The 144,179-nt window shown below is 48.1% G+C and overlaps 1 protein-coding gene and 1 pseudogene across 1 annotated transcript; one reads left to right on the plus strand and one right to left on the minus strand.

Annotated features, from left to right (window-relative positions):
• Positions 1-25,819: 25,819 nt before the first annotated feature.
• Positions 25,820-106,680, minus strand: LOC120940507 (voltage-gated hydrogen channel 1-like). Its single transcript, XM_040353454.1, has 4 exons — positions 106,632-106,680; positions 100,757-100,941; positions 71,181-71,267; positions 25,820-26,056 (listed from the first exon to the last, which is right to left on the minus strand). The coding sequence occupies exons 1-4, from the start codon at positions 106,678-106,680 to the stop codon at positions 25,820-25,822; spliced, it is 558 nt and encodes a 185-aa protein (XP_040209388.1).
• Positions 71,609-71,718, plus strand: LOC120925229 (annotated as a pseudogene).
• Positions 106,681-144,179: the final 37,499 nt, after the last annotated feature.

Genomic DNA, 144,179 nt, shown 5'->3' on the forward strand with positions numbered 1-144,179 from the left:
CAATGTGCTCAAACAAAGGGTGATCCAATACGCTATATGTAATCCCAAAAAAAAAATATAATAAATGCGTGAACAATTAAAATTGTGAACAATTAAAAAGTCCAATTATTCCAAGTTCCAAAGTTCTAAACTTTGGAACTTGGAATAATTGGACTTTTTAATTGTTCACGCATTTATTATATATATATTTTTTGGGATTGCATATAGCGTATTGGTGATATTATATACATATGTATTTTTTTACACTAATTATTTTTGCACAGGATCAGCGCAGTAGTAAATGATTTTGCAAATCTTCTGAAAAGTTCTAGCTTAAAGATCTGCTTACAAGCGGTGTAGTGAAAACTGTGCAGTAGTAACACAATACCCGGAAGTATTGTGTTACTGCACAGTTTTCACTACACCGCTTGTAAGCAGATCTTTTTATGCTTTATTAAACATTTTAAACGTATTTCACCATGAGAAGTTTTCTTTATTTATTTTAATCGCCATCGAGGAACATACTGGGGATTTAGCCTTCACCACTGGACACCAGGAGGAAATCCGATCAGATAAGTGGGAGACATCCATCCCCTGTCAGTGCAAACAGAGAGCTGAGAGCTGTGCATTTAAGGAGTAATTTTTTTGTGCATGAAGGTAAGCGCTCTGTGAGCTCATTTTATGAAGAACTTTTTAGAAGATTTGTGGAAAAACTTTGTGAAGGATATGTCAGTGTAAATCTCCCTGCTTGGTTAAATTGTGGGTTAGATGGATTCATGTGTTACAAGCTATTGACATGTTAATGACCCTTCCTCAGCCAGCTCTCTAGTTCAAATGGTAATTGATTTATTGTGTGTGGGAAGGAGACCGGCCTTACTGTTTACAATGATTAGATAAGTGGCTCATGTTAATTATTCTGATTGCTTCATTGTGGTCAGGCTGTTACAACTAGTATTTAACTCCACTGATGTCTTTATCTAAAGAAACGTGTCTGCAGGGTCGGCTCCGACTTGTCTCCTATAATCTGTATGGGAAACCCCACTGTGTGAGGGGGGCGTTCCTAACAGGCTGTAACCACATATAAGCTGAGTTTTTGTGTCAATAAAGTGTCTTGTTCTAGCAGTAAGCTTGTCTCATGTGTGGCTTTCTGGGCGATTCCAGGGATATCCCTCCTCGTGGAATATTGGGGTGATTTTCGTTATGGGAAGAAGGGAACGTTGACGGGGATATCATACCGATACCGTCACAATTGGTTGGTAGCAGCGGGATCTTCCCTTCTATTCCCCTTTACACCCGGATTCCAAGCAGACACTGGAAGAACTACTGGAAGTTCGTGGAAGGATTGCTAGCAACAAAACCAAGCGGGTCATCATAGCAGAATCAATGGAGCTAGACCAGGAGGACGGGATTGCAGCAACGCCAGCAGTACAAGAGATGGAGACACCAGTGATTCAGGAGGAGGAATCGCCAGCCAACAAGCTAATGAGAGAGAAGCTAGCTTGGTTCGGCCCGAACCCAACGCCGGATGTGGTGCTGAAAGTGATGGACATGTTAGTAAACGCAGAGCTACAGAAGGCTAAAGAAATAAGAGACGCAGAGCTACAGAAGGATAAACAAATAAGGGACGCAGAACTACAGAAGGATAAACAAATAAGGGACGCAGAGCTACAGGAGGATAAACAAATAAGGGACGCAGAGCTACAGTTAAAACTGGCAGCAGTCCAACAAGCAGCCGCACCTTCTACGAACAGTGAGTACAGCACAGCAGACGCAAGGAAGATTCCGTTTAGCGCTTTTAAAGCTTTTGATGAAAAGGACTGTGAGATTGATAACTACCTGACGGATTTTGAGCGACAATGTAACCTGCACCGAATAGCTAGAGGAGAGTGGGTTTCAATATTGTCAGGCAAACTGTCAGGCAAAGCTTCTGATGCTTTCCGGACCGTGCCAGATCAGGATATCCATAGCTACGCCAGGGTTAAAGAAGCGCTCCTGGCTCGTTATGCAGTAACCCCAGAGTCCCACCGACAGAAGTTCAGGGACTCACGCAAAACCACGAAAGACTCTTACGCGGAATGGGCATGCCAGCTGTCCCTGTCCGCCTCTAACTGGGTTAACAGCAGCCAGGCCACCACCGCAGAGGACATTTTGCAACTAATGCTCCTGGAGCAATTTTACAATCACATCCAGACGGACGTCAAGGATTGGGTGAGAGATCGCAGGCCCATGACTCTACCAGAGGCCGCGAAGTTGGCGGATGAATATGCGGATACTCGCAAGACAAACCAGGTCACACCACGGGTACAACCCTCACAACCAACGGCGCCCTCACACCCACCAGCCGCTAGATACCAACCGCCTAACAGACCGATGACATATAGCCCTCGCTACCCACGCCAGGAGGACAACGAACAACGCTGCTTCCGGTGCAAACAGTTGGGTCACTTCAAGCAGAATTGCCCCATGAATGACAACACCAGGTCAAATTGGTCTCAACCTGGGTACCGCCCACCAGCAGCAGCCCATTGTGTAGACTCAGCTTGGGATCCCCAGGAGCTGGGTCAGGAAGAACCATTGGGCACCCCTTACGAAGCCCTCATGGTACAATCTGTTATTACGGACAACAGGGAACACCATTGTCAGCTGGTCATGGGCGACAGCCATGAGCCGGAGGGGCCTTGGAGGGAGCTGGGCAGAAAGAGGCACCGCCAGCTACCCTCCAAGAAGAAGAGGTCCTGGAAGTCATTTAACCAGCGGACCTGGGAGGAGAAGAAGCGACTGGAGGAGATGGAATCGCAGCGGGCGTCCCAGATGCGGGCCGAGATGTTCGCCAAGGGCCCACCGGTGGCCCCTTACACCACCACCCAGTTCCTGATGATGAAGGACCATGTGGAGAGCCTGCAGGACATGAGCAAGCAGGAGCTGATCCGTGAGTACATAGAGCTGGAGGAGTGCATAAGCCGCATGGAGGAGGAGAACAACCACCTGAGGTCACAGCAGGCTGACCCCCCCAGGCTCCATGAACTGGAGATGGAGCTGGAGAAGCTCCAAGAGGAGAACCGGCGGCTGCGGAGGGAGCAGGGGGTGGCTGACCTTATGGGGCTCTGAGTCCCCTTCCCCCCCCCGGACTCTGAGCACCAGTGCTACAGCATTTCAACAAATATAACTTTTTCTTTTTATGAATCTCCTGTGATTGTCACTTCAGAGCCATAACCTGCCCCCTCCCATAGCGGGACACCTAGACGGCGGCACACAGACCCATTCGCTGTCTTCACACTGACTTCTGGTGACTTTGCAGATCGCACAAAGACTTGGGGACTGACCGGTGTGTGATCTGACGACCCGGTGGCATACCTGAGTCGGAAGCAGTTACCAATGGAGGTCAGTCACGCCAAACGGAGTTAACCTCGGACTAAAAGCTCTGAACCCGTCAACCCTACTGGACCAGGGAAGGTCCAACCGGGTTTGCCGGAGCAGGGAGAAAAAGGGGGGCCATTGTGAAGGATATGTCAGTGTAAATCTCCCTGCTTGGTTAAATTGTGGGTTAGATGGATTCATGTGTTACAAGCTATTGACATGTTAATGACCCTTCCTCAGCCAGCTCCCTAGTTCAAATGGTAATTGATTTATTGTGTGTGGGAAGGAGACCGGCCTTACTGTTTACAATGATTAGATAAGTGGCTCATGTTAATTATTCTGATTGCTTCATTGTGGTCAGGCTGTTACAACTAGTATTTAACTCCACTGATGTCTTTATCTAAAGAAACGTGTCTGCAGGGTCGGCTCCGACTTGTCTCCTATAATCTGTATGGGAAACGCCACTGTGTGAGGGGGGCGTTCCTAACAGGCTGTAACCACATATAAGCTGAGTTTTTGTGTCAATAAAGTGTCTTGTTCTAGCAGTAAGCTTGTCTCATGTGTGGCTTTCTGGGCGATTCCAGGGATATCCCTCCTCGTGGAATATTGGGGTGATTTTCGTTATGGGAAGAAGGGAACGTTGACGGGGATATCATACCGATACCGTCACAAACTTCTCTGCATTTATAAAGATCATGTTTATCATCTAATTCATGGGACTTTATTACCACTTGTTGTTTTTTTAGCAATATAGGATTATTATCCGCACATTTTAGCACTTGCAGCAACACATTCAGCACTGGTTGTGTTCATTGTTATTTATTGCACTTATCTCTCTTTTTTTCATTTCACTTGGGTATTTAGATATACTTATATTTATATACATTTAGAATGAGCAGCAATTTTTTATTTATTCATTGTCGCCTCTTTTTCACATTGAGGCGCGAGAGCCCTTTATACATATTTTGAATATTAAAAAAAAAGTCAGTTACTTTGCTGAGTAACTAATTACTTTTTCAATGTAGTAACTGAGTCACTAACACAATTACTTTTTCGGAGAAGTAATATGTAACTGTAACTAATTACTTTTTTAAAGTAAGATAAGCAACACTGGTTGTAACACATGCTGTACCCAATACAGCACAACACCTGCTGTAGCTGATCTGTACACACCTTGCCACTAGTGGATGATCCGCGATCACCTTGGAGGTACTTACATGTCCTTTACCGATGCAAGATCTATGTTAACGATATAAACTGCAAAACTTATTGCTGCTCGTTGTCTTCTTATTGCTACTCATGCGTCCCTGAAGAAGCCCAAATGGGCGAAACATGTAGGACCATTTGCATGGGAAACGTATATATATCTTTTCATGATGTTATTCTTTTGTGATTATGTTTTTATAGTCTTGTGTCAAAATAGACTGTAATATTAAACATTTATATTTTTTCAATATCACAATTTTTTTGTATAATTTCTGTGGTTTCAAAGTTACCAATATGATTTTATCTGAATTGACATCCTTTGTATTACCCAATATGCATTCATAAAGTCCCACGCCCCATCCCGTTACCGGGAACCTATATATATTTTTATGTGCCCCTCAACATAAAATGTGCCCATCAGCATGCCACTTATTTTGTTAAGGGGGCACGCTGATGGAGACAACTGATGTAAGGTGGCACTGTGATGAGGCACCTAATGTAAAGCATCACTCTGACGAGCACACCTAATGTAAAGGGGCACACTCATAGGAGACGCCAGATGTAAGGGGGATTCTAATGAAGAAACCTGATGTAAAGTAGCACTGTGATGGGGACACCTAATATAATGGGGTACTGTGGTGCTGGTGGCAACTGATTTATGGGGGTAGTCTGATGGAGGGCACAAATTTCTTTCCAAGGGGCACCTGATGTAAGGGGGAACACTATTTGGGGACATTTACAGAGTATTAGTAGAGTGTTGTGTGAAGGAAACAGTAAGAAAAGTTCCAGATAGCGTGACTTGCACCGCAAAAAAAGCAAAGTAGACATGTACAATCTTTCATGTGACCTTTTAGTCACCGGACCTCCTTGAATTCTAATTCGCTACCCCTGTACTGGGGGAATCAATGGTGAAGGATTTGGGTGTTCTGGTAGATCATAAGCTTAACAGCATGGAATGCGAAGCTGTGGTTTTCAAAGTGAGCAAAGTCCTTTCTTGTATGAAAGTGTGTTACCCCAACACTACATATTCATGATATGTGCCTGCTGTACCATGTACTTGTGTGAGAAAGTCTCCTGTTCTTTGTATTGCTTCCCTTGTATGAAATCCCTGGCATTCCTGTTAGTCGCTTTGTTTTTCTATTAAAAACTGACCAGTTATTAGCTATGCTGGGTGGGAACTCTGCCTGCTCTCCTCTTACTTTTTTCACTTTTATAAAAACTGTAAAAAAACTGTAAACTGAACATTGCAGATTAGGGTCTCTCAAAATGTGATGGCCATCACATCTTCTGGACTTTTACATGGGCAAACCTCCTTTGGAATTTTGACCGTGTGTATGCGGCATTAGTATGTATGCTGCTTTAAATATTCAAAAAAATTTAACTTTACAAAGCTGAACAGCCCCGCCCAGGGCGCGGTCCCTCTGGTCATAACCCCTTACCCCCTGCACACCGCAGCTCAGTTCGTCAAAAAGCAGTACAAACTTAAAAAAGGAGGGGTGGGTGCTGTGTCCGTCCATGGATTTCAGAGAAATGGATTGTACGGTAAGTACAAGAATTCCATTTTTTCTTTCGTCCATGGACGGACACAGCTCCTTATAATATTGACTTGTGGGACATCCCCAAGCAATGTAAAAAAAATGAGGGGTGGGAACAGCAGTAAACAAACTTCACCCCAAAAACCAGAGCTCCTCAACAGAGGAGTTGCAACCTTAAACAGCCACCTGCAAAACCTTGCGGCCGAAGCAAGCATGCGAAGATGCACTCACATGCCCCTTCTAAAATGTAGTGAAGGTGTGAACTGACCACCAGGTCACCACTTTACACACTTGTGAGACAGACACTTGATGTCGGAAAGCCCAGGAGGCACCAATTGCCCTGGTTGAATGCACCAAGACAGGAAAGGGAGGCGCCCACCCTTAAAGGGCATAGGCCTGAATTACCGTCTGTCTGATCCACCGAGAAATGGTGGCCAACGAGACTGCCAGGCCTTTCTTTGGACCAGTCACCGACACAAACAGTGAGTCTGACCTCTGTTCAGCTTTGTAAAGTTACATGTTTTTTGAATACTTAACATGTCTGCCTAGTCCTCTCCTATAGAACAGGAACATAACCCACAAGTCAAGATTATAAAGAGCCGTGTCCGTCTATGGAAGAAAGAGAAAAAACTGTTAGTGATCGCATACATACTGCACTTAGTAGGCACACTTGTTACCTTTAGGTCTCACGCAGGATACATGGGCCATAGCGATCTCTTCGAGTATACGCGCGAAGTTCTCCTGCAGAGTAAAAAAGGGTTTCAGCTCTGGTAACAGTTGTGAACATTACAAAGAGTAAAAATTGTGCCAAGTTCCATTAAGTGTTTTTAATATGTATAGCCACTCAATCTGATTCAGAATGTTGGATTCTCTCACTTTGGTGCATTTTTATATGATTACGGGTCCACCAGCAGAAGCTGAGGCACAGCACCTTCCTGATATCCCCGTGTCTGCTTGCCCCATTTCATCAAGTTGATTTCCCCCTGCTCTGTAGTTTCTAATAACACAGTCCTACCTACTGGTCTGATAAAGAACCTATTCCGGAGTTCCCCACTCAACTTTTATTCTGTAAATCCTTTGACCTCTGATAAAGAACCTATTCCGGAGTTCCCCACTCAACTTTTATTCTGTAAATCCTTTGACCTGGCCAAGCTTAACCTCCCTGGCGGTATTATGATGATGTCTGGAATTTTGTACCAAAAGTGGTACAATTATTTTGCATGGAAATTTGGCGTTTTATACTGTAGGCCTGCAATTCTTAGGAATAACTCACTTAAATCTGTCCAAACAAGAGTCTAGTAGACATCCCGGGTATGATAAAGTTTGAAACACAAAATCATAAATTATAATATAATAAATAACTGTAAATAATTATAACAAATGATAATGTAATTATAATAAAAATTATTCAATAATGTAATCAAATCAAAAACACTGAAATTTGCTCAGTTGCAGAATTGTCGCTGTCATTACTTTTATTTTGTTATGATGAATTTCCCCACAAATCGCTATCGCTCAATTCTGCAAGTGATTATAATTTATTATCGATGTTTTCTAGCTGCTCTAAAATCACTTTTGACATAAAGGAACACTTTTTGGTTGCTAAGGACTATCTACAGTTTGCAGGCAGAAAGAACAGTTTTTATTTTATAAAAGTACATGCAGAACACTGGGCAGACCACTAGGGACAAAGGGGGTGTGTATTTTCTACATACAGTACTGTTATCTATAAGATTATAGTATACTGTATGTTGTGTTTATTTACTTTTTTGAATTTGGCGCCGTTCTCCGCCTCCATGCGTCGTAATGTCGCAGGGAACGGAGATCGGTGACACACAGGCACTGTGTGAATCGACCGAGGATGCCGGTCGCTCACACAGCGGGGAGGCATCGCAGGATCCAGGGACAAGGTAAGTAACTTGCCAGGAGAAGGTAAGCCGCGCCGCTGCAGGCTCTGCACAGCTACCCCGAGCGTGACTCGGGGTTACCAATAATAGCATAAAAAAACACCCGAGTCACGCTCGGGATCACCGCTAAGGAGGTTAAAGGGGTTGTAAAGGTTCGTGTTTTTTCACCCTAATGCATCCTATGCATTAAGGTGAAAAAAACACCTGGCAATGATGCCCCCCCCCCCCCAGCCCCCATTTTACTTACATGAGTCCGTTGATATTCTCTGTGCGTTGCCTGTTCTCTGGCCAGTTTCCTCTCGTTTTTCTTTTTTATTTCTTCAATAACTTGTTCATGTTTTTTTATTAAAGTTCTAATTACAGCTTTAAAAACCAGGAAAAAAAAGATTTAATATTTTATACATGAATGCATACATGCTATGAGCTGAAGTGGCAGGCTATCAAAAAGATAACAGGGTCACACCTATAATAAAAAATAAAAAAGTTCTAATTAGTGAGTACCATTTTTGTGGATGTCAGTTCTTGGACTAATGTTTCCTAAACCTGTCCAATTCTTGCAACAGGGCTTATTTGTATGTACAGCTAGAATTGTAAAATGTCTCAGCACAATTTAGCTACCTGTGTGGAAAATCACCAAAACATAATACTATTGGTCCAACATTGGGCAAAGAAAATAGGTTTACAACGCTTGGGTCCATGGTCCCTTAGGCCTCGTACACACCATCGGACATGTCCGATGAAAACGGTCCGTGGACCATCAAATCGAAATCCGCGCGGACAGAGAACGCGGTGACGTGGCCGCGACGATGACGTGGCGATGTGCGCGACCCTGGAAGGTCAATGCTTCCACGCATGCGTCAAATCACTTCGACGCATGCGAGGGCTTTCGGCCGAGCGGACATGTCTGGTAAGTCGTACAGACGACCGAACATGTCCGACGGACAGGCTTCCAGCGGACATGTTTCTTAGCATGCTAAGAAACATTTGTCCGCTGGAAACCTGTCCGATCCGGCGGAAAATTGTCCGGTCGGCCGTACACACGACCGAACATGTCCGCGGAAACTGGTCCGCGGACCAGTTTCAGCAGACATGTTCGGTCGTGTGTACGAGGTCTTAAGGGAATGTACTGTACAGTCCTTTCGAGTTTTTTTAAGATGCACATCTAAAAGCTAAGTTTGATTTAAAAATACTCTATATACCGGAATTAACCACTTGCCGACCAGCCGCCGCAGTTTTACTGCGGCAGATGGCACGGCTGGGCGAAACGACATTGTGTTACGTCGCTTCGCCTTTTGGCCACTAGGGGCGCGCGCCCCCGAAGACAATGCAAGTGCCCGGCTGGCGCGATGACCGCCGGGGACCTATGATCACTGGTGACAGAGCAAGAACTGGGATTTGTGTGTATAAACATACAGATCCCGGTTCTCTCGGGGGAGAAGAGACTGATCGCACATTTATACAAAGTATGAACACCGATCTCTCTTCCCCTAGTAAGTCCCATCCCCCTACAGTTAGAACACCGTTTACACATTAATCACCCCCTAATGTTAACCCCTTCCCTGCCAGTGACATTTATACAGTAATCAGTGCATTTTTATAGGACTAATAGCTGTATAAATGTGAATGGTCACAAAAATTTGTCAAGTATCCAATTTGTCCGCTGCAATATCGCAGTCCCAATAAAAATCGCAGATCGCCGCTAATACTAGTTTAAAAAAATGCCATAAATCAATCCACTATTTTGTAGAAGCTATAACTTTTGTGCAAACCAATCAATATACGCTTATTGCAATTTTTTTTTTTTAGCAAAAATATGAAGAAGAATACATATCGGCCTAAACTGAGGAAAACTATTATTATAGCAAAAAGTAAAAGATAGTGTTTTTTTAAAAAATTTTGTTTGGGTACAGCGTCGCACAACCGTGCAATTATCAGTTAAAGTGACAAATTGTAAAAAGTGCACTGGTCAGGAAGGGGGGGGGGGGGGGTTTAAAATCTTCTGGGACTGAAGCGGTTAATGTTTTAAGGATCTGGTTATTATGTATTGTTTGTAATGACAAATCTATACCAGGGCAGCTATATTTGCTCATTATATACTCATGCTCGGCTTTTTGCTTTGCTGTGTATTTTTAAGCCTAGACTTATTTGGAACAATTCTGTTATACACTTGTAATAGTGAGAGTGCCTGTCCCTATGGAAAGGGAGCAAAAACGGACACCTGGGGCCAGATCCACACATCGCCGTGCATTTTTACGTCCGGCGTAGCGTATCTCAGATACACTACGCCGCCGTAACTTACAGCGTATTTTCCGTATCCACAAAGAATTTGCGGCGTAGTGTAAATGTGTTGGCGTAATGGCGCACAATTCAAATCACTAAGTTGTGGGCGTGTTTTATGATAATACATCTTGACCCGACGTAAATGACATTTTTTCTGAACGGCGTTCGTAGGGGTATCCCAGTGCGCATGCTCCAAATTAACCCGCAACAAGCCAATGCTATCGACGTGAACGTAATTCTACGCAAAGCCCTATTCGCGAACGTTTTACGCAAACGACGTACACGACGGAAAATTCGACGCTGTCCCGACGTCCATACTTAACATTGGCTACGCCTCATATAGCAGGGGTAACTTTACGCTGAAAAAAGCCTAACGGAAACTACGTAAAAAAATGCGCCGACCTGACGTACGTTTGTGGATTGGCGTATCTAGCTAATTTGCATACTCGACGCGGAAATCGACGGAAGCACCACCTAGCGGCCAGCGTAAAAATGCACCTTAGATCCGACGGCATACTAAGACGTACGCCAGTCGGATCTAGCCCAGCTTCAGGAGCAACCTAGAAGTTACGCGGCGTATCAATAGATACGCCAGCGTAACTGCTTCGTGGATCTGGCCCAGAGTATGCATGTCAGCAGACTGCAGAACTACACAGCATAGCTTTCAAATGGAGAAAGCTGCCAAAACAGTTTTCTCCGGGTTTTGCCAAGTTCGAATGGGGCTGTGTAGTTTGGAGATCCTGCAGAGGCTTGGGTGGGATGGGATCTCCAACCCTGTGTCCAGATCTTACAGACAGCCAGCAGGTTGTGTTCCCAGGTGCACACAGCCCATATAATGAGGGACTGGTCAGAGCAGAGAGTGGAGGAAGGTGGAGTGTGTGCAGCTGGCTGCTTTTTCAAGACTCTGGCCCGGATTCTCAAAGGAGTTACGCCAGCATATCTCCAGATACGCCGTCGTAACTATGAGTGCCTGAACGTACGTGCGCCCGGCGTATCAAGATACGTCGTTTATGTAAGGCTGCATTCACACCTAAGCGACAGCCGCGTACGCGTGTAGCGGCAGATTTGCCGCGATTACAAATGTTTCTTTTTTTTTTTCTAAAGTATTCCCATTGCTGTCTATGGGAAAACGCGCCTGTCGCGTGAAAAAAAGGGTCCGGGACTTTTTTTCAGGCGACAGGCGTTGCGCGTCTATGAGATGTGAACCATCTCCATAGACGGCAATGGGAATTCTCCCCTCTAGCGACAGAAGCGTCCCGCGTCTGGCGTTTTGTCGCTTAGGTGTGAATGGGGTCTTAGACATACGCCGGCGTAAAGTTACCCCTCATAAAGCAGGGGTAAGTCATGTTAGGTATGGACGTCGGAAACATACGAACAGCGTCGTATTTTACGTAGTTTGCGTAAGTCGTTCGCGAATAGGGCTGTACGTAAGTTACGTTCACGTCGAAAGCATTGACAGTTTGCGGCGTAATTTGGAGCATGCACACTTGGAAACGTTCACGGACGGCGCATGCGCCATTCGTAAAAAAACGTCAATTACGTGGGGTCACAAGTAATTTAAATAAAACACGCCCACATCATCCACATTTGAATTAGGTGGGCTTACGCCGGCCCAGTTACACTACGCCGCCGTATCTTACAGCGCAAGTTCTTTCTGAATACGGGACCTGCCGCTGTAAGTTACGGCGGCGTAGTGTATCTGAGATACGCTACGCCCGCCGAAAGATACGCAAATGTATCTGAATCTGGGCCACGATTACCAAACGTATTGGGACGCCTGCCTTTATACGCAAATCAACTTTAATGGCATCCCAGTCTTAGTCCATAGGGTTCAAAATTGGGTTGGCCCACCCTTTGCAGCTATAAAGGCTTCAACTCTTCTGGGAAGGCTGTCCACAAGCTTTAGGAGTGTGTCTTTGGGAATGTTTGACTATTCTTCCATAAGCACATTTGTGAGGTCAGGCACCGATGTGGACGAAAAGGCCTGGCCCTCAGTCTCTGTTCTAATTCATCCTAAAAGGTGTTGTATCGGGTCGGGTGCAGGCCAGTCAAGTTCCTCCATCCCAAACTCGCTCATCCATGTCTATATGGACCTTGATTTGTGCACTGCAACAAGAGGGGGGAGTTAGGGACTTTAAATGAGGCACATATGTGGTGCACCTCCATCCCTGGTTCAGTATTTGAAAAAAGGGGGACATTTTGGGACTTTGAATGAGGCTGCAGACATGGTGTGGGTATTAGGGAGGTACATATTTAATAAGCATAAAAAATGCATGACATGTCTCAAAGTACAGAAACCACATGAAGGAAAAAATCATTTAGTATAAATGTAATTTCATAATGCAAGTGCAAAACTAAGCAGAGAGGGTACAACAGTGCATAACCTGACGCCCACCAGTGGTCTGAATTGGTCGATGGATACAGTATATACATTAGCATATGTACAGATGTTGTAGTGAACAGCATAAGCGAGAAATATAAAAGTTGTTTAAAACAAATAAAACCATCCAAAATTTATATTGTAGTGTTCATCAATATCAGTGATATTCTAGGGACATATATCCGCATCTCTCGTGCCCGACGCGTTTCGTGTCCATGACACTCATCAGGGGCTGATGCAAAGGATATCTACGGAGTAAATGGTATAAAGTATAATTATTGGATCTGATAGTAAAAATAAAGATATGCAAATGTATCTGAATCCGGGCCACGATTACCAAACGTATTGGGACGCCTGCCTTTATACGCAAATCAACTTTAATGGCATCCCAGTCTTAGTCCATAGGGTTCAAAATTGGGTTGGCCCACCCTTTGCAGCTATAAAGGCTTCAACTCTTCTGGGAAGGCTGTCCACAAGCTTTAGGAGTGTGTCTTTGGGAATGTTTGACTATTCTTCCATAAGCACATTTGTGAGGTCAGGCACCGATGTGGACGAAAAGGCCTGGCCCTCAGTCTCTGTTCTAATTCATCCTAAAAGGTGTTGTATCGGGTCGGGTGCAGGCCAGTCAAGTTCCTCCATCCCAAACTCGCTCATCCATGTCTTTATGGACCTTGATTTGTGCACTGGTCCAAATCATTTGGTGGTGGGGGGTTGGGCTTGGTCCCTTTGTTCCAGTGAAGGGAACTCTTAAGGTGTCAGCATACCAAGGACATTTTGGACCATTTCATGCTCCCAACTTTGTGTGAAGAGTTTGGGGATGGCCCCTTCCTGTTCAAAACATGACTGCGTACCAGCACACAAAGCAGGGTCCAGAAGGACATGGATGAGTGAGTTAGGTTGGAGGAACTTGACTGGCCTGCACCTCAACCCGCACAACCCAAGCGCACAAATGCACTTCTGGAAGAATGGTCAAACATTCCCAGAAGAGTTGAACAGAAGAGAAAGGTATTTTATTGCACGCATGCATTTCCTCTTTCATTTCTATTTTTAACTGAATTGGTTTTTATTTTTAACCACTTAAGCCCCGGACCATTTTGGTGGTCAAAGACCAGACCACTTTTTGCAATTTGGCACTGCGTCCCTTTAACTGACAGTTGCGCGGTCGTGCAACGTGGCTCCCAAAAAAATCCAATATTTTTTACTTTTTGCTATAATAAATATCCCCAAAAAACATTTTTATTCCACAGTTTAGTCCAATACATATTCTTCTACATATTTTTGGTAAAAAAAAAAATCGCAAGAAGCGTTTATTGATTGGTTTGCGCAAAAGTTATAGGCCCGGATACACAAAGCACTTACGCCAACGTATCTCCAGATACACCGCGTAAGTACAAATATGCGCCGCTGTATCTGTGCGCCGTACCCACAAACATAGTGTGACAGGAAGTCAGGTAAATCTGTGGGTGTTGTCACAGATGGGAGATACATTTCTGCCTTGTTTAGACAATACACCAATTATTATCGGGTGTCGGCTGCAGAAGTAGCCAGAAAGGTTTAAGGGCGTTGGAAAACTTCAGCTGTTCAGAATGAGGCAATTAAGGCCTCTATATGTAATCCAGAGGATTACCACTGATTGCTGCATCCCGAGGCTTTCTGAGTGAAGGAGAGCAGTAGCAGAAATACTTCTGAAGAGGTGAGGTGCTGTTGATTTTTCTGTGTGAACAAAATAAAAAAGAGACTATTGTTTTCTGCTGTAGGACCAGCAGTGTCTGCCCAGCACTAGGCTGTGCCAGACTCCATAGATAGGTTCCTGTGTGGTGAAGGTAGACGCCCCAAGTGGCCAGGGTTTATTTTAGGTTTGATTTTGTTTATGCTGTTTGGATGCTTGCACTTGTTTCCAGCAAGATGGAATAATAAACCAAAATCTTTGTTTTCAACCGTCTTTGACTGCCTTTCTGTATAAATTCAGTGTGTAGTAGACATGTGCATTCGTTTTCGTCCGAATGCATTTTCGTCCGAATTTCAGGTATTTTCGTTATCGTTTTAACAAACGATAACGAAAGCACAGAAAACCAAAACCAAAAGATCCGACATAAAAAATGCTTTATTTTCGTTTTGTGGTCGAATGTGCCTAACCTTAACTATTAGTCCAATAGTGTTCTATAGAGAGAAAAGATTCGACATAGAGAGAAAAGATTCGAAATAGAGAGACATGAAGAGTCAAATTTTTTTTTTTTTTTTTTTAAGATTCTATCGACCTGGGTCCTGTCCCAGGGGACATGTATCAATGCAAAAAAAGTTTTAAAAACGGCAGTTTTTTCGGGAGCAGTGAATTTAATAATGCTAAAAGTGAAACAATAAAAGTGTAATATTACTTTAAATTTCGTACCTAGGGGGGGGTGTAAAGTTAGCATGTGAAATAGCGCATGTTTCCCGTACATAGAACTGTCCCTGCACAAAGCGTCATTTCTGAAAGGAAAAAAGTCTTTTAAAACTGGCTTTGCGGCTATAATGAATTGTCGGCTCTGGCAATTCAGAGCGAATCCATTCATAAAAAAAAAAAAATAGCGTGGGGTACCCCCAAATTCCATTACCAGGCCCTTCAGGTCTGGAATGGATATTAAGGGGAACCCCGCCGTCAATTTTAAAAAAAAATGACGTGGGGTTCCCCCCAAATATCCATTCCAGACCCTTCAGGTCTGGTGTGGATTTTAAGGGGAACTCCACCCCAAATCTAAAAAAAAATGGCGTGGAGTTCCCCCAAAAATGACGCGCTGAAGCTGTGACATTACTTATATAGGGGAGGCAGGGCCACCCGTCACGTGACCCCGCACCCTCTGACGTACCCTCTGCTACGTCACTGGGGAAGCCCAGGAAGAGGGAAGACTCGGCTTACCCAGTGATGTAGCAGAGGGTACGTCAGAGGGTGCGGGGCGGGGTCACGTGACGGGTGGCCCTGCCTCCCCTATATAAGTAATGTCACAGCTTCAGCCGCTCATTCGCTGGGCTGCGCTCCGGATGGATGGATCTTCTCATCGCTGGACCAGAGATCACCGACCGTCGCTGGATACAGACAACGTTGGAGCAGGAAGCCGGGAACGAGTGTCACCGCTGGATTTTTTTTCTTTTTTTTTTTATTAATAAAGGACTTTGTTCTAGGTGTGTGTGTGTGTGTTTTTTTTTTAACTATTTACACTTCCTTCGTGAAATGGTAGGGGTACAATGTACCCCATTACCAATTCACATGGGGGGGGCCCAGTATCTGGGGGTCCCCTTTGTTAAAGGGGTCTTCCAGATTCTGATAAGCCCCCCGCCCGCAGACCCCCACAACCACCGGGCAAGGGTTGTGGGGATGAGGCCCTTGTCCCCATCAACATGGGGACATCCTCCCCATGTTGAGGGCATTTGGCCTGGTACGGTTCAGGAGAGGGGCGCACTCTGCCCCCCCTCTTTTCTGCGGCCGGCCAGGTTAATGTGCTTGGATAAGGGGTCTGGTGTGACATTTTGGGGGAACTCCACGCCATTTTTTTTTAAATTTGGGGTGGAGTTCCCCTTAAAATCCACACCAGACCTGAAGGTTTGCAGCGGAGCCTTGCAGCTCAACAGGCTCACGCAGCTCAACAACAGGCTCACCAAGAGAGCATGGCAGCTCAACAACAGGCTCACGCAGCTCAACAACAGGTTTACCAAGAGAGCCTTGCAGCTCACCGAGAGAGCATTGCAGGCTTGGAACAGAGACACCAGCAGCAAATGGAGGCCATCGTGACACAGCTTCAGAGACAGCAGACCGAGGCTGGGAGTCAGGCCAGTAACATACCGACTTTTCGGGTAAGACACTTATTGCCAAAGATGACTGCAGATGAGGACCCTGAGATGTTTCTGAACACATTTGAGAGAGCAGCCGAAAGAGAGAGTTGGCCTAAAGAACAGTGGGCTGGACTAGTGGCCCCCCTATTATCTGGAGAAGCCCAAAAGGCATATTTTGATTTGGAGCTTGCAGATGCAAAAAACTATGATTGGTTAAAATTGGAAATATTGGCACGTTTCGGTGTAACCCTGGATGTCCGTGCTCAGCGGGTCCACAATTGGGAGTTATCAGCAGAGGAAGCCACCTCGGTCGCAGATGTATGACCTCATTCATTCGGCTAAGAAATAGCTGCAGCCAGAAACTCTGTCCGGACCAAAAATTTTGGAGTAGTCATGGACAAATTTCTTAGGTCTCTTCCTAACACCCTGCAGAAATGGGTGAACCATGGTGGTCCGGAAACCGCAGACAAACTTGTAGACCTGGTCGAAAGGTACCTAACAACCAAGAATTTGTCCTCTTCCACCAGAGACGCACAGACTTTTCACCCCAAGACCAGACCCTCCCCACCTATAGGTAAGACTGCATCAAGGGATGGGGGGGAAGAGAGGTACCAAGGAGCAACTAGAGGAATTATCTGGACTACTGCTAATGTTTGGCGAGAGCGGCCTGGAAGACCCATCCCACAGGAGAGGACCAGAAGGTTGATTTGTTACCGTTGCCGGGAAGAGGGACATGTAGCAGCAGTTTGCCCAGCGGGTGATGAACCCATGCAGTGTGACTTTCTGACAGAGAGACGACAGTCCCTTTTTGCAACCACATGCACTGCAGAAAAGGTAAATGAGAAACCTTTATATAGAATGTGCTTAGATGGTAAAGATATTGTGGTATTGTTCGATTCAGGTAGCCTGGTCACCTTAGTGAAAAGTGATCTAGTGGTGGGAAAAACCTTACATCCTAGGAAAATGGCTGTAGTTTGTGTACATGGGGACACTCGAGAATATCCGGTGACTACGGTTTGCTTTGAAACCTCCCTCTGTAACTTGTGTCACCAGGTGGGTTTAGTTCCCAAACTGCCACATGACGCCATTGTGGGAAGGGATTTCCCAAAATTCTGGGAACTCTGGGACTGCCCAGATTCCCCAGTAGGTGGTTCTTCTGAGTCTAAACCATCTACTCCAGAAACCTCTAACTGTGAGGATTTTCCTGAGTTTCCATTATCAGTCTTAGCAGGGGAAACACCAGTCCCTAGGGAGGAGCCTGCTACCTCAGAAGAGGAACAGCGGCTGATAGGGTTTGATGACCTCGAGGTGCACAGAGAAAATTTTGTCACTGAGCAATTGAGGGACCCCACATTGCTAAGAGCCCGGGAGAAGGTAGTAAAGATAGATGGGGAGTTAGTTAACCCTGACGAGAGAGTTGCCCTCCCTTACTTCATTATTGAAAGGGACCTGTTATATCGAGTGTCACAGAGGATAGAGGACACCATTGAGCAACTGGTAGTGCCTAAACCGTACCGCAAGATGGTTTTGGAACTGGCCCATGGGCACATTCTTGGGGGACATTTGGGAGCAGAAAAAAATCTGGGAGAGGATCACCCAGAGGTTTTATTGGCCTGAGATCACTAAGGAAGTGGAATTGTACTGCTCTTCCTGTCCAGTGTGTCAGATTACTGCACCCATGCCACATTTCCGCAGTCCGTTGGTACCCCTGCCCATTATCGAGGTCCCTTTTGAGAGGACCGCCATGGACTTGGTTGGCCCCTTACTGAAGTCCACTAGAGGGCACCAGCACATCTTGGTAATAATGGACTATGTCACCCATAACCCAGAAGCGATTCCTCTCTGAAACACCTCTGCTAAACCATTGCCAAGGAGTTATTTCAGGTTTTCAGCCGTGTGGGTCTTCCTAAGGAAGTCCTAACTGACCAGGGCATCCCGTTTATGTCTAGGGTGACCAAAGAGCTTTGTAAACTCCTGAAAGTGACCCAATTACGTACATCAGTATATCACCCTCAAACAGACGGGTTAGTGGAAAGGTTTAATAAAAACTTAAAACAAAAGTTGAGGAAGGTGGTGGATAAAGACGGAAAGAATTGGGATTATCTGCTCCCTTATCTGATGTTTGCCATAAGAGAGGTTCCCCAATCGTCCACAGGGTTCTCGCCGTTTGAGCTACTGTATGGGAGGCACCCCTGGGGCCTACTGGACATTGCCAGGGAAACATGGGAGAGTGAGAGTTCCCCTCATCGAAGTGTGATTGAACATGTGGCCCAAATGCAAGATAGAATAGCCCAAGTGATGCCGATTGTGAAGGAACATTTAGCCCAAGCCTAATTGGCTCAACAAAAGATTTACAATCGTGGGGGCCAGGTCCGTTTCTTTGCACCTGGTCCCCACGGTCAAAAGTAAATTCCTAGCCAAATGGCAGGGTCCTTATGAAGTGTTGGAGAAAATGGAGGTGGTAAATTATAAAATTAGCCAACCGGGAAGACGAAAACCTGAGCAGCTCTATCACATGAACTTGCTGAAACCATGGAAGGATAGAGAGTCCTTGGTCGCTAAGACTACCCGATTTTCTGCTCCATTTAACCTGGCTGTCCCTGAAGTTGGGATAGCGGAGACTCTATCCAAAACTCAGCAAACAGGAGGTTAAAGAATTTGTGCTCCGTAATAAGGAGAAGTTTTCAGACCTGCCAGGTTGGGTCTCCGGAGTTGAACATGACATTATCACCACACCAGGGGATAAGGTCAAGTTGAAGCCTTATAGAATTCCAGAAGCCCGGCGAGAGGCAATTCGCCAGGAAGTAAAACAAATGCTTGAGCTGGGGGTGATAGAAGAGTCAAATAGTGATTGGTCCACTCCCATTGTCTTATAGGTAGATTCAGGTACCTATGCCTAACTTTGCGGCAGCGTAGCTTAAGGAATTTAAGCTACGCCGCCGTAAGTTAGCGAGGCAAGTACATGATTCACAATGTACTTGCCTGCTAACTTACGGCGGCGTAGCCTAAAGCGGGCGGGCGTAAGGGTGCCAAATTCAAATGTGTGTAAGGGGGGCGTGTTTTATGTTAATAAGGCTTGACCTTACGTTTGACTTTTTTTTTTTACTGCGCATTCGCCGGGCGCCTACATTTCCCAGTGTGCATTGCGGCTACGTCCCCCACACGGGCCTATTGATTTCGACGTGGACGTAAACGACGTAAATCGATATTCGCGGACGACTTAAGCGAACGACGTAAACATTTTGAATCTCGAAGCGGGAACGGCGGCCATACTTTAACATTGTTATTCCATCTAATAGATGGAATAACTTTAGGCCTGATAATGGCTTACGTAAACGGCGTAAAAGTAATGCGGCCGCCGGGCGTACTTTCGTGACTCGGCGTATCAACTCATTTACATATTCTACGCCGACCGCAATGGAAGCGCCACCTAGCGGCCATCCCAAATACTGCAATCTAAGATAGGACGGCGCAAGCCGTCGTATCTTAGATATGTTTAAGCGTATCTCTGTTTGAGCATACACTTAAACATAAGTTGGCGTAGATTCTGAGTTAGGTCGGCTTATCTACTGATAAGCCGGCCTAACTCTTACTGAATCTACCTATTAGTGCCCAAGCCAGATGGAAGTTGGCGGTTTTGTAATGACTTTCGCCGCCTGAATCAAATCACTAAGTTTGACACCTATCCTATGCTCCGCATAGATGAACTGATTGATCGCCTAGGCACCGCCCGGTACATGACAACGTTAGACCTGACCAAGGGCTATTGGCAAATTCCTCTCTCGGAGTCAGCCAGGGAAAAAACAGCATTTGTAACTCCAGACGGATCTTTGCAATATGGGAGGATGCCTTTTGGGTTACAGAATGCTCCCGCCACATTCCAACGCACCATGGATAAGACCCTTCGGCCTCATCAAGCCTATGCTGCTGCATACCTCGATGACGTTGTCATCCACAGTGAGGATTGGGACTCACACTTACCAAAAGTTCAGGCTGTGTTGGATTCCATCTGGAAAGCCGGGTTTACAGCCAATCCAAAAAAAATGTACCCTTGGGCTAGAAGAGGCAAAGTATCTGGGGTATACCATTGGAAGAGGTCTAATCAAGCCCCAAATAAACAAAGTTGAGGCTATTCAGGATTGGCCACGTCCCACCAACAAGAAACAGGTTCGTGCATTTTTGGGGATTGCGTGCTATTATCGCCGCTTTATCCCCCATTTTGCCTCACAGGCTGCTCCCCTGACCAATTTGACCAAAGGGAAGGAGTCTGTCATGACCAAATGGACTCCCGAAGCAGAAACAGCTTTTCAGGCTTTAAAACAGGCCTTATATAGTCAGACAGTTTTAAATTTGCCTGACTTTTCACGGGACTTTGTGGTTCAGACAGGTGCGTCAAATGTGGGATTAGGAGCTGTACTGTCCCAGATTATCAAGGGGGAGGAACACCCTGTTATGTACCTCAGCCGAAAGTTGAAGGCCCATGAGGAGAATTATGCCACCATTGAGAAAGAGAGTGTTTGGCGGTGAAATGGGCTTTGGATTCTCTCCGGTACTACCTCGTGGGTAGACAGTTTGAACTGGTGACGGATCATGCCCCATTGAAGTGAATGGCACAGAACAAAGAGACCAATAGGAGAATAAATAGGTGGTTCCTGGCCCTCCAGGAATTTAGTTTTGTGGTAACGCATCGCCCCGGTGCTAAAATGGGGAATGCAGATGGGTTGTCCGGAAGGGAATGCCTGCCTGGCAACATGTGTCCCAACCCTAGGGTTGAAACAAGAGGGGGGGTATGTGACAGGAAGTCAGGTAAATCTGTGGGTGTTGCCACAGATGGGAGATACATTTCTGCCTTGTTTAGACAATACACCAATTATTATCGGGTGTCGGCTGCAGAAGTAGCCAGAAAGGTTTAAGGGCGTTGGAAAACTTCAGCTGTTCAGAATGAGGCAATTAAGGCCTCTATAAGTAATCCAGAGGATTACCACTGATTGCTGCATCCTGAGGCTTTCTGAGTGAATGAATGAATGAAAACTTATATAGCGCGGCACATGCGAACCAAATCGCCTCTGGGCGCTGGTTGTTCCTGTCTCCTTTGATATCAAAAGAGATGAGTTTTGATCTTTCTCCTGAACGGTAAGTGATTTTCCTCCAACCGAATGCTGGTTGGTAAAGCGTTCCATAGTCTGGGACCCTGGACCGCAAATCTTCTTTCTCCTTTGGACTTGTAATTGGCTTTTGGTATTTGGAGCAAATTTTGGTTGGTGGATCGCAGAACACGATTGGAGTTGTGAGCTTTTATTTTTTCGCATAGATAATGGGGGGCATTCCCATGGATACATCTATGCGTTAGACAGAGTGCTTTAAAAACAATTCTGTCTTTGACTGGCAACCAATGAAGGGTTCTCAGTGAAGGTGAGATTGATTCCCAGGGTTTTTTCCCAGTCACTAGTCTGGCGGCCGTATTTTGAACGACTTGCAGACGAGCGATTTGGTACTTTGGGAGTCCGAGGTAAAGGGCGTTTGCATAATCCAATCTGGAGTTTACAATTGCTCCCACCACGGCCGCTATATCTTCTTTTGGAATAAAAGGAGTTAGTTTGCGTAGTAGGCGCAGCAGATGGTGAGATCCGTTGACTACTGACCCTATTTGTGCGTCCATTGTCATGTAGGAGTCGAAGATGACCCAGAGACTTTTGACTTTGGCGCTAGGGGTGATGATTTTACCCAGAATGGGCGGGGTTATCCAAGTTGTTGCAGGTTGATTCATACGCTTGGCGTGAAACAGGAGAAGTTCTGTTTTCGCTCTGTTGAGTTTAAGATAACTCTTTGTCATCCAATTCTCTATCGAAGAGAGGCATGTCTCTAGATTGAGGTGGTGATCCTTTTTGTTACAAATGCAGGGTCGTCTGCATATGAGTGATAAAGCAGTTTTTGGCTGCTGATGATTTCAAAAAGAGGACGAAGATAGATGTTGAACAGCACTGGCGATACTTGAGGGACTCCGTACGATACCGTGCGTTTCTCAGAGGTGAAAGGTCCCAATTTCACTGTTTGTGATCGGTTTTCCTAAAAAGAGGAGAACCAATGTAAATCACCTTCTGCGACTTTGGCTATGTCAGCTAACCGAGTCAATTACAGTTTGTGGTCTACAGTGTCGAAGGCAGCGCTTAGGTCCAGCAGAACCAGGAGACAAGATTCTCCTTTGTCTGCGGCCTCGAGAGCGTCGTCCCATATTTTGAGCAATGCTGTTTCCGTACCGTGTCCGGGGCGGAAACCCGATTGAAAGGGATCAAGTAGGTTATGGGTATCTAGATGCTGTTGCAGCTGTTGTACCACTACTTTCTCCATTACCTTGAAGAGGACATTTAGGCCTGTTATGGGATGGCGATGAAGTGGGTCCTTGGGGTCTAGGGTGGGTTTCTTCAAGATGGGCTGAATTATGCCCTCCTTCAACTGGGAGGGCACTATACCTTCCTTGAAAGACTGGTTTATAAGCTGCGTGATAGGAGGTGCCAGGATGTCGGCGCATTCCTTCAGCAGTTTGGTGGGAATGATATCATTTGGCGCTGTGCTGTTTCGCAAAGTACCGATGATATTTTTAGTGGCATCGATGGAGATCGGTTCTAGAGTGAACTTTCCTAATTGCGGTGAATTTCTGTGGGTATTGTGTGAATGATTGCGGGGGGGATTGAGGGGGGTATTGTTTTGTTGAATGCTTTCCCGGATTCCCTCAATTTTATTAATGAAGTAATCCGACAATTCATTGCAGAACTCTTAGGTGTCTGAATTGGGGGCTTCAAGACAGATGGGATTCATGGTCTGAGTGACCATCTTGAAGAGTGAGTGAAGGAGAGCAGTAGCAGAAATACATCTGAAGAGGTGAGGTGCTGTTGATTTTTCTGTATGAACAGAATCAAAAAGAGACTATTGTTTTCTGCTGTAGGACCAGCAGTGTCTGCCCAGCACTAGGCTGTGCCAGACTCCATAGATAGGTTCCTGTGTGGTGAAGGTAGACGCCCCAAGTGGCCAGGGTTTATTTTATGTTTGATTTTGTTTATGCTGTTTGGATGCTTGCACTTGTTTTCAGCAAGATGGAAGAATAAACCAAAATCTTTGTTTTCAACCGTCTTCGACTGCCTTTCTGTATACATTCAGTGTGTAGTGAACCCATCCAGGGGGTCACACACCCCGCTACCGAGCTAACCCCTTACAATAGATACGCCTAAAAACTGACTTCATCTGACCGACGTAACTTGCCTACGCCGGCGTAGAGTGGGCGCATATTTACACTGGACGCATGTGGCTTTCCCATTGATTTATATTCAAATATGCAAATGAGGGAGATATGCCGAGTACTTGCGCACGGCGCATGATTTAAGTGGTTTGCGTAAGTTTTACGTCCGGCGTAAAGTTATTCGTGAATATTACTGGGTGTAGGTTACGTTCACACCGTAGGCAGTGATTCGACGTATCTTAGGCAGTTGTTTCGATGTGATTGTGAGCATGCGCACTGGGATGCGGCCACGACACAACGCATGCGCAGTTCATTCTAAGTACTTGCCTGGCACTTGGCACATCATTTGCATGGGGTCACGCTTCATTACCATGGATCACACCCACTTCCAGCCCACTTCCACTGCCTTACGCCTACAAATATACGCTACGCCGGTGCAGAGTTGGGAGCATTTGCTTTGTGAACTCCATGCTTCCCTATCCGCGATGCGCCGGCGTAGCGTAAAAGACATACACTACGGTGGCATAAATATGCGCCGATGTATGTGAATCCGGGCCATAGCTTCTACAAAATAGAGGACTGTTTTAAGGCATTTTCATTAATGTAGCGCTACCCCATTCAGGAGCCGCTGGTTAGATGTGTGATCGGCATAAGTTAAGTTACCTTTGATGTGTCTAGGGAAATTGATGGTAGCAACTGTGAGAGCAGTAACGGAATGTCTAAGCCAATGGTTGACGTTTTCTAAGTGCTTTATTTTCAGTCCAACACGAAATAACAGTCAACTTGAGGTAAACAGGATAGGTTGGCGAAAAGAATAACTTTGCAGATTCAGGCTATGGATAACGAGCAGAAGCAGTCCTGCCTCTAGAGTATATTCTTTTCTCCCGTCGCCACTCCCGCCGGAGTGGGTGCAGTGCACCTGGACAGGCCTCTCCCACAGGCCTGGCAGCCAGAGTGTCACCGAGAATGCTGAGAAGGAACAAGTCTCTGCCACCGACTTGACTCTAGTAAATTAGTAAAGGCCTCTGCCACAGGTCCGATACTTGAGAGCAATAGAGCGTATCCTTTCAGTCAATTCCTCTTGAAGTGTGGGGATCCAGTAAGTCACTGGGGTCCCTCGGCAACTTAGTTGCTCTGAGCCATGAGTGCCCACAGTTAGGAACTCCGCGTAGCACGGGCCCCGGCCAGGTAGGCCATAGTGGTGGGGCCTGTGATGGGCGCACACCCTGAAGGTGGTTGCCGCACCTGGAACCAGGAACCCGCTAAGAACCCCGAAAAATGGCGTCTGTCACAGATATTCCCTCCCCCAGCATGCCCGGCGAGGAAAACACTCCTCCAATTGGCTGCTGGGGAAAAGTGGCTCTGCCTGAATCCCTTTGGCACCACCTGACGCCCAGAGATGGAACTGCATCCCTGGAGCACAGAACGACCCACAGGATAATTCAGGGCTGACAGCAGCCTAATTTAGCATAAATCAACCTGGTTGAGAGCAAATAAGTCTCTCACCCCACTAAATTTGAACAGCGTCTCTTACTGACAGTAAGGGGGCGCTACATTAATATATATTTTTTTTACTAGTTATGGCGGCGCTCATCGATTTTTATCGTGACCGTGACATTATGGTGTAGACATCGGACACTTTTGACACCATTGTCATTTTTACAGCGATCAGTGCTATAAAAATGCACTGATTAACGTAAAAATTACACTGGCAGTGAAGGGGTTAACCAATTGGTGGCGTTACAAGGGTTAAGTGTTTCCTAGGGAGTGACTGTTAGGGGGTGTGGCTACATGTGACACATCACTGATGACCGTTCCCGATCACGGGGAATGGTCATCAGTGACAGTGTCACTAGGCAAAATAGGGGAATGCCTTATTTACAAAAGCATTCCCCTGTTCTGCTTTTGCTGACCGCAATCGCGGGCCGCCCGGGAACATCGAGTTCCCGGGACCGGCGGCCGCACTCGCGAGGAACGCGGTGGGCGTGCACGCGCTGAGCGGAAAATTTAAAGGGACATACTTGCCCGTGCCATTCTGCCGACGTACATTAGCGTTCGGCGGTCGGCAAGTGGTTAAACAAGGTAAGGGTTCACTTTATACACAATACATTACATTTTTTTTTTTAAATGTTATCTATTTACCATTGACAATCCTTGCCACATTCCATAGCCGGAATAATATTAGCAGCTGAGCTTCATGCGTTGGTTCTTTCGTTAAATGTATTATATCCAGCGCAAACGTTAAACCCACCACAACCATATCCAATAGTTCATACCATTTCGAGAAAAGGACCAGCTGGAATGCCAATAGTTTAAACGCCAGTTCAACTATGAACAATGACATAATTGTCATGCTAAAATAGTGAAAGATCTAGAAGAAAAAAATAATAGCAACACAATTGTTAACTGGACACTCAGCAGGTTACATGTTTTACATATCAAAGTGTTATCATAATTGAAGGAATGATTACTAGCTTCAATTAACTAGATGTACTATAACCTATGGTGACCAATAGGTTACGTCATTATTTTGCACATTATCAAAAAATCCCAAACATTAATGTATAATCAAAAATAAAAGGGTATGTGGTAACAGGATGAAATAAATCAGTGCAATGTTCTGAAAGCTGTAGATGGATTTACAGAACAACTGAACCTTCCAGTAATAAACGTTCTAACCAATAAACAGGATGGTGGCACATATTTTGGCACAGGAACACACATTTAGAGTGGCAACACTACTACATTTATAAGTTAAAGAGGAGTTCCACCTAAAAATGGAACTTCCTCTTAACCCACTCCTCGCCCCCTTACATGCCACATTTGGCATGTAATTTTTTTTGGGGGGGGGTGGGGGCTTCAGGAGAAGGGGACTTCCTCCTTCCGCCGAGGGGCTGGAAAGGCGATTAGCTTAATCGCCTTTTCACAGCCCCTCCCTGTAGGCGAGCGCAGGGCCGGATTAACAATGGGGCTGATGGAGCTGCAGCTCCAGGCCCCTTTCTCAAGATAGGCCCATTTGCCCAAAAAAAAAAAAAAAAAATATATATATATTTTTTTTTAAGATTTTTTTTTTTCTAAGATCGAATTTGGGGGGTTGTAGCTCGATGACCAGAGGTCACAGAAACTCCACATTTGGGGGTAGGCATGGGAAGAGCTACCCCACAACTGGTTAAAATATGGGACGGCTATCATTTATGGTTCCGGAGATACGGGCCTGCTTGCACAGCCTGTCAGAAGCTACATTCAGAGCGGCCAATATAAATACAAGCTGACACACTACAGCAGACTGATAGGATCACAGTGCTTATAATAATTATTTGTATATTACTCATGGTAATTAACCCCTCGCCACCCAGGCCAATTCTGACACTTCTCTACTACATGTAAAAATCATCATTTGTTTTTTGCTAGAAAATTACTCTATGGTGGTCTTTGCACTTTTTATGTTGCACGGTATAGAGTTGCACGATTCTGGCTAAAATGAGAATTGCAATTTTTTTGCTTAGAAGATAGATCACGATTCTCTCACGATTGTTGCGGCGTAACATCATCTTTCACATTAAAACAAAAAATAAATAAAAAATGGGCTAACTTCACTGTTTTGTTTTTATGGTTTTTATTATTCATTGAAGTGGGCAAATGCAGTGTGACATAAAATATTGCAGCAATAGCCATTGTATTCCCTAGAGTCTCTGCTAAAATATATATAATGTTTGGCAGTTCCAAGTAATTTTCTAGCAAATAATATTGCTTTCTAACTTAAGAAACAAGTGTTGGACTTTAAGTGGTTAAATTTAGTTACAATGTTAGTTAGTTACAATGTTTCATTTTGTTTACAAACTTGGCAGACTGCCCAGATTTTTTCTTTACACACAGAAGTGTATCCCTTTGATCTAAGAAGGAAGTGTTAGTTACAATGTTTCCTGTTAAAAACTTGGCAGACTGCCCAGATATTTTCTTTTGACAGCTGAAAGTCTCTCCACTTGTTATATGAAAGAATCAGCAAACTCTGCATTGAAGATCGTCAGGGGGGTTGAATCGAGATCACAATTTTTTTAACGATTAATTGTGCAGCTCTAGCACGGTATTTGCGCAGCAATTTTTCAAACATGTTTTTTTGGAAAAAAATGTTTCATTCATAAAAAAAACAGTTAGTTAGTTAAGTTAGCACAATTTTTTTTGGTATCCTAAGCGATGCTTTACATTTTTTTAGGTTACATGTTTAGAGTTACAGAGGAGGTCTAGTTAAGAAAAAAAAAAAAAACAGGCTGGTTGTACTCAAGTTGATTAATAGATTGACTTGTGTAAAACCAGCTAGCCCATACATAGATTGACTATGGCTGGTCTCTGCATAATTGGCGTAATTTCAATCCATGTATGACCCGCTTAACCACTACTCAGTCCCTAAATATCCTTCCACTCCTGTACATAGTGCTCACTGTCATACTCTCCACACTCCTCTCCTGTACATAGTGCCCACTGTCATACTCTCCACACTTCTCTCCTATACATAGTACCCACTGTCATACCCTACACACTCCTCTCCTGTACATAGTGCCCACTGTCATACCCTCCACACTCCTCTCCTATACATAGCGCCCACTGTCATACCCTTCACACTCCTCTCCTGTACATGGTGCCTGCTGTCATACACTTCTCTCCTGTACTTAGTGCTCACTGTCGCACCCTCCACACTCCTCTCCTGTACATACTGCTCACTGTCATACCCTCCACACTCCTCTCCTATACATAGTGCCCACTGTCATACCCTCCACACTCCTCTCCTATACATAGTGTTCACTGTCATACCCTCCACACTCCTCTCCTATACATAGTGCCCACTATCATACCGTCTACATTCCTCTCCTGTACATACTGCCCACTGTCATACCCTCCACACTCCTCTCCTGTACATACTGCCCCATCATACCCTCCACACTTCTCTCTGGTACGTACTACCCTCTGTCATACCCCCTCACTCTTCCTGTACATACTGCCCATTGTCATACCCTTCACACTCCTCTCCTGTACATAGTGCTTTTTTCCGTACCCTTTGTACTCCTCTCCTGTACATAGTGCCCACTGTTAGACCCTCCACATTCCTCTCCCTCACCTGCACATACTTCCCACTTATATACTGTCCATACTCCTCCCCTATGTCGCTTACCCACAAAAACAGTTCTTTAAAATTATACTGAATATCCTCAATGTTACCAGCTCTAGAATGGACACACTTTTGTTAGTTCAACTAAAGGAAATCTCAGTTCTCATATTTGTTCTGCCCCATTATTAGTACCCATTTAATTTTGTGATTACTACTATGATGTATAGAGGAACATCGGGGATCTCAGCTACTCTAAATATAGCACTTATATAAAAAAGCGGCCCTGAAAATATTTTTTAAATGTTGGCAACTGTGCACTTAGGCACTGCCCAAGGGCCACCGTCCACCGGGTCAGTAGGGGGCCCCATGAGAGGCTCCTGGGATCCTGTGATAATAAAGCGGTAGTAAACTTTCCTGACATTACTACTTTTTAGAGGCCCTGGGGTAGGTTATGCCACAACGTACAAGTATGCACAGCATATTAGCACATTAGTGTACACTTCAATTTTCAGACTGAGCCCTCCAGTGCTGCGATGAATCAGGCGGGGCCTGGACACTTCCATCTTCACCCGGTCTTCCTTCTGGGTTCTGTGCCTTTGGTCACTTGCCTTGGCTGGGCTGCGTTCATGTCATTCCCACGCATTTATTTATTATTTATTACACCCCATTCACACCTCTGCGACAAAACCCCCCTGACGCCGGCCGCTCGTGCTGCTGGAGGGGAGAATTCCCATTGCTGTCTATGAGATGGTTCACATCTCAGACACCGTACACCTGCGGCATGAAAAAAAGTCCCGGACCCTTTTTTTCAGGCGGCATTGGCGTTCGGCCATACAAAGCAATAGGAAGGATTTGTAAAAAAAAAGTTACACTATTCGCGGCAAAATACTCCGCGTACGCGGCGTTACTTGTCGCGGAGGTGTGAATGCAGCCTAAAAGGCCCCACCAAAATCCTCAGCACCAGGCCCATGATGTTCTTAATCTGGCCCTGGGCGAGCGCCTGTCCAATCGGACGGCGACGCGCCGCTCGCGCATGCGCACTGCCGCTCGCGCATGCGCAGTGGGTGCCCGGCCGTGAAGCCGAAAGCTGTCACTGCCGGGTGCCCACACTAGGCATGAAGACGCCGGCCGGCGAGGGGGGGCGAGGAGCGAAGCCCCGGCCGGCGCGTCGCTGGAGCCGTGGAGCAGGTAAGTGTCAGTTTATTAAAAGCCAGCAGCTACACTTTTTGTAGCTGCTGACTTTTAATAAACTTAAAAAAAGGGTGGAAAACCCCTTTAAGGAGGTGAACTTCAGACCTAGAGGGAAAAAAAACATGAACCCTCTCACATAATATAAAGTACATTATTTTTTTTAATGAGGTTTTAGGTATAATAAATTGTCAATTCAGCCAAAATGCTGGGGTATGTTCCACTCAGGAAGTCAGTTGGATGAGTGATAGAAAGGGCCAGATTCTCCAAGAATCTGCGGCGGCATCACGTAAGCTATTTACACTACGCCGCCGCAACTTACTGGAGCAAGTGCCGTATTCCTCAAGCACTTGCTCCGTAGTTTGCGGCGGCGTAGTGTAAAAGGCCCGGCGTATCCCCGCGTAATTCAAAGGGGGCGGCTTATATTTAAATTAAGCACGCCCCCGTACCGATCGAACTGCGCATGCGCCGGGCTAAAAATAGCCCAGTGCGCATGCTCCAGTTCTCGACGGAAAACGTCAATGACGCCGATGTGTGCATCATTGACGTAAAGTCGTATTCAAGAACGACTTACGAAAACGACGTACCCGACGGCAAAAGACGACGCGGACCCTGACGCCATACTTAACATGGCATACGTCGGACTGCCGTAAGGTTACCCCTCATATAGCAGGGGTAACCTTACGCAAACGACGTAAGCGACAGTTACGCAACACGATTTCGTTCGGGAATCGGCGTATCAGGCTCATTTGCATAAACAAATGAGACCTGAACGTAAACGCCACCTAGCGGCGAATTACATTTAAGATCCGACAGTGTAAGTGACTTACACCTGTCGGATCTTCAGCGTATCAATGCGAAAATGATTCTAGGAATCACTCGCATAGATACGCGGGTCAAAAAACAGAGATACGACGGAGTTTCCTGAGATACTCCGTCGTAACTCTTCTGAGAATATGGCCCAAAGTCTTTAACATAACAAGTCAAGCTAAATAAGCATATGTCATAACCTGGATAAATGATGTTGTAGTGAAATAGTGTCCACCATGTGTAAAAACTCCAATGAATGCTTGAGTTCTGTTCCACTATGCACTCACCAGAGATAAAAACAACACACACAAACACACCGGAGTTCCAGCCTGTATTAAAAAAAAAAAGTCAGCAGCTATAAATACTGTTGCTGCTGACTTAATATAAAGGGACACTTACATGTCCAGGTATCCCACGATGTTGGCACCCCTAGCCGATCTGTCCATCAGCTTCAGGTGCAGGCATCCTTACAAAGGAAAACAGTAAGTGAAGCCTTTCGGAATGGTTCTGCTGTCTTCTGGGATCTGTGTGTCTTCCAGAAGGCAGCGGGGGGAGGCGGAGAGGGACTGTAAATAACATAGGTCACCATTGCTACCTTACACGGAAGTGGAAGCAGGTACCTGGTAGGCCCAACCCAACACGATTCGTGCGCACGCACCTCAGGGGATACACCGGTGCGCACAAAACGTATCTCCTGATAAGACCGAGCCTCTGGAGTCACTCTACTAATGCTCAGTTTGGTGTGTATTGCTAGAGAGATTTTTGGGGAGGGTACATGTGATCAGCACTGGCAAGACAGAGGGTCAGGGGTCCTGAAGCTTCATGCGACAGAGTATAATGAAAATTCATCCTACAAGCTTTAACCAGACACTGTTATAAGTCACAAGACTGCTATATAATGCTGATGAGAAAAGGTTTATATTTATTTACATAATTGCATTTCCATGTTCTGTGTACTGTGGGAGACCGTATACAGCGAATGAAGAGTCCTGGGTTTAGTAACACTTTAGGCCCCATGCACACGAGACGCAAATGCAAACTCATCTAAACACAAGTCTTCAAACGCAAAAAACGGCGTTTAAAACGCCCGTTTTTGCCGCGAATTTCGCTGCGTTTTACCGCGTTTGCGTTTATAAGCGTTTGGTTAAGAAACATCATAAGATCCTCCCTAAGCTCAAAAAACAGTATTATTTAACCATTTCAGCCATTTTGTGAGACCAGAGCAGCAGTCTACGTGTATTTAGCGTGTCACTTGCCACGTCACCTGCCTCAAGTTGTGAATTGTCCACTTGCCACGTCACCTGCCACAATTTGTGTATTGTCCACTGGCCAAGTCACCTGGCCACGTCACCTGCCACAAGTTGTGGATTGTCCACTTGCCATGTCACCTGGCCACGTCACCTGCCACATCACCTGGCCACGTCACCTGCCACAAGTTGTGGATTGTCCACTGGACACGTCACCTGCCTCAAGTTGTGGATTGTCCACTGGCCATGTCACCTGCCATGTCAACTGGCCACGTCACCTGCCACAAGTTGTGGATTGTCCACTTGCCACGTCACCTGACCACGACACCTGCCACAAGTTGTGGATTGTCCACTTGCCACGTCACCTGCCAGAAGTGGATTATGCACTTGCCAAATCACCTGGCCACGTCACCTGCCACAAGTTGTGGATTGTCCACTGGCCACGTCACCTGGCCACATCACCTGCCACGTCACCTGCCACAAGTTGTGGATTGTCCACTGGCCACGTGACCTGCCACATCACCTGGCCACGTCACCTACCACAAGTTGTGGATTGTCCACTTGCCACATCACCTGCCTCAAGTTGTGTATTGTCCACTTGCCACGTCATCTGCCATGTCACCTGGCCACGCCACCTGCCACAAGTTGTGGATTGTCCAATGGCCACGTCACCTGCCACAAGTTGTGGATTGTCCACTTGCCATGTCACCTGGCCACGTCACCTGCCACGTCACCTGGCCACGTCACCTGGCCACGTCACCTGCCACATCACCTGGTTTGGTTAAGAAACATCATAAGATCCTCCCTAAGCTCAAAAAACAGTATTATTTAACCATTTCAGCCATTTTGTGAGACCAGAGCAGCTGAGAGAGCAGCAGTGTACGTGTATTTAGCGTGTCACTTGCCACGTCACCTGCCTCAAGTTGTGAATTGTCCACTTGCCACATCATCTGCCATATCACCTGGCCACGCCACCTGCCACAAGTTGTGGATTGTCCACTTGCCATGTCACCTGGCCATGTCACCTGGCACAAGTTGTGGATTGTCCACTGGCCACGTCACCTGCCACGTCAACTGGCCACAAGTTGTGGATTGTCCACTTGCCACGTCAACCTGACCACGACACCTGCCACAAGTTGTGGATTGTCCACTTGCCACGTCACCTGCCACAAGTGGATTATGCACTTGCCAAATCACCTGGCCACGTCACCTGCCACAAGTTGTGGATTGTCCACTTGCCATGTCACCTACCACGTCACCTGGCCACGTCACCTGCCACAAGTTGTGGATTGTCCACTGGCCACGTCACCTGCCACAAGTTGTGGATTGTCCACTGGCCACATGACCTGGCCACGTCACCTGCCACATCACCTGGCCACAAGTTGTGGATTGTCCACTTGCCACGTCACCTGCCTCAAGTTGTGTATTGTCCACTTGCCATGTCATCTGCCATGTCACCTGGCCACGCCACCTGCCACAAGTTGTGGATTGTCCACTGGCCATGTCACCTGCCACAAGTTGTGGATTGTCCACTTGCCACGTCACCTGCCACAAGTGGATTATGCACTTGCCAAATCACCTGGCCACGTCACCTGCCACAAGTTGTGTATTGTCCACTGGCCACGTCACCTGCCATGTCACCTGGCCACGTCACCTGCCACAAGCTGTGGATTGTCCACTTGCCACATCACCTGGCCACATCACCTGCCACATCACCGGCCACAAGTTGTGGATTGTCCACGGCCACGTCACCTGCCACGTCACCTGCCACAAGTTGTGAATTGTCCACTTGCCATGTCACCTGACCACGACACCTGCCACAAGTTGTGGATTGTCCACTTGCCACGTCACCTGCCACAAGTTGTGGATTATCCACTTGCCAAATCACCTGGCCATGTCACCTGCCACAAGTTGTGGATTGTCCACTTGCCACGTCACCTGCCACAAGATGCGGATTGTCCAATTGCCACGTCACCTGCCACATCACCTGTTCACATCACCTGGCACGTCACCTGCCACAAGTTGTGGATTGTTTACTTGCCACATCACCTGGCACGTCACTTGCCACGTCACCTGCCACAAGTTATGGATTGTCCACTTGCCACGTCACCAGGCCATGTCACCTGGCCACATCACCTGCCACAAGTTGTGGATTGTCCACTTGCCACGTCACCTGGACATGTTACCTGCCACAAGTTGTGGATTGTCCACTGGCCATGTGACCTGGCCACGTCACCTGCCACATCACCTGGCCACGTCACCTACCACAAGTTGTGGATTGTCCACTTACCACGTCACCTGGCCATGTCACATGCCACAAGTTGTGGATTGTCCACGTCACCTGGCCACGTCACCTGCCACAAGTTGTGGATTATTCACAATGCAATGCAAGCAATTACATTCTTATGTTTTTTTATGGTTTTTCATCATTTGCCATCATTTTTGAGATTTCTAATGTAAAAAAATAGGTCACCTTTAAAAACGCCTATAAACAAAATCGTGGCAAAACGCTAGTACCGCGTTTTGCCACGTTTAGCGGCGTTTTGCATCTGAAACGCGAAAACTTTTGCGTCTAAACCCAAAATGTTGCTTCTGAAAAAACGAGCCTAAACCCAACTGCTTTAAAATGCCCAAAAAAAACGTGAATGTGTGCATGGACACATAGGATAACATTAAATGTGTTCAGGGGCAGTTGAAAAAAATGCCCAAATGCCTCTGAACTTGAGTTTACCAGCGTCTCGTGTGCATGGGGCCTTAAAGTTTTGGATATTCTGCCAGAAAGCAGTATTTCAGCAGGGAGCATGCCATTTCATACATGAGGGACTTCACAAGTGAGGGGATCATCCACAATTTCACACCATCACACTTGAGGGTATCCTCCCCAATTCGGTACCATAACAAATGAGGGCAGCATCCATATGCCTACCCCCATACATGAGGGAATTATTCACACTTTTGCAACACCAAACATGAGAGTATCATCCATACTCCTGTGCCATCACACATGTGGGTATTGTGGCAAACCTAGCCACTTCTGGAACACTGGACGTTACATGTCAAAGGGTTGTCTGTATTATATGCTATGTATTCTGCTGGGTCTTATGTGGGCATAGTAATTCGTATGCTAGCAGCCGTAAGCCACTAGCATTCAAGTACTTTGTTTTATGTTGCCCAATCGGTGTTCGGCAGTTTTAAACCGAACTCTCACAACACATAACCCCAGACCCCAGCTATCAACCGACTGTTCCCTCGTGCAGCAATGCCTGATGGGAGAATTATCCAAACTGTTAAGTTCCCCATGTGGTCCTCACTGTATTACCCCTGCTAAATCTGTTTGGCTGTTTTGAAACCCCTTGCATGGGGAATTATATAAATATGGAAGCCTGTGAATAAAAAGTCAGTTGACTCCCAGAGCTGTGTTTCATCCGGGTTACTGGGGGAGATTTGGGACATTGCCTTACTTTTCAGCGCTGACTGTGGATTCACCCTGGTTACCAGCGGACATAGTGGATTTTAATATTGTACTCCGCTACAATTGGTGGCAAGCGACGGGATCCGACCTTACAGCCGATAAGCGCAATTCGTGCAATGTGAACTACCGAAGTGAATGGAGACAGATTATTCTACGCTAAAGTGGCAGACATTAAAGGAACTGCTAGAAGCCAGGGGTAAGGTAGCCAGCAACAAATCCAAAGCTGTACTAACTGCCGAGCTGATGGAGGGAGACAGAGCTTGCAGCGCTACACCACCAGCAGCCATGGAAGAAACCCTCTACCAGAGAGAAATGAGGACCAGGCTGGAATTTTTGCCACAGCCTATATCAGAAGCCATGCTGCACATGGTAATGGCGAATGTGCAGGAATACGTGATGGCACACAGTCCGCAGCATACACAGTCTCGAGCAGAATCCACTACTGGGTCACTCTACAACCAGGTAAAACCCAAAATTCCCTATCATGCCTTCCAAATGTTTTGCGAGGAGAAGGATGAGATTGATGGGTATTTACAGGATTTTGAGAGACTGTGTGATTTACATGACTTGGAACGGACGGTATGGGTCCCATTGCTAGCAGGTAAGCTGGCAGGTCGGGCAGCAGAAGCATATCGCGCTGTACCCAGTGAGGACAGCAAGGATTATGATAAAGTGAAGCGAGCGATATTAGAGAGATACGCCATTACTCCAGAGGCATACCGGCACAAGTTTAGAAAACTGCGCAAACCAGAGAAGGATTCACATGCTGAATGGGCACACAAGCTGGACCAAGCTTCCCAAGGGTGGATACAAGCCAGCCAAGCCACTACTATGGAAGAATTGCGACAGTTAATGCTCTTGGAGCAATTCTTCAACGGTTTGTCCCCAGAGGCACAATAATGGGTGCGAGACAGGAAACCTCTCACCCTAACCGAAGCGGCTCGATTAGCGGATCAGCATTTTGATGCGAGGAGACATCATGGGCCCCTAACCAAGAGTTATCCTCGACCCGCGGGACCACCCAGTACTCTACCACCCCCCGCTCTCACAGCCTCCCCTTTTCGTCAATCCCAAGGGACTTTACCACCACCCTCCAGATATAACGGACGTGCCAACATCCAATGCCACACCTGCAAACAGTGGGGACATATGGCACGCGAGTGCACCCAAAACCGGGGCAGACCCGCCTGGAACCAAGGCCGACCGAACCCGGCACCAAGGGCTGCTGCCCATCATTATCAACGGGAGCCGGCCGCTCAAGAGATGTTGAGCATTCCAGCGGAAGAACCCCTGGGAATCTTGCATGAGGTGATGACAGTCCGAGCCACGGATAACCGGCAGCATCATCGACAGCTAGTGACCTTGGAGGGGAAAGAAGTCCAGGGGCTTCGGGATTCAGGAGCTACTTTAACCTTGATAGCACCCCATTTGGTCCCTGACTCGGCACACACTGGCGGATCCGTGGCAGTACGAGTGGCAGGGGGAGCAGTGTACCGACTACCCACTGCCAAAGTACATTTGGATTGGGGTGTGGGAGGGGGGGTGGTAGAAGTGGGCCTCATGCAAAATTTACCAGCAGATGTTGTGCTAGGAAATGACTTGGGCCAGATGACCTCTGCTTTTGTACCCCATGCTCTATACCAGGAAGCCCATCCAGTGACCACACGGCAACAGGCTCGCACCACAGTCTCACCGACACACTCTGAGGCTCCGGTAAGAGACCATGACCCCCACACGACACGTATGTCCTGGGATACCCCAACTAAGTTTGAGGCCGAGGTGAGGTCAGACCCCACGCTACAGGTATACAGGGACAGGGTACACGATGATCAGGCTGGGCTAGAGGGGGAGCGGTACACCTGGGAGAAAGGGCTACTTTACCGCATTGCTGAAAGAGGAGTGGGAGGGTCGGCCACAGTAACGACTAAACAGTTAGTGGTTCCCCAGAAGTATAGGCAAGAACTGCTTCGGATTGCCCATGACATTCCCCTGTCTAGGCATCTGGGGATGACACGTACCCGATACAGGTTGACCCACGCTTTCTTCTGGCCAGGGATCTCCAAGGATGTGAGGCAATACTGCACCTCCTGTGACATTTGCCAGCGAGTAGGCAAGCGAGGTGACCGCCACAAAGCCAAGTTATGTCCTCTTCCCATTATTGAAGAACCCTTCAGTAGGGTGGCCGTAGATATAGTGGGGCCCTTACCAAAACCCAGTCCCTCCGGGAAAAGATATATTTTAACTGTAGTGGACTATGCCACCCGGTACCCCGAGGCTATAGCCCTCACCAACATTCATGCCGAAACTGTGGCAGAAGCCTTAATGAAAATATTTTCCAGGGTGGGGTTTCCCCAAGAAATCATATCCGATAGGGGCACCCAGTTCACCGCCGAGGTAACCCAACAACTATGAAAGATGTGGCATTAAGCCAATAGTAAATTTGGCGTACCACCCCCAGTCCAATGGTCTATGCGAAAGGTTTAATGGCACGCTGAAGCAGATGCTCCGTACATTTGGAGAGGCTCATAAAGACTGGGAGCGCTTTCTACCCCATCTGCTCTTCGCTTATAGAGAGTTAACCCAAGAGTCAACAGGGTTTTCCCCTTTTGAATTACTGTTTGGGAGAAGGGTGCGAGGGCCACTAGACCTAATTAGAGAGCATTGGGAGGGGGAGAGTAGCCCAGACGGAACCCCTATTGTATCCTACGTACTGGAGTTCAGGGACCGTCTGGAGGCGCTAACCCAGGCTGTGCGCACCAACCTCCGGGCGGCCCAACAACGTCAGCGCCGCTGGTACGATAGGGGAGCCAGAGACCGCAGCTTTCAGGTGGGACAAAAGGTTTTGATTTTAAAACCGGTCCGCACAGACAAGCTGCAGGCCATCTGGCTAAGCCCATACCAGGTGGTGGAACAGAGATGTGACACCACCTATGTGATTGGCCCCTGCTCAGGGGTAGGGGAGAGACGCATGCTCCATGTGAATATGCTCAAACCTTACCATGAGAGGATAGAGGACGTGGCCGCCATATGCGCTTCCGCCTCGGAGGATCAGGAGAATCTGCCACTACCTGACCTCTTAGAACAGGAGGGACAGACGGAGCCCTCCAAGGGGGTTCAGCTGGGGGAGTGGCTAAGCCCTCAGGAGCGTGCCCAGGTACAAGAGCTGATTGTAGCTAAAAGGGCTACCTTTTCCAATTTACATGGGTACACTCCGCTGGCCACTCACCGAGTCGAGACCCCGGGACAGCTACCTATGCGGCAAACCCCATATTGTGTCCCTGAAGCAGTCAGGACGCATATGAAGACTGAGATTGATGAGATGTTGCAGCTAGGGGTTTTCGAACCTTCCGATAGCCCCTGGGCATCGCCGGTAGTGCTGGTACCAAAGAAGGACGGCACGACACGGTTCTGTGTCGACTACCAAAGGCTAAATGCAAAACGGTGTCTGATGCCTATCCAATGCCCCGGATAGACGAGCTGCTGGATAAGATGGCACGGGGCCAGTATCTCACTACCATAGACTTATGTAAGGGATACTGGCAGATTCCACTGGCCGAGGAGGCCATCCCCAAGTCGGCATTTGTCACCCCGTTTGGCCTGTATCAATTTCGGGTCATGCCATTCGGGATGAAGAACGCTCCGGCAACTTTTCAGCGGATGGTCGATCGGTTATTGGACGGATTCCAGGAATACGCATGTGCCTATTTAGACGACATCGCCATATTTAGCCAGACCTGGGCAGAGCACCTACAACACATAGGGGCCATTCTAGATCGTATTGGAGAGGCAGGGTTAACACTGAAACCCAGCAAGTGTCATATAGGGATGGCCGAAGTGCAGTACTTGGGCCACCGGGTGGGGAGCGGGCGACAGAAACCCGAACCAGCTAAAGTTGAAGCTGTAGCTAAATGGCCCACCCCCAGGATGAAAACCCAAGTGCTAGCGTTTCTAGGTACTGCGGGGTACTATAGAAAATTCTTACCCAATTATAGTGCCCTGGCCAAACCCTTAACTGACTCGACACGCAAGAACCTGCCCCGACAGGTTGTCTGGGCCCCAGAGTGTGATCAGGCATTCCAACAACTAAAGACTGCTCTAACTAATGCCCCTGTACTTGCTGCTCCTGATCCAACTAAAAGATTTCTTGTCCACACAGACGCTTCAATGTTTGGATTGGGAGCAGTGCTGAGCCAAGTAGGAGCCGATGGCGGAGAACACCCCGAACATTGAGAAGGAATGCCTGGCCGTGGTGTGGGCCCTCAAAAAGTTGCAGCCGTATTTGTATGGAAAACCTTTTTCGCTACTCACAGATCACAACCCGTTGGTGTGGCTAAACCGTGTGGCGGGAGACAATGCCCGGCTGCTGCGCTGGAGTTTGGCGCTGCAGCCGTTTGACTTTACAATCCACTACCGACCAGGGAAGCAAAACGGTAACGCCGACGGGTTATCTAGACAAACTGAACTTGAAAAGTGATCTGTGAGTACTTCCCCGGACATCCCCAAGCCGATCCGTTGGGATCAGACTGTGTATGCCGGCTTGGTTCTGGGGGAGCATTGTGGCAAACCTAGCCACTTCTGGAACACTGGACGTTACATGTCAAAGGGTTGTCTGTATTATATGCTATGTATTCTGCTGGGTCTTATGTGGGCATAGTAATTCGTATGCTAGCAGCCGTAAGCCACTAGCATTCAAGTACTTTGTTTTATGTTGCCCAATCGGTGTTCGGCAGTTTTAAACTGAACTCTCACAACACATAACCCCAGACCCCATCTATCAACCGACTGTTCCCTCGTGCAGCAATGCCTGATGGGAGAATTATCCAAACTGTTAAGTTCCCCATGTGGTCCTCACTGTATTACCCCTACTAAATCTGTTTGGCTGTTTTGAAACCCCTTGCATGGGGAATTATATAAATATGGAAGCCTGTGAATAAAAAGTCAGTTGACTCCCAGAGCTGTGTTTTCATCCGGTTACTGGGGGAGATTTGGGACATTGCCTTACTTTTCAGCGCTGACTGTGGATTCACCCTGGTTACCAGTGGAGATAGTGGATTTTAATATTGTACTCCGCTACAGGTATCATTCAGTATTCTGTGCCATCACACATGAGATTATCAGCCACAATTTCATACCATCACACATGAAGAATCCTCCACAGCTCCGCATCACCACACATGAGGGTATCCTCTTTCTGTAAAATCATACATGAGGGTATTTATATATCCATAACATGCTAGTGTTAATAGTGATAATAAATAAAATATTTTAGATACACAAAAAATCCAAAAATTGATTAATCAAAAACAATCAGAATGAAGTTTCACATATGTGCAATGTGAAATACCCATAGAATAAAAATGCTTAGTAGAAAAAAGTGCAATAGTCCCATACGTATACTGAGTACATGAAGGAAAACTGTGAAAAATAAAGGAAGCAAAGTGTCCATAAAACTGAATGAAGAGTGTTCGTATATTCCTTGCAATCTGCATTGTGCATGCAATAAAGACAAGCAGGTTTCCACCTTCACCGATGCAAGACACCCAATAGTGCATATAAGGATGGCCCCTTACCGCAAAATGTTGACCTTTCTCGTTTAGAAAAGAGGTCAAAAAGAGCTTGTTGTCACCATAGACAAAATTGTAACACCTGGAGTTTCCTTTGGATCAGCTGGTTAAAGCGTCATAGGGCATAATGAAAAAGAGAGAGATACCGCCATGGCATAATAACGTTTTATTTAAAAGAAAATATAAAACACAGTGCCGAGTGGCCCCTTACTTGGATGGTGCCCTCGTCCCGGCACTGAGGCTATAGGCTTAAAGGTCAAATAGATTGAGTAGAGATGCGTCCGTGCTGGGGAGACTTACAGCGTGCGCTCCACCTCTCACTGATGAGAAACCAGCTGGACCGGAAGGTGCTGTGCTTGTTCACGTACCGCCTCGACGTACGTTTCAATATGTCGTCATCAGGAAGCGTACCTGGCACACGCACAAGACCCATTATAAATAGGTCTCATAGACAGCAATGCCAAGGATATTTAGCCAATGAAAGCCTCAGTCCCGGTTACTGCGGCAACTAGTAAACAGACTGTGTAGATATGCGTACAAAGCAAAACAGCATGTTAAATACAAGGCTCATATTGGCACAATGAAAGACTAGAATGCAATCATTTAAAAAATGACATAAAAATGACAAAAAAATATTATATTAAAAGAAGGAACATTGTAAAAATGCAGATTAAAATAGTATTTGAATATTTAAACCATACCGTCATAATGATCATTCATTAGTCAAAAAGCAGTTGAGATCAAGCTCTATATTAAGGCCCAACGGTCGCATAGTCCTCAAACAATGTAACCATTGGGTCTCATTTTGGGATACTGCTCTGGTAAGGTGAGTGCCCCTCCAGTGGCTAGTAATCCTATCAATGCCATAAAAAAATGAGCTTACGAGGATCTCTATTGTGAAATAAATCAAAATGTTTAGATACGCTATGGTTAGGGTAGCCTTTTAAAATGTTTGCTAATGTTCATTGATCCTTACTTTGAGCTCCCTGGTGGTCCTACCCACATATTGAAAATTACACAGGCATTCCAAGACGTATGTTACATACTTGGAATGACATGTAATGAGTGGCTTGATGGAAAATTCTTGCCCAGTCACACTAGAACTGAATTTGCTAACTTTCTTACTTTTTCTGTTAGTGTTTTTGCAGGATCTGCAACGAGTGCAGTAATAGAAACCAGACCCATCCAAGAAAGTAAGAGGTCTCTCGGGGGGATCTGGCACATTCCCTGCTATCATATTTCTGAGGCCGGGGGCCTTGCGGTAAATGAAGTTAGGTTTAGGAGGTAATATTTTGGCCAAATCATTGTCCTTCAACAAGATAGGCCAAAACTGTTTAAAAATCTTTTCCACATTTCTGTATTGTCTGTGGTAACCAGACAAAAAAGAAAGTTCACCCTGATGAGGAGGTCTAGGTTTGGATTCAAGCAACATCTCTCTATCCATAGCCCTGACCTCTTCTTTGATACCTAACAGCTTGGTTTGGGAATATCCTTTTGCAACGAACCTGTCAGTCAACATATCTGCTTGTTGTTCAAAGTCAATGATGTCATTACAATTGCGACGGATACGCATGAACTGTCCTTTGAGGACAGCTCCCAACCATTTTGGATGGTGACAGCTAGTGGTCGGAACGTAACCGTTCCCAACGGTGGATTTGAAAAAGGTTCTAGTGCAGATTATGTTATCTTTTTTCATAATAGTCAAGTCCAGGTAGTTAATGGTAGTTAAACTAGATTCCGCTGTAAAACTAAGACCATATTTATTAATATTCATTTGAGATAGGAAAAAAATCAAATGAAGGTTGAGATCCCTCCCACAATATAAAGATGTCATCTATATAGCGTTTGTAATAAGCCAATGACTTGTCTTGTTCTTTGAAAATAGTCTCCTCCTCCCATTTATTGAGGACCAAATTGGCGACGCTGGGGGCATAGCGAGCCCCCATGGCAACCCCTTTGTTTGTAGAACTTACCCTGTGCCCAAAAATAGTTGTTACCCATGGCTAACAACAGGCCTTGGACCAAGAAAATAATTTGGGTCTCTGGTAAAGTGGATTTGTCACGGAAAGCCTCTGTGACGGCCACAATTGCATCAGATTGTGCAATATTGGTATACAGGGATTCGACATCTATTGTAACCAATCAGGTGTTTTCTGTGACTGTCACAGAAGCCAGAGATTTGATAAGTTCTTTACTATCTTTTAAGTATGCTTTACCCATTAAAACCATGGGTTGGTAAAATATATCTAAATACTCCCCTACCCTGGAATACAGAGAGTCGATCCCACTTACTATGGGTCGACCGGGTGGTTTGGTCCTATTTTTATGAATTTTGGGGATAAGGTATAGCACCGGTGTGCGTGGAACTTTAGGGACTAAATACAATGCTTCTTTTTGGGTTAATATGGTTTCGGCCACTCCATCATTGACCCAACATGAAAGTTCTTCTTTCAGTTTGATCATAGGATCCCCTGGAAGGGGCAAGTAGGTGGTGGTGTCACTCAAAAGGCATTGGATTTCTCCATAATAATCCTCTTTTTTGAGTAGCACCACCCCTCCCCCCTTATCTGCAGGACGTACTACTATGTTTTTATTTTGTTCTAGTTTTTTGATTCCCTCTGTCACCATATTATTGTTCCTGATAGATTTATTAACCTCTATATCTCTAACCTTTTCTTGCACCATGTTTTTAAACACCTCCACATGGTGGTGTGTCCCCTTTTTGGGGTTGAAGACAGAATTATTCTTTAGACCGCTATGTTGGTATACAGTAGAAGATAAATGAGGTGGATTGATAGACTGCTGACAAAAATGTTTTTTGATATTAAGTTTTCTCACAAACTTTTCAATATCCAAAAATAAATCAAATTTGTCGATATTTTTGTTAGGGGCGAATTTCAGACCTTTTGAAAGGACTGTAAGTTCTGCCTCTGACAGTTCAACCTCTGCTAAGTTGAATATCCCTTCATCTAGTTGTCCTGTGGCCTTTTTCTTTCTGGCTCCCCCTCTGTTAGGCTGTTAGGTATCAAAGAAGAGGTCAGGGCTATGGATAGAGAGATGTTGCTTGAATCCAAACCTAGACCTCCTCATCAGGGTGAACTTTCTTTTTTGTCTGGTTACCACAGACAATACAGAAATGTGGAAAAGATTTTTAAAACAGTTTTGGCCTATATTGTTGAAGGACAATGATTTATCCAAAATATTACCTCCTAAACCTAACTTCATTTACCGCAAGGCCCCCGGCCTCAGAAATATGATAGCAGGGAATGTGCCAGATCCCCCCGAGAGACCTCTTACTTTCTTGGATGGGTCTGGTTTCTATTACTGCACTCGTTGCAGATCCTGCAAAAACACTAAAAGAAAAAGTAAGAAAGTTAGCAAATTCAGTTCTAGTGTGACTGGGCAAGAATTTTCCATCAAGCCACTCATTACATGTCATTCCAAGTATGTAACATACGTCTTGGAATGCCCGTGTAATTTTCAATATGTGGGTAGGACCACCAGGGAGTAGAGTTGAGCGGACACCTGGATGTTCAGGTTCGGACCCGAACTTTGAAAAAAATGTTCGGGTTCGGGACCGAACCCGAACCCGGACTTTGACCCGGACCCGAACCCTATTGAAGTCAATGGGGACCTGGACTTTTGACTACAAAAATGTCTCTAAAAAACTAAGGGAAAGGGCTGGAGGGCTGCAAATGGCAGCAAAATGTCGGGAAGAGCATGGCAAGTACTCTGGAAATAAATGTGGATAGGGAAATAACTTAAAATAACATAAAAAAATAAAAATAAAAAATAGAATGATTTTGACCTTGGAGGACGAGGTCCATACAGTTTTGTTCAAAATTATTCAACCCCCCAATGCTGTAAAGGGTTTTAGGGAATTTAGTGTACATTTGTAATTGTATTCAGAATGAAATCCTACAAGGACTTCTTAAAGAACCATATGCAACTAATATGACATCAATTGGTTTTGTAATACAGTAGTAAATGCAAAATTCAAGGCAAAGGGCACTGTTGAAACGCTACCTGGTCATGGCAGAAAGAAGATGCTGACTTCGACTGCTGTGCGCTACCTGAAGCGTAGAGTGGAGAAAAGTCCCTGTGTGACTGCTGAGCAACTGAGAAAAGATTTGACAGATGTGGGTACTGAAGTTTCTGCTCAGACAATACGGCGCACACTGCGTAATGAAGGCCTCCATGCCAGAACTCCCAGGCGCACCCCCTTGCTGTCTCCAAAGAATAAGAAGAGTCGACTGCAGTATGCCAAAAGTCATGTGGGCAAACCACACAAGTTTTGGGATTGTGTTCTGTGGACTGATGAAACAAAATTAGAACTGTTTGGGCCCATGGATCAACGCTATGTTTGGAGGAGGAAGAACAAGGCCTATGATGAAAAGAACACCTAGCCTACTGTGAAGCATGGCGGGGGGTGAATCATGCTTTGGGCCTTTTTTGCTTCTGCAGGTACAGGGAAGCTTCAGCGTGTGCAAGGTACCATGAATTCTCTTCAGTACCAGGAGATATTGGATGACAATGTGATGCAGTGCGTCACAAACCTGAGGCTTGGGAGACGTTGGACCTTTCAACAGGACAATGATCCTAAGCATACCTCCAAGTCCACCAGAGCATGGTTGCAGATTAAAGGCTGGAACATTTTGGAGTGGCCATCGCAGTCACCAGACTTAAATCCGATTGAGAACCTCTGGTGGGACTTCAAGAAAGCAGTTGCAGTGCGCAAGCCTAAGAATGTGACTGAAGGTGGAAGCGGCGGTGGAGGAGGAGGAGGAGGTAGCCAACACAGCAGGTTTTGGTTTTTAATTGATTTATTTTTTAAATTAGGGTAAACCCCAAAATAGTGAGACAGATCTAGGGTTGCTACCTCATCCCTTTAAACCTGAACACAGAGTAATTACACAGGTTCTGTGGCTAATTTAATGTTGATAAGGCACCAAGTGAGTTTAATTAGCAGCACCATAATCAGCCAGAGAACCTGTGTAATTAATATGTTTTTGCTTTGAAAGGGATGAGATGGCAACCCTAGAAAGATCAGAAAAAAAACAATGGCTGGGTAAGGCCGGCCCGGTGTCTATTTTGCACAAGGTACGGACAAGTCCTGTGGGATCCATGCCTGGTTCATTTTAATGAACGTGAGCTTGTCCACATTGCGCTGGACAGGCGGCTGCGCTTGTCTGTGATAACGCCCCCTGCCGTGCTAAATACACGCTCAGACAATACACTGGCCGCAGGGCAGGCCAGCACCTCCAAGGCGTAAAGGGCAAGCTCAGGCCATGTGCCCAATTTGGAGACCCAGAAGTTTAAGGGGGCATAGCCGTCATTCAGTACGTGTAGGCGTGTGCACACATACTGCTCCACCATGTTGCTGAAATGCTGCCTCCTGCTAAAACGTTCCATATCAGCTGGTGGTGCTTTTTGTTGTGGCGTGCTGACAAAGCTTTTCCACATTTCGGCCATGCTAACCCTGCCTTCTGAGGTGCTGGCGACCTGCTGCATTGGCGACCTCTTCCTCCTCCTCTGCCTTCGCCTTCTGCTTCCACTGTGCCCCCGCTGCCAGGTGGGAATTGCACCAGCAGCGCGTCTATCAGCGTGCGCTTGTACTCGCGCATCTTGCGTTCACGCTCCAGTGAGGGGATTAAGGACGGTACATTGTCCTTGTAACGGGGATCCAGCAGCGTGGCCACCCAGTAATCAGCACCTGTCATAATGTGTGCTGCAGCTGGAACTCCACTATCGCCTGCTGCTGCTCGCACAGTCTGGCCAGCATGTGCAAGGTGGAGTTCCACCTTGTGGGCACATCACATATGAGGCGGTGAGCGGGAAGGCCGAAGTTACGCTGCAGCGCTGCGAGGCGAGCAGCAGCAGGGTGAGAACGCCGAAAGTGCGCACAGACGGCCCGCAATTTCTGCAGCAGCTGTGGCATATCGGGGCAAGTTTTCAGGAAACTCTGCACCACCAAATTCAGCACATCCGCCAGGCAAGGGATGTGCGTCAAACCGGCTAGGCCCAGAGCTGCTACGAGATTTCGCCCGTTATCGCACACCACCAGGCCCGGCTTGAGGCTCACTGACGCCAACCACTCATCGGTCTGTTGTTCCATGTTCCTCCACAACTCCTGCGCGGTGTGTGGTTTTTCCCCCAAACAGGAAAGTTTTAAAACTGCCTGCTGGCGTTTACCCATGGCTGTGCTGAAGTTGGTGGTGAATTTGTTACGCTGACTGGATGAGGAGGCGGTAGAGGATGAGGAAGCGGAGTAGAAGGAGTTAGGAACAGGAGGCAAACTGAAGCGCCCTGCAATCCTCGGTGGTGGAAGGACATGCGCCAAACTGCTATCCGCCTCAGGCCCAGCCGCCACTACATTTACCCAGTGCGTTGTTAGGGAGATATAACGTCCCTGACCGTACTTACTGGTCCACGTATCCGTAGTTAGGTGGACCTTGGCACAGATGGCGTTGCGCAGTGCACACCTGATTTTGTCCTCCACTTGGTTGTGCAGGGAAGGGATGGCTCGCCTGGAAAAGTAGTGGCGGCTGGGCACGACATACTGTGGGACAGCCAATGCCATCAGGCTTTTAAAACTCTGCGTCTCCACCAGACGGAATGACAGCATTTCAAAGGCCAGTCATTTTGAAATGCTGGCATTCAGGGCCAGGGATAGCGGGTGGGTAGAGGGGTACTTCCTCTTACGCTCCAGTGTTTGGGAGATGGAGAGCTGAATGCTTCCATGGGACATTGTGGAGATGTTTGGTGACCCAGGTGGTAGTGTTGCTTGCCGGTCCTCTAATTGAGGGGTGGCAGGTGGCACTGTCACTACGGAGGTGGATGAAGAGGCAGAGAGGCCTGAGACTGATGCAGAAGAGGAAGCAGGAGGAGCCAGAGACCTTTCTTGGTTTTTGAGGTGTCTACTCCACTGCAGCTCGTGCTTTGCACTTAGATGCCTGGTCATGCAGGTTGTGCTCAGGTTGAGAACGTTTATGCCTCGCTTCAGGCTCTGATTGCACAACGTGCAAACCACGCGTGTCTTGTCATCAGCACATTGTGTGAAGAACTGCCACGCTAGGGAACTCCTTGGACCTGGCTTTGGTGTGCTCGGTCCCTTGCTGCGTTGGGCAGTAGCAGGCGTAATGTCTAGGGGATGGACGCTCTGCTTTGGCCCCCTGCTCCCTCTTCTGCTGTGCTGGTGGCTCTGTGCAACCACCGCCTCTTCCTCCAAACTACACGGGTCACCTGCATGAGGTTGATTCCATGTCGGGTCGAGGACCTCATCGTCCTGCACATCATCTTCCACCCAGTCTTCACCACTGCCCTCCTTGTCGGTCTGCACAATTGCAAAAGCACCAGCAGTTGGCAACTGTGTTTCATCATCATCCAAGACGTGCTGTGATGGTCCCCCCATGTACTCATCTTGAAATATAAGTGGTTGGGCATCGGTGCACTCAATCTCTTCCCCTTCTGGGGCTGGGCTAGGTGGATGGCCCTGGGAACACATGCTAACAGACTCATCAAAAAGAAGAAGAGACTGCTGCATGCTTTGGGGCTCAGACTGCTTGGCTGATTTGCAAGGGGGTGAGGTGAAAGACTGATGGTGGACATTGGCTGCAGGCGCCAACTCTGAACTTTCAGCACAAGACTGGTTGGAAAACAATGTGAAGGAACTGGAGGCACTGTCAGCAACCCAATCTACTACCGCCTGTTCTGCTCCTGGCCTCAACATTCGTAGAGCTGGATTAGGCCCAACCAAATACCGCTGCAGGCTCTGTCGGCTACTCGCACCTGAGAAAGGTGTTTCACTTGGCACAGATCGACCACGTCCTCTCCCTGTAACAGGAGCTCCACCAGCAGCACCACGACTGCGGCCACATCCCATATTTGAAGTTTTCCTAATTTTTCTCAAATTTAGGGTCTTGCCCTAATTTCGAGAATTTTAAATACAAAAATAGTGTAATATGGTAAAATAGGCAGAGATTCACCTATATATTTCTCTACCTATAGCAAGAAGCAGGTAACCCAGCCCTAAACAATTGTACTGCACAGACAGTATATGACAGGGGACAGGTAGAGTGCTGGTGAAATGGGCATAGATTCACCTATATATTTCTCTACGTATAGCAAGAAGCAGGTAACCCAGCCCTTAACAATTATACTGCACAGACAGTATATGACAGGGGACAGGTAGAGTGCTGGTGAAATGGGCAGAGATTCACCTATATATTTCTCTACGTATAGCAAGAAGCAGGTAACCCAGCCCTAAACAATTGTACTGCACAGACAGTATATGACAGGGGACAGGTAGAGTGCTGGTGAAATGGGCAGAGATTCACCTATATATTTCTCTACGTATAGCAAGAGGCAGGTAACCCAGCCCTAAACAATTGTACTGCATAGACAGTATATGACAGGGGACAGGTAGAGTGCTGGTGAAATGGGCAGAGATTCACCTATATATTTCTCTAACTATAACAAGAAGCAGGTAACCCAGCCCTAAACAATTGTACTGCACAGACAGTATATGACAGGGGACAGGTAGAGTGCTGGTGAAATGGGCAGAGATTCACCTATATATTTCTCTACGTATAGCAAGAAGCGGGTAACCCAGCCCTAAACAATTGTACTGCACAGGCAGTATATGACATGGGACAGGTAGAGTGTGCTGGTGAAATGGGCATAGATTCACCTATATATTTCTCTAACTATAGCAATAAGCAGGTAACCCAGCCCTAAACAATTGTACTGCACAGACAGTATATGACAGGGGACAGGTAGAGTGTGCTGGTGAAATGGGCAGAGATTCACCTATATATTTCTCTATGTATAGCAAGAAGCAGGTAACCCAGCCCTAAACAATTGTACTGCACAGACAGTATATGACAGGGGACAGGTAGAGTGTGCTGGTGAAATGGGCAGAGATTCACCTATATATTTCTCTAACTATAGCAAGAAGCAGGTAAAAAAAGAAAAAATACTGCGCTATCTTAAATACAAAAAGCCGCTAACACAGCAAGAGAGATCAAAAAATTGCTAATAGAAAATGTGTGGAAAAGTGTAGCGCTAATAATGACACAAATAATGATAAAACAATAAAGATTAAATCATGCAACACCACATGTGAATGAATGGTATTAAAAAGTCCATAAATGTTCGGATAAATCGGTGAGTCGGTTTCTGTGAGTAAAACAGATACACAAAATCCAGTGCATAAAGAAGTGAAAAGTCCACCACCACTTATGATAAGGGGCTTACCGGATCGATTGGACCTAGACAGGCATATACCCACTAGGCCAATCAAGCTTTGTTAAAGTTCATATACTGAAGCGGGTACACCATACAAGTCATGCGATTCGGTATCAATGAAGGCAAACCTCAGACAGATGATTCAAAAATGCTAACCAGCCCTAAAAAATGTACTATATGAAGCAGATGTCACAGAAATCAAGAGTGCTGGTTTAGATTTCTGAAGTAGCATACACCTCACTGACACTGTCCCTCAAAATCCGGAGCCTGTCCCTACCATAGCTACACCAGACTGACGAGCGGCCCATAAACCATAAGATGATAATGATGTCAAAGAAATAAATAGTGCTTGGTTAGATTTCTGAAGCAGGATCAAACCTCACTGACACTGTCCCTAAGAATCAGTCAGCAGCCTTTCCCTATCATAACTAGAGCAGAGTTCAATGAATAAAGAATGCTTGTTTAGATGTATGAAGCCGGATAAACCTTACTGACACTGTCCCTAAGCAGCAGCAGCAGCCTTTCCCTATCATAACTGAAGCAGAGTGACGATCTGTGCTGTGTGCCTCTATCTAATATAGAGGCTGGTCACATGCTGGGTCACATGCTGCACTGGCCAATCACAGCCATGCCATAATTAGGCATGACTGTGATCAGTTCCCAGTCACAGTAGTAAAAGAATGGCGATTGGCTGCCGTGCAGCGCGCCAAAACATACCCGAACCCAGACTTTTTCCAATTATTCAGGTTCGGGAGCAAAAAAAACTCAAAGTCCATACTGAACCCAAACTTTACAGTTCGGGTTCGCTCAACCCTACCAGGGAGCTCAAAGTAAGGATCAATGAACATGTAGCAAAGATATTAAAAGGCTACCCTAACCATAGCGTATCTAAACATTTTGATTTATTTCACAATAGAGATCCTCGTAAGCTCATTTTTTATGGCAATGATAGGATTACTAGCCACTGGAGGGGCACTCACCTTACCAGAGCAGTATCCCAATATGAGACCCAATGGTTACATCGTTTGAGGACTATGCGACCGTTGGGCCTTAATATAGAGCTTGATCTCAACTGCTTTTTGACTAATGAATGATCATTATGACGGTATGGTTTAAATATTTAAATACTAATTTAATCGGCATTTTTACAATGTTCCTTCTTTTAATATAATATGTTTTTGTCATTTTTATGTCATTTTTTAAATGATTGCATTCTAGTCTTTCATTGTGCCAATATGAGCGATATTGGAGTAAGATCCGTCTGCTTCCTGCCATACATTGGTTAACATGACCTTGTATTTAACATGCGTTTTTTCTTTGTACGCATATCTACACAGTCTGTTTACTAGTTGCCGCGGTAACCGGGACTGAGGCTTTCATTGGCTAAATATCCTTGGCATTGCTGTCTATGAGACCTATTTATAATGGGTCTTGTGCGTGTGTCAGGTACGCTTCCTGATGACGACATATTGAAACATACGTAGAGGCGGTACGTGAACACGCACAGCACCTTCCGGTCCAGCTGGTTTCTCATCAGTGAGAGGTGGAGCGCACGCTGTAAGTCTCCCCAGCACGGACGCATCTCTACTCGATCCATCCGACCGATCTATTCGACCTTTAAGCCTATAGCCTCAGTGCCGGGACGAGGGCACCATCCAAGTAAGGGGCCACTCGGCACTGTGTTTTATATTTTCTTTTAAATAAAACGTTATTATGCCATGGCGGTATCTCTCTCTTTTTCATTATGCCCTATGACGCTTTAACCAGCTGATCCAAAGGAAACTCCAGGTGTTACAATTTTGTCTATGGTGACAACAAGCTCTTTTTGACCTCTTTTCTAAACGAGAAAGGTCAACATTTTGCGGTAAGGGGCCATCCTTATATGCACTATTGGGTGTCTTGCATCGGTGAAGGTGGAAACCTGCTTGTCTTTATTGCATGCACAATGCAGATTGCAAGGAATATATGAACACTCTTCATTCAGTTTTATAGACACTTTGCTTCCTTTATTTTTCACAGTTTTCCTTCATGTACTCAGTATACGTATGGGACTATTGCACTATTGCACTTTTTTCTACTAAGCATTTTTATTCTATGGGTATTTCACATTGCACATATGTGATACTTCATTGTGATTGTTTTTGATTAATCAATTTTTGGATTTTTTGTGTATCTAAAATATTTTATTCATTATCACTACTATTGTCTCACGAGCACCCCCTGTTTTTGTTTTCCACTTCTGCATTCATACTTTGAATTTTTGGGGAGCAGCTCATATATATATATATATATATATATATTCATTTATTTATTTTATCATTGGCACAAGATCCTTATCCACATGCCAGTGTTAATGTCAACAACTCCGTCATGGAATGTCTAATGGTTTTATTTTTGCCATTAGGTCACAGAGCGTTTGCACAGAAAATGTGCACAAAATATATATACAGAAATAGATAACACAACAGATAACTGAACAAAAAAAAGGCCATACCAGCCTTTAATACAGCTGTCCATATGTGATACCATGTCAAAGTGGTTTGTGCAGGTTCTGCTGTAGCAAGAAGTACCATTGTGTAACATCCCCATATGGAAATAATCATAGTGTGTGGAAAGTAATGAACTCACAAAACAGACACTGCACAATACAGCACTGTTTGACCAGTTCATAGAATGGACTGAAAATGCTATTTTTTTGGCTGTCATACCGTAGCATGAAACGTACATTGTAAAACCTAAAACTACTGATCTGTGCACTTGTTCCAGGTAAGTCACACAAAAAGTACTGCAGACACTGAATTATGACAGCCACGCAATAAGCATGCACAGAAGGAGAGGAGAGCAATGTAAGTCTACAATTTTTCACTGCAAGTTTCCTTTACGCTTCCTCACAGATTCTCTACAAGTAGGATTAAACACACTTATTTCTATTACTGGAATTAGTTGCTTGTTATCAGGCCCGGATTGACCATAGGGCAAACCGGGCATATGCCCGGTGGGCCGCGGCCCGCCGGGCCGCTGTTCTTGCTTGCGGTGCCAAGGCAGGCTGCTCTTTAAGCCCGCACCGGTCCTCTGACCTTTGTGCGGCCGCCCAGCTGCCAGTTTAGCCTCAGGCTCAGCCTTCGGCATCGGCAGCAGGACGACGTAAACAAGGAGGGGGAGGGATTAGAGGAGACACCACTCCACGGCCGCCAAATAAAGTGCAGCCGTTGGTGTCGGGGGGCGTGCTGCGTGACCAGGAAGGTAGAGGAGCCTGTTATAGCATGTTCTGCCGATGGGATCTCTCAGAGAAAACGTAAGTGCGGCCCCCTGTAACTTGAATAGGAGGAGCGGTGGGGTGGCTGCATATAGAAGAATCATTCTCTCCATCTTCTTCCCGCGGTCTCTGACTGCCTGCTTCTGCTCCTCTCCCAGGCATTCAGGTACTGCGGGAAGAAGATGGAGAGAATGATTCTTCTATATGCAGACACCCCACTGCTCTACCTATCCTGCTTATCTCTGCTGCCCCCACAGTGCTCTTTAGCCCCCCAACAGTGCTCTCTTACTCCCCCATGCTCTCTGCTGCCCCCCGCCTCTCTTCCTGTGCTCTGCACCTCCCCCCTGTGATATCCACCTCCCCATGCTCTCCGCTGCCCCCTGTGCCCTTCACTTCTCCCCCAGTGCTATCCAGCCCACCCCCCCTGTGCTCTCCCCCCCCCTATCTGTGCTCTCCACCTCCCCCCATGCTCTAGGCTGCCCCCCTGTGCCCTCCACCTCTCCCCTTGTGCTTTTTACCTCCCCCTGTGCTCTCCACCTCCCTACATGCTCTACGGTCTCCCTCTGTGCTCTTCACCCCCCCAATGCTCTCCAGCCCCTTGAGTGCTCTCTAGCCCCCCCCCCCAGTGCTCTCCACCTCCCCCCATGCTCTCCACCTCCCTCCTGTGCTCTCCACCTCCCCCATGCTCTACGCTGCCCCCCTGTGCCCTCTGCCTCTCCTCCTCCCCCTGTGCTCTTCACCTCCCCCCCAATGCTCTCTAGCCCCCCCAGTGCTCTCCAGCCCCCCTTCTCTCCACCTCTCTCCTGTGTTCTCCACCTCCCCCCATGCTCTACGCTGCCCCTGTGCCCTCCATCTCTCCCCTTGTGCTCTCCACCTCCCCCATGCTCTACGCTGCACCCCTGTGCCCTCCGTCTCTCTGCCTGTGCTCTCCACTTCCCCCATGCTCTACGCTTTCCCCTGTGCCCTCTGCCTCTCCCCCTGTGCTCTCCACCTCCCCCTGTGCTCTTTTCAATTCCCTCTAATTCTCCCCAGCCCCCCCCCCCCCCAGCGCTCTCTATCACCCCCAGTGCTCTCTATCACCCCCAGTGCTCTCTATCACCTCCAGTGCTCTCCAGCCCCCCTCCCTCCTGTGCTCTCCACCTCCCCCATGCTCTACGCTGCCCCCTGCCTCTCCCACAGTGCTCTCTAGCCCCCCAGTGCTCTCTAGCCTCCCCAGTGCTCTCCACCTCCCCGTGCGCTCCGCCTCTCCCCTGTGCTCTCCACCTCCCCCTGTGCTCTCCAGCCCCCCAGTGCTCTTTTACACTCCAGCCCAGTGTTCTCCACCTCCCCCAATGCTCTACGCTGCCCCCTGTGCCCTCCGTCTCTCCCCCTGTGCTCTCCACCTTCCCAATGCTCTACGCTGCCCCCCCTGTGCTCTCCAACTCTCCCCCTGTGCTTTTCACCTCCCCCTGTGCTCTCCACCACCCCCATGCTCTACGCTGCCCCCTGTGCCCTCTGCCTCTCCCCCTGTGCTCTCCACCTCCCCCTGTGCTCTTTTCAATTCCCCCTAATTCTCTCCAGCTCCCCCAGTGCTCTCTATACCCCCCAGTGCTCTCCAGCCCCCCTCTTCTCTCCACCTCCCTCCTGTGCTCTCCACCTCCCCCCATGCTCTACGCTGCCCCCTATGCCCTCCGTCTCTCCCCCTGTGCTCTCCACCTCCCCTATGCTCTATGCTGCCCCCTGTGCCCTCTGCCTCTCCCCCCAGTGCTTTCTAGCCCCCCCCAGTGTTCTCTAGCCCCCGCAGTGTTCTCTAGCCCCCCTGTGCTCTCCACCTCAGACCATGCTCTACGCTGCCCTCTGTACCTTCTGCCTCTCTCCCAGTGCTCTACAGCCCCCCCTGTGCTCTCTACCTCCTCCCATGCTCTACGTTGCCCTCCTGTGCCCTACACCTCTCCCCAAGTACTCTCCAGCCCCCCCATTGATCTTCACCTACCCCCTGTGCTCTCCACCTCCTCCTATGCTCTCTGCTGCCCCCCCTGTGCCCTTCACCTCCCCCCAGTGATCTCCACCTCCCCCATGTGCTCTTCGCCCCCCGTGCTCTCCTGCCCTCCCTATGCTCTCTGCCCCACACTGTGTTTTTTCTTCCCCCTGTGCTCTATAAACCCCCCCACTCCCTGTGCTCTCCAGACTCCCATGCTCTCCGGCCCCCTTGTGCTCTCCTTTTCCTCCCTGTGTTCTCTGCCTCTCCCGTGTGCTCTCTGCCCCTCCCCCCATGCTCTCCGCCTCCCCCGTGCTCTCACCCGACCCCATGTTCTCAAGGTTCTTCCCTGTGCTCTCTGCCCCCCCCTGCTCTTTCCCTGTTCCCTCGCCCCCTGCACCGGGGGATCGTCAGGATGGAGAGTGGGGATGGGCCGGTTAACGTGTCATGGGCTGCTCATTCCAAAATGCCTGGGTCTATTTTTTGTCCCAGTCCAGGCCTGCTTGTTATGTAATATGCAATAACCATATTTTAGATCAGTGGGATAGCATCTTTGGTTGAGTTGCTACATGTGACTTGCATGATGCAGATTATTCTTGGCACTGTGACATATGCTCACTTATAATTACATATCAAGATGCCTACTCTGGATGTATTTACATTCATTGTAACCTACAAAAGATAAATTTATTATCTCCAGTAGGGTTGTCCCGATACCGATACTAGTATCGGTATCGGGACCGATACTGAGCATTTGCGCGAGTACTTGTACTCGCGCAAATGCTCCTGATGCTTCCCTGATACTTTATTTTTTTTTCCTCCTGAGTGGGGGCGGGGAGTGGTCGGAGAGGAGACTGAGGAGGCGGGATCGGAAGGTGGAGAGGAGGAGGGATCTGAAGGCTGAGAGGAGGCGGGATCGGAAAGCGGAGAGGAAGGCGGAGAGCACAGCAGTCCTCGGGTATGTATAACATACCACTGGAGGAGAACTGCTGCCGCTATCTAGTTGTTCAGCGCTCAGGGAACATAACAGCTTTCATTTGAATAGCTGTATGTTCCCCGCCGCGCGTCGTCATAGCCCCTCCCCCTTGTCCGGGTACTTTGATAGGCAGACCACCCGTCCCAGGATTGGACGGGTTATCTATCAAAGTGCCTGGACAAGGGGGGAGGGGCTATGACGACGCGCGGCGGGGAACATACAGCTATTCAAATGAAAGCTGTTATGTTCCCTGAGCGCCGAACAACTAGACGGCGGGGGGGGGGGGGGGGGTGACCTTTCTACTTTCTGCATATTTTCACATGATACCCTGGCCGTTCAAAGGAGGCAAGTATTGGGAGCCACAACCCGCAGTGTGGTGGACACAGCAGTTGTGGGAGCAGCGAGCCAGTGTGCAGGTTTTCGGGTGATGTTTAGGTATGTCATCTGACTTGTAGCTGTAACCTGCCTGCATTAAAGCTACTGTGAGCAGGTGGAAAGTGGTTAATAATGTTTCCAATGAAGCTCTCTCACTTTTTTTTACTACAAGCAGTGCAAGTGAACCTAAACTTGGCTTGGTATCAGAATCTTTCAGTCCACTGTATAGCAGAGCTGAGAATGTAGGAGGAGAAGCAGCATGAGATGCCAGTCTGCCAGCCTAAGGCAGTGCAAGGAGCAACTTTGAAGTGACTCTGTTGTTGTACTAAATGTATTCAACCAGGAAATACCTGATAATAAGTCACTGATGGGCACTGATTGATGTCACTCATTTGCACTGATTGGTGGCACTGCTGCAGCTTTACTGTAATCAGGGCACTGATGATTAGTGCCCTGATTACCTTCCCTGTTCTCCCCAGCGAGTTGATGCTGCTGATTGGCTCTCCTCGCCACACATTCTGTTAGTTTGAGGCGAGGAGGTCTGATTTACGGCACCTCCGCATTTACATGTGACCGGCTGTGATTGGACACGGCCGATCACATGGTTAAAGAACCGCGTCAGCGGCTATTTACAGACATCGGGGTCGCGCTGTGTCGGCGCGGGGGGGGGGGGGGGGGGGTGAGACCTACACAAGGCTGCATTTTGGGGGGAGACACAGACATCTGCATTTGGGAGACACAGACAGCTGCATTTGGGAGACACAGACAGCTGCATTTGGGGGGAGACATGGCCGCATTTAAAAAAGTATCGGTAATCGGTATCAGCGAGTACATGAAAAAAAGTATCGGTACTTGTACTCGGTCCTAAAAAAGTGGTATCGGGACAACCCTAATCTCCAGCATACAACAGTATAATCAAACATTAGGCTGTGCAGGTCTTTCCATGCAGAAAATTATTAAGGGAAAAAAAAGGGCGTGCTTACGCAGCAAGAACAAAAAGGCCAACCTGTATAAAAAGTATGTGTCAGACACAATTCCACAGTTATATTATCCCAAATATTCCATGTGCAACCAACAGACTTAAAGTGATTGTAACGTTTGAAGGTTTTTCACCCTAAGGCCCATTTTTCACACTGGGGTGGGAGGTGCGCTGACAGCATAGCGGCGATATACTTAGCGGCACTATACCGTCAGAATTGCGATGGGATTGCGGCGGTTTTCACCCCCCGCTACCGGCCGAAAAAGGGTTAATACCGCCCGCAATGCGCTTCTGCTGAGGCGTATTGCCGCCGGTATTAGCGTGGTGTCCCATTGATTTCAATGGGAAAGAGTGGTGGAGGAGCAGTAAACTCACCGCTCCAAAGATGCTGCTGGCAGGACTTTTGGAGCGGTCCCGCCAGCGCACCGTCTCAGTGGGCTTTCACATTGAGACTACAGGGCAGGAGTTTTTCAGGCAGTATTTAGGTGCTATTTATAGCGCTAAACTGCCTGAAAAACTCCTCAGTGTGAAAGGGGTCTTATGCATTCTATGCATTAAGGTGAAAACCCTTCTGTGCTGCAGCTGCCCCCAGAACCCCCTTTTTCTTACCTGAGCCCGATCGAGCGATGTGCATGTAGCGCCCCCCCCCCCTTTTAGTTAGTGGCTCACCTGACCGAAGCTACGCACCAAGCAGAGTCCCACCTTGATGCTGAGAGGGACCCCAGCGGCTTGCTGGGTTCTAGATCCTAAGCTGGGAGCTGTACGATGAGGAGTCTGCTCGGGAGAACCTAGATACAGAGGTTGTCTGCGAGGTCGGGACGTACCATTGGGGATCCGGTCACCACGCCACATGACAGGTACATTGCAGCTGTCCATTGGTGACCCTAAATTGTACTTACTGGGAGGATTCGTCAGTTCTAATCTTTAACCATATTCAAATACCTATCAGGCCTATGCAGAGGCCCTGTTTCCTCCCAGTGACTTTATTTGCAAGTGACCCACCGGCTGCCAGGCTAAAGCTAACTACCTGTCCGGGGACACTTTACCCACTCCGGCGGGAGTGGTGATGTTTGAACTATTTGTGCTGAGAGCAGTCTTGCTCTCCAAGCTTTTGATATCCAAGGCCTGATACCGCAGTTTTTCTCTTGCTCGTCAACCTTTCTCTATTGTGTGCTATGTTGATGTTGGCTATGTTGGCCTTGGAATAAAGCATTGGAAACTCACGCTGTTGTCTGAACATTTGCTCCCTATCCACACTCACAAGTTATACCCTTAGACAAGAGAACTTGGTAACTTAATACGCCAATCCCAAACTATCCAGCGGCTCCTTCGGGGGTGAGTGCTACACGTGGGGGCTCGTCCGGGATTCGACTGTTGCCATTGACAACGAGAAGAGACAGTGGATGTAATTTGCTGAGGAGCGACAAGTGTTCAGTGTTGTGCATGAACTGTCCAGCAGCGAGGGAGTTAACCCTGCACCGTTGAACTTGGGCGCACATGCAGCACAGCGCGCGCCTACAACGTGCCTGGAAAAGTTCTTCCAAGTGGGAGGAGCCACCCTCCCCAGCTCGCCACGTACAGGGTGACTTCGCGCCAAACTACAGAGTGCCGCCCATCCGCCAAAAGGGAAGGAGAACCCACGTGACAATGTCTACTTTTCTGCGACCTGGCGGTGCTGCCCCGCAACCTCGATCACCAACCCCCTTGACAAGGGCTTTCAGTATTTTTGCACCCTCTGGAGTGCCGGTGACCAATACGGGTGTTCGTTTGTCTGCACAGGGACAGTTTGCTCTTTTGTCCAGTCGAGGAACGGAGATGCTGGGCCTGATCTGCCCCCGCTGCGGGGACCTGTCTGTAAAAGTTCAACCCTTTGCCCGATGCCAGCGATGCCGAGCTTATTTATTTGTGGCCACATCGCCTACGCAGGCCCCAAAGGAGTACAGAGGGGATTTCATCACCGCCACTCTCACCGCGGAGGAAGACCCAGTCTGGCCAGCATCCTCACCATCAGTGATAATCGTGGAGCCAAAAGCCCAGGATCTCAACGTAATTTCGGTGTCATCTGCTTTGACATTACCCTCGGCCGCCTCACCACCTACTTCACTGGCGGTGAGCAGTGGGGAAAGCCCGGACTTGGAAAGCGTCTTGTCCAGTGTGACAAGTTCTTCAGATGTAACGAGCAACCAGGGCGACACCCCCTCGGAGACGACCGAAGCTTCCTCAGCGGTCTCCGTGCAGGACAGTCCGCTCGAAAAAGGACTTACTCCAGCCTCCCACAGCTGTGGTCGAGGTCTACCTGCCAAGTGTCTTCCATCAGCTCGGCCGGGGGGCTCCCTGCCGACTAAGCCCTGTGATCCTTCATTGATAGAAGAGGGGCGTTTAACAGACTTTGACCTATTACCAGATGAAAACATGGTTGTTGACTGTGACCTCTCTGATCGCCTATTGGAACCCTGCTCCCGGGAGCCACAGAACTCCGAGGAATCCAACAGCCCCGAGAATATTCAGCTGGGGATGACACATCTACCGGGATCGGGTTGTGTTGAAGAGCCCCGGAAAGGAAGACCAGACCTTTACGGTAAAGTCTACCACTCCCAAAGGGGATACCATTTGGTTGCCTGATCCCCGATTCTATAAGTAGAGTACATGCGGGTTTTGCATGACTTGTTGATTTGCAGAGGCATTGGACGTGGACTTTGCCCCACTCGTTTGTACTGTGTTTTTCCCAGTTTCCCCTACTCCCCCTGCTCCTCCTGAGTCACATAAACTAATGTGCAGAACTCTTTTGGGGGTGGGTTCAGCCAGTTAGAGTGGGACCCTGCCGGTTTTTTAGTTGCGGCATAGAAAAAATTACTTGGAAAATAACTATTTTCCCCTTTCTCTTTGCTGCCACTTCCGCACCTTTGACTTTTTTTTTGGTGTGCACCTTGCTGCAGTACCAGCGCACTGACCGCTAGGGGCAGTGCTCTGCATATATATTTTCCTCCCTTTCCTACTTTTCTGTCTGGTTTGGTATCAGGTCTGCATTCGGATCTGAATGCTTTGGGACACTGGGGACAGTGTCCTCTCAAGTGGGAGGAGTATGTAGCGCCCCCCCCTTTTAGTTAGTGGGGCGTTACGCTAAAGTTAGTGGGGAGTGGGAGATTTAAGTTGCTCCCACTCACAAATTGTTTAGTTTGTGCTGTTGCCAGTTTGGGACTGCCTCATGGGTCAGTCTGGGTTGTGCCAGGGTTGTGTTATCACCCCTGGGCGACAGTTGGCGCTAGAGGGGTTCTGACGGACGTATCTTTCTCCAGCAGTCAATCAGAGGGGTTTTTCCCTCTTTGGGCATGCTGGCGCGGGGTATATCTGTGGCAACCGCCATGAGCAGTGCTGTTCTATGCGGGGCCTGAGTCCAGGTGCGGCATCCACCTTCGGGGTGCGCGCATCCCTGGGCCCCGCCATCGAGGCTCGCCTGACCGAAGCTACGCACCAAGCAGAGTCTCACCTTGATGCTGAGAGGGACCCCAGCGGCTTGCTGGGTTCCAGATCCTAAGCTGGGAGCTGTACGATGAGGAGTCTGCTCGGGAGAACCTAGATACAGAGGTTGTCTGCGAGGTCGGGACGTACCATCAGGGATCCGGTCACCACGCCACATGACAGGTACATTGCAGCTGTCCATTGGTGACCCTAAATTGTACTTACTGGGAGGATTCGTCAGTTCTAATCTTTAACCATATTCAAATACCTATCAGGCCTGTGCCGAGGCCCTGTTTCCTCCCAGTGATTTTATTTGCAAGTGACCCACCGGCTGCCAGGTTAAAGCTAACTACCTGTCCGGGGACACTTTACCCACTCCGGCAGGAGTGGCGACGTTTGAACTATTTGTGCTGAGAGCAGGCTTGCTCTCCAAGCTTTTGATATCCAAAGCCTGATACCGCAGTTTTTCTCTTGCTCATCAACCTTTCTCTATTGTGTGCTATGTTGATGTTGGCTATGTTGGCCTTGGAATAAAGCATTGGAAACTCACGCTGTTGTCTGAACATTTGCTCCCTATCCACACTCACAAGTTATACCCTTAGACAAGAGAACTTAGGCCCGGATTCACGTAGGAGATACGACGGCGTATCTCCAGATACGCCGTCGTATCTCTGAGTCTGAGGTGTCGTATCTTGGCGCCTGATTCAAAGAATCAGATACGCCAACATTTCTCTAAGATACGACCAGCGTAAGTCTCCTACGCCGTCGTATCTTAACTGCATATTTACGCTGGCTGCTAGAGGCGTGTACGCTGATTTACGCCTAGAAATATGTAAATCAGCTAGATACGCCTATTCACGAACGTACGCCCAGCCGACGCAGTACAGATACGCCATTTACGTTAGGCTTTTTCCGGCGTAAAGTTACCCCTGCTCTATGAGGCGTAGATGAGGTGTACCAATGTTAGGTATGGACTTCGGAACAGCGTTGATTTTTTCACGTTTTACGTCGTTTGCGTAAGTCGTTCGCGAATAGGGCTGGGGGGCGTCATTTACGTTCACGTCGAAAGCATTGGCTTTTTGCGGGTTAATTTGGAGCATGCGCATTGGGATACTTTCACGGACGGCGCATGCGCCATTCGGAAAAAGCGTCATTTACGTGGAGTCACAATAAATTTACATAACACACGCCCACATCTTCCACATTTGAATTAGGCGGGCTTACGCCGGCCTATTTACGCTACGCCGCCGCAACTTTGCTTTATGAATACTGCACTTGCCTGTCAAAGTTTGGGAGGCGTAACGTAAATAGGATACGTTACGCCCGCACAAAGATGCGCTCTCCTACGTGAATCCGGGCCTTAATACGCCGATCCCAAACTATCCAGTGGCTCCTTTGGGGGTGAGCGCTACATGCACAAACCCAGATGCTCCAGACACTGTGGCCCATATTCTCGTAGATCGGCGCATATTTAGTGAGGCGGAGCGGATCTCCGATGCGCACCGCCGGCTTAACTTGGCGAGAGCCAAACCATATTCCCGAACCACCTGCGTCCTACGCTGCGCTCGCGCAACTTAAATGTGTTGGCGTAAGTAGGCGCAAGTGACGGTAGGAGGGATGTGGGCGTGAAGCATTATAATGATCCGTGACCCCATGCAAATGATGTCCAGACCGAACAGCGCATGCGCCGGACGTGCCCGCCCTCTGCGCATGCGCACAATGACAATAGGCGTAAATCCATGCTGAGTTAGGCCGGCCCAGTGTATAAAAGCTTCAAGCATCCGCCCAGCTAGTGCAAAGTGACTCCCTTGGATTTCCTTATTGGAGTTTACACTTTGCTACTGCTATGCCAGGGCCAAGGAAAGACCGCCGCAAAAAAAACTACAGCCCTGCTGAGAGGGAAGTTATTGTTGCAGCAATGGAGCGCTTTAATGCCAGGCTCCATGGTGCTGAGAGTGGCAACACTAGCAAAGTAAAAAAGGACGAAATATTACGAAAAGTGACGGCACAGGTCAATGCCCTTGGCCATGAGGTGAGGACCCCCCAGGACATCATTAAAAAAATGAATGACCTGCGGGGGGTGGTCCGAAATAAAATGGCCACCATTGCCAAACATGCCAGGGGCACTGGAGGTGGGCCACCCTGTCCGATCCGGCTGTCAGAGGAGGAGGAAGTTATAGCCAGATGCCTGCGGAGGGAGCAGGTGGAGGGCCTGGAGGGCCATGACTCCAGTGACCCGCCTACAGGTAAGTGTGTTTTATCTTCTATCTGGTGTGTAGCATGTTTGGGGGGGGGACATGTGACAAGTGTGTGGGTCCACCAACATGTTAATTTTTTGTGTCATCCACAGATGTGCAGGAGGGAGCTGGGCCGTCTTCTGCTGGCAGTGTCCGTCCAACACCGTCCCCCCAGCAGCCTGCTTCTGTGGCTGACCCCATGGGAAGCCTACAGGCTTTGTTGGAGGGGAGTGGGCAGTCCTCCGCACAGGAGGTGGTTGAGGAGGATATTGCCCATGAGGAGGTGGTGGGCAATGAAGAGGAGGTGGTCCAGAGTGAGCAGGATGTCATTTTATTTCTTGAGGACTCACATGAGGTGCCCAGACCATCACACCACCACCGTATCTCCAGCCCCTCAGGGTCTTCCATCACCCTCTCCAGCCCCTCCCGTCCCATGCCCCTCACTACCAGCCCCTCCCGTCCCATGCCCCTCACCACCAGCCCCTCACGGCCCTCCCCCTATTCAAGGGCCCCAGGCACTCCTGTCCCCAGGAAGGCCACCCATAAGACCAGGGGTGTGGCAGGAGTCCTGCAGGAAAAGCTGGCCAGGCAGCAGGACCAGCAGAGCCGCCATATGGGGGACATTTTGGAGGAGTTGAGGCAGCTCAATAATAGCCTGTCCTCCTCTGGAGCAGTGCACGATGCTCTGCAGGATGTGGCAGGAAACTCGGCAGCCACCATTACAAGCCTGGGTGAGCTGCAAACCACCATAGCCAAACTTGTGGGGGAGGTCAGGGGCCTGCGGATGGCTGTGCAGGCCCAGACTGCATGCCAGGAGGCCCTGCTCACACGTATAGCAGTGGCTCTAGAGGGCAGCCAGCCAGCCAGGGAGGCACCTGGGGATGCTCCTCCACCTGATGCCCCACCCCCCCCAAATGAGGCTCCCCCCAGGCAAGTGAGGGCCAGGAACCTGGGCACCAGGCGCAGTCCGCGCCGGGGCCAGTGATTTTTTATGTCTTCTTTATGCTCTAAGTAAGAGCTTTTTTATTTTATTTTATTTATGCTCTAAGTAAGAGCTTTTTTTTGGTGTGCTGCACAAAGTAGTGCATAGCACAGTGTGAATGCTGTGTGAATGTGGGGGGGGGGGTGACACTCCTGCCAGTAAGGGGTGTCACCCTCGGTCGCTGGGGATAAGTTCTCCCCAGGTCCGTGTGAAAGGTGTATGAATGGACAGCAACATCATTGGAGCCTTGACGCGGCGTTGCTGCTCCTTAGTACCGTGCGGTGTACTTCGGTCTAATCCAATGGGATGTGCATGTGGGGTGTGTGTGCTAAGGACCACAGTGGTGTGCATGCGTGCATTCTCATTGTTCAATGTTTTATGTGTATTTTTAACGTTCAAAAATTCGTTCTACTAGACATCTCCTGATTGCTGATCCCTCAGAAGACGGGTACCCTCGGTTAGGGGGGTAATGTCTGGTTGGGGGGTCAGGTCATCACTTAGCTCAATCTCTAGGCCCTTTCTCACTGCAAAGTTGTGCAGCACGCAACATGCAGCGATGATCTGGCACACGAAGTTTGGGGAATACAGCAGGGTACCCCCAGTCTTATCCAGGCATCGGAAACGGGACTTCAGGATGCCAAATGTGCGCTCCACCACTGCACGGGTGCGTATGTGTGCAGCATTGTAGTTTTCCTCTCCTGGGGTTTGGGGGTTCCGGAATGGGATCATCATGTGAGGTTCCAGGGCATATGCAGAGTCACCTGAAAGGGAAAAGACAGGAGGATGTTAGTCATGCATGTGCCCCTCGTGATGTCTGCATCATGGGGGGGGGGGACAGTCATACCTGGCACCCATGTCACTCACCAACCAGCCAGCTGTCCCCATACACGTTCTCTTCAAATTGTCTTGGGATGTCGCTTTGACGGTAGATGAAGCTGTCATGGCTGGATCCTGGGTGTTTGGCACGGACGTGCCATATGAGGCCTTGGGCATCCACGATCACCTGGACATTGATGGAATGCCAGTGCTTCCTATTCACATAAATGTGCCGTGTCTCATGGGGGGGCTGTATTGCCACATGGGTGCAATCAATGGCCCAGATGGTGCGTGGGAATCCTGCAATTTGGCAGAACTCACGCATTACCTTCAGCCGCTGGTCCTCCTGGGTGGGTCTGATGATGTGGTGGGACATGCGTCTGAGGATTGCGGGGACAACCTGGTGCACACATCTGCTCATGCTGGTTTGTGATATCCCAACCACGTCTCCACTTGTTCTTTGAAAAGAACCAGTGGCCAGGAAATGCAATGTTGCCAGGACCTTCACCAGCGGCTGCACTGCATGTGAGCGTTGTGTTGGGCTGGTAATGTCATCCTGCAGGGCTCTGGTAAGTTCCAGGATGGCATGAGGGGTGAATCTGAAACTGCGATACACCTCCACATCAGCCATGCCAAAGAGGCTAATGCGCTGTGGGTATACCCTCTCACGTGCCCTCCTACGTGCCCTCCTCCTTCTATGCGCCTCGGCCTCTTCCTCTGCACACACTAGTAGTGCTAAGACCTCGCCTGCCCCTGGCATGTTGGCATACGAATGTGTTGTCCTAAGTGTGGTTGCTCAGCTCATCCGGGATGGTGCTGCTGTATTTGCTTTCAAGCTGACTTACTCAGGTCTGGAGCAAAGTTAACCGAGCTTTATGAGGAGTAACTTTCAGCCGGCCATTCGTCTTACGCGCACAGCGCGTAGCCTACGCCGATCGCGCGTAGGTTTGGGAATCTGCTTATGTACATCATTTGCATATTTGAATACTAATTCTATGGCCGCGTAGGATGCCTTCAGCGGAAATATGCGCCTACGCCGCGTACACTTAAACAAGTTAGGACGGACGAGAGCAGCCTTGTTTCTGGCGGATCTGGTTCTGTGACTGCGGCGCATCTTTACACTTACGCCGCACATCTCTATATACGCCGGCGGAACTTGTTTGAGAATATGGGCCAGTCTCTCTCCTCATTGGACAGATTGATAGCAGCAGGAGCCACCGACTTCCACTGCGGACTATCAAATCCATGTCCCGCTGTCTGTGTCAATGGACACAGCATCGGTATTTGGGAGCAAGCCCACGCGGGTGCCCCCATGGAAAGCAACTTTTGTGGGGGAACCCGTTAAAGGAGAGCCAGAAGCGCCGGCGGGGCACCCCAGGAGAGGAGGATTGGGGCTGCTCTGTGCAAAACCCTTGCACATAGCAAGTATAACATAGCATGTCTGTTATTTCACCCTTGGTGGATGAGAGCTGTATTCAAAACCATGTAATATGTGGCTTTAAAAAAAAATGCCTTGTAGCTAATACAAGATGACCTGAAAAACATTCCCACATCGAAAAACATACAGAAAAAAAAAAAAAAACAGTTTAAGGATTGTATCGCTACCCCCGAAGGAGCCGCTGGTTGATTTTTGGGATCTACTCTCTTTGGCTCTGCTCACCCCTGTTTAATTGGCTCGAACCCTCCCTTGACACATCAGAAGTTTGGTAGTGAGATATTGTGACCCCTGTTGGGCTGGGGTCACAATAGCAGGCATACAATATACAATGACAATATGACAATGAATTACCTGCTGTATGAACGGTCCCTCCAGACGAGAAAATACACTCCACATAGTGAATATACTTAAATATAAAGAGTAAGTTTACTGTATGGTAACTTAGAAACAAAAGGCATAGGGTTTGGACATGAACACAATCAATAAGTAATAACCCAGTCTGATTCGCAAGGGCCCTTGCAAGAATCAGCAATTAGTGTGAATTAATAAGATATTCTAAACCTAGGAATGGCACCATTCATTTAAACTAAGCAGGCAGTCTAGGCTCATGAGCGCCCCTAGCGGGCAGTTCTACAGAACAGTCAATGTTCGTGTGGCGGCCGGTTGGTGCACATTAGAATTGTAATCCACGAGTAACAGTTAAAGGAGGAAAAATACACAATAGAATGTCTAGGGCAGCAGAACGTTGTAGAGTTGGTCGCTCGTCAGCGTCAACCCCTTTTGTGAAATACTGGAACAATTAACTAGGCCTCTAAGTTTCAGCTATGGGTCAAACATGTGTCTGTGGCCCGTGAAATGAAACTGAGTGTCTATGATAACCAGAGAGACAGAAACTGAGCAGGTGCTCTCTCACCCAACAGGCCGACCTGCCTGATTTCTCCTCAGGAAGAAGGCGCGCTGTTAAGTTGTTGCTCGACAACACACACAGGATCCCGGACGAGGGTGCTCCACTGCTACGGTTGTCAGCTGGGCTGCCTCTTCAATCTCCGGGAACACCGGCTGGATGCTGGAGTCTTGCTTCTGCCCGACTGGCCGGTCTCTTGGTAAATCTAGACCCAGGCTTCTGGCCTTTTCAACACAGCTGTGTCCGTCAGTAGCTCCGCACAGGAGAGTAAGCTGGTCCTGAGTGCGAAAAGGCGCCACTCCCCTTCCTTAAGTAACCTCCTCCACCGAACATCACATCCTCTTGGAGGGCAAAGCATTGCGGGAAATGTAGTCTGTTTCTCCAAGGAGTCCATGGAGTCCGTGTCTCCTGCTACTAGTAGTCCCGCATTGCATAACTCCATAACAATGGCCAACATGTTTACAATTTGAAATAGAAGTCCAGCGGGGATGACCTGTCATGAAGCTCTGACAGGAGGACCCCGCTACAGGATAAAATACATATATTGTAATTTAATCATCAAAACACAGTTAAAATACACCTGTATATTCCTGTAGCACCCCCCTACTTTCAGTACGGGCGCTATACTAAAATTAGTGGGGAATGGGAGGGTTAACTTACTCCCATTCACGATTAATGGAAATTTAGGCTGCTGCCAATTCCAGAATTTGTCCTGTAGGTCAGTCTGCGCTCCAGGGGTGCGTTATCACCCCTGGGTGGCAGTTGGCTTTAGAGGGATTCTGGGGGACCCACCTCCTTCCAGCAGCCAATCAGAGGAGTTCTCCCTCGTTGGGCATGCTGGGAGGGGGGATATATCTGTGGCAGCTGCTTTTTTGCGGGGCCCGAGTTCCAGGTGCGGTACCCACCTTCAGGGTGCGCGCATCCATGGGCCCCGCCACCGCGTCCTGCCATGCTGAGGTCATGCATCATGCACCTTAATTTGAGCGGGGCCCCAGCGACTTGCTGGGTCAAAAAATGGTGCTGAGAGGATCCTAAGCTGGGAGCTGTGCGATGGGGGATTGGCTCGGGAGAACCTAGAACTAGAGGTTGTCCGGAAGGCCTAGATGAACCATCGGGATCCAGTCACCACACCGTATGACAGATATGCTCAAGCTGTCAGTGGGTGACATCGATTGAACTAACTGGGAGGATTTGCTCAAACTGACTTTCCTAAAACCTAAATTGTCCAGCCTGTGGCAGAGGCCTGCATCCTCCCAGTGATTCTGCAAGTGACGCTCCGGCTGCCAGGCCTAAGATAACTACCTGTCCGGGGGCACTTTACCCACCCTGATTGGGTGGCGACGAATTGAGCTATATCATTGCTGAGAGCAGGCTTGCTCTCTAATATCCAAGGCCTGATACTAAAGTTCCTCTCCGCTCATCAACCTTTCCCTATCGTGTGCCATGTTGATGTTGGCCAGTTTGGGCCTTGGAATAAAGCATTGAAACTGAATTGGTGTCTGGACACTTGCTCTTTATTCACACTCACAGAAGTCACCCCTAGACCAAGTCAAGAAGGTAACTTAGAAAGCCGATCCTGAATCAAACAGCGGCTCCTTCGGGGGTAAGTAGGCATGTGCATTTCGTTTCGTTCCGAATCGAAATTCGGACAAATTTTTCATTATTCGGACATTCGGATGCATACGAATTCCCGAATTACAATATTAATGAATTTACCGAATCCGAACGAACATTTTCGATTCCGAATCGAAAACCCACGGACGAAATTCGATCGGAATTCAAATTTTTTTTTTTTTTTCGAATTCCGATCGAATTTCGTCCGCGGGTTTTCGATTTTGAATTCGAAAAAAAAATATATATTTTTTTGAATTCCGATCGAATTTCGTCCGCGGGTTTTCGATTTGGAATTCTAAAAAAAAATTATTATTTTTTTTTGTGAATTACGATCGAATTTCGTCCGCGGGTTTTCGATTTGGAATTCGATTATTTTTTTTTTTTTCGAATTCCGATCGAATTTCGAAATTATATTCGAAAAGAGACTATTTGTTGTCGAATCCGGTCGAAATACTTTCGAATTAGACCGGATTTTTCGAAATTCGGTCGAAAAACGAAACAAAAGTTCCGAAAAGGAATTTAACACATGTAACGAACCTAACTTAACGAAATTAATTAAATAACGAATTAAAACGAAACGAAACGAAATTTTCCCTTTTGCACATGCCTAGGGGTAAGCGCTACATTCCAATAAAAGGTGTGCGATTTTAATATTTTATTGAATTAGTCTATCAGCTGCATATGGACTAGAATATTTGTAAAAGAAGATAAAAAATGTTGGCTGGTAACATTAGATGTAGCGCTACCCATTCAGGAGCCGCTGGTTGATTTGGGATTGGCGTATTGAGTTACCTCTATGTGTTGTCTAGGGGTGAAGTTAGTGAGTAGAGCAATGAGCAAATGTCCAATCGACAGTTGAGATTTTCTGAATGCTTTATTCCTTTGGTCCTACACGACCAACAGCAACAGGCGGTAGACAGGAAAGTTTGATGAAATAAAGGAACCTTGCAGTATCAGGCTTTGGATAAGAGGAAAGCAGTCCTGCTTTCTGTAATAACAACAGTTCGTCGCCACTCCAGCCAGAGTGGGTGAAGTGCCTCCGGACAGACCTCTGCCACAGGCCTGGCAGCCGAAGCGTCACTTTTGGTTGCTGGGAGGAACAAGTCTCTCTCACCAACTTGGCTCTATGTAAATCAGAGTTTAAGATGAAGACCTTTGCCACAGGCCCAATGGTAGAACTGTAGAGCAAATCCTCCCACAGTGTATCTTGTAGTAAGGGTCGCCAGCTGACAGTCTTTGGTTATCTGTCAGTCTCTGGCAACCAGATCCCCGATGGTTCGTTCAAGCCCTCTTGGATAACCTGCCTTTTTGGGTTCTCCTCAAGTCGATCCCCCACCGAGCGGCTCACAGCCTGGGATCTCTTCAATAATTGTGGGGACCCAGCAAGTCACTGGGGCCCCTTTCAGCATCAGCAGGGAACTCGGCGTAGCATGCGACCCCGGCCTGGTAGGCCATATGGCCGGGGTCTGGTGGGTGCCGCATCTGGAACCTGGAACCCGCGAAGAACCCTGAAAAATGGCGCATGCCACAGATATACACTCCCCCAGCATGCCCCGCGAGGGAAACCTCCTCTAATTGGCTGCTGGGGAAAAGTGGCTCTGCCAGAACACCTCTAGCGCCACCTGTCGCCCAGGGATGGGATCGGCATCCCTGGAGCGCACACTGACCCACAGGACAGTTCCGGAATGACAGCAGCCCAAATTTAGCAAAATTAGGAATGGGAGCAACATAACTCTCCCATTCTCCCACTAACTTTAGCGTAGTGCCCTTTCTGAAAGAAGGGGTGCGCTACATAGACATGAAAGGTAGACATGGTTTCCCCTTCTCTGCCTCACCCAATTTTTTATAACTGCCCTCCACATTGTCCTTACCTGTTTGATGTTATGGTGTCTCTTCTCCAAAATCAGTTCCCCTATTACTAATCCGACATCGATCAATACCAATGCCAGAATTAACATCTGTAAAGATAGGACAGCAATATTTAGTAAATTTTTTCTTCCACATATGTACAGTTCAATCACATGAATACTACGAAGGAATCACAAAGGAATACAATGAGAAAGAAACCAGGGAAGAGTTTGATTTTGCCTTGTCCCTTACATTTTACATGAATATGCAAATAAATCCACCACTGGCATGCTAAGAGAAGAATAAATCTCTCTATTACCACCCCGCCCCCCCCCGTCTCCATTATCAGACTTCTGTTCACGTAGCGTTCAGACAATGGTCAATCTAAAACATACTTTTGTAGTCAAAAACAGGGTTACTATTTAAGGCAGGCAATACAGTACTTTTATTATTCGCTTCTCCGCCTTTTGGCTAAGATCAAGTGTAGTATCTGTTCTTATGAGTTGCCAGATGAGGCGTTATGCTACTCCCAAGAGTGGGGAGGGCAGATGCAAATCCAATGGTGTAATAGCACCCGGAAGGGTGGTTTCGGTAGGGACTGTAGGGACTATGCCTGTGCTGCCCGACAGATACTGGGGGCTGGCCAATGGTTGAGTCTGAGCCATCTGGAAGGGTTCTCCTGGTGAGGATGGGTGGCTGCATTGGGTCTTGCCGAAGGGCAGGGTTTCTCCGGCCTTCTGGCTGGTGTTGGTGTGGTTGCTGTTCTCGTCAGCGTCAGGTGGAGGAGCTGGTGGCACCCTGTGGCAGGGTAGTGCCATGCAAATCCACCGGATTGATGGGGGCCTAGAAAGGCTAGTATCGGTGGAGGCTGCTTAAGTGTCCAGAGGCTCTCCCTGAGAAAACCTAGAAGGGCTCTCTATCTGGCTGGGATGGAGAGCTGCACTGATCCGGTCGGGGGGTCGGATAGGGACTTAAAAGCCTATGGTGTATGTGTCCCTGGAGTGGTAGTCCAGGGGTGCTATATAGTCACTGTGAGTGAGGGTCACTTTGATTTATGGCACCACGGTCACTGCACCATATACATGCTTTCTTAGCTGCCTCCTGGGCTGGGACCGGAGGAATTTTTTATTCCTGGCCAGAGCACTCTCTTCTCCTCTCCACTTCCTTCCTCCCCCACTTTCTTTTATTTATTGCTTTGCATGTCACTTTTTGTACTTTTGCGTTTGTACACATTTTTGCATATGTGACTGGTAGGGTGTAGGTCCTCTGTCCTGATGGTCTTTGGAGGAGTAGGACAGTTTGCCCTCTCTCATGGGGTCTCCCTTTGGGGGGAGCGCCACCTAGTACTTGGGTGGGTCTGTTTCAGCAGGCCCTCCAGAGAAAGGGGTTAGTCTGGTTTTGGCCAGATGGACCAAGTGTAAAAGTATCCTTGTCCTGTCTGGAGCCCAACACCCAGTAGTGCATTTAGGTTTTGTGCTGCCCAAGGCCTGACTAAACTTGTGCACCCCCTAATTTAAATATGCCCCTCCACTTCCTGTTGAGGCCACACTAGGGTTGCCACCTGTACAGGTTTCACCCAGACAGTCCGGGTTCTGAATCATCTGCCCGGTTTTCAGACTCTCTGAAACCAGGACAGACCATCAGACAGGGGGAGCTCCATTAGCATATTTGTCACTGGAGACAGCAGCAGTGTCACTGCTTCTCCATAAATACACTGTGCTGGGGTAATTGTTAGAATCTAAAGCTCATTCAATCCTGTCTCCCCCCTCTATGCTCCTGCAGGGTCTCTCTTATCAGTGACAAACTCCCCCCCATCACTAGTGCGGTGTGCTTAGAGAACCTGGGAGGCGGAGCTGAGGAGTAGATCATGTCGGGAGGAGTAGATATTGTCGGGCTGGCGCTGCTCACACTACATGCAGGAAAGAGGCGAGCTGAGAGTTTTTGTCTGTCTCCTGGGGTGGAAAGCTGACAGGATTTGTTTGGCAGGAGTTGCTGTGAAGGGTTGAGGTGACAGGAGGATCGGGAGTGTGTCTGACAATATCTTCCAAGCCTCCTCTGTCTATACAAACATCCCCCATCCTCATTCCAGATAATGTGCAGTCATTTATGACTATTCATTAACCCTGTGGATTGTACAGAGCTAGGATAGCACAAAGTTATATGAATGGTCATCCATTACTTTCACATCATCTGTACATACAGGGCCAGATTCAGATAGGTCAGCGGATCTTTAGATCCGCGTAACCTATCTGATTTACGTTACGCCGCCGCAAGTTTTTGAGGCAAGTGCTTTATTCAGAAAGCACTTGCCTCTAAAGTTGCGGCGGCGTATCGTAAATCCCCCGGCGGAATTCAAATTCCGCGGCTAGGGGGCGTGGGAAATTTAAATCAGGCGCGTTCCCGCATAATTTCCCAACGTGCATTGCTCCAAATGACGTCGCAAGGACGTCATTGGTTTCGACGCTAACGTAAATTACATCCGGCCGTATTCGCGAACTACTTACGCAAACGACATAAAAAATTCAAAACTCGGCGCGGGAACGACGGCCATACTTAACATAGGATACGCCGCACATACCCCTCATATAGCAGGGGTAACTATACGCCGGAAAAAGCCGAACGCAAACGACGTAAAAAAAATGCGCCGGGCGGTCATTCGTTTCTGAATCGGCGTAAATGCTCATTTGCATATTCGACGCGTAAAAGACACAGAAGCGCCACCTAGCGGCCGGCGTGAGAGTGCAGCCTAAGTCACTTACACCAGTCGGATCTTAGGGAGATCTATGCGTAACCTGATTCTATGAATCTGGCGCATAGATACGACGGCCGGACTCAGAGATACGACGGCGTATCAGGAGATACACCGTCGTATCTTCTTTCTGAATCCGGGCCACAGATTTCATTGTTGTAAACATCAGTGGATGAGTACAATAGCTTTTGTTTTTATATACATCACTGTTTCTCAGCCCCCAACTCCCCCCAGGTGCATCACCCCCCCCCCCCCAGACCACTTCATACATCCACTCCTCTCCTATACATATGTAGCGCTCCCCCTTTTTAGTTAGTGGGGCGTTACGCTAAAGTTAGTGGGGAATAGGAGATTTAAGTTGCTCCCACTCACAAATTGTTCAGTTTGTGCTGTTGCCAGTTTGGGACTGCCTCATGGGTCAGTCTGCGTGCCAGGGGTGTGTTAGTCCCAGGTGCGGCATCCACCTTCAGGGTGCGCGCATCCATGGGCCCCGCCATCGAGGCCTGCCTGACCGAAGCTACGCACCAAGCAGAGTCTCACCTTGATGCTGAGAGGGACCCCAGCAGCTCGCTGGGTCCCAGATCCTAAGCTGGGAGCTGTACGATGAGGTGTCTGCTCGGGAGAACCTAGATACAGAGGTTGTCTGCGAGGCCTGGACGTACCATCGGGGATCCGGTCACCACGCCACATGACAGGTACATTTCAGCTGTCCATTGGTGACCCTAAATTGGACTTACTGGGAGGATTCGTTAGTTCTGATCTTTAACCATACTCAAATACCTATCAGGCCTGTGCAGAGGCCCTGTTTCCTCCCAGTGATTGTGTTTGCAAGTGACCCTCCGGCTGCCAGGCTAAAGTTAATCACCTGTCCGGGGGCACTTTACCCACTCCGGCGGGAGTGGCGACGTTTGAACTGTATGTGCTGAGAGCAGACTTGCTCTCCATGTTTTAGATATCCAAGGCCTGATACCGCCGTTTTTCTCTTTACTCATCAATCTTTCTCTATTGTGTGCTATGTTGATGTTGGCTATGTTGGCCTTGGAATAAAGCATTGGAAACTCACGCTGTTGTCTGAACACTTGGGCCCGGATTTTCAAAAGAGATACGTCGGCGTATCTCCTGATACGCCGTCGTATCTATGCGCCTAGGGTGACCACGTGTCCCGGTTTGCCCGGGATCGTCCCGTAATTGTAATTTTTGTCCCGTGTCCCGGCAGCCTCCAATCCGGGACAATAGAGTATCGCGGAATCACACATTGACTGCCATCTGCCTGCTAGCCTGCCACACTCACTGCCGCAGTGGCGCTGTAATTAAATCACTGGTTGCTAAGGCCGGCCCGCTTGGCGTGTAGCAACCAGTGACGTCACCGTGACCATGCCCTGCTCTCTCTCTCTGAGGCTTCCGACTCCACCCCCACCTCCTCCTCCTCTCCTTCTTCAGCCGCGGTTCTTGCAGCAGAGAGAGGCGAGAGCAGCTCAGCATCAGACAGTCACTCACTTACCATACTACCGCGGCGCAGTTCGAGCCCTCCGACCTCCTCCACTGCTCCAGCCCACTGCCCAGTGCAGGCCAGCAGCTCTGCCCAGTGAGTGACCTCCGCTGCTCAGCCTGGACCCGGTCCGTCCCGACCTCCCGCTGCCTGCCCTGCACTCAGTGAATTTCAGGCTCCTTCTCCTCCCGCCCGAGCGGCCCGACTCACTGCCTCCTCCTGAGTCCTTTTGACGGAGTCTGATTCCAAAAGAGAAGACCGACCGGCGCTAGCTGAAGACTGCCCTGCCCCACCACCACCAGACGAGGAGTTATCATATTAAAAGGTGAGCAAATAGGGGCAATTGACACTGGCTGGCAGTCTGGTGATGGGGCACAGTGGCGACAATTCATGGGCACACTGGCAGCATTTTATGGGGCACTGTAGCGACAATTCATGGGCACACTGGCAGCATCTGATGGGGGCACAGTAGCGACAATTCATGGGCACACTGGCAGCATCTGATGGGGGCACAGTAGCGACAATTCATGGGCACACTGGCAGCATCTGATGGGCACAGTAGCGGCAATTGATGGGCACACTGGCAGCATCTGATGGGGCACAGTAGCGGCAATTGATGGGCACACTGACAGCATCTGATGGAGCACAGTAGCGACAATTGATGGGCACACTGGCAGCATCTGATAGGCACACTGGCAGCATCTGATGGGCACACTGGCAGCATCTGATGGGGCACAGTAGCAGCATCTGATGGGGCACAGTAGCAGCAATTGTTCGACACACTGACGGCATTTGATGGGGGCACAAGTGACGGCATTTGATGGGGGCACAAGTGATTGCATTTGATGGGGGCACAAGTGACTGCATTTGATGGGGGCACAAGTGACTGCATTTGATGGGGGCACAAGTGACTGCATTTGATGGGGGCACAAGTGACGGCATTTGATGGGGGCAAAAGTTACTGCATTTGATGGGGGCACAAGTGACGGCATTTGATGGGGGCACAAGTGACGGCATTTGATGGGGGCACAAGTGACGGCATTTGATGGGGGCACAAGTGACTGCCTTTGATGGGGGCACAAGTGACTGCCTTTGATGGGGCACAAGTGACTGCATTTGATGGGGGCACAAGTGACTGCCTTTGATGGGGCACAAGTGACTGCATTTGATGGGGGCACAAGTGACTGCCTTTGATGGGGGCACAAGTGACTGCCTTTGATGGGGGCACAAGTGACTGCCTTTGATGGGGAACAAGTGACTGCATTTGATGGGGGCACAAGTGACTGCCTTTGATGGGGGCACAAGTGACTGCCTTTGATGGGGGCACAAGTGACTGCCTTTGATGGGGCACAAGTGACTGCCTTTGATGGGGCACAAGTGACTGCATTTGATGGGGCACAATTGGCTGCATTGGATGGGGCACAGTGGCGGCATTAGATGGGGCACAGTGGTGGCATTAGATGGGGCACAGTGGCGGCATTAGATGGGGCCTAGGGCCCACTTTTGATCTTGCACACAGGCCTGCTGATTTCATGATATGCCCCTGCCCCCAAAACTGGCAAAAAAATATGTAAAAAAACATATTTTTTTTTTGGGGGGGGGGGGGGGAGTTTGGGTGTCCCTGAATGGCAGTTTGGAAATGTGGTCTCCCTATATGCGCCTGATTCTTAGAATCAGTTACGCATAGATAAGCATTAGATCCGACAGGCGTAAGGCTCTTACGCCGTCGGATCTTAAATGCATTTTTTTTTTGGCCGCTAGGTGTCGCCGACGTTGTTTTCCCCGTTGAGTATGCAAATTAGCGAGATACGCGAATTCACGAACGTACGCCCGGCTGACGCAGTGAAGTTACGACGTTTACGTTAGGCTTGACCCGGCGTAAAGTTGCCCCTGGGTATATGAGGCGCAGCCAATGTTAAGTATGGCCGTCGTTCCCGCGTCAAAATTTTAAAATTTAAGTCGTTTGCGTAAGTCGTCCGTGAATAGGGCTGGACGCCATTTACGTTCACGTCGAAACCAATGACGTCCTTGCGACGTCATTTGGAGCAATGCACCCTGGGATATTCTTCGGACGGCGCATGCACATTAGGTTCGGCGCGGGAACGCGCCTAATTTAAATGCTATACGCCCCCTACCTGCCTAATTTGAATTAGGCGGGCTTGCGCCGGGGGATTTACGCTACGCCGCCGCAACTTTACAGGCAAGTGCTTTGTGAATAAAGCACTTGCCTGTAAAACTTGCGGCGGCGTAACGTAAATGAGATACGTTACGGCCGGATAGTTTTGCTCCGTTCTACAAGAATCTGGCCCTTGCTCCCTATCCACACTCACAAGCAGGGCTGTCTTAATGAGAGGGCACACCTGGGCACTGCCCAGGGGCCCCAGCTGCATGGAGGGCCCTGCACTTTCCCCGAAGCAGCTGGTCCTTGAGCCCACACTGCCCTGAAATTGGGGGCCCCATGATGACACTGAGAGTGATAGATGCAAAGGGGAGGCAATCTGCCTCCTACCTATTTAATGTCTGTTTACCTGCACTGTCATCATTGTAGGGGCCCCAGAGCATTACTTTGCCCAGGGGCCCATGATGCTATTAAGACGGCCCTGCTCACAAGTTATACCCCCAGACAAGAGAACTTGGTAATTTAATACGCCGATCCCAAATCAATGAGCGACTCCTTCGGGGGTGAGCGCTACACATACTTCCCCCACCATGCTCTCCGCACTCCTCTCCTATACATACTACCCCCACCATCCTCTCCACACTCCTACTATACATACTACCCCACCATCCCTTCCACACTCCTCTCTTATACATACTACCCCCACCATCCTCTCCGCACTCCTACTATACATACTACCTCCACCATCCTCTCCTATACATACTACCCCCACCATCCCTTCCACACTCCTCTCCTATACATACTACCCCCACATCCTCTCCGCACTCCTCTCCTTGAACATACTACCCCCACCATCCCTTCCACACTCCTCTCCTATACATACTACCCCACCATCCCCTCCGCTCTCCTCTCCTATACATTCTACCCCCACCATCCTCTCCGCACTCCTCTCCTATACATACTACCCCCACCAACCCTTCCGCACTCCTATACATACTACCCCCACCATCCCCTCCGCACTCCTTTACATACTACCCCCACCATCCTCTCCTATACATACTACCCCCACCATCCCCTCCGTACTCCTCTCCTATACATACTACCCCCACAATCCTCTCCGCACTCCTCTCCTATACATACTACCCCCACCATCCCCTCCGCACTCCTCTCCTATACATACTACCCCCACCATCCTCTCCGCACTCCTCTCCTCTCGCGCTTTATAAGTTTTTCATTCATTCATTCATACTACCCCCACCATCCTCTCCGCACTTCTCTCCTATATATACTACCCCCACCATCCTCTCCGCACTCCTCTCCTATACATACTACCCCCACCATCCTCTCCTATACATACTACCCCTACCATCCCCTCCGCACTCCTCTCCTATACATACTACCCCCACCATGCTCTCCGCACTCCTCTCCTATACATACTACCCCCACCAACCCCTCCACACTCCTCTCCTATACATACTACCCCTACCATCCCCTCCGCACTCCTCTCCTATACATACTACCCCACCATCCTCTCTGCACTCCTCTCCTATACATACTACTCCCACCATCCCCTCCGCACTCCTATACATACTACCACCACCATCCTCTTTGCACTCCACTCCTATACATACTACCCCCACCATCCCCTCCGCACTCCTCTCCTATACATACTACTAGGGCCGAAACAACTAATCGTTTATGAAATTAATCCATTACAATTTTCATAATCAATTAATCGGCCAGTAACATAATGGGGTTAAAAAAACTAAAATTAGCCCTTTATAGTACAAAAAAGCAAATCGCTACTGTAAATATTACTTTCACTATTCACTTGCAAGACAAGGCCGCCAATTCATAAACTCGTCTGACCAATGTAATCGCCACCAAAAAAAACACCTTCTGGGAAAGAGTCAATAAGGGAATCTCCCTAATGTTCTCTCCACATGCCGAACCCCCTGCACAAACGTACGCACTAGAGCAGGGGTCTTGAATTAAAATTCAAGGAGGTCCGGTCACTAAAATTTTCTTTGGGCCGAGGTCCAAATCTCAAGTCCCCATTTTTCCGCATCACATAGCTCATTTACATCAGGTGTCCCTATCACAGAACTCCTTTAAATCAGGGGTCCCATCACAGTGCCCCTTTACATCAGGTGCCCCCATTACAGTGCCCCTTTACATCAGGGGTCCCCATCACAGTGCCCCTTTACTTACATCAGGGGTCCCCATCACAGAGCTCCTTTAAATCAGGGGTCCCCATCACAGAACTCCTTTACATAATAATAATGTTTACACTTATATAGCGCCAATGGCAGCGTTGCCGCTGCGTCTAAGCGTTGATAATTATTACCCAACTCAATGGTACTCATTTTACCGACCTCGGAAGGATGAAAGGCTGAGTGGACCCCGCCGGGATCGAACCTGCAACCCTTGGGACACAAGCAATCACAGACTGCTGCAAAGGAGCATTAGCCCCCTGCATCTTACCAGCTTACATTAGGTGTCCCCATCACAGCACCCCTTTACATCAGGTGTCCCTATCACAGCACTCCTTTAAATCAGGGGTCCCCATCACAGTGCCCCTTTACATCAGGTGTCCCCATCACAGCACTCCTTTAAATCAGGGGTCCCCATCACAGTGCCCCTTTACATCAGGGGTCCCCATCACAGTACTCCTTTACATCAGGGGTCCCCATCACAGAGCTCCTTTACATCAGGGGTCCCCATCACAGTGCCCCTTTACATCAGGGGTCCCCATCACAGAGCTCCTTTAAATCAGGGGTCCCCATCACAGTGCCACTTTACATCAGGGGTCCTCATCACAGAGCTCCTTTACATCAGGTGTCCCCATCACAGCACCCCTTTACATCAGGTGTCCCTATCATAGCACTCCTTTAAATCAGGGGTCCCCATCACAGCACCCCTTTAACCACTTAAGGACCGGACCAATATGCTGCCTAAAGACCCAAGGTGTTTTTACAATTTGGCACTGCGCTGCTTTAACTAGTAATTGCGCGGTCATGCAATGTTGTACCGAAACGAAATGTGCGTCCTTTTCTTCCCACAAATAGAGCTTTCTTTTGATGGTATTTGATTGCCTCTGCGATTTTTTTTTTTTGCGATACAAACGGAAAAAGACCAAAAATTTTGAAAAAAAAAATATTTTCTTATAACAAAAAGTAAAAAATATCGCTGTAACCCTATGATGTGATGTATCTGCTGTTCGATTGAATAAAAGACAACCTCAATGGTCATTGGAGTGCGGCTATCCATTCTTCTCTTTAATTCCTATGCATGTCTAGTGCACTGCCAGCACCCACGGTATCCTGAGTTAGTCTGCAATCACATAGTTGACCCACCTGGAGCGGTGATTCCTTCTTCTCAATTTGTTTTGGATTCTGCACTCATCGTCAACAGCTCGGGGGGTCCTATCTACAGACTTTGTTCACCTATTGTGAGTCCTTTCTTGACCACACTTCCACTCAGGATCATCTGTCTTTCATGGATAACAGCATACCCACACCGGTTGCAGCGGAACATGGTTTTAGCAGGACATTAACAACATCAGCAGAGAACCCTTTCAGATCGGGAATTCAAGCCACCCTGCCTCTTCACGCCGGTAATGAACTTTCACTTCTTACTATGTTTAGGCAGCTTGAAAATCTTATGGCTAAAGAAATCCGATTATATTGGGATACATATTATTTATCTGATTATGTCAGAATGACACAAATTCCACGTGGATTACGTATAAAAAAGTTTCCCACCACAGAGCTGTGCAACAATGAATTGAAAAAAGAATGGACTGATACTCTCAGCACCTGTTCATCAAGTTTAATGGACATACTAATCAGGTCTAATTCAGAACACACAGAAAAACTACAGGCTGAGATCAAGACCATTCAAAGTGAACTCATTCCTTTACAAGCACATCCCGAGTTTACCAGCTTGGACGGTAAACTTAACAAAAAATTCGATAGCGAGGTCGCTTACGATAATAATGCAACATCAGGCTCAGAGTCTTCACCTGATCGGGGTGCTGCACCAACAAGATCTTCTATTAACCCCTTAACGCCCGCCGCACGACTATTTACGTCCGCAGAATGGCACGGACAGGCAGAAGGGCGTATATATACGTCCTTGCCTTCTAGTGGGTGGGGGGTCCGATCGGGACCCCCCCCGCTGCGTGCGGGTTCCCTCGGGGAGCGATCCGAGACGACGGCGCGGCTATTCGTTTATAGCCGCTCCGTCGCGATCACTCCCCGAGGCTGAAGCACGGGGAGAGCCGTATGTAAACACGGCTTCCCCGTGCGTCACTGTGGCGGCGTATCGATCGAGTGATCCCTTTTATAAGGGAGACTCGATCGATGACGTCAGTCCTACAGCCCCACCCCCCTACAGTTGTAAACACACACTGAGTGAACACTAACCCCTACAGCGCCCCCTGTGGTTAACTCCCAAACTGCAACTGTCATTTTCACAATAAAGAATGCATTTTAAATGCATTTTTTGCTGTGAAAATGACAATGGTCCCAAAAATGTGTCAAAATTGTCCGAAGTGTCCGCCATAATGTCGCAGTAACGAAAAAAATCGCTGATCGCCGCCAATAGTAGTAAAAAAAAAAAAATTATAAAAATGCAATAAAACTATCCCCTATTTTGTAAACGCTATAAATTTTGCGCAAACCAATCGATAAACGCTTATTGCGATTTATTTTACCAAAAATATGTAGAAGAATACGTATCGGCTTAAACTGAGGAAAAAAAAAATGTATATATATGTTTTTGGGGGATATTTATTATAGCAAAAAGTAAAAAATATTGATTTTTTTTAAAAATTGTCGCTCTATTTTTGTTTATAGCGCAAAAAATAAAAACCGCAGAGGTGATCAAATACCACCAAAAGAAAGCTCTATTTGTGGGGAAAAAAGGACGCCAATTTTGTTTGGGAGCCACGTCGCACGACCGCGCAATTGTCTGTTAAAGCGACGCAGTGCCGAATCGCAAAACCTGGCCTGGGCATTTAGCTGCAAAATGGTCCGGGGCTTAAGTGGTTAATGAAGAATCACGGCCTGGGGGACACCCTCGTGGTTCCAACAAAGAAGCGAGGAAGAAAGGAATGGTGACAAGAAAACCCGACGGGGGGATAAAAGACACAAAGATAAAAAGCACTCCATATGCTCCACGAGGAGCAACACAGAAGTAACATCTAATGTCATCAATATTTCACAAAGAATTCTCAACACCGCTGAAACTGAGCTTTTATCTAAGGGACTTAATTTCTGTCCATCCAAACACTTCGATCTCTTTCAGACTATTTTGGACGTCAACAAGTTCTGACGTGGACTTATGCCGCGTACACACCATCACTTTATGTGATGAAAAAAACGACGTTTTAAATCATGAAATAAAACGACGTTTTTGAAACATCATTTTCAAAGACGAAGTTGCCTACACACCATCGTTTTTTCACAATGCTCTAGCAAAGCGAGGTTACGTTCACCACGTTTTTCCATTGAAGCTCGCTTCATAACTAGCTTCTGGGCATGCGCTGGTGTAAAAACGTTGTTTTAAACGACGTTTTTTGCTACACACGGTCAATTTCTGTGAAGTAAAAAATGACGTTTTGAAAAACGACACATGAAATTGAAGCATGCTTCAATTTTTTTTTTGTCATTTTTCACAAGACATAAAACGTTTTCCCCCACACACGGTCATTTAAAGTGACGTTTTTAAAAACGTCGTTTTTTTTCATCACATAAATTGATGGTGTGTACGCGGCATCACTCTCAAAAAACATTTTTCCAATCCATCATCGGATCCGGAAAACATTTCTGCTGACAGCTCGGGGTCAGGTGAGTTGGTCTTGTCCCCCTCTCTTTTCAAATAGGTCTGCGCATTAAATGATCTTACAGACTTGTTCACTGAGTCAAATCCATGTCCCGTGGACCCGGTGAATGATTATAACACTATTTCTTTCAAATTGAGATCCAATTTCTATCTACTGGGGTCCAGGGGCAAGGATCTTGATTCTTTCCAATCACTAGTGGAGAGGGACCTCACACACCTGGCCCGTACCTGTCGCAGAGATAAGTCTTCCGATAATTTAACACCAGTAGAGAGACAAGCCTTGGACACTTTGAGAAATGATGTTAATATCACCATTCGTAATGCTGACAAGGGAGGCTCTGTTGTTGTTTTAGATTCTTCAGCGTACAGAGAAGAGGCCGTTCGTCAATTATCAGACTCGAATACTTACCAGCTTCTTAAATCTGATCCAACTGTGCCATTCACCAAAGCACTTACCGTCATTCTTGACAGAGGTGTGCAAGCTGGTATTATTACTGACTCAGACAAAAGCCTTTTTCTTCCCAGTCATCCTGTCATTCCAGTGTTCCATCATTTACCGAAAGTACATAAAGGTCTATATCCCCTAACAGGGAGACCAATAGTAGCGGGTATTGGATCACTGAATGAAAGACTGGGGGAATGGGTTGACGGTCAGTTACAACCCCTGGTATCCGGGCTCCCAGGTTTTCTACGGGATACTCAACAGCTCCTTCAGAAATTTGATGGGTTTTCATGGGATGATAAATATAGGTGGATCAGCTGTGATGTGGCAAGCCTGTATTCCTGTATGCCACATCATCTAGGTCTGTTGGCCGTTAGTCACTTTTTAAAGGAGTCGGGCAGGTTTTCGCTAGCTTTACAAGAGTTCATTATTTTGTCTTTGGAGTACCTACTCACTCACAATTTTTTATGTTCGATGGGGACTATTACCTCCAAAGATGCGGGGCCTCTATGGGAGCCAAGTTTTCCTCCTCCCTGGCCAACCTCTACATGGGATGGTGGGAGAGGTCCCATCTTCGGATGTAATAGCCCCCGCCGTCAGGATACTGTTTTTTTCTGCCGCTACATAGACGATTTACTGTTCATTAGTTCCGATGAGTCTGCCAGTCTTGACACATGGTTGTCACATCTTAATGATAACAATCTTAATTTACGTTTTACTGGCAACCTGCAACCAATCACTATTGATTTTTTGGACGTCAGACTCACCGGCACTGATGGTTCTATTACAACTAGTTTATTTAGAAAAGACACAGCGGGCAATGCCCTATTGCGTGCAGATTCCTCTCATTCTCAGCATACCATTAAAGGGATCCCCTTTGGCCAATTTCTTAGGCTTAAACGGTTGTGCAGCAATTCAGAGGACTTCACTCGAGAGTCCCTGGACATGGCTCTTAGGTTTAAAGCTAGGGGTTATCCTGCCAAAATTATCAACAAGGCGCTTCTTAGGGTAAAATCTATCCCCAGATCGTCTTTGCTTGTTAATAAAAATTCCAACAGGAATCTCCACAAAGCTTCACCCTTCTGTGATACCATCCCAATCTTCTCTACCCCTTATAGTCCAGAGTTTAATAACATTAGACACATTGTCAACAAATACCTCCCTGTTCTGTATAACGATACAACCTATCAATCTATTTTGGCTAAGGGTATAAAAGCAGTTAGCCGTAGAGCCCCCTCTTTAGGAGGCATTTTATCTCCTAGCTTATTCCAAACCAAAATAAATCGTGACAATTGGTTGACGTTTAAGGGTACCTATAAATGCGGCATAGGGGGTTGCAAATTGCAAATACATTACCCCTGGGCCTTTAGTGCATTCCCAATTATGTAATAAGGATAGTGACATCAAGCAGTTCATTAACTGCAACACTATGTACCTTGTGTATGTCATTACTTGTGACTAGAGTTGAGCGGACACCTGGATGTCCGGGTTCCGACCCGAACCCGGACTTTGAAAAAAAAGTTGGGGTTCGGGACCGAACCCGAACTCGGACTTTGAACCGAACCCCATTGAAGTCAATGGGGACCCAGACTTTTAACTACAAAAATGTCTCTAAAAAACTAAGGGAAAGGGCTGGAGGGCTGCAAATGGCAGCAAAATGTCGGGAAGAGCATGGCAAGTACTCTGAAAATAAATGTGGATAGGGAAATAACTCAAAATGGCATAAAAAAATAAAAATAAAAAATTGCAACATGTCGGGAACAGCATGGCAAGTACTCTTAAAATAAATGTGGATAGGGAAATAACTCAAAATAACATAAAATAACATAAAAAAAATAAAATCATTTCGACCTAGGAGGACGAGGTCCATATGTATTAGGAGGTTGAGGTGGATGTGGCGGTGTAGGTAGAAGCGGCGGTGGAGGAGGAGGTAGCTAACACAGCAGGTTTTGGTTTTTAATATATGTATTTTTTAAATTAGGGTAAACCCCAAAAGAGTGAGAAAGATCTAGGGTTGCTACCTCATCCCTTTAAACCAGAACACAGAGTAATTACACAGGTTCTGGGGCTAATTTACGGTCGATAAGGCACCAAGTGAGTTTAATTAGCAGCAACTTAATCAGCCAGAGAACCTGTGTAATTAATATGTTTTTGCTTTTAAAGGGATGAGATGGCAACCCTAGAAAGATCCGAAAAAAAACAATGGCTGGGTAAGGCCGGCCCGGTGTCTATTCTGCACAAGGTACGGACAAGTCCTGTGGGATCCATGCCTGGTCCATTTTAATGAACGTGAGCTTGTCCACATTGGCTCTGGACAGGCGGCTGCGCTGGTTTGTGATAACGCCCCCTGCCGTGCTAAGTACACGTTCAGACAATACACTGGCCGCAGGGCAGGCCAGCACCTCCAAGGCGTAAAGGGCAAGCTCAGGCCATGTGCCCAATTTGGAGACCCAGAAGTTTAAGGGGGCATAGCCGTCATTCAGTACGTGTAGGCGTGTGCACACATACTGCTCCACCATGTTGCTGAAATGCTGCCTCCTGCTAAAACGTTCCATATCAGCTGGTGGTGCTGTTTGTTGTGGCATGCTGACAAAGCTTTTCCACATTTCGGCCTTGCTAACCCTGCCTTCTGAGGTTCTGGCGGTGCCCCTGCTGCGTTGGCGACCTCTTCTTCCTCCTCTGCCTTCGCCTTCTGCTTCCACTGTGCCCCTGCTGCCAGGTGGGAATTGCACCAGCAGCGCGTCTACCAGCGTGCGCTTGTACTCGCGCATCTTGCGTTCACGCTCCAGTGAGGGGATTAAGGACGGTACATTGTCCTTGTAACGGGGATCCAGCAGCGTGGCCACCCAGTAATCAGCACCTGTCATAATGTGCGAAAACAGCGCAACAAAGCACACAGGTCTCGCATGGAGGCCCAGTTATTGGTGGTAAAGTGGTTCTGTTCCGCAGAGCGACTCACGCGTGCGTGCTGCAGCTGGAACTCCACTATCGCCTGCTGCTGCTCGCACAGTCTGGCCAGCATGTGCAAGGTGGAGTTCCACCTTGTGGGCACATCACATATGAGGCGGTGAGCGGGAAGGCCGAAGTTACGCTGCAGCGCTGCGAGGCGAGCAGCAGCAGGGTGAGAACGCCGAAAGTGCGCACAGACGGCCCGCACTTTCTGCAGCAGCTGTGGCATATCGGGGTAAGTTCTCAGGAAACTCTGCACCACCAAATTCAGCACATGCGCCAGGCAAGGGATGTGCGTCAAACCGGCTAGGCCCAGAGCTGCTACGAGATTTCGCCCGTTATCGCACACCACCAGGCCCGGCTTGAGGCTCACTGACGCCAACCACTCATCGGTCTGTTGTTCCATGTCCCTCCCAAACTCCTGCGCGGTGTGTGGTTTTTCCCCCAAACAGGAACGTTTTAAAACTGCCTGCTGGCGTTTACCCATGGCTGTGCTGAAGTTGGTGGTGAATTTGTTACGCTGACTGGATGAGGAGGCGGTAGAGGATGAGGGAGCGGAGTAGAAGGAGTTAGGAACAGGAGGCAAACTGAAGCGCCCTGCAATCCTCGGTGGTGGAAGGACATGCTCCAAAATGCTATCCGCCTCAGGCCCAGCCGCCACTGCATTTACCCAGTGCGCTGTTAGGGAGATATAACGTCCCTGACCGTGCTTACTGGTCCACGTATCCGTAGTTAGGTGGACCTTGGCACAGATGGCGTTGCGCAGTGCACACCTGATTTTGTCCTCCACTTGGTTGTGCAGGGAAGGGATGGCTCGCCTGGAAAAGTAGTGGCGGCTGGGCACGACGTACTGTGGGACAGCCAATGCCATCAGGCTTTTAAAACTCTGCGTCTCCACCAGACGGAATGACAGCATTTCAAAGGCCAGTAATTTTGAAATGCTGGCATTCAGGGCCAGGGATAGCGGGTGGGTAGAGGGGTACTTCCTCTTACGCTCCAGTGTTTGGGAGATGGAGAGCTGAATGCTTCCATGGGACATTGTGGAGATGTTTGGTGACCCAGGTGGTAGTGTTGCTTGCCGGTCCTCTAATTGAGGGGTGTCAGGTGGCACTGTCACTACGGAGGTGGATGAAGAGGCAGAGAGGCCCGAGACTGATGCAGAAGAGGAAGCAGGAGGCAACCAGAGACCTTTCTTGGTTTTTGAGGTGTCTACTCCACTGCAGCTCGTGCTTTGCACTTAGATTCCTGGTCATGCAGGTTGTGCTCAGGTTGAGAACGTTTATGCCTCGCTTCAGGCTCTGATTGCACAATGTGCAAACCACGTATGTCTTGTCATCAGCACATTGTGTGAAGAACTGCCACGCTAGGGAACTCCTTGGACCTGGCTTTGGTGTGCTCGGTCCCTTGCTGCGTTGGGCAGTAGCAGGCGTACTGTCTAGGGGACGGACGCTCTGCTTTGGCACCCTGCTCCCTCTTCTGCTGTGCTGGTGGCTCTGTGCGACCACCGCCTCTTCCTCCAAACTACACGGGTCACCTGCATGAGGTTGATTCCATGTCGGGTCGAGGACCTCATCGTCCTGCACATCATCTTCCACCCAGTCTTCAACACTGCCCTCCTTGTCGGTCTGCACAATTGCAAAAGCACCAGCAGTTGGCAACTGTGTTTCATCATCATCCAAGACGTGCTGTGATGGTCCCCCCATGTACTCATCTTGAAATATAAGTGGTTGGGCATCGGTGCACTCAATCTCTTCCCCTTCTGGGGCTGGGCTAGGTGGATGGCCCTGGGAACACATGCTAACAGACTCATCAAAAAGAAGGAGAGACTGCTGCATGCTTTGGGGCTCAGACTGCTTGGCTGATTTGCAAGGGGGTGAGGTGAAAAACTGATGGTGGACATCGGCTGCAGGCGCCAACTCTGAACTTTCAGCACAAGACTGGTTGGAAAACAATGTGAAGGAACTGGAGGCACCATGTCAGCAACCCAATCTACTACCGCCTGTTCTGCTCCTGGCCTCAACATTCGTAGAGCTGGATTAGGCCCAACCAAATACCGCTGCAGGCTCTGTCGGCTACTCGCACCTGAGAAAGATGTTTCACTTGTGCTTGTAGCTGGCACAGATCGACCACGTCCTCTCCCTGTAACAGGAGCTCCACCAGCAGCACCACGACCGCGGCCACGTCCCTTATTTGACGTTTTCCTCATATTTCTCAAATTTAGGGTCTTGCCCTAATTTTGAGGAATTTTGGCAGAGAAATAGGCAGAGATTCACCTATATATTTCTCTATCTATAGCAAGAAGCAGGAACCCAGCCCTAAACAATGTACTGGCGGAGTGCTGGTGAAATGGGCAGAGATTCACCTATATATTTCTCAAATTTAGGTTCTTGCCCTAATTTTGACAAATTTTAAATACAAAAATAGTGTAAGCTGGTGAAATAGGCAGAGATTCACCTATATATTTCTCTACCTATAGCAATAAGCAGGAAGCCAGCACTAAACAATGTACTGCACAGACAGTATATCACAGGGGACAGGTGGAGTGCTGGTGAAATGGGCAGAGATTCACCTATATATTTCTCTACCTATAGCAATAAGCAGGAAGCCAGCCCTAAACAATGTAATGCACAGACAGTATATCACAGGGGACAGGCGGGGTGCTGGTGAAATGGGCAGAGATTCACCTATATATTTCTCACATTTAGGGTCTTGCCCTAATTTTGAGAAATTTTAAATACAAAAATAGTGTAAGCTGGTGAAATAGGCAGAGATTCACCTATATATTTCTCTACCTATAGCAATAAGCAGGAAGCCAGCCCTAAACAATGTACTGCACAGACAGTATATCACAGGGGACAGGTGCAGTGCTGTTGAAATATTCAGAGTCACCTATAGATTGCTGACTGCCCCTATAGGAACATTTCTGGAACCTGTCCCTGAACTATGTACTTGACAAAAAAAACACAGTATATCACAGGTAAACAGGTGGTGGCAGGTGCAGTGCTGTTGAAATATTGAGAGTCACCTATAGATTGCTGACTGCCCCTATAGGAACATTTCTGGAACCTGTCCCTGAACTATGTACTTGACAAAAAAACACAGTATATCACAGGTGAACAGGTGGTGGCAGGTGCAGTGCTGTTGAAATATTCAGAGTCACCTATATATTGCTGACTGCCCCTATAGCTGAACAAAATTCCTAAACTATATGAAGCACAGCAGATGTCACAGGAATAAAGAGTGCTTGTTGAGATTTCTGGAGCAGGATACAACTAACACTGTCCCTAAGCAGCAACAGCAGCCTTTCCCTATCATAAGTGAAGCACAGTGACAACGAGCCAGATACCATAAGATGATGCAGATATCAAAGAAATAAAGTGTGCTTCTTGAGATTTTTGGAGCAGGATACACCTAACACTGTCCCTAAGCAGCAGATTCAGCAGCCTTTCCCTATCATAAGTGAAGCACAGTGACAACGAGCCAGATACCATAAGATGATGCAGATATCAAAGAAATAAAGTGTGCTTCTTGAGATTTCTGGAGCAGGATACACCTAACACTGTCCCTAAGCAGCAGATTCAGCAGCCTTTCCCTATCATAAGTGAAGCAGAGTGACGATCTGTGCTGTGTGCCTCTATCTAATATAGAGGCGGGTCACATGATGGGTCACATGCTGCACTGGCCAATCACAGCCATGCCATAAGTAGGCATGGCTGTGATCAGTTCCCAGTCACAGTAGTAAAACGAATGGCGATTGGCTGCCGTGCAGCGCGCCAAAACATACCCGAACTCCAAACCCGAACCCGGACTTTTTCCAACTATTCGGGTTCGGGAAAAACCCAAAGTCCGTACCGAACCCGAACTTTACAGTTCGGGTTCGCTCAACCCTACTTGTGACATGTGCCATGTTCAATATGTGGGTCGCATGATTAGGAGGTTGAAAGACAGACTCTGTGATCATCTCTATGATATAGAGAAAGACCACAACACCAATGTAGCCAGGCACTGGAACTTAGTCCATTTTAAGGACATGTCCAGTCTCCATATACAGGGCATGGAAAAAATTACTTGTCCTGTCAGAGGAGGAATTTAGGTTGCTGTGTAGATGCGAAGTGTTTTGGATTTTTCTTTTAAAGCGGTAGTTCACCCCCCCCGACACATTTTACCATCGAGACAGGCATTGTAGCGCGAGCTACAGTATGCCTGTCCCGATTTTTTTAACCCCGTACTCACCTTGTAGTCGTCCGTCGTAGATTTCGGCTCCCGCGGGGAATGGGCGTGCCTATGGAGAGGGAGGATGATTGACGGCCGGCCCTGGCACGTCACTCTCCCCGAAGACAGCCGGAGTAGGTCTCGGCTCTTCACGGCGCCTGCGCACAGGCTATGCGCACGCGTCGTGAAGACCAAGCCTATTTCGGCTATTTCCGGAGAAGCGTGACGCGCCAGAGCCGGCCGTCAATCATCCTCCGTCTCCATAGGCACGCCCATTCCCCGGTATCTTCGATGGACGACTACAAGGTGAGTACGGGGGTAAAAAATTCGGGACAGGCATACTGTAGCTCGCGCTACAATGCCTGATTTTAAGGTAAAATAAAAAAAAAAAAAAATGTTCCCGTCGATAGGGTGAACCCCCGCTTTAAATACCAGGATTCCTAAGGGGTTAAACTTCCAATGGGACGTCTCTTATTATTATGATTAATGCAGAGCGTATGCCACGGCTATCTGTCTATCTGCTTGCTTATACATCAGTTCCGCTTTTTCTCCCCCTTTTTCTCTTCGTTCTTCTTTTTCTTTTCTTCTCTTTTCTCCCGTGTTTACCTTTTCCCTTTCCCTCCCCTTTTCCCTTTCCCTCCCCTTTTGCACTTTTTCATTCATCTCTAACATTTAGTTGTGTTCTTCATACGCACTGTACATATACTTACCTTCGTTTTATAACCGTTTTGTGGTCCCTTCTAGTCTTTCCATAACTTTCATGGTGGTCATTCTGACATTCCCCAAATACCACCACATAGGCAGATTAATTTCTGCCATCTGCTAATGTTCAACAATGTTTTCTTCTGAAACACCCGCACTGGCTTATGTTGTTACACAACAAGCTATTTATACTGGGGTAGATTCAGGTAGATTTGCACATTTCTTATGCATGCGCAGCGCAGCTCAATTGCGCTGCGCCGGCGCAATCGTGTGAGATTGCCACCTGATCCAGGATGCCTTTTTGCGTAAATTTGCACCTGCGTAAGGTAAATTTGAGGGCGCAAGCCTGCGCAAGTGAAAGTGGGTGTGCCCCTATGCAAATGATGGGCTGACCGTTCAGCAGTGGCTTACGCCCGGCGTATCCTCGACGGAGCATGCGCAGATCGAATGCTTCCATGTGCGCATGCATGCAACTGCGCCTGTCCTACTTCCTGGGCTACGCCGGCCCACTTGCTTACGCAGAGCAAATAAATAGGGGCAGACATGCGCAGCTCCTGCGCAAAATTACATCCTGCTTTTTTCACCCCCCCCCCCCCCCTGAGCAAGGTAATTTTGCCCCAAATTTGCGATGGCACCTCCTCAGAGGGTAAAAAAGAGGAAAAATAATTTTAATTCCTCAGAGATGGAGGTCATGCTGGCGGCACTCACTAAGCATAATGCTGCCCTGTATGGTGCCCAGCAGAAAAACACCACCATAGCCCAAAAGAGGGCTATCTTTGAAGCCATCACGCTGGACATCAATGCGATCGGGAATGAGGAGAGGACATGGGAGGAGATTCAAAAGAAACTGAACGACATGCGGCGTCGGGTCCGTGACAAACTTGTCATAATACGCAAACATGCCAGGGGCACGGGAGGAGGACCAGCCTGCCCATTGCTTTTGAGTGCGGAGGAGGAGGTTATCGCACAAAGTTTGTCGCAGGAGCAGGTGGAGGGAGTCCCAGGCTATGACTCCACTGTTGGGGACAGGTAAGTGTGTTTTATCTCCTATTTGGTGTGTATCATGGGAGGGGGTAGACGGGAACATGTGACAAGTGTGTGGCTCCACCAACATGTGTTTTTTTGTGTCATCCACAGATGTTGAGGATGAAGCTGGGCCGTCGTCGGCTGCAGGGCGACCCACGCCATCCCCACATCATCATGGGGTCCAGTCAGCCCCCATGGAGATCCTGGCCATGTTGGTGGAGGAGGAGAGCGCCCATAGGCCATCTATGGAGGAGGAAGTGGTGGAGGAGTCTATTGACCTCCACCAGGAGGACTCTATCTACCTCCAGGAGGATCCCACCATCCCTGACCTCCCCACCACCTCCCCGGCCATCACGTCATCCCCCTCCAGTGTCCCTTCCACCAGTGTCGCCCCCTCCAGTGTCCCTCCCACCAGTGTCGCCCCCTCCATCCAGTGTCGCCCCCTCCAGGCCAGCCCCCTCCCCTTCTTCTTCCTCAGTACGGGCCCCAGCCTCTCCTCCCAGGAAGGCTCTATTTAAAACGAGGGGTGTACCCTCAGGCCTCCGAGAAGGGCTGCAGGAGGAACAGGGCCGGCAGACACGCCATATAGGGGCCATGGTGGGAGACTTGAGGCGGGTGGCGGACAGCCTGGCCTCCTACTCCTCAGTACAGCAGGCCCTCACCCTGCATGCGGAGCTGGGGAAAAAAGACTCAGAGCCTGGAGGAAGTGAGCTCCAACTGTCTGGCCATGGTCACCTGCATGGTGGAGCAGCAGAGCGCCACAGCTTTGCTGACAGCGGAGGTGAGCAGGTTGGCAGGGGCGGTAGAGGCCAACACTGCCGCTGTGCGGGAGGAGGGGAGACTAACCCGGCGGCACCAGCAGAACAATACCACCCAGCAGCTTCGGATGCTGGCACAAACAAACTGTGTGCTCACCCGCCTGGCCAACGCCATGGAGGGCAGGCAGGCACCACCTGCCAGGAGTGACCAAGTAGGGGATGCTGCTCCTCCCCCCCCTCCATCCCCACCCCATGCTCCATTCTCAGCCCAGGCTCCATCCTCAGCCCAGGCTCCATCCTCAGCCCAGGCTCCATCCTCAGCCCAGGCTCCATCCTCATCCCAGGCTCCATCCTCAGCCCAGGCTCCACCACGCCGACTGAGGAGCCAGAGCCGGGGCACCCTTGGCACCAGGATGTCAAAATGGAAAAAAAGATAATTTTCCTGCGGATCATTTTTTTTTTTTTGAAATATCGATTTCTGCTCATATTATGAGCTTTTTGCTTTATTTTTATTATGCTCATATTATGAGCTTATTTGTTTTATTTTTATTATGCTCATATTATGAGCTTATTTGTTTTATTTTATGCTCAAAGTTTGAGTTTTCTTGTTTATTTTGTAGTCCCTACACACGGTGAGGAGTGTATACTACAGTGTGACTGGTGTGTGAATGGGGGGGGGGGGGTGTCACTCCTGCTGGAAAAGGGGTGTCACCCTCTACCATGTGAAAGGTGTATGAATGTACAGCAACATAGTTGGAGCCTTGGCGCGGCGTTGCTGCTCCCTAATACCGTGCGGTATCCTTGGGTCTAATCCAATTTTTGCTGCATGTGGGGTGTGTGTGCTAGGGACCACAGTGGTGTGCAAGCGTGCATTCTACTTGTGACATGATTAATGTGTGTGTTTAACGTGCAAAGAGACGTTCCACGAGACAACTCCTGACTGCTGTTCCCTCAGTAGACCGGGTAGAGTTTCTTGGGGGGGGGGGGGATTGTCTGGTTGGGGGGTCAGGTCATCACGTAGCTCAATCTCCATGCCCTTTCTCATGGCGAAGTTGTGCAGAATACAACATGCACCGATGATCTGGCACACAAAGTTTGGGGAATACAACAGGGTACCCCCAGACTTATCCAGCCATCTGAAACGGGACTTCAGGAGGCCAAAGGTGCGTTCCACCACTGCACGTGCAGTGGTGGAACATAAAACACTTAACATAAAAAAAAGGTGCCCATCAGCGTGACCATTAATGATATATGCCCAGCAGTGTACACAATAACAAATCTGCCCATTAGTCACAACTAATTAACCTTTTTTTTATGTTAAGGGTCACTCTGATGGACAAATTTTATTTTAAGGGGCACGCTGATGGGTAGATTTTTAATGTGCACACTGATGAGCATATTTTGTTAAGGGGCACACTGATGGACGAATTTTGTTGCGCCCATCAGAGGGCCCCTTAACACAAAATATACCCATCAGCGTACCCCTTAAAATAATTAAAATAAAATGTGCCCATCAGAGTGCCCCTTAACATAAAAGGTGCCCATAAGCGTGACGCTTATTTTATGTTAAGGGGCATGCTGATGCGAATTTTTTTTGTTAAGGGACACTGATGGGCATATTTTTTTTTTAAGAGCAACACTTGTCACATATTTTGCATGCAAGATGGGCGGAAGCTGCGCGATAAGGAGAGCCCGGGAAACGCGAGTAGCAGGGGGCGGGGCGCGCACGTGACATCACGCCCCAATCTCGCAAGGAGAGCCAGGAGTGGACCCACAAGCAGCAGGGGTCGGGGCACGCACGTGACGTCACGCCCCTACTCACGGCCCGTGAGTGCAAGCTTGTCTTCTCCGCTCTCAGCGTCACTGGTTGCTGGGGAAACCCGCGGCCCCAGCAAACCAACGCTGAAATTGAAAATTATACTGGCGGCATGGTGGTCCGGGCATCAGCGCCACCCGGGCCGGACTCGGACCGCGGGCCGCCATTTAGTGACGGCTGCATTAGAGAGTGTGCCACCAAGGGTCGCTGAATATGCACGGGGATGCCACTTCATCTCCTCACACATAGAGATGCAAGCCTTCCACGTACGATGGCAAATCTTCCGGGAAGTAGAATTCCGCGCCCGCAGCATGGTAGAGATCAACGAGTCCGACAGACCTCGGTCCCTCAGCACCTGGCTTTCAATAGCCATGCTAGTAAAGCAGGATGAAAAATGGGACCCTGCGACAGAAGGTCCTCTCGCAGTGGCAGGCGCCAAGGAACATCTGCCACCAGATCGGCGTACCAGGGACTGCGAGGCCAATCTGGAACAATTAGGATCGTCGGAATCCCTTTGGCTTCCACGCAGATGAGGAAGAAGCTTCAGAGGAGGAAAGGCATAGATTAGTCGATATTGACCCCACAGCGCCACCAACCCGTCTGACACGTCCACCCACGGGTCTTTTGACCTGGCCACGAACTGCAACACTTTTCGATTGAGCCGCGACGCCAGGAGATCCACGTCTGGCGTGCCCCATTTTAGACACAGACTCTGAAACAAGTCTGGGTGTAGCAACCACTTTCCTTGGTCTAGCGTTTGGCGACTTAGGTAGTCTGCCTGCCAGTTCTGTACGCCCGGAATGTACACGGCTGATAGAGCTGGTACATTCCGTTCGGCCCACCTGAGGATGTGAGCGACCTCCTTGTGCCCCCCTGATGATTGACATATGCCACAGCCGTGGCGTTGTCCGACTGGATCCTGACCGGGCGACCTTGTAGTCTTAGAGACCACTTGGAGAGGCACAGCCTGATTGACCGGAGTTCCAGGACATTGATCGGCAGGATGGATTCTTCCTGAGTCCAGCGCCCCTGGGCCAACTGAACTCCCCACACTCCTCCCCAGCCGGTGAGGCTGGCGTCCGTCGTGACCACCGTCCAGTGATACTGAAGAAACGACTTCCCGGCCCGAAGAACTGGAGACGTCAGCCACCACACTAGGGAAGACCTGACCGGGCGACTCACCCGGATCTGACAATCCAGAGACAAAGGGCTCTTGTCCCAACGCAACAGAATTTCTATCTGTAACACTCGAGTGTGAAATTGCGCATACGACACCGCCTCGAAGGAGGCCACCATGAGAACCAGGACTCGCATGCAAAAGCGAAGCGACAAACATTTCTGGGTAGCCAACCACTGCACCGTAGCCCCCAGTGTGTGTAGTTTCGTCATTGGAAGAAAAACTCTCGCCTCTGAGGAATCCAGGACCAGCCCCAGGTATTCTAGGCATTGAGACGGTACCAACACCAACTTCTGAACATTTAGCAGCCAACCGAATTCCCGGAGGGTCTGGCAGGTGATAGACACATCTTCCTCCAATTCTGAGCCTGAAGAGGCTCTCAGAAGAAGGTCATAGAGGTAGCCTACAATAGCGATTCCACGCTGCCTCATCAGGGCCAGAATCGGGGCGAGCACCTTGGTGAAAACCCTCAGTGCCGAGGCTAGGCCGAAAGGGAGGGCCACAAATTGAAAGTGGTCTTCCCGACCGCAAAGCGCAGAAATCTCTGATGCTTGGAGCATATGGGGATATGCAAGTATGCGTCCTTGATATCCAAGGACGCCAGGAAATCCCCCGGATAGAGAGCCGCGACAACAGAGCGAACCGACTCCATCAAGAACCTTTGCACTCTGGCAAAGCAGTTGAGGGCCTTGAGATCCAAGATTGGATGGACACCTTCCTTCTTGGGGACCACAAACAGATTGGAGTAAAACCTCTGAACCTGCTCCTGTGCGGTACTGTACTGTGTGATGTGTTTTTAACATGCTGTTTTTCTGCCTAGTCAACCTCCGAGCAGAAGGATAATACACTAAGGTCAAGATGCTGCTGTGTCCGTCCATGAACGGAAGAGAAAAATCGCTGATCGCCGCCATTAGTAGTAAAAAAAAATTATTAATAAAAATGCCATAAAACTATCACCTATTTTATAAACTCAAAAATGTTTGCACAAACAAATCGATAAACGCTTATTGCGAGAATTTTTTACCAACAATAGGTAGAAGAATACGTATCGGCCTAAACTGAGTTAAAAATATGTTTTTTTTATCTTTTTGGGGGATATTTATTATAGCAAAAAGTAAAAAATATTGAATTTTTTCTAAATTGTCGCTCTATTTTTGTTTATAGCGCAAAAAATAAGGTGATCAAATACCACCAAAAGAAAGCTCTATTTGTGGGAAAAAAAGGACGCCAATTTTGTTTGGGAGCCACGTCGCACGACCGCGCAATTAGCAACGCAGTTCCGAATCGCTAAAAGGGGTGTAGCGCCCCCCCTACGCTAAAGTTAGTGGGAATGGGAGAGTTACGTTACTCCCATTCGGTAATTTGTTCAAATTTGGGACTTCTGTCATTCCAGATGGTGTCCGCTGGGTCGGTCTGTGCTTCAGGGATGTGGTGCCATCCCTGGTCGTCAGCTGACACCAGAGGGGTTTCTGGCAGAACAAGTTCTTCCCTAGCAGCCAATTGGAGGAGTTTTTCCCTCGCGGGGCATGCTGGGGGGGGGGGGGAGTATATCTGTGACAGGTGTCATGTGCTTTTTTAGTCTTCGCGGGGTCCCGGTTCCAGGTGCGGCATCCACCTTCAGGGTGCGCGCATCCATGGACCCCGCCAGCAGGGCCCGTCTGGCCGGAGTTGCAGGCTACACGGAACCTCATCCGGAGGTGAAAGGGGACCCCAGTGTCTTACTGGGTTCCCGGTTCTATTGAGAGGATCCCAGGCTGGGTGTCATTCGATTGGGGGGATCGGCTTGAGGAGGACCCGGAGGCAGGTTGTCCAACAGGGCTTGATCTGGTGACCGGAATGCTGACAGGTACTCTTTGCTGTCACCGGGTGACCTATACTGAAAATCTACTGGGAGGATTCGCTCAAATTTTCCACCTAGCTCGCTTAAACGAATTGGCCTGTGGCAGGGGCCCTAGAGCCGGATCTGTGAGAGAGATCTGTTCCTCCCAGCAAAATCCTAAGTGACACCTCGGCTGCCAGGTCTGTGTGAGAGGCCTGTCCGTGGGCACTTTACCCACTCAAGTAGAAGTGGCAACGAACACTGAAGTTGTTATTACTGGGGACAAGATTGTCCTATCCATATCCAGGCCTGATACCGCAAGTTCTCTGTCTTCCTCATCAACCTGTTCTTCCCTTAAAGCGGAGTTCCGGCCACAATTTCACTTTTTAAATATAAATACCCCTGTAATACACAAGCTTAATGTATTCTAGTAAAGTTAGTCTGTAAACTAAGGTCCGTTTTGTTAGGTTGTTACAGCATTTAGACACTTTATAAAATAGAAATTGACTGGGGCCATCTTAAGTGTGGGCATCATGAAGCCAGACTGTATGACTTCCTGGATTTCAGCCTTGCAGATCACGCACATGCTCAGTGCTGCACAAGCAGTGTAAGATCAGGTTTCAGCACCTGTGCTGTCCAAGTCACATGATTCTTTGAGACTGGGGAGTGCACAGACTCCTGGAAAGTTACACCCACTACATTCCCAGGAGTCTGTGCGGTGTAGGTTAGGAAGCATTAAGCACCTAGGTGCAGGAAGTGGGAAGATTAACTATTCTGCCTAGCAACAACACTTTGAAGGCATCTAAAAAAAAAAAAAAATTCGTAAAGGACTAATGACATTTTTTTAAAACTACTGATGTAATGTTATATTTATGGGTGGAACTCCACTTTAACTAATGTTGATGTTGGCCATGTTGGCCTGGATAAATAAAGCATTGGAAAACCATTTATTTCACTGTCTGGACTTTCGCTCATTAACTGTTCCTGTCACTGCACTCCTAGACAACACCAGGGTAACTTAATAGGCCGATCCCAACAAGGTCCTTAACCACTTTAGCCCCGGGCCTGTTTTTCAGAGTCGGTGTTTACGAGACAAAACCATTTTTTTTTGCTAGAAAATTACTTAAAACCCCCAAACATTATATATTTTTTTTTTCTAACACCCTAGAGAATAACATGGAAGTCATTGCAATACTTTTTGTCACACCGTATTTGCGCAGCGGTCTTACAAGCGCACTTTTTTTTGAAAAAATTCACTTTTTTAAATGAAAAAATAAGACAACAATAAATTTGGCCCAATTTTTTTATATATTGTGAAAGATAATGTTACGCCGAGTAAAATGATACCCAACATGTCACGCTTAAAAATTTCGCCCGCTCGTGGCATGGCGTCAAACTTTTACCCTTAAAAATCTTGATAGGCGACGTTTAAAAAATTCTACAGGTTGCATTTTTTGAGTTACAGAGTAGGCCTAGAGCTAAAATTAATGCTCTCGCTCTAACGATCGCGGCGATACCTCACTTGTGTGGTTTGAATACCGTTTTCATATGTCGGCGCTACTCGCGTATACGTTCGCTTCTACGCGCGAGCTCGTCGGGACGGGGCGCTTTAAAAAATTTTTTTTTTGCTTTTCGCATTTATTTTTATTTATTTTACAATTTTTAACACTGAAAAAAAAAAAAAAATAATAATTATCACTTTTATTCCTATTACAAGGAATGTAAACATCCCTTGTAATAGAAAAAAGCATGACAGGTCCTCTTAAATATGAGATCTGGGGTCAAAAAGACCTCAGATCTCATATTTAGGCTTAAATGCAAAAAAAAAAAAAAAATTTGGAAATGTCATTTTTTCAAATGACAAAAAAAAAAATGTTTCTTTAAGACGCTGGGCGGGACTGACGTTTTGACGTCACTTCCGCCCAGCGGAGCTATGGGGACGGGCGAAGGAGATTTTTCCTTCAGTCTCGTCCCCGCTCAGCTGCCGGATGGTCGCGATCTCCTCCGCCGCTACCGACGGCTCCGGTAAGCGGCGGAGGGCGCGGAACAGCGGCGGGAGGGGGGGGGGGCCCTCTCCCGCCACCGATAACGGCGATCTCGCGGCGGATTCGCCACGGAGACCGCCATTATCGTTAACACGGCCGCCCACAGAAGAGATGAATATCTCGATTGTGGCAGCAGCTGCTACCGTTACCGAGATATTCATCTCTAAAGTGATGACGTATAACGGCGGTGGGCGGTCGGCAAGTAGTTAACCTGCATATTTGTCCGGGCCTTAACCGGTTAAAAATGCAACGCACATTACTAAACATGCATTTTTATGGGTAGACTCCCAAGATTTTTTTTAGAAAAGAGGAGACCATTAAAAGCCCTGATTACTATGATCACATGCTGGTAACCCATTCTTGATTAATTACACATGTGATATAATATTGGAGCCCTTCCACTAATGGAAAATAAAAGAAATGTATGACGGAACAAAAAAAAAACTCACGTTATATTTGGGTGAACTAAAAAGCCATTTCAGGCCATCCTTGAAGGATGACCTGCATTGATGAGGCTCTGGCTGCTCTGGCTGCTCCGGCTGCTCCTCAGAGTCCTCATCCTCAACATCATCCACAGCCTCCATATCTAATTCACAATCTTCAATGTTAAACCCGCTGTGAAACTCAGACATCCCTGTATAACAAGACAGAACAAAGCAGATATACCAATAAAGTTATTTACCTTGTTACACAAGTCTATTGCCATATACATTATTCCTCATTGCTAGCAATTGCGCCACCATTATTTGTTCTTTTTCCCATTTACATTTCAGTGCATGTGTGTATAATCAATTAAACTTATGGTATTCATTCTAGGTTTGACAACAGAGCACACATTACTGTGTGTGTGTGTGTGTGTATTGTTGCCTTATGGTTTTATGTCCATTAACAGCTGTATATAAAATTGCAATTTGATATATATATATATTTCAGGTAGAAAGAAATGTATAGTATTCAGTGCTGTGTATTTCTTACAGTAATTAGCTACAACTTCAAAGGGTGGCCTTTTGTTTTCCTGTTTACATCGCACATGGGCTGTAAACAAAAGCCTGCTGTGACTCATCCAATCAGGCTGTGCCCAATATACATTTAGGGAGAGTTATATTAGCCACCCTACAGAAAGGAGGGGGGATATATAATGCTTTGTAGGCAAGCTAAGCTCTTCAGAATTGGGAACAGAAAGCAGCCAACATGGGCTGACCTGAAGTTACCAGGTAATCTAACTCTATACTTGTATCTTATATTGTTGTAGCAGGGTCCTCCTGTCAGAGCTTCATGACAGGTCATCCCCGCTGGACTTATATTCCAAATTGTAAATATGTTGGACATTGTTATGAAGTTATGCATTGGGGGACTACTAGTAGCAGGAGACACGTACTCCAAAAGGATGTGACTTTCTCGCTCAGACCGGTGGAGGAGGTTACTTAACCACTTAAGCCCCGGACCAAAATGCTGCCTAAAGGTGTTTTTACAGTTCGGGACTGCGTCGCTTTAACAGACAATTGCGCGGTCATGCGATGTGGCCCCCAAACAAAATTGGCGTCCTTTTTTTCCCCACAAATAGAGCTTTCTTTTGGTGGTATTTGATCACCTCTGCGGTTTTTATTTTTTGCGCTATAAACAAAAATAATGCGACAATTTTGAAAAAAATGCAATATTTTTTACTTTTTGTTATAATAAATATCCCCCAAAAACATATATAAAAAAAATTTTTTCCCTCAGTTTAGGCCGATACGTATTCTTCGACCTATTTTTAGTAAAAAAAATCGCAATAAGCGTTTATCGATTGGTTTGCGCAAAATTTATAGCGTTTACAAAATAGGGGATAGTTTTATTGCATTTTTATTAATTATTTTTTTTTTACTACTAATGGCGGCGATCAGCGATTTTTTTCGTGACTGCGACATTATGGCGGACACTTCGGACAATTTTGACACATTTTTGGGACCATTGTCATTTTCACAGCAAAAAATGCATTTAAATTGCATTCTTTATTGTGAAAATGACAGTTGCAGTTTGGGAGTTAACCACAGGGGGCGCTGTAGGAGTTAGGGTGCACCTAGTGTGTGTTTACAACTGTAGGGGGGTGTTGCTGTAGGACTGACGTCATCGATTGTGTCTCCCCTATAAAGGGGATGACACGATCGATGCGCCGCCACAGTGAAGCACGGGGAAGCCGTGTTTACATACGGCTCTCCCCGTTCTTCAGCTCCGGGGAGCGATCGCGACGGAGCGGCTATAAACAAATAGCCGCGCCGTCGTCCCGGATCGCTCCCCGAGCGAACCCGACCGCCGCATGTAGCGGGGGGGGTCCCGATCGGACCCCCCACCCGCTAGAAGGACAGGACGTACATGAACGCCCATGTGCCTGTACGTGCCATACTGTGGACGTACATTTACATGCGGCGGTCGGGAAGTGGTTAAAGCGGGAGTTCACCCAAATTTTTTTTTTTAACATTAGATTGAGGCTCATTTTGGGAAGCAGAATCGGGTGTTTTTTTTTTTTAAATCGAAGCAGTATTTACCGTTTTAGAGATAGATCTTCTCCGCCGCTTCCGGGTATAGGCTGCGGGACTGGGCGTTCCTATTTGATTGACAGGCTTCCGACGACGGTCGCATACATCGCGTCACGAGTAGCCGAAAGAAGCCGAACGTCGGTGCAGCTCTATACGGCGCCTGCGCACCGACGTTCGGCTACTTTCGGAAAATCGTGACGCACTGTATGCGACCGTTGATGAGGACAGGGCCCCTTCCCGACAACCCTGGCCGTTGGTTGTCGGGGTATGCGGGCGGGAGGCTTATCGGAATCTGGGAGCCTCCTTTAATAAGGGGGCCCCCAGATACCGGCCCCCCACCCTAAGTGAATGAGTATGGGGTACATCGTACCCCTACCCATTCACCTGCAAGAAAAGTGGTATAAACACAAATAAACAACACAGGGTATTAAAATATTTTATTAGTCTGCTCCGAAAGGCCCCCCCTGTCTTCTTTAGCTCTTTCAGCAGGGGGGGCTTCTTCTTTGACGTCTTCGGGTGGGGGGCGCTCTTCTTCCCGCCATCTGGTTCTCTTCCGCCGCCGGGGGGGGTCACTTTTATAAAAGCGCCCCGCCCAGGCGGGCTTCCTCCGACGTTTTCCGCGGGGGGCGTGGGTGGGTGCCGCTCTTTGCCGCCGTCTGGTTCTCTTCCGCCGCCGGGGGGGTCGCTTTTATAAAAGCGCCCACCCTCCGTCGAGCTTCCTACGACGTGTTCGGCGGGGGGTGGTGTGCTTCTGTCTTCTTGCTGCTTCTTCTTCTGTCGCCTTCTGCTGTCTTCGTTTCATCCCTCCTTTAAGTGTTGACACGTCGCTTCCTCCCGCTGCAATTCCGGGTGCGTCGGCTCGCACTGACTTATATAGGCCACCTACGACGTCACACTCCCATCATGCTCCGGTACCTACCCACGTGGGTAGGTATCACGTGGGTAGGTACTGGAGCATGATGGGAGTGTGACGTCGTAGGTGGCCTATATAAGTCCGTGCGAGCCGCCGCACCCGGCATTGCAGCGGGAGGAAGCGACGTGTCAACACCTAAAGGAGGGACGAAACAAAGACAGCAGAAGGCGACAGAAGAAGAAAGAAGAAGAAGCAGCAAGAAGCACACCACCCCCCGCCGAACACGTTGGAGGAAGCCCGCCGGGGGTGGGCGCTTTTATAAAAGGGACCCCCCCGGCGGCGAAGAAGAGTGGCACCCACCCACACCCCCCACGGAAAACGTCGGAGGAAGCCCGCCGGGGCGGGGCGCTTTTATAAAAGCGACCCCCCCCCCCGGCGGCGGAAAAGAAGAGCGGCCCCCACCCGAAGACGTCAAAGAAGAAGCCCCCCCTGCTGAAAGAGCTAAAGAAGACAGTGGGGGCCTCCGGAGCAGACTAATAAAATATTTTAATACCCTGTGTTGTTTATTTGTGTTTATACCACTTTTCTTGCAGGTGAATGGGTAGGGGTACCCCATACTCATTCACTTAGGGTGGGGGGCCGGTATCTGGGGGCCCCCTTATTAAAGGAGGCTCCCAGATTCCGATAAGCCTCCCGCCCGCATACCCCGACAACCAACGGCCAGGGTTGTCGGGAAGGGGCCCTGTCCTCATCAACATGGGGGAAGGGTGCTCTGAGGTGGGGGGCCCCGCAGTGCGCCCCCCTGCCCCAGAGCACCCAACCCCCCTATGTTGAGGGAATGCAGCCTGGTACGGCTCAGGAGGGGGGGGGCGCTCGCTCGTCCCCACTCCTTTCCTGGCCGGCCGGGTAGCGTGCCTTGGATACGGGTCTGGTATGGATTGTAGGGGGACCCCCCTACGTCGGTTTTTCGGCGTAGGGGGGGCTCTCCTTACAACCCATACCAGACCTAAGGGCCCGGTATGCTCCTGAGAGGGGAACCCATGCCGGATTTTTATTTAAAATCCGGCGGGGACTTCCCCTTCAGGATTCATAACAAACGCTGCACACGTGTAGAATTGGCGGGAATCCAAGTCGGATCTCCCGTCGCTTCTATGACAGCTTTGTCTCTATCGCGGCAAGCCAGCTCGGTGCTGGCTCCCGCGATAGGGCTCGCAGGTGGTCAATCTCGCAGAGAAAGGGAGCGAGATTGACACAATGTCGCGGTCACCCACTGTAAGTGCTCAATAAAGGAAAGGGGCTATAAGAAATAGCTGTGTTGTACAGTGTATAATCAATAGGAAGACTACTGTTAGTATACTGAGGAGCACATAACTTACGTCAAAAGCTAAATATAATATAGAATTTGTACATGAAGAGTCCAGATGCATTAGAAGGAAAGGAAAAGAGCTGTTGCCCAATGTTGCTATGCATGAAGATTTAAATAAAAAAAAAAAAGATGGCTGGGGAGGACAGACAGTCTTTAGAAAATGTGCTACTTGTAGCTAACACTATTGCCAGGAGTGCACATAACATTGCATGCAGACAATGTCTTGCAACGATGTAAATTGCTGGGAGTTGCCAACTCCAGAGATCAGGTTAAAGTTTTACTATTAACAGTTAACTTAAACACATGGGGCCGTATTCACATACATCGGTGCATATTTAGGCAGGCGTAGCGCATCTCATATGCGCTACGCCGACGTAAAGCAGAGAGGCAAGCACCGAATTCACAAAGCACTTGCTCCCAACGTTGCACCGGCGTAACGTAATTTCGTAGGCGTAAGCCAGCGTAAGTGTAAGTGGGTGTGACCTTATGCAAATGATGGTCCGAGCGTGGTGCAATGCTTTACGCCCGGTGTATCATGAACCGCGCATGCGCCGTGACAGCGACGTATGGTCTGCACCCCTATGCGCATGCTCACAACTACGCTGGCGCAACTTCCTTAGATACGTCGGCCCACCGGTTTACGCCGAGCGCATAAGTACGCCCAGCCATACGCCTGTCCGGTGCAAAAGTACACCAGCTTTCTTCTCTTCCCCCTGGAGCAAAGTACTTTTGCGTGGAGCCATGGCTGAGGTTGAGACTGAGAGGGACAGGAGGAAGAAAAATTTCTCACCAGATGAGAAGGCTGTCCTTATCTCTGCCATAGAGAAATTTGATGTGTTCCTCCATGGCACACAGCGTTCCCGGACCAGCAGGGCCAGGAAACAACAGATCCTGGAGAACATCACCCTTGATGTTAATGCCCTTGGTCATGAGTCCCGGACCTCGAAGGACATTAGCAAAAAAATTAATGATTTGCGTCGGCTTGTCCGGAATAAAGTGGCCGCCATCAGAAGGCACCACAGGGGCACGGGGGGTGGATCACCATCTGCTTTGAGGTTAACCCCGGAGGAGGAGGTGATCGCCAGGTGTCTGGAGAGGACTTGGACAGGTAAGTGTTTTTTTATCCCCCATCCGGTGTGTAGCATGTGAGGGGGTGGAAGGGAACATGTGACAAGTGTTTAGGTCCACCAACATGTGAATGCTTTGTGTCATCCACAGATGTGCTGGAGGGAGCTGGGCCATCTGCTGCCGGTGGCCGTCCCACGCCATCCCCGGAACATCTGGCTCAGCCTGACCCCCTGGGAAGCCAAGAGACAGCGGTGAAGGGGAGTGCCCACACCTCTCCTCTAGAGGTGGTTGTGGAGGAGATGGTGGATCTGGAAGAGGTTTGCCTCTACTTTGAGGAGTCTTCCCTTTTGCCCGGGCCCTCACAGACCTCCCCCCATCAGGGGAAGCCCCTCACCCTCCCCCCCCATCAGGGATAGCCCCTCAAGGGCCTCCCCGTACAGACGGCCCCAAGCCACTCCTGCCCCCAGGAAGTCTACGCGCAAGACAAGGGGTGTTCCTGAATCCCTCCAGGAAAATCTTACGAGGGAACAGGCCCGCCAGACGGGTGCTATAGCCGGGGACCTGCGCCATGTGGCAGACAGCCTGGCCTCCTCGGCCCAGATATCTGTAGACAACTGAGGAGCCGGAGCCGTGGCACCATGCCTGGCCCACGACAGGGCAAATGAGTGCCTTTTTTTATTTATTTATTTTGCTCAGGTTATGAGCTTTTTTCTTTTGGAGTGTCGTGCACAGAAGGATGTGCCATCCTCCAGTAAGGGCATGCCATGTCGGCCAATGGCATGATCCCTTTTTTTTTGTTGTAGTGACTGCACACAGTCAGTAGTGCAGGCTACAGTGTGACTGGTGTGTGAATGTGGGTGACATTCCTGCCAGCAAGGCGTGTCACCCTGGGTAGTCGTGGGAGAGGTTATCCCCACGACCGTGTGAATGTGGTATGAATGGACAGCAACACCATTGGAGCCTTGGCGTGGCGTTGCTGCGCCCAAGTCCTGCATGGTGGACTTGGGCTAATCCAATGTGAGGTGGATGTGGTATGTGTGAGCTAGGGACCACAGTGGTGTGCATGCGTGCATTGTCCGTGTGCCATGATGAATGTGTGTGTTTAACGTGCAAAGATACGTTCCACGAGGCAACTCCTGACTGCTGTTCCCTCAGCAGACGGGGTAGCCTCGTTCAGGGGGGAAATGTGTGGTTGGGGGGGTCAGGTCATCACATATGTCAATCTCCAGGCCCTTTCTCATGGCGTGGTTGTGCAGCACGCAACATGCACCGATGATCTGGAACACAAAGTTTGGGGAATACAACAGGGCCCCCCCGGACTTATCCAGGCATCGGAAACGGGACTTCAGGATGCCAAATGTGCGTTCCACCACTGCACGGGTACGTGTGTGTGCATCATTGTATCTTCTCTCTCTTCTGGTTTGGGGATTCCGGTATGGAGTCAGGAGATGGGGCCCAAGTGCATATGCCGAGTCACCTGGAAGGGAAAAGACAGGAGGATGTTAGCCGTGCATGCGCCCCTCGTGATGTCTGCATCATGGGGTCGGACAGTCATGCCTGACACCCATGTCACTCACCAACCAGCCAGCTGTCCCTGTACAAGTTCTGTTTGAATTCTGTTGGGATGTTGCTTTGACGGTATATGTACCTGTTGTGGCTGGCCCCTGGGTGTTTGGCACGGACGTGCCATATGAGGCATTGGGCATAGGCTATCACCTGTACATTGATGGAATGTCACTGCTTCCGATTGCAATCAATGGCCCCCACGGTGCGTGGGAATACGGCAATTCTGTAGAAATCCTGCATTGCCTTCTGCCGCAGATGCTAATGGTTGGGTTTAATAATGTGGTGGGACATGCGTGCGAGGATTGCGGGGACAACCTGGTGCACGCATCTGCTCATGGTGAATTGTGACATCCCAGACACAACTCCACTTGTACGTTGAAAGGATCCACTAGCGAGGAAATGGAGTGTTGCCAGTACCTTGACCAGTGGCTTCACTGCATGTGAGCGTTCTGTCTGGCTGGTGATGTCATCATGCAGGGCTGTGGCTAATTCCAGGATGGCATCAGGGCTGAATCTGAAGATGCGATACACCTCCGAATCACCCATGCCAAAGACGTTCATGGCCGTTCAGTATATCCTCTCCCGTGCCCTCCTACGTGCCTGTGGACACAGTAGTAGTGCTATGACCATGGCTGCTCCTGGCATGTTGGCATACGGATGTGTTGTCCTGCAAGTGCGGTTGCTCAGCTCGTCCGTAACAGTGCTGCTGCAGCTGCTCTCCAGCTGACATGTGCACGTCTGCTGCTGAGTTACACCTGCTTTATGAGGAATAACTTTGCGCCGGACGTACAACTTACGCGCACATCGAATAGCCTGCGTCGGGCGCACGTATGTTCGTGAATCGCCGTATATCCCTCATTTGTATATTTGAATAGGAAATCAATGGTCGCGCCAGATGCGTCCAGCGTAAATATGCGCCCACGATACGCCGGCGTAGGAAAGTTACGTTGGTCGGAAGAAGCCTATTTTCAGGCGTATCTAGTTCTGTGGGCACGGCGCACAGATACGACGGCACATAGTTACACTTACGCGGCGTATATCGAGATACATGAATCCGGGCCATGGTCTTTCTTACCAGACCATGTTAAAGAAGGAAGAGCAGGGGGGCGTGGCCTGGCTGGCATGGTGTGAGGAGTGTATCGTGGGAGCTCCGCTCGCCCAACATCCGTAATTGATCATCCTGGGGCTGCTACTGCCTGCTAATCTTTTTGAATTAGGGTACTTTACACCCTTCCTGGAGAGGAACATGTCGCCGCCGAAAGAAACCCTCGGATGCGATCGCTAAACTCGCTAAATTCCGCCTGCCAGACAAGGAGGCCGCGGAGGAAGATGGCGCCGGCTCCTCTGTTCACGCGGGCTCGGCGGCTGACAACACAGCGAGGTGAAGGTGGATGTCTCTCTCATCAGGCAAGACATGCAGAAACTAAGGGACCGGGTGACAGAGGCGGAGACCCGCGTCGGCCGCGTGGAGGACGAGATACCGCCATTGCAGATCGTGACCGAACGCTTGCAACATCAACTTACCATGGTCCTGGCGAAGCAAGACGACATGGAGAACCGCCTAAGGAGGTGTAACTTACGGTTTGTCGGTCTTCCTGAGGGTGCGGAGGGCTCTGATCCGCCGACGTTCCTTGAAGACCTCCTTGCGGCCACGTTTGGCCGATCCGAATTCTCCTCGTCTTTCGTGGTGGAGAGGGCCCACAGATTGGCTGGTAAGCCTCCTCCTCCGGGCGCCCCGCCACGCACGTTCATAGCGAAGCTACTAAATTTCCGGGACCGGGATGCTGTGCTCCGTCTCACCAGGATCAAAGGCAACATCCCCTTCAGAAATGTGGAGATCAGGGTTTTTCCGGATTTCTCCGCGGACGTGCAGAAGAAGAGGGCCCTCTTCACAGAAGCCAAGCGCCAGCTCAGACTCCGCCATTATGCATACGCTATGCTCTTTCCGGCCAGGCTTCGAGTCGTTGGCGAGGATCGCACACATTTTTTCGACACGCCTGAAGCAGTCATCACCTGGCTGGAGAGTGTGAGGCCGCCGCCTCGAAACCCCATGCAGGCCTGAGGGACCCTCCGTCTGGATCGCGGCTGCTGATTGTGGGGGTCTGGATCTATCCCTCTACTGCCCTCTTTGTTTACTCCATTCGGGCTCCAGGTACTGTACATAACCCCCCCTCGCCTGGACTCCTACAGCCCATGGGATACTTTCTGGCTCCTTGTGGTCCCCTTCCCGCGGCCTGGTGCCCGCACCTTCACCCCCCCATCTCCCTTCAACTATTCTCCCTAGGCCTTGCCTGAGCCCCCCTTCCTGGAGCTACCATCCCTGTCACTTCCACATCACCTCCTGTGCCTTGCGTATCTCCTTAGTCCACTATGGACGCTATGCTGAGGACGACACACTGAAGTCATGTACACTTGCCCCTTTTCTTTCCCCCCCCCCCCCCAAAAAATTTTTTTTTCTAGTTGGCGAGCTGCCCCCCCGTGTTGGTGCCTGGAACGGGAACCCACACCCGCACATCCTTACTTTCCCCTTTTGTACATTCGCATGGAGTTCACGGACTGGGGTCCTCTCCCCTTGCACTATTGCTGGTTTTCCAGCGATTGATCGTCCCCCTAGTCGCAGAGTACCCATCGGGATCTGCTGTTCTAATTGTTGGGAGTCTTGGCTCCCTGACTCAAGTATGGTTTCCCTGGTCTGGCCGGGCCCGGTGGGATGCGTCGCACTGTTCAGTGGCGGCCCACGTGCCTGGACACCCCAGCGTACATCGCAACTTCTTTTATTTAGTTTATGTTTTGTTTGATGTTCTGTTTTTTTTTTTCGTTATTGGTGTACTGCAGAATGACGTATATGATGCTACTAAGTGGGTTGATATGATTTTCACCGTTGCTATATGTTCATTGGTCCATGCTGGGGCCTGCTTGTCCGGGCGTTCTGGGCCCTGCGTGCGGTGTCTGCGACTTTCCCCTTGCTGAGGAGGGGGCTGGGGACGCCGTTGCGTGGGCTCATGGCGTCTGGTACAATGATATATGTCTATACTTGCTATGCCTACTGTGAAATTTCTGACATGGAATGTGCGGGGCCTTAGGGCCCGTCCCAAGCGTAACGCAGTTCTCTCTTATTTAAAAGCCCAGCGCGCAGAAATCATGGTATTGGTGGAGACGCACTTAACGGGCCAGCTTATGATGACTCTCAAGAAGCCATGGGTGGGATGGGTGTACCAGGCTCCACACACGCCTAATTCAAGGGGAGTGGCTATACTAGTTGCTAAAACCGCACAATTTGTTCTGCTCTCACTACGGTCTGACCCCCTTGGTAGATTTTTATTTTTACATGCAAAAGTACATGGCCTGGAGCTCCTCATCCTTGCTATATATATACCGCCCCCCTTTCAGTTCTCTGTGCTGACGGAGGGGCTGGGGTTTATGTCTCAATATCCTACTCTGCCTGCAATTTGGTTGGGAGACTTTAATAATGTACCTAACAATGACTTGGACAGGATGTCCCTGACGCCCCCCGATCGTCCCCCACTGGCCCCGACTAGATTTGGCAGACTTCTCCTCGACCTGGAGCTTGTGGACACGTGGAGACACGGGCATCCGCTAGATAAGACCTATTCCTGTTTCTCCTCGGCGCACGGCTCCCTGTCGCGGATTGATCTCATCCTAATATCCCGCACTCTCCTCCCCATCTTAGGAGACGTGGGGTTTAACCCCCGAGTCCTCTCTGATCACGCATCCTATTGGATAAAACTTAATACCGAGTCCCCCCCGTCCACTTATAACTGGAGGCTCAACCCCTTCTGGCTATCGGTCGTCCCCGACTTGGAGGAGGCTGGTGCCGAATGGGACCTCTTTTTTCAGACCAATGGAGATACCGCGCCCTTTGACATTGTCTGGGATTCCTTTAAATCCCATGCCCGTATGTTCTTGTCCCGGCAAATATCTCAATATCGGTGAAATTCGTCCCGGGTGGTTGAGCAGGCAGAAGGGTCCCTGGCCGAGGCGGAGCGGAGGTTTGTTGCCGCTACGTCCTCGTCCACAGCTGATGTACTGAAACTACAATCTCGGGTGGTGAGTGGCCTTCTCTTTGAGAGGGCTGAAAGGAAGATATTCTACAGCAAGCAGAGGGTGTATGAGTATGGGGAGCGCGCGGGACGATTATTGGCCTATTTGGCCCATCTGGATCATAGACCCCCCACGGTGGTTTCCCTCCGCAACGCGGATGGGGTGCTGCTCTCTGATCCAGATGAGGTGGTTGGGGAATTCCGCTCGTTCTTTGCAACGTTATACTCCTCGGTGGCTGAGGTTCCTGGTAGGGAATCGGCCGAGCTGTTGGCTGCTATAGATTTGCCTGTACTCTCGAGATCCCAAGTAGTAGCCCTTGAAGCCCCCATCACGACGGACGAGATAGTGCATGCAATCTCCCTGCTTAACTCCTCTAAAGCGCCGGGCTCGGACGGTCTACCCCTTGAGTTTTATGCGACATATAGTGAATCCCTGGTGCCTAGGCTCCACAAACTGTTCTCACATATCTTTCAATCAGGCTCCCTGCCCGCCTCAATGTCTGAGGCCTATATAGTACTTATCCCTAAACCGGGTAAAAATCTTGAATTCCCTGAGTCCTACCGCCCCATATCCCTTCTCCAACTAGATATCAAGATCCTGGCCAAGATCCTGGCACTGCGCCTGAACGAGGTGATCCTTACCCTAATCCACCCGGACCAGGTCGGTTTCATGCCAGCCAAAAATGCGGCTTACAATCTGCGTTGTCTACATATGACAAAATTAGCAGATAACAAAGATCAGGGGTAAGGTAAGATAGAAATTGATCTAAGACAAGGTCATTAGAAAAGAAAAGGGGTTACTACAGGCTGCACTTAGAATGATCCCGATCCAAATAATAATAAACCCAGAAGATAATATCAAAGAGTTTATTCTGATAATAATTTGATCAGTTGGATCACATGGAATTCCACAACACAATTAAAAAGCATAGTATTGGGTACATTAAGCCATGAGCACACATAACATACAGGACATACAGTAGACAAACATTGACACAGGACGCTGTCCGGACTCTGTCGGGGTCAGTCATTGGTTTTAGTCACTATGAACAGTTATATTAGTAGTGGAATATATGATGTTCAATAACGGATTGACGTAGGACTGCCAATTGTGGCCCTAATAGTATACTGACCAATGACTGAACCCTGAGGATTAGAGGAAGGGAGGGGGAGGTGTGTGAGGGAGACGGGAAGGGGGAAGTATGGGGATTGAGGCGATGATGTTGCAATAGGTATCACTTAGACTGAAGAATTGGGTAATGGACTATGAATAAGTTCATCATTGGTGATGGCGTTGCGTTCCCATGTGAAGGGTGCAGAGGTGCACCTTGTCTCAAAATTCTCAGTCTATATTGGATGGTAATCAATGATCATTCAGGTGAGTGATAATTCACTTGGTCTGGAATAAGAATATGTACTATAAGGCCTTGACAATCAGGGTAAGTATTCAATGATTTGATTAACATTGATGCGGTGCACAAGCTATCAATGAAGGAAGCATTCAATATCTGGAAATGCACAGATATATTGATTTGAATAGTATGAATAATGGTGGTGTATATAGGTCTCACACCGCCAATCTTGAATACATTTACCCTAGGTAGGCGGAGCCATGACAGTACTGCTATGTGTCAAAATAGGATGGTTAGTGTGACTCAATAACCGGGAGTCATATGAATTATGTTGCTTTTCAAATTAAAGCAGCTAGATCCCCAAATATATCTGACAATAGCAAGTTGGATGTTAATAAGAGTTCGGAGGATATAGTCATTCAAGTGGCTCCAAGTGGTAACATTCAAAAATAAAAGTTGGTTACAGACCTTTGTTGAGCTTCACTCATTCTATGAAATGATCAGGGTAATGATAAGTCCATTGTTGCAAACCTCTGGTTGATTGTTACAAGTAATGTGTTGAGAGTATAAGTAACTCGGTTGAGACAGGAGTTAGGTTACCACATATCCAGAGCGTGGGCTGAATAGCCCGGTGTAACGCCTCAATCACCGTCTCCGTCTCGCGTTCCTCCGTGTTCCTTCCTGGTTTGAACTAGGTCACATGGACAGGTCACATGGGCAGCGTCTGGTGATGACGTCGACGCGTTTCGCCGTAGCCAATGGCGTAGCTTCTTCCTAGACGTGATGAGATGTCAGCTGCTGGATGTTTTTGTCTACATATGAACCTGCAGGCTGACCATGACCAAGTTGGTTCTAGAGTTGTAGTGTCCTTGGACGCAGCCAAGGCATTCGACTCAGTGGAATGGAACTATTTATGGGAATGTCTAGCGCGATTCGGTTTCGGGCATAATTTTATTAAATGGATCACCCTTCTTTATCAGAATCCAAGTGCCAGGATCTTGGTCAACGGTAGGATCTCTACTCCCTTCCCCCTTTCCAGGGGCACCAGACAGGGGTGCCCCCTCTCCCCACTGTTGTATGCCCTGGCGGTGGAGCCTCTGGCTGCATCTCTTAGGAATCACCCGGGCGTCGGGGGCCTCAGACGGGGGGACCTAGTGGAAACAATTAGTCTTTACGCAGACGATATGCTCTTATACCTGGCAGACCCGGGCCAACCCCTACAAACTGCGCTCGCGGTTATTGAGAACTTCGGTCACCACTCTGGTTTGAGGATCAACTGGGACAAATCTCAGATCCTCCCCATTGATGTGAGCGCACCATCCGAGATCCAGGCATCCTCCCCCTCCTTAGGGTTAGCTCCATGAACTACCTTGGGATTCAGATCTCTAGATCTCCTGAGGACTTCGTCCGCCTGAACATAGAGCCGTTAATGCTGTTCCTGAAGTCAAAGACACAGATTTGGGCCAGATTGCCCCTGGGCGTCATGGGCCGAGTGAACTTAATTAAGATGGTCCTTCTCCCCAAATTCCTGTATGTATTGTGGCACTCCCCTGTCTACCTCCCTCTCAAGATCTTCAAAACCATAGACTCAATCCTTAAGTCGTTTGTGTGGGGACCCACTAGACATAAGTTATCCTGGCAGGTATTGAAGAATTCCACTGAGTTGGGAGGGGTTGCACTACCCGACTTTAACTCTTATTACCTGGCAGCGCAACTGTCTCATTTTTTTTATTTTGACAAGCAGGACCGAGACCGCTACCTCACGCTGCTATGCTCCCACTATGCTCCTGGACTCATTCACCCCTTTCAGGTCCTCTTCAGGGGCTTGGGGGGCGCTTGGACTCTGGGTAGCCGTGTGGGCCTCCTCTATCACCATAGCAAAATTTGGGAGGTAATGGGCAGAAAATTGAAGACACCGGTCACCCATTCTTATACCCCCCTCTGGGACAACCCGGATCTGGGTGAACTGCTTACCATCCCGGATCGGGTTCTTTGGCTTGATCGGGGAGTGAGGTACCTATCAGATGTCTATCACGGCCCTATATTAAAATCGTTTCAACAGCTTAAGGATGACTTTGATTTACCCAATTCTATGCACTTCCGTTACCTCCAGCTTCGTCACGCCCTCCATGCCCAGTTTGGGGCCACGCCTCCGGGTGTTGAGCAACTTGAATTGCTCCGCACCATAACGGGGCGGGACTCCCGCAAGCTTATTTCGATTCTCTATGATTCCCTTCTTAGGCCCGGTGCCATTGTTCTGGCCTACAGGCTTAAGGAATGCTGGTCTGGGGAGGTGGGGGAGCTGGAGGACGATGAGTGGGAGGACGCGTTGGATGCCACAAAGAAGGTCTCACCTAAATTATCAGATCGTCTTACCCACCTTTACATTTTGCACAGGTCATACTTGACCCCTGCCCGCATGGCCAAATACAAATTAGGATACAGCCTGCTATGCCCTAGATGTGACGGTACCCCCTGCACATTCTTTCATCTTATGTGGTCCTGCACGGTCATACAAGGATACTGGTCAGATTGTAAAGTTCATACACGACGAGATGGGGTCCCCCCTGACACTGTGCCCTAAGCAGTGCCTACTGGGGATATTCCCTGACCCCGACTCGGACAAATATCACAAAATATTCCTCCAGGAAACATTATTCACGGCGCGATTATTGATAGCTCGCAAGTGGCTCCGTGCCCTGCCCCCGTCTATCCAGGAGTGGATTGTTGCGGTTAATTCTATCTTACCATATAAAAGGGAGATATATGCCCACAGGGGTTGCCCGGCCAAATACAACAAGGTGTGGGATGATTGGGTTGAGAGTGCCGCTACCTGTAATGCCCTGTCTGACTGAGCCTGGGGGCCCCTCCCCCCATGCCCTCCTGTAAACAATGGCTGATTGTCTGCTTGACCCTTTGGCCCACATGGGCTTCTGTGTTTTTCTTTTTTGTTGTTTGTTTCTCTTTTTCTTTTTTATATTTACTTGTTGTGCTTGGGATGCCATTTGCAATGTATGTTCATTGTTTAGTATATACGCTGACTCCTGTATTCCCCTTATCTCACCTGTGTGTGATGTATTCTTATGCGTTCTGTATGCCTTTTATTTTTTCAAATAAAAACACCAAATTTGTAAAAAAAAAAAAAAAGAAGGAAGAGCAGATTACAATGAAACGGTAGATGAATTACTAAAAATATTATATCCTTTTGACCTAGGCTTAATAGCAGCGTATAGAACAAAACAGGAAAATAATGAGAATCCACTTCTTTATGCAAACAGGCTATGGTCAGCTTATTATGTAGGCAAACGGAGAAACGTAGACAGAGAGGACCCAGAGTACAAAACCCTCCTAATATCTAATGCCCATCCAAAATTTAAAATTAAATGTGGATTTTATATAAATCCCCTTACAGATTCATATCAATGTATCATGGACTGCATGTACAAGCATTTTCATGTAGTCAGAAGGTCCAATTCAAGTCACACTAAAGGAGAATTTGTCAATTTTTCAAACAGGAAGAGGCACCATGACTAGTGTAGTACAATATTGCAACCCTACTTTTACCACCCCCCCATTGTAACCTTCCCCTTTCACCCACCCCCATTTACAACCTCTCTTGACCCACTTACCCAGTAATGACACTGACACAGTAAATTGGAGTAAAATTGGCCACAACAGCCATTTTATTTTTATAACCAAAATTAAATATTTAACCAAATTTGAAATAATAGGAATTTCCAACAATTCCAACTTTATTATTAACAATACTTTTACCAAAACTCTTTATTATTAACACCAGTCCCAATTTGTCTTTGACAGTAAACCCCCAATTAACCTTTTCTTCACCACCACACTGCGTTACCATTACCATACCAGGCCTCCAGCCGACTCCAGCTCGGAGACACCCCTTTTTAACCCGCAGTGCACCGTAACCGTATTACAGCGGACACCGTTCCACTGCAATAACCCCATAAGGGGGCCCATCCCACCGATGATCCCACCAACCATTTCCATTCCATCAGTTAACTGCCACCATCAAAGACCAAGGACACTGCCACAGCCCGAAAGGCAAAACCCCTTTTCCTTACAGGCCCCTCCACACCCGCAGGGCCCTCTGAATTCCCTCCTGCACACCTAGGATTCACAAATATGTACCCACATCGGTTAGGTGAACACCATCCATGAGCAGGTACAGCCCCACATTCAGCTCCGATTCCCTGTGTCGAACCACTAACCCCCCATGTTTGGCCACAAACCGCCCCAGCACCTTATTCACTTTTAACCTCCCCTCGTTGACCCGATCGACTGACCTTGCCATACGCCAAGTGGTCCGCGCGACAATGTCAGACCAGACTATCAACATTCTCGGGAAAGATGCCCGCAATGTCAAAACATCCGCCTTGACTGCCGACATCATATCCCCTATAGGCCGGATCCCCAGGTCGTTCCCCCCGACGTGTAACAGTAACACTTCCGGAGGTCGGTCGAGCCGAGCATAGCGCTGCACTTCTGACAGCACCCTGCCCCAACCCATCCCAGGGATACCCAACCACCTAAACGTTGCCTCCCACCTGGAAATCCCCAACTGCCTACCTTCTGGCCTAGCATCTGCTCTCCTGGCACCCCTACAAACATATGAATGCCCCATGATCCACACGAGGCGTGCCTGCTTTCCACCTGAAAAACAAAACAGTAACAGTGACTATCAAAACTCTACCCACAATGATATATTCCGGACTTTCCAAACACATCCCGCACCCTACATTAATCCAGCACCAAGTGTGGGCGCACATAAGAGCGAAATCTCCTAGATTCCCATCTCCCAATCCGTTTCACTGCCGCCTCATCCAACCCGCACCGGGCCGCCGGAAGGAGTGCGAGGCAAACAGTCGCTCGTCCAACCCCACCTTCTTCAAACATTTCCTAAAAATTGCTATGAATTGAAACCGTGATACGAAAGAACCATTCCCATGTATCAAGAACGGGCCACCACCCCCCAAAAATTCCCTTACCGCCCTTACCGGACACACCTCCGAACCCGGCAACGGATACAAAGACACATCCACCCCTTTTTCCCTCTGATCCGTTTTTGACCGCCTCAGCCTAAAAACCACCTTGTCCTCCGATGACCTAACGTCTTCCATCAATAAGCCCCCGGCCACCCGCTTAGAGGGACTGACTAGCTCCCCCACCCGAAACGCCCCGAAAAATGCTACCGAAAAAAACGCCCGAAACAGCCGTACTTCAAAGTCGGACGAACAAATCTCCCCCAATACCCCAAAAATCCTGCGCAACACCGAAAAGGACACCGGCCTCCGCGCATCACTGCTCTGGCGTCCCTTCTTGTACCCTTTTACCGCCTGCTTTACCCAAAATATCTTTCTAAGATCCTCCCGACCCTCCATTTTAAACAAAAATGCCAGGGCCATCAGCTTCTTCTCCAAGGAAGACACGGACCCCACCTTCTCCATGTGTCTAGCCACAAAATAAACCACCAACCAGCCCATCTCCACGTCCCCCAGCTCAGCTTCCGCCAACCGTTTGTAACCAGCCCATTCCTCCCATACCTTCGAGTATGCGGCCCATGTCGGCCCACTCACCGACCTCCTGATCCAGTCTGCTGCGACTCCAATGCAAGTCCCCACATCCACCCCGGGCCAGGGACCCCTTCCGCATCCGCCCCTGGAGCCAGCTCCCTGAACCTGTCCCACTGAAATCGAGACAAGGCGTCAGCAAGCCTGTTATCCACCACCGGAATGTGCACCGCATACAGAAAAATATTCCACTGTAAACAGCGCAACACGAGGTGGCGCAGCAATCGCACCACCGGAACAGACGAACCGGAAATACGATTAATGACCTGCACAACCCCCATGTTGTCGCAATTCAACCTGATCTTTAGATCTCTGCATTCTGCACCCCATAGCTCGATCTCCACTACCACTGGGAAAAGCTCAAGCAGCACCAGGTTCTTTTCAAAACCCGCCGCCACCCAGGACTCAGGCCACGCCTCCGCGCTCCAGCGCCCCTAAAGAAGGCCCCGTAACCTGTGGACCCAGCCGCGTCCGTGACCAAGTCCAAATCAAAGTTGCTGACGGGCCCCGACATCCAAATGGCCCTCCCATTGTATGTCTCCAGAAATGTGTGCCACACCTGTAAATCTGCCTTCAACTCCCCCGTCAACCGAATATAGTGCGTAGGTGCCCTCACACCCGCCGTTGCTGCTGACAGCCGTCGGCAGAAAACCCTACCCATAGGGATAATGCGGCAGTTCAAATGAAAACGGCCTAAGGTTGCACTTCCGGCGCCAAAGGACTAAGTGACTCAACCCGAGTGTGTTAGAGGTGGAGACAAACAGATGTGGATAATGAAAGCAAAGTATGCTGTGAAAAAGTTATGCCAGTACCATGATTATGCTATTGTTTTTTTGTCTCCACATATGACCCTGCTCGAGTGTTTTCGTTTGCACCCTTCTATATATTTTGTATATAAATATTTACATTTATATTTATATTTTTTCGTGGCTGCCATGGACGCAATAAACTTCCTGAGTGAGAGGAACTTGGACATGAACAATATTTTTTCTGTGAATGAACAAACCACTGCACAAATAAATTATAACACAACACTAACCACCCTTGGCAACACCCTTGAGAAACAAATCAGGACATGGTGGGATATTTGTACATTGGAGCAGTACTTGAAAGAAAAGATTATTATAAGAAGTCTGAGATGGGAAGTGACACCACAAGATGGATTAGATGATAGGGACTCTATGGTCGAATGGCTAGAGTTCTTTAATGGAGTGGGTCACAAATTACAGGATGTCATCCTAAAAAGGAAGAAGAGGAAAATGGTGAAATTAGAGACAAGGATAAATGAACTAAATTCATTATTAGATCCCATCAAAGACTCTCAACAAGTCATTGATTTTAATAACAGAATAAAGAAACGTTTAGAGAAGGTTGACAAAGAAACTCAGAAAACAAAAATTAAGAAGTTTCATAGAGACATGGGGGACTTCAGAACAAATACCATTTATTTATGGCAACAAACTAACACCATAGACATAGGTGAAAATGAAATTATGGAGACACAAGAACAGGCTACTGGAGAACCACAACCCTCCACTAGTACAGCTCCACAAACTGCTAATGGAAGAATCTTGGGTTTTACACAAGAATCTAACCATCCCCCCACACCGGCTAGAAGGGTGTCTAATAATAACACAAGAGGAAAGAATAGGAATATGGCCCCCTCCAACCATAACTATAACCAAAGGCCACCCCGCACGGATGTTTATCACCCAGTCCCCATTTATAACAGGTACGAACCCTTACGTGATGATGAATATGAAGTGAGGTACCAGTCACCCCGTCCTTTTTTAGGGAGAGGCCGGGGGTGGCAAAAAAGGGGGAGAGGGACATCATCCAACAGGGGGAGAGGCGTGATGCAACCACAACAGTATCCGCAATACAGAGAGGCCAACCAAGCACCCCCACACAGGGAACCACAATGGAGGGATCACCCTCATCCGGAACAAGAGAGGAGCACTTATCCAGGACCTTGGAGAGGAGAACCAGAGGTTGCAGAGCAGGGAGACGGACAAAAGAGCACCAAAAAAAGAAGAGTGAGAGAATACGATTAGGGGGCATTTTTAATTTAACGGAAACGATTTTAACGGATAAAGAGACAAACATTTTAAATTTAGGACTAAAGTGTGGACTGAATCGTCCAATTAATAAATTTGATGTTTTTATTGATATACACAAATACACCAGAAGATTAAGCATGAAAAAGTATTTTTTAAACAAATATCCAAACACTATAGCCAATACCCCTATTCCGCCCAAAGACAGTGGATTACGCAATAAATCCCTTTTCAATCCCCTTGTAGGCTCAAACCAGCCCCTGGACGTATTTAAGGGTCTTCTGTTGCGTGATCTAGAACAGATTAAACCCAGAAAAAACGTGAACCCAAGGCATACAAGGGATGGGATAGAATCACTAGAAAAAAGAAAGGATATAGTGATCAGACCCGCGGATAAAGGGGGTGGCATAGTGATTTTAAACAAAGAATTTTACCACACACAAATGTGTGACATGCTATCCGATACCAATACTTATATGAAACTTAAAAGGGACCCCACACCACAATATGAAAGCAATCTAAAGAAACTTGTACAAATGGGATACCGTTCTTGTGCGATATCAAATAAAGAGAGAAAATACCTGGTACCAAGTAATTGTAGGATTCAAACTATCTACACACTGCCCAAAATCCATAAGGATGTGCAAAATCCACCAGCAAGACCTATTGTGAATGGAATCGGATCAGTCACATCCAGGTTGGGCCAATTCTTGGACCACTTCTTACAAAAAAGCGTTATAGTTACCAAAGCTTTTTTGAGGGACACTAAAGATCTGCTGATCCAGTTACAAGAAATTGATCTAACAGGCAAGGATGAAGCATACCTAGTGACGGCAGACGTGTCATCTTTATATACAATAATCCAGCATGACGATGCGCTACTGGCACTGAACTGGGCCTTGTCGAAAAGAGAAGACCTGTCCCATAACCTTAAAGTATTCCTGCGGAACTGCCTAGACTACTGTCTGGGACATAACTATTTTTGGTACAATGATTGCTTTTACACACAGAAGAATGGGGTTGCAATGGGCGCTAAATTTGCACCAAGTATTGCGAACCTTTTTATGTCCGAGTGGGAGGATAAATCCATTTTTAACACACAGCGTGAGGAGCTTCTATTTTACCGCCGCTATATCGATGATTTGTTTTTTATCTGGACAGGTTCCATTTTAACATTAGAAGAGTTTTTAAAGGATCTGAATTCAAATAATTACAACATTAACTTGACCAGTGAATATAACATACAAAGTATACATTTTTTGGACCTTAATATTTTTAGAGATGGGAATAAATTGGGTACCAAAGTATACTTTAAGCCGACAGACTCTAACAGCTACTTGCCCATCCAAAGTGGCCACCATCCAATGTGGTTGAGGAACATTCCAAAGGGACAACTAATGCGAGTTAGACGCAATTGTAGCAATGACACAGACTTTAATTCACAGGCCCTCATACTTAAAGAGAAGTTCTTAGAAAAAGGATACACGAACAGAGACCTGGACAAAGTCATTGAAGAAATAGTACTCTTACCCCGGGACTCTTACCTCACCACAAGACAACCACAAAACAAGAAGAATGTACACGAATGGAGTTTTATTTCGGGATTCCATAGTCAATATAAAGAAGTTGAGCTTATTTTCCAAAATCACTGGCACATTTTGTTTCTCGACAAAACACTAAACACAGTACTACCAAGTAAACCTGGTTTCATATACAGGAAAGCTGTAAGTTTTGGAGATAAAATAGTAAAAAAGATCCTAGATCCTCCAAAAAAGAAAACCCAACTTTTTGGGACAAAGACGGCTTTTTTCCTTGCAAAAAATGCCTCCCATGCAAAGAAGCTGCCAGATCAAAGAACCATATTGACACATTTACCTCTACGTCCAATAATATCCAGTTTCCAATAAAATCTTTTATCACATGTAATACTACCTATGTCGTTTACATGCTCGAATGTCCCTGTCACCTGATGTATATTGGAAGGACAAAAAGAAAGCTAAAAATCCGTTTAGCCGAACATATTGCCAATATCAAAATAGGATATAAAGATCACAATGTCTCACTCCATTTTAAGTTACACCACAATCAGAACCCTACCGGCTTGAAATTTTGGGGTGTTGACCACCTCGAACCACCCTGGAGGGGCTGTAATCAAGTCAGGGAGTTATCCAAACGTGAGACGGAATGGATATATTCAGCAGGGACTCTGGCTCCCAATGGGTTAAACATAGAATTGGATATAAACTGCTTCATTAGTGATCATTGATATTGGCTCCTCCTTTTCCTACAGTTTGACATTCCCTTCTATATGCTGCATGGTTTATGGACGACCACATAAGCCACCTCCCTCTCACATCCACTCCCCCTTGCGCAGAGTTTTATGAAAAATATATATTGATTTTTTATCCTTTTATCTATATATATATTTTTTATGCAAGGAAGTTTTATACATATTTATATGTATTTTATTATATTTATTTGAGTGGTCTTTTTAATAATATTTTTAATATTTCTAATATTGCTTATGTCCCACCATCTCCTCACCACCCCTTCTCTTATACGTATATATATTTTTTATATATATTTATTTTTATATATATGTTTTTATATATTTTTATATACATATATTTTCTTACATATTTATATATACTATATGTCCATACCTATATACATATTTATATATTTATCTATATTTATATCTACCCTCTCTAAGTACTCATCTATAGAAATATATATGTGTACATGTCTCTTTATGCTTATACATAAATATATGACCCATACACGCCCGAATAAGACTAACCGGGTCATTAAGCGACCTTCTTGAATATACATTTGAAGCTACCCTCTCTGAAAATCCATGTTTTTGAAGATATGAGAAAAAATAATCGCTGTTTTTATAGATATGATTAATCTGGGAACACCAATTCAACATGGTACATGTACACCTAAGTATGTTTCCAATCCTTGATGCACATTCCCGTGTGTCATCAAATGTTACTATAGCACTGACTCGATGTCTTATGACCTGCTTGCGCTAGCACTTACAAGTACTGTCCACCTGTAAAAATATCGCTAGTAAGCTCTATGCTATTTGCCAGTGCTATTCCCGTGATGTAAAATTTGGGCTGTTAGACACGCCCACTCTTAGTGATGGGACATCCCCAACCTCATGTTCCTTTCTTTGTTGTTCCATAATAAAGGAAATAACAATTTTATCTTTACATTGAATTGCTAAATTAACCACTTAGTAATTTGATTGTTATCACTCAGTACTCGCTCCGTGTCAGTTTCTTTGCTGACATTTTTCAATTTTGCTCGTTTTATATAAAAAAAGAACAAACCCACAGTACTACTTTACTATACCGCTTTATTAAAACAAAAATAGTGAATAGTACGTTTTTTAATAATGGGGTTATTAATCTCTTTTTACCCTATAAAGTTAGATTTGATTACATTGATCACATTAAAGTTTATAATTTTAGACTCCCTCGATATATACTCTTTTGAACCCATTAGTAGCTCGGCTGATGTCCTCCCTGATATCCGGATCGAGTAGCAGCAATCAGATCCAACAGGCAGTGATGACTCATCCAATAGCCGACAGCTACATGGGTATAAAGGGATATTGACGGCGCCACGTAGCCACGCCCTCAGTTGAAGTCGGAAGTGACGAAACGCGTCAGGGCGTGGCTACACAGCGCTACACAGGAAGTCTACGTGCGTTCCACTGCCATCCAATCGTATCCAGGACACAGCTTACCATCGCTTCCGCAGCACCAGCGGCCCCTGTGGACGGGAGGACGCCAGTGAGAGGCGGTGAACTCGTTTTTTATTGGTTTTTATCATTCATAATCACTGTATGGGCATACACTGGGGACTTGTCATCCAACTTGGCAAATGGGCTGTTGTGTAGACAATACTGTACCATGATTATGCTATTGTTTTTTTGTCTCCACATATGACCCTGCTCGAGTGTTAACCCTTATAGTACCAGTTTGATCTGAAGGTTTGTTTTGTGGTAAGCACATATCCCATTGATTGTTTGGGACTCATCCACATTATTGGTGCAGTATCTGGTGCCAGGTGCACTTATACCAGCTATAGATCACCCTCCACACCATCAGTACCATTCAGGTTTCACCACTTTATTTATTTATTTATTTGGATGATTATCCACATATTAGCGCTGTTTTTATCAGTTTGAACACCTGTTAACGTTTATTGATTCTACTAGTTATATACTTGGAAAAGGTTTTTTACCTTTTTAAAAAATAGCTGCTCACAAAGTTTATGCCATCTGACATTACTGGCATAACTTTTTCACAGCATACTTTGCTTTCATTATCCACATCTGTTTGTCTCCACCTCTAACACACTCGGGTTGAGTCACTTAGTCCTTTGGCGCCGGAAGTGCAACCTTAGGCCGTTTTCGTTTGCACCCTTCTATATACTTTTGCATTGGCTGCCTCTACTATTAGAAGGGGCAGCCTTGCGCTACAGTAGCCGTACGGAAACTCTGTACCTGGCTTGCGCGGGGCCCGCGCAAGCTTGTGAATCAGTGGTAGTATGCAATTTGCATATTATACGCTGATACACAATGGGAGCGCCCCCTAGCGGCCCCCACAAGAATGCAGCCTAAAATCTGCGAGGCATAAGAGCCTTATGCCGCGCAGATTTTAGGCTGCAGCCGGTGTAACGAGGTTCCTGAATCAGGAGCACTCGTTACACCGGAGCAAGTCAGCAATTGCGCCGTGTTTACACGGGCGCAATTGCTGTCTGAATCTGGGCCAAGGAATTTTATAAATGATGCCTGCACCAAGCAAGCAACCCAAGTATTCAATATATAGAAGGGCAGGCACTTGGCATAGGATCTGAAAGACAGTAAGGACCACAGTAGTAGTACTACAATGGATTCTTCCACAAGGATCCCACAGGTAAGAATATGAATACATACACTGGTCCAATGTAACTATGCACAAATTTCCATTCCTCTGATTCAGGTTTAAATAAAAAAAAGGGGGGGGGAACACCCACAAACACCCACCCAAATGTACGCTATTTTAAAGTAGTAATAAACCCAAAACCAAATATGTAATATATTGCAGCGTACCAATCATTCAATGTGGTGGCTGCATATCTATTTTTGAAGGCTTTTGACCCCTGTGTTTTCACTTGGTGATCTGGCCAGTAACACCTCCAGTATTAAGGCCAGTTCACACCACATGCAGTCCAGTGCATTTTTTTCTGCATCAAAAACGCATGCAAAGTATGTTATATGGTTTTCAATGGCATAGTTCACACCAGTGCTTGCAGTTCCAGTGCGTTCCAGAAATAAAGTAGAACATTCTGCATTTTACCTGCACTGGACTGTACTGGAACGCTGTAAAACGCACCGGAATGCACCAAAAACTGACTGAAACACACTTTTCCTTATCTAAGGTTAAAGGTGTTGTAAAGGTAAAAAAAAATTCCTAAATAGCTTCCTTTACCTTAGTGCAGTCCTCCTTCACTTACCTCATCCTTTGATTTTGCTTTTAAGGGGCAGATTCACGTAGATGGGTGTATTATTTGGCGGACGTAAGGTATTTGCTTTACGTTACGCCGCCGCAAGTTTTACACACAAGTGCTTTATTCACAAAGCACTTGCCTGTAAAGTTGCTGCGGCGTAGAGTAAATCCCCCGGCGCAAGCCCGCCTAATTCAAATTAGGCGGGTAGGGGGCGTATAGCATTTAAATTAGGCGCGTTCCCGTGCCAAACCTAATGTGCATGCGCCGTCCGAAGAATATCCCAGGGTGCATTGCTCCAAATGACGTTGCAAGGACGTCATTGGTTTCGACGTGAAGGTAAATGGCATCCAGCCCTATTCACGGACAACTTACGCAAACAACGTAAATTTTTAAATTTCAACGCGGGAACGACGGCCATACTTAACATTGGCTGCGCCTCATATACCCAGGGGCAACTTTACGCCGGGACAAGCCTAACGTAAACGTCGTAACTTCACTGCGTCGGTCGGGCGTACGTTCGGGAATCTAGCTAATCTGCATACTCGACGGGGAAAACGACGGTGCGACACCTAGTGGCGAAAATAAAAATACATTTAAGATCCGACGGCGTAAGAGCCTTACGCCTGTCGGATCTAATGCTCATCTATGCGTAACTGATTCTAAGAATCAGTCGCATAGATACAACGGCCCAGATTAGGACTTACGACGGCGTACATGGTGTTGCGCCGTCGTAAGTCCTTTAAGAATCTGGGCCTAAATGTCCTCATTTCTTCTGAGAAATCCTCCCTTCCTGTTCTTCTGTCTGTAACTCTACATAGTAATGCAAGGCTTTCTCCCTGGTGTGGAGTGTCATGCTCGCCCCCTCCCTTGAGGGGGCGACCAGGAGAGTCAGGACACGCTCTACGTTGCAGATAGAGAAAGGAGCCATGTGTTAGTGGGCATCCCGACTCTCCTGTAGTCCAAGGAAGGGGGCGAGCACGACACTCCACACCAGGGAGAAAGCCTTGCATTACTGTGTGGAGTTACAGACAGAAGAACAGGAAGTGAGGATTTCTCAGAAGAAATAAGGACATTTAAAAGCAAAATCGAAGGATGAGGTAAGTGAAGGAGGACTGCACTATGGTAAAGGAAGATATTTTTTAGACCTTTACAACCCCTTTAATAAAAAAGGAGGGGTAAAAAAAAGCAATGGACTGCATTAGAAAATGTACTAAAAACGCACTGGAATGCATCAAAAACGCAAATGCAAAAATGCACCTGGAACGCATCCGGATTGCATTTCTTTGGTGTGAACTGGCCCTTAGAGTGCCCCCACTCTGGAAAAAGGGAATTCCTTTTGGGATAAAGGTTTTGCATGAATAAATTAAAAGCAACCATTGTAACCACCCATGCTAGTGTTAAATGTCTCATCTGTTTAACTGATACATTCTGCTGAAGAGCATGTTCTTTTGAAAAATGAACAGAATTGTTAGCTGGATCACCAGATGAAAAAGAAAAAAACTAAAAAACTAAAAAAAAGGAATGCAACCATCACATAAAAGAAATGGCAAGCTGCCATATAATGAAGGTTTGCTTTTGGGTTTAATATCGCTTTAAGTGAAAAAGAAGATTGAAGTTCACATTGCAGTTATACTAAAACTACCCAACTAACTGGTTTTTAGTACAAACATAACTTACAGTATATGTTATACTTATTACACCCAAAAGACTAATGGCCATTGCTGACTTTAAAGGTCCGCTTAACACCAAAACCTAAGCCTTAAAGCTGGTACACAGGGGCTTAATATTGGCCGGCATCAGCACTGGGTACCCCAGCCTGTCTGGCTTTTGTCAATCCGGCAGGCTGGAAAACCAGCAGCCGATCAGCATCCAATCAGTACTTGCAGCCAATGGCTACGAGCGCTGACCGGTGTGTTCTGGCCAGGGGAAGGGCCAGTCCCTTTATCAGAACACTAGCTCAGCGGGGATATCGCAGTACCAACATTGCATAATTAGTACAGCGAGCTCCATAAAAATATATTTTTATAAATGATATTTAATTTGGCCAAACAAAATTATTAAAATATGTATAGGAGAGTACCCCACAAAAGTAACCCACTGTAAATAAAAAAACAAAAACAAATCTTATTCAAGGACAGTGATATTTTTGTCCGAACATAGGAGGGAAATTCCTAAAAGAATTACCACCGGTCGAGTGTATAAACATTGTAAGTGTCTATATTCCAAACAGAGTATCTGCGCCCCAAATTTGCGCCAGCGTAACGTAAATTCCGAGGCGTAAGGCGGGGTAATTGAAAGTAGGAAGGAAGTGGGCGTGCTCCCTTGAAATGAGCCATGACCCCATGCAAATGAAGGGTCGGCCGTACTGCGCATGCTCAGAACTCGGCCCGGCGCAATCAGTGAGATAGGAACTAGGCCCGGCGCACTTAGTGAGATACGCCCTGTGTATAAATAGGCCCAGACAAACACCCTTCCATTGCAAAAGTACATCCATGTGTTTCCCTTCCTGAAGCAAGGTGCTTTTGTTCTGTTGTCTGTGGCTGTGTGTTGGTTTGTGTAGGAGTGTTATAGTAAAGATTTAGTGGAGTATGAGATTGTATTAGCTGTCTGTTTTTTCTGAGTGTTTTTTGGTGTCTGTATTAGCTGTCTGTTTGTGCTGTCTGTTTGTGCTGTCTGTATTAGCTGTCTGTTTGTGCTGTCTGTATTAGCTGTCTGTTTGTGCTGTCTGTATTAGCTGTCTGTTTGTGTTGTCTGTATTAGCTGTCTGTTTGTGCTGTCTGTATTAGCTGTCTGTTTGTGCTGTCTGTATTAGCTGTCTGTTTGTGCTGTCTGATTTTTCTGTCTGTTTGGTGCCGAGTGTTTGGTGGTGATATGGCACCAAAGAAGAGGAAGCTAAACTTCTCTGTCCGTGAGAAGGAGATCCTTGCTAGGGCCATCACCCGATATGGGCGATATTTGCATGGCCCTGAGAGCCGGGACACCACCCCGGCCAGGAAGAGGGAGATCCTTCAGGACATTGTGGATGACATCAATGTGTTGGGGGGGGGGAGACCCAGACCGTCAGTGGGATCACCAATTAAATTAATGATCTGAGGAGCGTGGTCCGTAAGAAGCTGGCCAAGCTTACAGCACATGCCATGGACACTGGAGGGGGGCCACCATGCACCATTAGGCTGACTGATGAGGAGCGTGCGGTGGCCCAGTGCTTTCACAGGCACCAAGTGGTGGGCCTGCCTGGCTTTGACTCTGAGGAGGCCGTGAGGACAGGTGAGTTTTTTTTTTTCTAGCTGGTGAGTAGCATGTGTGGGGGGGGGAGGGAATATGTGACAAGTGTGTGGATCCACCAACCTGTGTATGTTTTGTGTCATCCACAGATGGCCAGGAGGGTGCTGGGCCATCTGGCCAGTCTGCCCCATCCCCCGGACATCAGGCTGCTGAAGACCCCCATGAAAGCCAGGAGTCCTCAGGGGAGGGGAGTGGCCACAGGGCATCTCATGAGGAGGATGAGGAGGAGGAGGTCACCTCTGGGAATGAGGTACTACTCCATTTGGAGGAGTCTCCCCCTAGGGCTGGCAGCAGCCAGGCCTCCATCAGGGGTAGCCCCTCCCACTCCTCCCCCAACAGGGCTCCCCCCCAGGGGGCTCCCCTTCTCCCATGCCACAAGCCTCATTCAGTGAATGACGTGAGCTGCAACTTGGCATTCATTAACTGTTTTATTGAAATGCAGACTGCCACAGCAGGCGTGGGTCAGGAGGTGCATGCCCTGACCCAGGCTGTCCAGGCCAATACCCAGGTTGTTCAGGCCAATACCGCAGCCCTGAATGTTGGCCTCAACAGGATAGCCGTGGCCTTGGAGGGCAGGTGGGCAGAGACCAGGGAAGGCTCCTCCTTCCCCTGATTCCCCCCCCCCCATGAGTCTCCCCTGAGGGGCCGTGGCCGGCCCAGGCGTGGGTCACGCCGACGTTGATTGGTGGTGTACTTTGGTTTCTTTTTTTTCCTTTTTGTTTTTACTGTGATTTACTGTGACAGTGGTGTGCATGCATGCATTCTCATTGTGCCATGATTAATGTGTGTGTGTGTGTGTGTGTGTGTGTTTAACGTGCAAAGATGCCTTCTGCAAGGCGTCTCCTAGCTGTTGCTCCCTCAGAAGACAGGGGGCCCTCGCGCAGGGAGGGCTTGTCTGGTTCGGGGGTCAGGTCATCACGTAGGTCAATCTCCAGGCCCCTATTCAAAGCAAAGTTGTGCAGCATGCAACATGCACCGATGATCTGGCATACAAAGTTTGGGGAATACAACAGGGTACCCCCAGACTTTTCCAGGCATCGGAAACGGGACTTCAGGAGGCCAAAGGTGCGTTCCACCACTGCACGGGTGCGTATGTGTGCTTCATTGTATCTTTCCTCTCCTGGGGTTTGGGGGTTCCGGAATGGAGTCATGAGATGGGGTCCCAGTGCATATGCAGAGTCACCTGGAAGGGAAAAGACAGGAGGATGTTAGTCGTGCATGTGCCCCTCGTGATGTCTGCATCATGGGGGGGGACAGACATGCCTGACACCCATGTCACTCACCAACCAGCCAGCTGTCCCCATACACGTTCTGTTCAAATTCTGTTGGGATGTGGCTCTGACGGTATATGTAGCTGTCATGGCTGGATCCTGGGTGTTTGGCACAGACGTGCCATATGAGGTATTGGGCATCGACTATCACCTGTACGTTGATGGAATGCCAATGCTTTCGATTGCGATATATGTGCTCTGTCTCACGGGGGGGGCTGTAGTGCCAAATGTGTGCAATCAATGGCCCCCACGGTGCCTGGGAATTGTGCAATTCTGTAGAATTCATGCATTGTCTTCATCCGCAGGTCCTCCTGGGTGGGTTTGATGATTTGGTTGGCCATGCATCTGAGGATTGCAGGGACAACCTGGTGCACACATCTGCTAATGGAGGATTGTGACATCCCAGCCACCACTCCACTTGTACGCTGAAAAGAGCCAGTGGCAAGGAAATTCAGTGTTGCCATTACCTTGACCAGTGGCTCCACTGCATGTGAGCGTTGTGTTGGGCTGGTGATGTCATCTTTCAGGGTTCTGGACTTCTGGTTAATTCCACGATGGCTTCAGGGCTGAATCTGAAGATGCAAAACACCTCAGAAGCAGGCATGCCAAACATCTATGCGTGTGCGGTATATCCTCTCCTGTGCCCTCCTTCTCCTCCTCCGTTCCCTCCTCCTTCTGCGCGCCTCTAAAGTCACTAGTATAGCTATGAGCATGGATGCCCCTGGCATGTTGGCATACAGATTGTTGTCCTGCAAGTGTGTGTGCTCGTCCCTAACGGTGTTACTTTAGCTGACCTGCACACGTCTGGTGAAAAGTTAAGGCTGCTTTTATAAGGGGTAACTTTAGGCCGGACAAACAGCTGATGCGCACATGGCGTAGCCTGCGCTGCACAAACGTACTTTTGTGGATTGCCGTATCTCCCTCATTTGCATATTTGACTAGCAAATCAATGGTGTGTCTAGCGTATTTTTGCGCCCCACGATGCGCCGGTGTAATCTTTTTACGTCGGTCGGAAAAAAATGGTTTTCAGGCGTATCTCGTTTTGGGGATACGGCGCATAGATACGCACGGCGCATATTTACAATTACGTCGCGCATCTCTAGATACGCCGGAGTAAGTGCCTTGTGAATCTGGCCCAGTGAGTCTTGTTTTTTTTTGCATGCTAGTAACGATGAGGTTACTAAACTTAGGAAAATTCTCATATGACAGAATACAACTTCGGAAGTGAATTAATGTGTTGAATTGTAATGCATGCTTTTTCCAAGCATGCATAGTCTTGCTCTTCTGATTTTTTTCGGACAAACATTGTACTGCTTAAAACGAAAGTTGTGCCATCTGGTATCATACGAGAATACATTTTCGTGTTTGTCCCTATGGATCATTTCAGATGAACAATCATGATCGGCTCTTGAAAGCTGTGTACGAACAAATCAGATTATCATACGATCACTTAGGAAGCAGTATTTTTCATTCCGATTTTCTGATCGTGCGTAATAGGCGTTGCGCACACATGGATTGAAATTTTCAGTCAGTTTGGCAAGAACTGGCCAAATTTCGATCCATGTGTAGTCCCTTCTGTTCAAGAGAAGCCAATTGTTATACCAGGAGCTTACAGTCTATGGTATTGCTACAGTGGATCACCCTCATTTTAATAAAACACCCCATCTTATCAGAGGCGTATCTAGTGAAAATGGCGCCTATGGCAAGCACTGAAACTGCGCCCCTGTCAAAAAAAAAAAACAGCTAACAAAACTACAAGTCAAGCTAGTGCCCGATGGGTCAGTCCGCCCCTGCTCATTAAACAGTCTACATTCAGTTAAAGCGGAGTTCTGCCAAAAAATATATATATATTAAAAGTCAGCAGCTATAAACATTTAATATATGGACACTTACCTGTCCAGGGTGCCCACAATGTCCGGTCCTGAAGCTGATTTGTCCCTCGGGTGGAGGGTGGAGGCGCCGCCATCTTCGGTAAGGGAATCAGGAAGTGAAGCCTTGCGGCTTCACTTCCTGGTTCTCTACTGCGCATTCACGAGTTGCACTGTGCGATCCCACTGGTCCCTGCTCACTTCTGGGACATGTGTCTCCCAGAAGACATTACCCTGTTGTGCCTAGTGACATTTCCCTGATCTACTGTTCCCAGTGAGCGGGAACAGTGATCAGTGACATGTCACTCCTCCCCCTAACAGTTAGAATCACTCACTAGGAAACACTTAACCCCTTCAGCCCCCCCCTAGTGGTTAATCCCTTCACTGCCAGTGTCAGTGCTTTTTATAGCACTGATCGCTGTAAAAATGCCAATGGTCCCAAAAATGTGTCAAAGATGTCTGATGTGTCCGCAATAAAGTCGCAGGTGATCAAATACCACCAAAAGAAAGCTCTGTTTGTGGGGGGGGGGGAAAAAAGGACGTCAATTTTGCTTGGGAGCCACGTCGCACGACCGCGCAATTGTCAGTTAAAGCGACACAGTGCCGAAAGTGGCCCAGTCTTTGGCCAGCAAAATGGTCTGGGGCTGAAGTGGTTAAAGTTCATGTACTGCAAAGTTTGCAGTATATGAATTTTCACAGAATGTGGAATGTTTAATGAGCTTGTTGCACAAATCACTTAATTACACTTTGATATTTATTTATTGAATCCATATTGAGCACTATATTTGATTTGCTGCTTCTGCTTGGCACACACGCACAATCGCGTATGATGGTCATCATCATGTGCGATTGTGCGTGTGTGCCAGGCCCAAGCAGAAGCAAGCAGCCAATCAAATATAGTGCTCAATATGGATTCAATAAATCTGCATATCTATAGATATCATAAATAAAGTGTAATACAGTGATTTGTGCAGTGCAAAAGCAGGTACTATTTTTAAGTAGACTGCGGATGCGACTACAAAAAATAACCAGAGACTGTTGATGCGACTACAGAAGATGACCAGACTGCGGATGCGACTACAAAAAATAACCGGAGACTGCGAATGCGACTACAGAAGATGACCAGACTGTGGATGCGACTACAAAAAATAAACAGAGACTGTTGATGCGACTACAGAAGATGACCAGACTGTGGATGCGACTACAAAAAATAACCAGAGACTGCGAATGGGACTACAGAAGATGACCAGACTGTGGATGCGATTACAAAAAATAACCAGAGACTGCGAATGGGACTACAGAAGATGACCAGACTGTGGATGCGACTACAAAAAATAACCAGAGATTGTTGATGCGACTACAGAAGATGACCAGTCTGTGGATGCGACTACAAAAAATAACCAGAGACTGCGAATGAGACTACAGAAGATGATCAGACTGCGGATGCGACTACAAAAAATAACCAGAGATTGTTGATGCGACTACAGAAGATGACCAGACTGCGGATGCGACTACAAAAAATAACCAGAGAGTGCGAATGCGACTACAGAAGATGATCAGACTGCGGATGCGACTACAAAAAATAAACAGAGACTGTTGATGCGACTACAGAAGATGACCAGAGACTGCGGTGCGATTACAGAAGATGACCAGACTGTGGATGCGACTACAAAAAATAACCAGAGACTGCGGTGCGACTACAGAAGATGACCAGAGACTGCGGATGCGACTACAGATGACCAGAGACTGCAGTGCGACTACAGAAGATGACCAGAGACTGCGGATGCGACTACAGATGACCAGAGACTGCGGTGCGACTACAGAAGATGACCAGAGACTGCGGTGCGACTACAGAAGATGACCAGAGACTGCGGTGCGACTACAGAAGATGATCAAGTACACATTTTTAAATTATAACTTTCAGCAGGGGGGAGGGGGGGGTAAACAACCTTGCCAGGAAAGGTTTAGCCTAAACATTTAACAGTGGGTCTGCGGATAGTGTATATATGCACAAAGACCTACCTGGCCAGGCTCCCCTCCCGCTCTCAGAGGTCAGGGGGCGGAGCTTTTGGCGGTAGGGGTTCGGGGATTTTTGTGGTCCAGGGCGGGCTCTCAGTAGTCAAGGAGAGGAGAGCTCCGCGCTCCCACTCTGCTCAGAGAGTCTGAGCACAACAGCACATACACTACATGGGCGGAGCAATGGCCAGAGCGTTGGTGGAGCTCCCGGACCCGCCCCGCCCCTCCCTGCTGACAGAGCGTGCTTCAGCCTAGCCGAGCCCAACAGCAGGCTGGCCGCAGCGTCGGGGGCCATATTAATCCGGGAGGCGGCCGCGGGAGGACAGTTTTTTTTTTTTTTTCGTGCGTAGGGCGGCTTTTTTGCCGCCCCCCACCCCCTTGGCGCCCATGGCACTTGCCATGGCCGCCATACTGTAGATACGCCACTGCATCTTATGTACTGTTGAAATATATACTGGGATATTATACCTGCAGTGGCGGCTGGTGCTTAACATTTTTTGGGGGGGCGCAAACAAATTGAAAAATTAAAAAGAAAAAAACATCAATTGCAGCCTCACTGTGCCTATCAAACGCATCCACTGTGCTTTCAAACACTGTCACTGTACCATCAAACGCAGCCACTGTGCCATCAAACGCAGCCACTGTGCCATCAAACGCAGCCACTGTGCCATCAAACGCAGCCACTGTGCCATCAAACGCAGCCACTGTGCCATCAAACGCTGCCACTGTGCCATCAATTGCAGCCACTGTGCCCATCAATTGCAGCCACTGTGCCCATCAATTGCAGCCACTGTGCCATCCAATGCTGCCACTGTGCCATCAAACGCTGCCACTGTGCCATCCAATGCTGCCACTGTGCCATCAAACGCTGCCACTGTGCCCATCAAACGCTGCCACTGTGCCATCCAATGCTGCCACTGTGCCATCAAACGCAGCCACTGTGCCATCAAATGCAGCCACTGTGCCCATCAAATGCAGCCACTGTGCCCATCAAATGCAGCCACTGTGCCCATCAAACGCAGCCACTGCTCCATCAAATACCGCCACTGTGCCATCAAACGCAGCCACTGTGCCATCAAACGCAGCCACTGTGCCATCAAACGCAGCCACTGTGCCATCAAACGCAGCCACTGTGCCCATCAAACGCTGCCACTGTGCCCATCAACTGCAGCCACTGTGCTCATCAACTGCAGCCACTGTACCCATCAAACGCTGCCACTGTGCCCATCAATTGCAGCCACTGTGCCATCCAATGCTGCCACTGTGCCATCAAATACCACCACTGCGCCATCAAACGCAGCCACTGTGCTCATCAATTGCAGCCACTGTGCCCATCAAACTCTGCCACTGTGCCATCAAACGCAGACACTGTGCTCATCAACTGCAGCCACTGTGCCCATCAAACGCTGCCACTGTGCCATCCAATGCTGCCACTGTGCCATCCAATGCTGCCACTGTGCCATCCAATGCTGCCACTGTGACCCCCCTGCCCGCTCATCATCTGCCCGAGACTTACCCTGTCTCGGTGGGGCAGCGGGTGACAGTGAGCAGTGTCTTCCATGTGTCTTCTCCCCTCCATGTGTCTTCTCCCATCCTCCTCTCCTCTCCTGTGATTGGATGCCTGATAGGCGTCCAATCACAGCACCTGACGTTTCAGCCAATCAGGCGACTGGTAACAGACCCGGCAACCTGATTGATCAGGAGCTTCCAAAAAATGCCCCCGCCGCTGTAATTCAGGCGCCCGGTGACCTAAAAGGGGCCGGACACCTGAATAGGGGGTGTCAGCAGTGACCATAGATAGAGTCATCCAATGCACAAATCTATCTATGGGGATTAGAGAGTGACAGGAAAGGAGGGGTGGCGCTCCTGCGCCCCTTATGGACGCACCGCCGCTGGACTCCTGCTGCATGTATGGTTCTCTTTTTGCCAGCCCATTAAAAATGAATAAAGTGTAAAAAGGCCTTAAAAGGTTAAAAAAAAAAAACAAACAAACAATCGAGTTGTAAAGGTGAAACACCTTGTTAATGGTGGAGGTCAGAGGAGAACGTCCTGTGAGGCCTGTATGAAAGCAGTGCAAACAGCAGGCGCCTACAAAGCCTTCAATCAGATACAAGCAGCTTTGTTGAAGCAACCTTTAATTTCGATGTGAGCAACGCCAAAAAGATCTAAATAGCCGCACTCTGACTTTTACTTTAAACGAGCAGCTGAAGAGCTTCAAACAGCTTCATTCAAGTTTTAAGCAATGCTGAAGCTTGTGTAGCGCTACCCCCGCAGGAGCCGCTGGTGAATTTTGTTATCTCCCACCCTGCCCAGCCAGGCACATGAATTTTCCACTCTCTCTCTCTGGGGACGAGAAACAGACCTTGCAGCTTTGTTTTTTGTTTTATATTTAGGGGGTTAAACTTTGATAGGAATGCCCACTTGATCAGTAGAAATCTTCAGGGACTCAACTATATACATGCGGTATATACAAACTTCTTCTCTTCTACCTCCAGCGCAGACTTACTTGTAGGACTACAACTCCCAGGACCAGCTAGCACTGACCGGATGGTCTGACAAAAGCGTAATTAGACCATAGCAACTGCCCTTTGAAGGCAGGGACCGCGGGCCCCTTTAGTGGTGTAGCAAAAAGAGAGGTCTTTGGTGCTAGCTGTCCTATCTGAGGCTACTGCCCCTAGCACCACCTCTTCAGGCACTGCCAGCCCGCCTGGCCGCAGCTGCCCCTTTCACTAGCCCTCCTGGCTACTTCTCCACAGTCCTCCCAGACTGACTCTGCATCCATATCCCAGACTGCTTGCACCCAGTCCCTTCAAGCATGCCTCCCAGTCCTCTGACTGTAACACTCCCCACCCCCCCCCTCCCCGGCTGTCTTTCTCCCTGGAGATTTGCCCGCCAGTGTCCTCCTGCTGTCCTCTACTTACTCATGTGCCTCCTAGTCAGCATCCCTCCATGTGTTATGAGAAGGGGCCCCTTCTGTCCTTTCTGGTCCAAGGTCACCCCCCCCCCCCCAGACTAGGGGGCTACTCTCAAAGGCTCCAACAGACTAACACTCCACCTCCATCCTCCACCCAAACTCTATACTGCCCCAGCTGGGCTGACCCTGAGTATTTGAGGGGGCCCGCCCCCTACCAACCCATCTGTTGGGGATTGGTCAACGCCCTCAGAACACTCCTGCCAGCTTCTCCTAGACCCCTCCCAACTGCTTCTGGAACCTTCTCCAAGTTTCCAGCAAGCAAGGAGGAGTCGCCAGAGTAGCTGCTGCTGAGTCATCCAGCCCACCTGAGTCACTAAACCCCGACCCAGATTAACACACAGGCAAACCTAAAAATGTACCTACTCCTAACAACAAAAACCTTATCTCTAGCAATGCTAGGGGCAGTGGCGGCTGGTGAATTTTTAGGATGGGGGGGCGTAAGACCCCGCCCCTTCATGTTTGGCCCATCCCACTTATCGTAAGCCACACCCCTTATATAATCCATCTACTCCATCCCATGTATTCCACTTGCTTCCACTCATAGTGTCAGGAGTATACAGCTCAGCATCAGCAAAGCCGTGGCCTCAATTACCGGCTGGCTCGCACCGGCAGGTGCGGGCCAGCCGGTAATTGAGGCCGCGGCTTTGCGGCCTTCACTGCGGACATACTGCACAAGATTACCAAAGACTGCAGACATACTGCATGAGATTACCAGATACTGTGACATACTGCATGAGATTACCAGATAGATACTGTGGCATACTGCATGAGATTACCAGATACTGTGACATAATGCATGAGATTACCAGATACTGTGACATAATGCATGAGATTACCAGATATTGTGACATAATGCATGAGATTACCAGATACTGTGACATACTGCATGAGATTACCAGATACTGTGGCATACTGCATGAGATTACCAGATACTGTGGCATACTGCATGAGATTACCAGATACTGTGGCATACTGCATGAGATTACCAGATACTGTGTACATACTGCATGAGATTACCAGATACTGTGTACATACTGCATGAGATTACCAGATACTGTGGCATACTGCATGAGATTACCAGATACTAGGGTTGTACCGATACCACTTTTTTAGGACTGAGTACAAGTACCGATACTTTTTTTTATGTACTCGCCGATACCGAATACCGATACTTTTTTTAAATGTGTCCCCAAATGCAGCCATGTCCCCCACATATGCAGCCATGTCCCCCCCATATTCCAGACATGTCCCCCACATAATGCAGCCATGTCCCCCACATAATGCAGCCATGTCCCCCACATATTCCAGCCATGTCCCCCAGATATTGCAGCCATGTCCCCCCACATAATGCAGCCATGTCCCCCCACATAATGCAGCCATGTCCCCCCACATAATGCAGCCATGTCCCCCCACATAATGCAGCCATGTCCCCCACATAATGCAGCCATGTCCCCCACATAACTGGATGATGCCGCACGTGCTGCCGTTAATCAGCGTGCGGGGAACATTACAGCTTTTGTTTGAATAGCTGTATCCCCGTCGCGTATAGACACTCCCCCTTGCCGGGTTTAGAGCTGTGGCGACGACTTGAGGGGGTACCTGTTCCAAATGACACGAGGTGAGAGCTAAAATGGTAAACCTGTGGCGGTGACTTGAGAGAGGACCTCTGAGAGCGACATGACGGGGACTGACTGGTGACATGAGAGGGAAAGGGAGAACTGTAACAGTAACATGTAACTCTTCTCTCTATGATGGAAAGCAGCTTAGGCAGGAGGAAGGTGTACAGGAGGACTTGTACTGCAATCATAGGGGGAGGGGAAGACAAGCAATGGCTGGGAGTGGAGGGGGCTGTGGAGGGGGTTTTATACAAACAAGTCTGAGCCCGCTGTTCTTTCCTTCCTGAAATTCGCCAACAACAGTATAAAAGAAAACATGGCTGTGTATCCCCGCAGAGACGGCACATCCTGCAATTCACAAACCCGCTGACTGAAATAAATAAAAGGACACGCAGTGTGTGGGAAGGATCCGTGAGCAGTCATTAGTACATAGGGAACACACAATAGTAGCTCTGCACAGACTGGATGAAAAGTGTAGGCGGGCACACCGTTCCCCCTCCATTACCTCAGTCCTTCCTCCTCCTTCGTCTATGAGCGGGGAACATTACAGCTTTCGTTTGAATAGCTGTATCCCTGCCGCGTATAGACACTCCCCCATGCGCGGGATTGGACAGATCATCCGTACAATCCCGCGCAAGGGGGAGTGTCTATACGCCGCGGGGATACAGCTATTCAAACGAAAGCTGTAATGTTCCCCGCACACTGATTAACGTCGGCGGCTTTGCAGTTTGCGGCGACGGGTTTGCGGCGGCGGGGGGGGGGGGGTAGTATTCTATTTCAGTATCGGGGGTATTTGCGGGAGTACGAGTACTCCCGCAAATACTCGGTATTGGTCCCGATACCGATACTAGTATCGGTATCGGGACAACCCTACCAGATACTGTGACATAATGCATGAGATTACCAGATACTGTGACATAATGCATGAGATTACCAGATACTGTGGCATACTGCATGAGATTACCAGATACTGTGGCATACTGCATGAGATTACCAGATACTGTGACATACTGCATGAGATTACCAGATACTGTGTACATACTGCATGAGATTATCAGATACTGGCCCAGATTCAGGTACATCTGCGCGATATTTGCGGGGGAGCAGGGCAACGATTTTGCCCTGCGCCCCCGCAAATATTTTGCGCTGCCCTCGATTCACGGAGCAGTAGCTCCGTAAATTGCAAGTGCGCGCCGGCAAAATTGCCCGGCGTAAGCGCGCGCAATGTAAATGATCCCGCCGGGGGCGGGAATCATTTAAATTAGGCGTGCTCCCTACTTTCCCGACGTGCATTGCGGCAAATGACGTCGCAAGGACGTCATTTGCTTCAAAGTGAACGTGAATGGCGTCCAGCGCCATTCACGAATCACTTACGCAAACGACGTGAAATTCAAATTTTACGTCGTGGGAACGGCGGCTATACTTTAGCATTGGCTGCCCCTACTATTAGAAGGGGCAGCCTTGCGCTAAAGTTGCCGTACGGAAACTCTTTACCTGGCTTGCGCGGGGCCCGCGCAAGTTTGTGAATCAGTTGGTAGTATGCAATTTGCATACTACACGCTGATCACAATGGGAGCGCCCCCTAGCGGCACACGCAAGAATGCAGCCTAAAATCTGCGAGGCATAAGAGCCTTATGCCACGCAGATTTTAGGCTGCAGTCGGTGTAACGAGGTTCCTGAATCAGGAGCACTCGTTACACAGGAGCAAGTAAGCAATTGCGCTGTGTAACTTATGGTTACACGGGCGCAATTGCTTCTTGAATCTGGGCCACTGTGTACATACTGCATGAGATTACCAGATACTGTGGCATACTGCATGAGATTACCAGATACTGTGACATACTGCATGAGATTACCAGATACTGTGGCATACTGCATGAGATTACCAGATACTGTGGCATACTGCATGAGATTACCAGATACTGTGGCATACTGCATGAGATTACCAGATACTGTGGCATACTGCATGAGATTAACAGATACTGTGACTTACTGCATGAGATTACCAGACACTGTGGCATACTGCATGAGATTACCAGACACTGTGGCATACTGCACGAGATTACCAGATACTGTGGCATACTGCATGAGATTACCAGATACTGTGGCATACTGCATGAGATTACCAGATACTGTGACTTACTGCATGAGATTACCAGACACTGTGGCATACTGCATGAGATTACCAGACACTGTGGCATACTGCACGAGATTACCAGATACTGTGGTATACTGCATGAGATTACCAGATACTGTGGACATACTGGCCCAGATTCACGAAGCAGATACGACGGTGTATCTCAGATACACCATCGTATCTCGGATTTTTTCTGGTCCTATCTATGCGCCTGATTCATAGAATCACATACGCATAGATAGGGCTAAGATCTGACAGTGTTACACTGTGTTACACTGTCGGATCTTTTTTTTGAATTAAAAATGGCGCCGGGGGCGTTCCCGCTGATTTACACTGAATAATATGTAAATCAGCGAGATACGCGAAATTCACGACCGTACGCGGACCCGACGCGGTGTTCTTACGTCGTTTCCGTAGCGCGGTACCCGTCGTATACTTACCCCTGCTAAAAGCAGGGGTAAGTATTGTTAAGTATGGCCGTCGTTCCCGCGTCGATTTTGAAATTTCATACGTCGTTTGCGTACGCCGATTCACGAACACGCGCGTCGCAAGTCTAGATCACGTCGCAACCACTGACGTCCTATTGACGTCAGTGGGAGCAATGCACGCCGGGAAATTCCCCGGACGACGCATGCGTATTTAAATCGGCGCGGGAGCGCGCCTGATTTAAATATGACACTCCCCTAGCCGCGAAATTTGAATTCCGCTGGGGGATTTAGGATCCGCCGTCGCAAGTTTGGAGGTAAGTGGTTTGTGAATTAGCCACTTGCCTCCTAAACTTGCGGGAGCGGATCTTAATTCACGTAGATCGAGCGGATCTATAGATCCGCTGAGCTACGTGAATCTGGCCCATAGCATTAGATTACCCATAATTTCGTGAACTGGGGCCCCGATGACAGACTTTGCAGAGTGCACAGAGGACACAGGAGGCTGTATTCGCGTGCTATATAACAGAGAGGGGGCGGGGCTGAGAGCTTCACTCGTAAGAGAGCGGCTGTAGTGAGAGCCAGTGATCAGAGTGGGCGCATCAGTGTAGCTCCCAGCCCTGCCCCACCCCCGGACCTCTGTATTTCCCAAGCAGTATAAAGGGGGCTCGCCTCTTACTACAGCCGCTCTGCATACAGGCTACCTGGGACGGGGTCAGTGGCGCCCCCGGCTCCTCACTGCTAGCTAGATCAGGAATACAGCCTCCTGTGTCCTCTGTGCACTACTGCACTCTGCAAAGTTGTCACCGGGACCTTAGTTCAGGGGTAGCGTGGGGCCCCCTACAAAGATTGGGCCCAGGGAAAGTTCCCTGTTTGCCCTGCGCTAAAGACGGCCCTGACTAAATCAATGATCAGGTAGCAGCAGTGAAAAGGTGCTACAGACAACCTGAGGCCCTTTCACATTTGTGCGACTTGTCCTGTGACTTGGGACTGCAAAGTCGCATGAAAAGTAATTCACCATGATTTCCAACGAGTTCAATTGGTATCTGTGAGACTTCAAAGTAATCCCTGTACTTATTTCTTCCAACTTTAATGCGACTTGAGGCAGAGACCTCAAGATTACACAGACATTGCTTCAAGTCACAGCAAAAATCATGGCAAAATCACGTGACCTTCAAGTCGCACAAGTGTGAAAGAAGCCTTAACGATTGGATTTTAGTACCATTGGTACTTCGCCTGCGGTAATAAAATCTGATCATTATTCCTGTGCATGTGCTGTAAAGACTACGGACAAATCTGATGGCTCGCAATGTTAACTTTGAAGTTTACTCATCAGAATGCAGTTCACATGCACAAAAACCCGCTTTTCATTTAGGTAACGTTTCCACTTGTGCAACTTGTCCTGCGATTTGGGACTTCAACATTGCATGACAAGTCGTACCCCATGTTTCCAATGAGAACCGTTCATATCTGTGCGACTTCAAAGTAGTCCCTGCACTACTTTGGTCCCGCTTTGATGCAACTTGAGGTCCATAGACCCCCAGAATACACAGGCATTGCTTCAAGTCGCATCAAAATTGTGGCAGAATCGCTCAACTTTCATGCTGCGTTACCAAAATGCTGCCATCATTTTTTTGCATCGATTTTGCAGCGTCTTCAGGCAATGCTTAGGTATTCTGGAGGTCTAAGGACCTCAAGTCACATCAAAGTGGGACAAAAGACAAAAGTAGTGCAGGGACTTCTTTGAAGTCACTGTGACTTGACGTTGCACAGATATGAACGGTTCTCATTGGAAATCATCGGGTAGGACTTGTCATGCAACTTTTCAATCCCAAGTCGCAGGAAATTTTGTAACAGAGCCTAACTGACGGCCGCCATTTACATTAAAAACATTTTTTATGAGGGGGGGGGGGCGGCGAGGGGGGGGGGTTGCCGTCTGCCACCATTATCAACCAAAATTGACATTAATCCACCACCATTAGCCACCAAAATTAAAATTAATAAGCGAGGATTGGGGGTTCTCACGGACGCCATTAAAAAAACAAAATCTACAATAAAACAATATAGGGGGAGGGGTATTTTGGTTCTGTCATCCACTATTATCCACCAGAATGGAAATTAATATGGGGGGGGGGGGTTCTGACAGCCGCCATTTCAGCCACAATATACAGTTGAAAAAATTTCAATAATGGGGGGGTGCTACATGATTCATTACAAAAAAATCTCAATAAGCCCCAATGTGCATTAAAAAATGGGTCGATGACGGCCACCCTTTTAGCCGCAATTTGCTAAAAATAAGGGGGGGTGATGGGGGTCCATGACGGCTGCCATTTCAGTCG

The sequence above is a fragment of the Rana temporaria genome, chromosome 1 (assembly GCF_905171775.1).
Source record: "Rana temporaria chromosome 1, aRanTem1.1, whole genome shotgun sequence".
Classification (NCBI taxonomy): Eukaryota; Metazoa; Chordata; class Amphibia; order Anura; family Ranidae; genus Rana; species Rana temporaria.

Coding starts and splice junctions, on each gene's coding strand:
- LOC120940507 (XM_040353454.1), bottom strand. CDS start 106,680: ATGGCGCAGGTCCCCGGCTATAGCACCCGTCTGGCGGGCCTGTTCCCT. Junction 100,942..106,631: donor TCTGGCGGGCCTGTTCCCTC/GTAAGATTTTCC, acceptor CTTGTTATACAG/GGATGTCTGAGTTTCACAGC. Junction 26,057..71,180: donor GACACCATAACATCAAACAG/GTAAGGACAATG, acceptor TTTTTCTTCTAG/ATCTTTCACTATTTTAGCAT.